The 105,109-nt window shown below is 39.3% G+C and overlaps 1 protein-coding gene across 1 annotated transcript; it reads left to right on the forward strand.

Annotated features, from left to right (window-relative positions):
* The first annotated feature begins 4,314 nt into the window (after positions 1-4,314).
* On the forward strand, positions 4,315-93,530 carry CERS3 (ceramide synthase 3). The gene is made up of 10 exons (XM_007990569.3): positions 4,315-4,487; positions 14,867-14,981; positions 19,468-19,586; positions 25,395-25,452; positions 25,964-26,014; positions 28,671-28,763; positions 31,814-31,942; positions 35,378-35,484; positions 48,992-49,145; positions 93,171-93,530. The coding sequence occupies exons 1-10, from the start codon at positions 4,315-4,317 to the stop codon at positions 93,327-93,329; spliced, it is 1,158 nt and encodes a 385-aa protein (XP_007988760.2). The 3' UTR covers positions 93,330-93,530.
* The last annotated feature ends 11,579 nt before the right edge of the window (positions 93,531-105,109 follow it).

Here is a 105,109-nt window from a genome sequence, read left to right on the forward strand (position 1 = left end):
ATGTAACCTTCAAATATTTTTTCCATTCTGTGGTTCATCATTGATAGTATCCATTTGTCTATTCTTTCTTTTGTTGCTTGTGCTTTTTGCTTGTTGTTCGTTCGTTTGTTTTGAAACAGGGTCTGTCAGACCCTATGGCTCACAAAGACACCCGATAGGCTCACAGAGGAGCTGGCTACCAAATTCTGTCACTCAGGGTGGAGTGCAGTGGCCCCATTTTGGCTTACTGAAACCTCTGCCTCTGGGCTCAAGCAATCCTCCCACCTCAGTATCCTGAGTAACTGAGATTACAGGTGCATGCCACCATGCCCCATGCCTAGCTAATTTTTGTATTTTTTGTAGAAATAGGATCTCACTATGTTGTCCAGGCTGGTCTTGAATTCCTGGGCTCAAGCGATCTGCCCACCCCAGCCTCCCAAGGTTATGGATGTATAGGTGTGAGCCATCACACCCAGCCTGCTTGTGCTTTGGAAATATAAGGAGGCTTTGCCTAACTCGAAGTCACAAAGATTTAATCCTATATTTTCTTCTAAGAGTTGTACAATTTTAGCCATTATATTTAGATCTGTGCTTTCTTTTAATTTTTGTGTATGATGTGAAGAATGGGTTCTTAACACTTCTGAAGCTGCAATAATTGATGTTTGGTGGCAGCACATGAAGAAAGAGTGAAGAACGTAGATTTATTGTCTTTCTCAGTTTGGACTACATTTTCCAAGAGGCCGTCCTCAACTCTTGAGTTCTTTCCATCTTCCCTAAATATTTTTGGCTGTTGAATATTAAAGTTGCTATGACTTTCAACAGATCTTAATTCATTGCTTACATGTAATGCACAAGGAATTGTTTAGAGTGGTAACCCCTACATATCCATGATAAACTATTTGATTAGTTATATTTCACATTACACAAAATAATCTGTACTGCCTTAAGTTGTGTTTTACGGGCGAGCAAGCTGTTTTGTATAACAGTGATTATAATAATACTGGAGGGAAAACCTAACTCAGTGTCATTGCTATTTGTTCCCTGAGTCCTTATCTATTAAATTTGGAGCCAATAAAGTAAGGAACATGCTGAGGCAAACTTCTAGGAAAAAAAATATCTTTGCCCTTGCAGGAGTATCTAGTTTTGATGCAGTTGAGGAACACAGACCTGGCACAAGCTTTGCCCATTACAGAGAGACTCTGTGGCCTCAACTGGTTTCTTAAGTCTCTAGGAAGTTTGAACTTTAGCTGGAGTTTGACTCAAAGGCTTGTGGATACTCTTGTTCTGAGATGTTCTGGGCAGGTACTTCAAAATAGATTTCTCTTAATTCCCCTTTTGGTCAGTTGTGTCAGAGGGTTCAGGCAACCAAGCTTGAGTCCTCACTTATTTTACCAAACCAACCATGAAAGTTGATCAATTCCTAACAGCTCTGTCACCAGTTCTCACTATACCTTCCTACCCAGATCAAGTCTGCAGTCCAGGGTCACCCCTTCACCCCTGTCTTTTCTGTAGCCCCAAAGCCTAATCGAGAGGAAGTATTCACTAAGTCTTTGTTGATGATCTTTCTTCCACCATATTTACACAACTTCGCAATGGTATAAATAGGATTCACTCCTCCCTCTCAGGGTAGAAATTCTAATAAGAGAATAATCCATGGAAGTTGGGTGCAGTGGTTCATGCCTGTAATCCCAGCACTTTGGGAGGCCAAGGCCGGCGGATCACCTGAGGTCAGGAGTTCGAGATCAGCCTGACCAACATGGAGAAACCCCGTCTCTACTGAAAATACAAAATTAGCTGGTCATGGTGGCATATACCTGTAATCCCAGCTACTTGGGAGACTGAGGCAGGAGAATTGCTTGAATCCAGAAGGCAGAGGTTGCAGTGAGCCAAGATCATGCCATTGCACTCCAACCTGGGCAACAAGAGTGAATCTCTGTCTCAAAAAAAAAAAAAAAAAGAATAGTCCGTGGTAAAGAAGGCAGCCTTTCTCCAGGGGCACAGCCTTGCAGGTGTGGAGGTGACTGGGTTAGCTCTTCTCCGAACAGTGGGTAAGAGGTGAGATGAGGTAGGGAATTATCTCACCAGGGTTCAATTCTTGGTTTTGGTGCAGATCTTTCTGAAGGACATTGGGGTCCACACCGTGGAATTCTTTCTCATCTCCAGTCAGAAATCTGTCACTTCAGTATTCCCCTCTTGTATCCTACCCTCTGATCTAGTCTTCCCGTTACCCTCGGGCCCGTGACCTCACTCCCAATACACAGGTCTATGACCTTCCCTCCTTTGAGTTTTCTTGCTTCCCCATCAATCTCACTTCTCTCTGGGGCTCCCTTTATCCTCTACCCGATTTACATCCCACAAATGGCGTTATTCCCTCTGGTCACCACTGCTCTGGCCAAACCTTCTCTCTGCTGACTGCATCTATTGCTGTGAGCTGATTGCTCTCTAGTTTCTCCATCTCCTGAGGTGTGCTTCACGCCACTGCTAGAAGAGCTGCCATGCATGTGCCTGGGTGAGGTGAAGTGGGGAGTGGGCTTGAAATCCAGCCCTCATTCCACTCATCATTTTGGGCTTGGCAGAGCTATGTCTGCCTAGAGAGAATACCTTCCTCTAATTGGCATGAAGACACCCGATGGGCTCACAGAGGAGGTGGCTACCAAACTGACCTTTCTAAAATAGCTGACCATCTCATTCCTCTGTATAATACCTTTTAGTGGGTCCTGTCAGCTAAATGGCAAACTCCTTAGCATGGAATGCAAGCAAACCCTCTAAGACCTAGCCTGCTTGTCCCACCAGCATTTTAATGAGGGTGATCATATGATTTATTGTCCAAAGTATTCCTTTCAGAATACTTCTGAAAAGAAGGAAAAGCTATTACTGATTATGACAGGGCAATCCACTACAGTGCCTGGGCACTTATTTGTAACCTACCATTTCACACCTTGCATTCATTCACTGTGGTAGTACCAACCCACTGGTAGTTTTCTATGTATACCTTGTTATTTCCAGATTAAGAGGTTTTGACAGAGTTATTTTGACAACCTTGTTGCGAATCTGAGGACATTTTGATTCCTTTTTTTCTGATTAAACATTAAAAGATGAAATCAACACATCCTCAAGTCAAAATCCCAAGTCCAAAATGATCATAGCCTAAACAATGATATTAAAACATCTAATTTACATTATTCTATGCTCTGGTTACTTGACTGTGGTATTAATACTTTATTGCTTAGAACTTCTATTCCCTTTTCCCCATTTTCCTACCTTTCCTGGCTTATTTCCACTTATTGTTCAAGATATCTCAAGGACTTTTTCCTCCAATTACCTTTCCCTGATATTTCCTGACTGGGCTCAGTGCCCATCGTCTTGTTCCCACAGCAACCTGTATATAATTTTTATTATACCAAAAAAAAAAGGAAATTGTATTGAAGTCATCTGTTTGGGCCTGCCTTGCTTACAAGACTATTAGGTCCTCAAGGCAGGAACCCTGTCTTATTAATTGTTTTATCCTCAGTGCCCAGCACAGCACTTCACAAATAACAGAATCTTAATAAATATTCCTTTACATAGACTAATTTGATCTCCTTGTAATATGAAGTGAAACATGCCTGCCCCTTATTTCCTGGATAATTTTTTAGGGTACTAGTGATGATTTATACCTACTTGGAGCCTTTAGGACCTTGACTTTTGGCATGTTAAAGTTGTAAAGCCTTTTTTTTTTATACCATAGAATCATATAAAAAGAAAATACACATGCATAATATTCACATGTTTTGCTGAAAGTGTGAACAGTGATGTGTTAAACTTTAGTTTTTCCATGCCATAAAGATACGAGGGTATAGAAGAGTAATTCTTGTTTAATGCAATGAATGATCATACAATCCATTAAATAATAATACTCCATTCTTGCCTTATTTTCTTTCTTTTTTCTTTCTTTTTTTGAGATGGAGTCTTGCTCTGTTGCCAGGCTGGCGTACAGTGGCGTGATCTTGGCTCACTGCAAACTCCGCCTCCTGGGATCAAGCGATTCTCTTGCCTCAGCCTCCCGAGTTGCTGGGACTACTGGTGTGCACCACCACACCGGACTAATTTTTGTATTTTTAGTAGAGACAGGGTTTCACCATGTTGGCCAGGATGGTCTTGATCTCTTGACCTCGTGATCCGCCCGCCTCAGTCTCCCAAAGTGCTGATATTGCAGGCATGAGCCACTGTGCTAGGCCTCTTGCCTTATTTTCTAAGCTCTCTGGATTTGGCATTTTGAGTGAAGGTGATCAATGTTATCCTAATGTTACATGTTTGTTTCACTAGCCTAATGTCTTCTGTTTCCATTTCTCTAGAATGTTTTGGACATTTAAAGAATGGTTCTGGTTGGAAAGATTCTGGCTTCCTCCAACAATAAAGTGGTCAGATCTTGAGGATCATGATGGACTCGTCTATGTAAAACCTTCTCATTTATACATGACAATTCCATATGCTTTTCTCTTGCTGATTATCAGACGTGTATTTGAAAAGTAAGTAGTACTTTAGTCTTTCCTTCTCATTCCCCCTCTTTGCTCTAACACTAGAATAATACAGTCTTAGGCTTAGTGAGATCCTTAAAGAATCTATTGTTCAGAGGTTGTCACTAATGGGCCACAGATTCTTGGGATGAATTAATGTAATCAGATGCACTCCAAATGTTATTTAAAGGCTGAACAACAAAAAATTAGAAACATGGATCCCATTGAGTGCTTTAGTTTTATAACGAAGAAAATCAAGATCAAGAGAGGTTGCAGACCACAGAGCTTATTTGACAATATGGGAAGCCAGTTCATCTTCTACTCTTCCATGGTGTCCAACAATGCATATGCATTCCCGGAAAGGTTGGGCTAGAAGAGTCTATGACTCAGGAGGCATTATCATTCTCAAATGCCTATAAAATAACAAAAATGGCTCATTAAAGACTAAACCAAATATTGCTATATGGTACAGTTTATTTTAAAGGTTTATTTAAAGGTTTAATAGCTGCCCTTCATTCTAAAGTGCAAGGAAATCAAAGAGAAAAACTATCAGTTTTCTTTCTCAGAAAAAGTAAACTTATTTTTTTCTTGATTTAATTTAAATGGATATTATTTCCAGCCTTTTTATTAAAATTGTACTAGTGTTATGATAACAGTAGATAAATGTTCATCTATAATCTCTGTAGTTGACTCTATTTCAAAAAGCTGTTATTAGCACATTAATTCATTTGGAGCAAAGAGAATATTCAAATGTCAAGAGTTGGAAAAACTTGAGACAAAATCTGATAGAGATCGTTTTGCCAAGACTAACTGTAATGCAGATCATATGTTTATAACCATTTGCAGGGTTCTTATCTTGAGAGCTAGTTTGACCAACTCTGTTTAATGAACTCTTGAAAAAGTTTTTGTATAACAACAGCTTCACTGGGGCCAACAGTGTGCTATTCCTACTGGGAGGAAGAGAAAGCCCCTGGATACCACTAAACCCTGGCTGAGAACATTTGAAAATGTACTTCTTTTCTGACAGTTAATTCTACTTTTTACTCACATATTTGGACGTGTCAAGAATGCATAAATAAAGTAGAACTTCAAAATTAGCAAATTACTATCCTGAAATACTAGCTGTTCTTGCATTGTTTCCGGTGATCTGTGAATTTGGCATCTAGGTCTATTACTTATTTCCATTGCAGATTTCCTACTTTTTGGTGGACAGCTCCATTTTTCACAGTTTGGCCAGGACTGTGAGCCAGAAAAATCTTTAGGTTGCCAAAGCAGCACAGCTGTGGAGGACCAGCTTGTTATGTCCCTGTCTTGGCCTCTCCAACAATAATCAGGAAGGAATCCAACCCTCTCTTAATTCCTAGGACCATTGTTACTTCTTCTCAAGGGATTAACTGTAGTCTATATTCTCTATTCTATCTCCTTATAACTTCAGTTCCCAATAACTCACTCTCAGCTTTTTCCATTGTGGTGCTACAGAAAACTATGTGTTGCTTCACTAATGCCATATCTCTGTTAATGCCACAGAAGGAAGGAAAATTTAACTTTTTGAAGTATAAGTTTATATTTTTTTCCAGAGCTTTTATATCATTAGTGGGAGATTGAACCACTTATATCATAAATAAAATATCACTTATACCTTACATTTGAATAGGAGCTTATAGTTTAAGAGCTACATAAAATCACAAATGGTGTGGTCTTAGTCTGCATGTGTGGAAATGAGAGGTAAATGACCTGGCCAAGGTCACACAGTTAACACGGGACTTGAACTCCTGAGCTCAGATTTAGGGTTGTTGGTTTTTTATTTTCTGACTGTTTCAGTAATTCTTAGACTTTCACAGTGAAAGACTCCTGATGGCAGAAGAGAGTACACAAATGTCTCTTGGGAATACAGAAAGCAAGCTTAAAGAGATAATAGCAAACACAAAAATTTCTGAACTATTTTAAAAATTCATGTAAATATAACCATATGTTTCAGCATATCCTGATAGATTTAACACAAGAAAGCATCTTTCTTTTGTCCTAGCCTATATTTGTGCTACATCTTCTCATTCTATGAAGTGACCAAGATTTGTGATTTGACTGGTTCATTATTGTCCTTTAGAACTAGCCAAGAACTATTTAAGATCAGAAATTAATGTTTCTTCCTAGAAAATCAAGAAGAGAGAGACAGACAGATGAGAAACAAAGAAGCAGATAATTTGAAAGTAACTGACATTTACTTTGTATTTAAGATTTTCTTTCCTTGAAAGTTTTAGTTTGTGGCTTATGCTTTGTTTTTTGTTTTTTGTGTGTGTGGCTAATGTTTCGATTTTTATTTTGTTCAGACTACTAGTTTCTAATTAGTTTATCTTGTATGCATTCTTTTATGTGTCTGAAGTATGATTTGAAGGAGACCTAAGCTGCTCAAATATCAACACTTGTGTAATAAACACATTATCTCAGATTAAATCATGGTCCCAGAAGAGTTCAAGGCAGGGGTGCAGGTGGTAGAATCAGAAGGTCACATTTTTATTATTGTTGTTACTTAAAAATACACAAATATATTCCCAACCCTAGCAATATAAGGTCATGATGGGGCAGTATGTCCATCATTCTTTGAAGGAAGGTAGGGTAGCTGGAGTAACCTATCTGTAGCGACTTACATAAATTGAAGAAGTATTGTTACTAACTGTCCCAACTGGAAATAGTCTTAAAACATACACATTAGACTTTTTCATCTGAGATCTACTTTGCTCCCAATATTTTGTTCTCACATAAAAAACAAACAAACAAACAAAAAACCTCTGAAAAATTCTGCTCACAGAACCTCTGAATCCTCAGGAACTGGGAATCAATCTTATGTCAATAGGCTATTTTATCTATTTAGGAGAAGTATTTAAATGTAACATGCCTACTATCTGCCTAGGGATACATTCCTTTTATTCTATTAAAAATATTAAAAATAAAGGGAGATCTGGGATGTCTAGGCTTTTGGCTCCCAGGTAACTGATGGGATGCTAGACAAAGAGGGGGTTGTCTGGGTGTCTGCATGGGTTTGTCTGAAGGCTTAATTCTGCAATAGTAGCAAACCTAAGGGACTCATTCCCTGGTAATTAACCTAACTTTGATCCATTTACGTGGGAGCAGAAGTTCATTCTTTTTTCTTCCTCTCAGACTTTTTTTTTTTCTATTCCATATCAATAAAATGAAAATTTAGGCAAGCTAGCTGGCAAGCTAATCTCTAAGTTTCTTCCTAGGGCTAAGACTTACAATTTTCCTTCTCTCTTCAGTTCCATTTATCAAATATTTACTGTGCTTCTTTCTTCTCTCCTTTTTCAAAATAGATTTTTAATTAAGTGACTGTATTCATCTACACTTTATTAGGTAAAGTGATTGATTTCCTAGATTTATTTGAAACAGAAGGATAGCACTCAATTAGATGACTATATTTACATCTATACTCTGTTCTGTTAAAAATGTTATTTTCTGGCCAGGCATGGTGGGTCGCGATGTAATCCCAGCACTTTGGGAGGCTGAGGCAGGTGGATCACGAGGTCAGGAGATCGAGACCATCCTGGCTAACATAGTGAAACCCCATCTGTAATAAAAATACAAAAAAATTAGCTGGATGTGGTGGTGAGTGCCTGTAGTCCCAGGTATTCATGAGGCTGAGGCAGGAGAATCGCTTGAACCCAGGAGGCAGAGGTTGCAGTGAGCCGAGATCACACCACTGCACTCCAGCCTGGCGACAGAGTGAGACTCCATCTCAAAAAAAAAAAAAAAAAAAAAGAAAGAAAGTTTTTTTTTTTTTTCTGTGTGTAAGAGGTAGGGATCCAGTAAAACAAAAATCATTATGTCTGTCTTTGAAATTAATGAAGAGGACTGTAGTTCTCTTTCTTGTTTAAATTAATGATTTTAACAGGTATTTATTCCTCATATCAGCAAGGATACTATGAATGTATATATTTATCTACGTGCATACTTATCCACATGCTGTTTCTCACATGACCCTCTAGAGAAGAATGTTATGCTTCATTTGGCTTTGAGATTAGTTTTGTTCCCTTACTGTATAAATCTTTGGTTTAATTCTATTTTGCTTTCCCCTCCTAATTTCTTCATTTCTAACGTTTGAGGAGATAGCACTGAGTGAATATATTGAAAACACTACCCTATGAAACTATTTCCAGTTTGTGTTGTTCTAATAGTGAAAAAAATGGATGTTTTCTCCACTAAAATTTTCCAGCTATTTATTCCAGTTGGATAAATGAACTAATTCAATTATTTATCCAAAACCCTGTCGTGTATATATATATATATCAGAATATATATATATGAGAATATATATATTCTTTCTTTCTCTATATATATTTATGTACACACATATATATGCTCTCTTTCTATATATATATGTGTATATATATGTCTATATAAGAGCAATCTTGAGTGATTGATGACTTTTTCATTAATTCCCTTTTTTCCCCATGCATTACTCCCACTCCCCTCTCTGCTGTGTTCTGTGTATTTGGTGATCCTTTATTTGTATGACCCATTAAAACGTGTGCTTCATGTGCCGGTATCACTTGTTGACATAAATGGTATTGCGCTAAGACCTTTTCTTTTTTCTTTTTTAAAATTTAGCACTATGTTTTATGATCTCTCCACATTGCTCTGTGTACATCTGGTGCATAACTCACTTATTTTTATGTGTCTCTGAAATTTAGGGACCATTTTCACGAGAACTTAATTCATCTGGAAGTTGGACTGGCATACATTTAATCAGATTATCTTAAGAGAGTTTTTATTCAACTTCCATCGATATAAAAATGAATTTAAGAATAAATGATCATTCATAAGTAAAATTTTCAGCATTTAATTAAACACAAAAATTATCCTTCAGTAAGTCCTAGAATTGACTGACCTGGCAGAAGATAGTGCCTTTGTCAGAACTGAAGGAAGAATAAGGAAATCTCTTTGTTTTAAAAATATCTGCTTTATTGAGGTTTGGTTTACATACAATAAAATTCATCCAAAATTTGATGCATTTTGACAGATGTATACAATCTTGCAACCATTACCACGATTATGATACAGATTTCTGTCAGCTAAAAAATTATTATAATGCTTTCAGTTAATACCCTCCCTACCCACTAGCCACCAGCAATCATTAATCTACTTTCTGTCACTATAAGTTTGTATTTTCTAGGATTTCCTTTAAAAGAAATCATACAGACTATGGTCTTTTGTGTTCGACTTCTTTCATTAAGCTTAATGCTTTTAAGATTTTTTTTCATGTTGTTATGTGTATCAGTGGTTCCTTTCTATTGCTGAATAGTCTTTCAACATACATATATACTATAACTTATTTATCCTTTAGTTGATGGGAAGAAATTTGTGTTGCATACAGTTTTAGGCTGTTATGAATGAAGTTACTATGAACATTTGAGTACAAGAATTTGTGTGGGTATATGCTTTTATTTCTGTTGGTAAAGAGCTAAAACATTTGCTCTTCAAGACACTGTTAGTGTATATCCCTACAATGGAATATTGTTCTGCAATAAAAAGGAATGCACTACAGATACATGCTATGACATGGATGAACCTCACAAACATTAAGCTCTGTGAAAGAAGTCAAACACAAGTGACCACATATTGTATAATTTCATGTATATTAAATATTCAAAAAGGCAAAGCTATAAAAACAGAAAATAGATTAGTGGTTGCCTGGGGCAGGTGCAAGAAGAAACAGAGATTAACAATAGACATGAATGATAGAAATGTTCTAAGGCTGATTCATGGTAATGGTTGTACGACTTAGTAAATTTACTAAGAAGTCATTTTATACATTTAAAAAAAATTGTATACTTGAAAATATTGAATTATATGATATGCAAAATACCTTACTAGTTATCTTTTTAGGAAATGTTTCTGTAAATAAAATAGAAAGGCAAGCCACAGACTGGGAGAAATTATATGTAAAACATATATCTGATAAAGGACTTAAATTCAGAATATATAAAGAACTCAGAACTCAATAATAAAAAGAAATAACTTGGTTTTAAAAATAGGCAAAAGATTTGAGTAAATACTTCATCAAAGAAGATATACAAATAGAAAATAAGCACATGGAAAGATGCTTAACATTATTAGTCATTAGGAAAATACAAATTAAAACCACAATGCACTGGATTAGCAAAAATGTCAGAGTGAGAAACTCTGAAAATTCTTTCTTCCATAAAAGCAACCAGAAAACTAGCAAAAATTGTCATAGTCAGTTTTATTTTTCAGAATTGAGAATCACCCAAAGGCTTATAGTGATCTAGGGACTGTTATTTAAGAAAAACAGCAGAATCTTGGAAGGAATAGCAAGCTGTGTGACATTTTTAACTTGCCCTGTTTCCCATCTTGCCCTGTCCGTCTCAGGAGAGCCTTGAAGAACCAATGGCCCACAATTACAGTGGAAGCAAGCAGCCTGGCTGCCACTGAAAGGAGCAGAACAGAGTAGAATTTCCTTCAAAGCTCATTATCAGAGTATTGTCATTATCTGACATGTCTGGTGGTTCTCTGGAAGACACTACTCACAGTGCTGTCTTTATCTGACCTGACTCAGAGCTCACCCAGTGAAAAAGCCTTTTCCCTGAGGTTGTTTGTCTAAAACAATTAGAGGCAATTGATTAACTTCATAACTGTCTAAGACAGTGTATAACAATTGGGGTAAACAATAAAATGACCAAAAAGCTTAAAAGAAAAACCTAGAACATGAGGTGTGCATAGAAGGCTTTGAAAAATTCTGACATGTTCTTGGAAATCTAGAAGGCCCCTTTTATGTGTGAGGGTTAGTGCATGTTTATGGCTATCTGCATGCTCAGGAAAGACCTGGGAAGGCCATAAGCTGTCACCTCTGAATGACCTTTAGGCTCTGTGCAAACAGTAAGTGAAGGCTAAGGCAGAGTTGCTTACTGCCTAGTTAAATGTTGAAGGTGTGCCCCAACATATGCACAGAGCTCCTCAGGAAAGACTGAGAGGCTTATTGGTTCCAAGCATTTAAGGAAATCTCTGTCTAATCATTAGCTGATTACCAAGCTAACCTAATAAAGCCTTCAGTGCTCACACATCACAAATAAGACTTTATAGGTTAATTCAAAAAAGTGACTAAGCAAACAAATGGACAACGACAAATAGCAAAAACAACAAACTTTGGGGTGGAGAAATAATCTGATTTTTATAGTTGCCACATTATAGTATTTAACATGTCCAATTTTCAACAAAAACTTATGACACATGCAAAGAAACAAAGAAGTATGGACTATACACAGGAAATACAGCAATTATTGCAAGTGTTTCTGAGAAAACCTAGATAGTGGACTTATTAGACAAAAACTTTACGTCAACTACTTTAAATATGTTCAAAGAACTACAGAAAAACATGCTTAAGAACTAAAGGAAAGCATGAAAACAATGTCTTACCAAATCAAGAACATCAATAAAGTGATGAAAACTATAATTTATAACAAGGAACCAAATAGAAGTTCTAGGGTTAAAAACAACGACTGAAATCAAAATTTCATGAGAGAGGCTCAATAGCGTGTTTGAGCAGGCATAAGAAAGAGTCAGCAGTGTGAGAAACAGCAAAATAAAAGAGAATGAAGAAAAATAGTCTTAGAGACTTGAATACCAACATACACATAATGGGAATTCCAGAAGGAGAGAAGAAAATAAACAGGACCCCAAAAATGTGAAGAAATAAATGGCCAAAAATTTCCCTGAATTCTGAATCTGTATATCCAAAAAGCTCAGCAAACTCCAAGTATGATAAATTTAAAGAGAACTACACCTACATATGTCATAATCAAATTGTCAAAAGCCAAAAAGAAAGAATCTTGAAGGCAACAAGAGTGGAGCAACTCATCACATACAAGGAATTCTCATTATGATTAGGAATTGATTTCTCATCAGCATCTATGTAGGCCAAAGGCAGTGGAATGCCACATAAAAAGTGATGAAAGAAAAACACTGTGAACCAAACAAAACTCTCCTTCAAAATGAAAGATAAATTAAGGCATTCTCAAATAAACAAAAACCAAGAGAATTCATTACTAGCAGGCCTAGCATAGAAAAAGTTTGAAAGGAAGTCCTTCAGACTGAAATGAGAGTTCACAAGACAGTAACTCAAATCCACATGAAGAAATAGCACCAGTAAAGGTAACTACATAAGAAAATAAAATGATAGTGTAACCATATTTTTTGTTTGTAACACTTTTTCTCCTATCTGATTTAAAAGGCAATTGCATAAAACAATAATCTAAATCTGTGTTGATCAGAACACGGTTTATAAAGATGTAATTTGTGAGACAAGAGCACAAAGGAGGGGGAGGGGAATGGAGTTTTTTAACCCTATTGAAATTAATTTGATATTAATCGGAACTAGGATGTTATAAATTAATATGTTAATTATAATACCCAAGTCAGTCACTAAGAAAATAACTTTTAAAATAGTAAAAAACCAAAAAGAAAAGAAAGTTAAAATGGTACATGAGAAAATATCTGTTTAACACAAAATAAGGTAGTGATGGACAAATAAACAAAAGGGCATAAGATATATAGAAAACAAACAGCAAAATGGCAGATATAAATCCTGTTTTGTTAGTAATTACTTTAAATGTAAATGGAATAAACACTTTAATTAAAGGCATAGATAAAATAGTTAGGAAAACACGATCCAACTATATGTTGTCCACAAAAGACACCTGTTATGTTTAAAGACACAAATAAGTTGATTGTAAAAGGATGGAAAAAGATACCATGCAAAAAGTAACCAAAAGAGGACTGGAGTAGCTGTACTAATATCATACAAAATGTAATTTAATGGATTTCAAAATTGTTACTACAAAGGACATTTTATAATAATAAAAGGGTAAATCTGTCCAGATGATATAACAATTATAAACATATACATACTTAGCAACAGAATTCCAAAATACGTGAAGTAAAAACTGACAGAATTAAAGGGAAATCAGGCAAGTCAACAATAATAGTTGTAAACTTCAATATTCACTTTCAATAATTGATAGAACAGCTAGGCAGATTATCAACAGGTAAATAGAAGACTTGAACAATATTGTAAACCAACTAGACCTACCAAACATCTATAGAACACTCTACTCAACAACAGCAGAATACACATTCTTCTCACATGCACAAAGAACATTCTCCAGAATAGATCACATATTAGGCTATAAAACAAGTCTCAATAAATGTGAAAGGATTTAAATAGAAATTATGTTTTCCAACCACAATGAAGTGAAATTAGAAATCAATAACAGCCAGGCACAGTGGCTCATGCCTGTAATTCCAACACTTTGGGTGGCTGAAACAAGAGGATCACTTGAGGCTAGAAGTTGGAGACCAGCCTGGGCAACATAGCGAGACCCTCATTTCTTAAAAAAAGAAATCAAGAACAGAAGGAAATCAAGAAATTAGCAAATACATGTAAACTAGATAACATGTTTCTAAATAACCAACCAGTCAGGGAAGAAATCACAAGGTAAATTAGCAAATACTTGAGATGAATGAAAAAGAAAATGCCATACTAACTTAATGGAACGCAGCAATAGCAGTGTTTGAAGGGAAACTTATAGCTGCAAACACCTATATTTAAAAAGAAGAAAGACCTCAAATCAATAATGTAAACTTCCACCTTAACAGACTAGAAAAAATAAAATCAATCTAAATTTAAAGCAAGTAGAAGATTGGAAATAATAAAGATTATAATGGAAAATCAACAAAAAGCCACTACACACCAGTAGAACTGCCAAGGCTGACAGTATCATGTGTTGGCAGGGATATGGGCTAACTGGAACTCTGACAAGTTATTGGTGGGAATGCAATATAGTACAACTACTTTGAAAAACAACTTGCTAGTTTTTTATAAAGTTAAATGTATACTTGCCATATCACCCATCAATCCTATTGTTAAGTATTTGCCCTAGAGTTCTGCCATTTTTTCTTATGTTAGAACTTGAAATCGGAAGGTAGTAATTTCTTTAAGATAATAACACCAAATAAAACATTTTCTAACAGAATTCCTATTTATTTCAATCCCTGGGAGTCTTTAAAATTCTAAGTAGAACAGCTTATTCTATTTCCTAAATATTATCTCTAAATATATTTGGATTAACATAAAATGAATTTTAGAATTGTGCAAATGTTGTTTTTTTTTTTTAATTATTGCTTGTATGTATGGCCTGAAACTTTTCTGTGTCGAGAGACAGATTTTGACTATAGGTAGCCCCAGTGCCAACATAAACGAATGATTGATTTCATTAGAAACCTAAAGTTATAGCTTTAATTTTCTGGTGTCATTGTGGATTTATTCTTAGATTTTGAACTTCTTTCTTTTCGTATTTTTGTAGATTTGTTGCTTCACCTCTAGCAAAATCGTTTGGCATTAAAGAGACAGTTCGAAAAGTTACACCAAATACTGTCTTAGAGAATTTTTTCAAACATTCCACAAGGCAACCAATGCAAGTAAGTACAAATTCTTTGCTTTTCAATTTAAAAATCTTCTTTCTTAATGGTTCAGTTATCTATAGCTTGTGTGTGCAAAAATCTATTCCAGTTGACCAGCAAATGATTTGGATTAATTTGGATTTATTATTTCTTTGTTCTGTTGACAGGTTTAGAACATCCCAAGTATGATACATATGCTAATATAAAATAACAAATGTTAACAGTTGAACTATTATATTTAACTATCGTGTTGAGCACTAATGATCAGTGCCATAATTTGGGCATAAAGGTCAAAATTTAATTTTTAATGGTAGAATATATACAAAGTATACAGATGATGAAAGAAAATTGCTTGGGCAGAGAAGCCCATATCTGACACTTTTGATGACTGTGGCATCATCAAAATACATTACACACATTATGAAAATCCTCATTGGGGTCGCTTTCACGAGTAGGACTGTTATTTTACTCAAAGCCTCAACATACTCAGAAATATGCTGTTCCCCTGACTACTCTCCAGAGAGAATTTCTGAGAAAGTCACAGTTCTCTTCACAATATAAAGTTTCCTTCATTTATGTTGTAGTACACTGCATACTTAAATACATGAAGAAAAAGAAAAAAGTTTTTAATAGTTAAAAAAAAGTCCAAGTAAGTCTCGTGTTCACTCCAGTTTTATTATATTTCCATAGTTAAAATGACAGATGAAACAAAACTTCTCCAAAAGTGATACAACCTCTATGATGAATACAAACAGCGATCCCCAGTAATTTAAAAAATCAAGTACATATACTAACACAGTTCTAGGATAAATAGATTTTTGAGGGTCCTGAACTTTATTTGCTGAATTAAGTTGCCTCTACTATGACAATTGCTCTAATTTGTTCTTGTGGTTTCTCTGCACATGAAAGCACTTTGAGGTTTGACCACCTCGCATGAGATATAGTGTCCAGAATTGCTCATAGGAAGTGAGAGTTGGCTCTAACTTGTTCTGCCCTCAGCTCCTGTATTTGACTGCTTTTGTAACCTAGGGATAGCCTGACAAGCCATCTTTATATATTTTTTATTCCCATGTGCTTTAAATGACTGACATCATTCATCTAAATCCCTTTGTTACTACTGGTGATAATAATACCTAAGCATCCCTTTATATGTTTCAAATGGGAAGTTATTTAGCTGTGTTAAAAAAAAAAATAGGGCTCTTTCTGGAACCCTTATTATCCTTCTTTGGGAACAACTAGCTTTAGTAATACTTTATATAAAATGGGAAGAACAGTAGTATAATACCAATTAGTTGCTATATTTGCTATTGCTAAGAGCTTCTAGTCAGCTTTTCAGGATATTTAAAATTATCTAGAAAATTTGGTCCTTACCAAGCTTCTCTGCTATGGAGAAAAAATGACCATATGACAAAGGAAAACTAAAGATAGCTGAAAAGGTTTATAGGGTGGTGGTCTTTCTCTTTCATGATTAAGATGAGGAAACTTAAGGCCCAGCCAAAGGGAATTGAGTGGTCATGAAGCTAATGAGTGGCTGAATCAAAAGCTAGAACCTGGCCCATACTTCCAGTCTAGTAACCTTTCCACCATGCTCCAGTGAGTTCTTTATCTGTAACTGGAATGTTAAAAATATATTTTAAAGGCTGGCTCTGTGTTTATAGTAATTATTCTAACTCAACTGACATTACAGTATGGTTTAATACAGACAGAATTTTGACATTTGCATCAAGTAAGAGGAAAAAAAAAGTGACCAGGTACAGTGACTCACGCCTATAATCCCAGCACTTTGGGAGGCCGAGGTGGGTGGGTCATGAGGTCAGGAGATCAAGATGCTGGCCAACATGGTGAAACCCTGTCTTTACTAAAAATACAAAAATTATCTGGGCGTGGCTGTGAGTACCTGTAATCCCAGCTACTTGGGAGGCTGAGGCAGAACGATAGCTTGAACCAGGGAGTCAGAGGTTGCAGTGAGCCAAGATCACGCCACCGCACTCCAGCTTACCATACCTTACTCATCTTACCATACCTCCCACATTAACCTGGCCAGTGTCATACTATATATATACAAACTATTAATAATATACATATGTATAACATACATATATACGTATGTATAATACACTATATATACATATTATACATATTATATATAGTATAGATTCTTCTGTACTCCAAAATAGAAAAAAAAAGCTTCACATCATAAACAGTTACTGTCTTCTATATATGTTTACTAATAATTCATTAGGCAATTATTTGTAGAAGTCATGGGATAATAAAATTAGATTGTTCTAAGATCTGAGAACATTCCAGAATAAAGACAAGGACTTTAGTTTGCTTTGCTCACTACTGAATCTCCCATGCATAGATGGTGCCTGGCACCAGTGCATAGAGACTCTTTAAATCCTTTCAAAGGAATGAATGACTAAAACACTTCAAATAGTAAAGCTAGGCCCAGAGCCCCTTCCATCTGAGCACATAGAGTATAGTGCAGCAGCATGCCCGAATATGTCCTGTTGTGCACCAACCAACAGAATTTGAATTGTATTCTCCATTTTGGGGGGTCTGTTCATGTTTGCAAATTATGTTAAAAGTAAAGAAATACTTTCGTAGTCCATGGTTTCCTTTCTGTGTTTGTTTATAAAAATCTCTAGCATTGGCACAGCACTTACTAGTTTCATTAGCGTATTCCAGTCCCTTGGTCCTCAAATCATCCCTCTGAGATGGGTAGCAAACATTCTCTTAATATCCCATTTTCCACGGCGGTCAAAGTGCGGTGCTTATGCCTACATAGCTAGGAGGTAGCAGAACTGGATCTTCTGTTTTCAGCTTCCTACCCTTCCTACCATATCCAATTGCTTTGACACTGCAGTGTTCTTTCCTTCCTGAGAGGGAACATATGAGATAATCTAGCAGAAGCTATCCGGCTGGTCACGACTTTTGGGTATTCAGCCGTCTGGCCCACAGGCAGGCTTTATTTGGCCCTCACGATATTCATCCATAATTGGTTTAAATTTACCTTGAGGGATTGGTTAACATTTTTTAAAACCTAGTGATTTCCCATCAAAATCCTGGGTCTGCACATTTTCTCTGGAAGTGTCAGCCAGATCTCGGTCATACCTGGCCTTTTGGAACATGATATGTGCTTTTCTGCCTGCTGTATCCATACAGCTCCCACTTCTTTCCTCAGCATTGAAGCTGAGGGTCAGTTTTATGCCATTTTATTTTTCACAAAATAGAATTAAGAGGAAATGTAAATGTTTATTTTATTTATTTATTTATTTTGAGATGGAGTCCTGCTCTGTCACCCAGGCTGGAGGACAGCGCCACGATCTCGGTTCACTACAGCCTCTGCCCCCAAGTTTCCAGCAATTCTCCTCCCTCAGCCTCCCAAGTAGCTGGGATTACAGGAGCCCACCATCACGCCCGGCTAAGTTTTGTATTTTTAGTAGAGATGGAGTTTCACCATATTGGCCAGGCGGGTTTCGAACTACTGACCTCAGGTGATCCGCCTGTCTCGGCCTCCCAAAATGCAGGGATTATAGGCATGAGCCACCATGCCAGGCCAGAAATATTTCTTATATTTACTCGGGAAATAAAAAATCAAGAGGGATGACATTTTTCATGAGCATATTTCTTTGTGGATGTGCAGAAGTTTACCATAGGTTTAAAGTACAAAACATTCCTATGTTAAAATCCCACTGTGAAACAGACCTGGTCCATTTGGTCATTTATGTTTCTTGTCTGGCTTGGGTAGATCTTTGAATTGTTAACCTTTGAGAGAATCTATCATTCATATTGTTTCCAATTTTAAATCATAGCCTACAACTTCTACTTCCCAAAAGAGAAGCAATCATCATCATCATCATCATCTTCATCATCATATATTGCAATTGTTATTTTTGTTCTTGAAATTATTTTGGATTATTTTGAAATAGGCTCTCTATATAATTAAATGTAAAAGTAGATGGCTAACACCTGTTTGAGTTTTTCCTGCATTATCTTTGGGAGCTGTCAGAAAGATCATGTGAAATAACAAAATGCACTAGCCTAAGTTCTTGTCCACACTTTGCTACTAATTTTAGGTTTTTGGACAAGTCATTAAACTTCTTGGGGTTTCAGTTCCTCATAGGAAAAATGAGGAGATTGGATTTTATTGGATTTGATTTAAACTATACTGCTCTACCTGGTGCCTAGGAAGTCCTAAGCACATTTTAGCTGAACAAGTGAGCTCACACATGCAACTTGAACGCATGGGTTGCTGCCAACTTATGGAGAATTGATCTTTCTTAGTAACTTAGAGAGCTAGGATAGTAACATTTTGTTTTTTGGGGGGTGTGTGTGTGTGATTCCATAAGCAAAAGAGGTAAATTCCCTGGCTCCAGGTCTCATGACAGAATTTTTCTCATCCCCAGGACTGAAGCTCTTGTAACTCAATCTCCCTGTCTCGTCTGCCTGCCAGTCTGACTCTGTTCTTTATCACTCATTTATTTGTTTCATCCCTTTTCAGACTGATATTTATGGACTGGCAAAGAAGTGTAACTTGACGGAGCGCCAGGTGGAAAGATGGTTTAGGAGTCGGCGGAATCAAGAGAGGCCTTCCAGGATGAAGAAATTCCAGGAAGCTTGGTAAGGAGGATGGACTGAGCTTTAGGAATGCTGCCGTCCTATCTGGAGCAGAGTGGTCCTTGCAGAGAGAATACTGCCAGGGCAGCAGAGGGAGGGTTCAGACCCATCTCTGTCACCCACCAATGTGGTGTTTTAGGCTCCTCACACATTTCCCTTCCCTGCTTCCTCCACTCCTTTATAAATCGAGTAAGCTCTGAATTCTATTTATCCAGCCCCCCCGAACCAGAATAGGTTCAGACAGACTCCCACACTATGAACTCTCTAAGATGAACAGGAGACGTTATGTACTCGGCCTGAAGCACAGAAAAAATCATAAAAATGTCTTAACTGGTGTTTCTCTTTTCTTAGGGTCAGGGTTGGCCCTAGGTCACCAGACGTTGTCACCTGGGTCCAACCATCATAATTGTAAGAGCAGAGAATGTCTGTGAGGATGTGTGTTCCCTCTCAGAACACTGAGAAGGCCTCTCTGTGTGGCGTGGCTCATGACCTCAGTCCTCCAGTGGGGTGCACAGCCCATCTTCTTGGTTTCTCAGGAGGCTTGGCAGGAGGATCAGGGTGGGCTGGGGCATCAAGTGGGGTCTTACCAGAGCTGGCTACTTGGAGTCCATTCTGAGGGCAGGGAGACTACACTGGATTTATTTTTAGTTTCATTTGAGTTCTGCTTTTCTTTTTTTTCCCCCTCCTATAGGATATCATAGTACTTTAGGTCACTCTCTTGTGGCAGAAACTGACACTTGTGCAAAAAATGGTGAACCAGGTCATTGCTCTCACTTTGTTTCCCCTTCTTTGTATCCAGACAAATGTGTATGAGTTGGGTTGTGTTCAATGCCACATTCTATGCACCAGCAGTGTTCCATCTTCCTGCGTGATTCTTAAGGCCCTCCCTCACATTGCTCAGTGACTTCCATGAGATATTTTTGTTTTAAAGGTGAAATGAATAAGGGAGCTGATGTAAGACTCCCAAATAAGCAGAGGCTGTAGAAGGCTAAACTTTAATAACTTCCTTTATTTATTTTTTTTCTTTTATCTTTTTTCTTTTTTTGAGACGGAGTCTTGCTGTGTCTCCCAGACTGGAGTGCAGTGGTGCGATCTTGGCTCACCACAACCTCCACCTCCTGGGTTCACGCCATTCTCCTGCCTCAGCCTCCCAAGTAGCTGGTACTGCAGGCGCCCACCACCATGCCTGGCTAATTTTTTGTATTTTTCGTAGAGACAGGGTTTCACCATGTTAGCCAGGATGGTCTCGATCTCCTGACCTCGTGATCCACCCGCCTCAGCCTCCCAAAGTGCTGGATTACAGGCGTGAGCCACCGCGCCCGGCCACCATATCATATAATCCAGTTGTGAAACTGGGTGATGTTTAAAGAGATAGACCCATTCTTCAGGATGTCTCCAAACACTTCTCACCATAGGCTTCCATTGCCTTTCTCATAGCAGCTTGTGGTGTATGACCTTATTTGTTTTCTAACCAGCATCTGTCTGGTTTTTAGGTCTTGAAAGTTTGGTAAATATAATATATAGTTGCTGCTGAGGTCAGCTTGGCAGAAGTATACCTTTCTAACCATCAGCACAAAACAGTACAAAATGGAGCTGATCTTACATTATATCATCCTTTTTCTTGCTCTCAATCATTCATTCTTGCTAACAGATGATTCTTAAATAAAGACCCCAAACAGGGACTAATTCTCCACCTCTGAGCTGAATCATATTTTAATAAAATTCTCTGGCATTTTTTTAAATACGTTATAGTGCCTTACAGGTTATAATTGTTTGATCCATCTGGGCGCGGTGGCTTATGCCTGTAATCCCAGCACTTTGGGAGGCCAAGGCAGGCGGATCACAAGGTCAGGAGATTGAGACCACGGTGAAACCCCATCTCTACTAAAAACACAAAAAATTAGCTGGGCATGTGGCAGGCGCCTGTAGTCCCAGCTACTCGGGAGGAGGCTGAGGCAGGAGAATGGCGTGAACCCGGGAGGCGGAGCTTGCGGTAAGCCAAGGTCACAGCACTGCACTCCAGCCTGGGCGACAGAGCGAGACTCCGTCTCAGAATAATACTACTAATAATAGTAATAATTGCTTGATCCTTCTGCCAATGATATGACATAGTCAGGGAAGGTGGGGCCACCCTGTTTCAATGAGAAACTGCACATCCATCTAGTTTAAGGGTCTCTTAGGTGTTTCAATGGCTGTTGCATTCAGATCTTCTGACTCCTATTCTGATACTATTTCTTGTTCTATCATACTGCCCCTGACACCTAATGCTTACCTCCCAGCAAGCAGAGGATCATTAAATTGAGTAATACGTGGGTATCTGGCCATGTCAGTAAGCCTACTAAAATTATTCCAGAGTTCAGGCTGGAGAAGGGAATTTTGAGTTACTCTTATCAATCAGTCAGGCAGTGCAGAGATAAAGGCTAGTATATTTTCTGTGCATAGCACTGTCCTAGATTTTGTGGCGTTCTAGATTTTAAGAGAGGAGTAACGTGTGAGTCATGGTTTCCGGCCTTAAACAGCGAATTAGAGAGGCCAGATTATCACACACAAAACCATAGCATCTATTGTCACGCCACCCCAGTGGCACATGGGAGTGTACACCAGCAGATACAACATGATGTTGAGATGTGTTGTGGGAATTTAGAGGTGATGGCATCAGCATGGCTGGAGAAGTTAAAGAAAGGCTTTCTAGAGAAGGGAAGACATAGGTTGGACCTTGAAGAATGGGTCAGATTGCCATAAGAAAAGAAAGCAGGGTTTGAGGCAGTATTTTCAAGTAAGGCAAAGACACAAAGCAGGAAATTATGCAATATATTCAGGACACAGTAAGTGGGCCCATGAATAAAATTTAAGCTTTATCTTATTCTTTAGCAATGTCACATGTTTATTCTAAGTTAAAAGTTTTTATGGACTAGATAAACAGACTAAACCTAGTGCCACGCTGTTTAATTGTACAGGGGCTCTGCTTTTTAAAAATCAGCTGTGGGATGTGCTACAGAAGTTATAGCATGAGGTACCTAAACTCAAAACTTTTGAAAATCTCCGGGCACTTATTCCTTAACACCAGCTCCTAAGATTACTTTCCAACAGGCAAAAATTCCTCTGTAACGTCCAGATGGATGAGCCCCCAGACACCATGAGTTCAGCGTATTGGTTCCTTGGTTACTTTCTTTCATGGTGACCCTTGTGCCCTATTCCACAGCATTCAGGATTTTAATACATAATGGGTCCTTTTTTAAAAAAAAAAAATCAAATTCCACATTAGCTGACCACTTTTTCATTTTAAAATACACATTTCCACCTAGCAATAAGAAGGACCTTCAAGTTCTTAGGTATCCAGGTAGGAGAACTCCTCAGTGTGGGTAAGAGGGCTCTCCCTGGCTGGGTGGATGCGCCCTCACCCTCATCTGTCCGTCCAGTCCACAGTCCACTCTATGCAGCGACCCCACCGCGGGCCTCCTGTCTGGCCCCAGTAGTGCCTCTCACCACTCTGCCCATTCCGCCCTGGTTGCACCATGCAGTCTCTCCTTTCACTGTCACCATCGTTGCCCAACCAATTTGTTTCTGAATAGTTTTTCAGTGGGTTTTCTCCCCTCCCATGTTTATGTTTATCTCATTCTTTCCTGGAAAAAAATAAAAGTTTTACTCTCTTAGGTTCATTTAAAACTAGTGAAATGACCTTGACAAAGGACATTATCATTCATCTTTTCAGTGAAGTGCAGCAATTCTCAAACTTTTTGGTGTCAGGACCCCTTGGTCTCTTAAAAACTCTTGAAAATCCCAAAGAACATTTGTGTGTCTTATACCTATTGATATTTACTGTATTCAAAGTTAAAACTGAGGTATTTATAAAACAGGAGACTACACAAGTGCATATTTCATCAGTGCAATTTCATTCAGAGCAGTACTGTGATCACATGTCACATGACCTCGCTTGTGAGAGAATGAGAAGAAGAAAAGCAAATACTGTATTAGTATTATTATGAAAATATTCTGACTTCAGGGTTCCCTGGCACACACTTTGAGAATCCCTGGTTTAGGGCTTCTCTGAGTAGGATATGTCCAGAAACATATGAGACTTGGCTGTATTCGTGGATCTGAGTATTACTCCCCAAACTCGGGCAAGTTTTGTGATCTCTCTTAGGTTCGATTTCCTTTAGGAAACTGACTGTTAGCAGCAGTCTGTAGGAAGGGGCTAATTATAGCATCGGCTTCATGCTCTTTTAAAAAAAAAATGTGATAGCACATGTGTGCTTAGCCCCATGGCTGACGGAGTTGAGAAATCAATAAATGCTTGGGAAATAAACACAAGGAGAGCACCCACACTTTTGGCCTCATTTGTGGGTTGGCTGGCCTTATCGTCTCCTATATTTTGTAGATTTTGTTTGGACAAGATAATCCAAGGAGCCAAGGAAATGTTCTCAGCAAATAAAATGAGTGCGGTAAAGTCTCAACTTTCATTTTGTAAAATGTCTTTTGGATATTTCTATGGTTCAACTTTTTGAGTATTGAACCCTACTTTTTTCTCCTATCAAAACAAGCCATGAAGAAAGACTGTCGTCTAGCTTCGGGGAAATGATAAGGTTTGGGAAACACTCCTCGGTGCAGAGTCCAAAGACCTGCACTTCAAGTTGCAGCTTTCCTCCTTGTTAGCTACATGAGCTGGGGAGATGGCCTTGTTTTTCTGAGTCTGATTTTACATTTACAAAATGGGTATATATCTATGTTCCTATGTCCTACCTATCTTACAGGTGTGTCAAGGAAAGCACTGTAAGACCTTACACAAAGATAAGAAAATATATTATTTTAATATTATTATTTCTCCAGCAATCATTAGATAAAATAGACATAATTTTTAAAAACTTTTTATTTGGAACATTGCAAGCATATATTAAGGTAGAAAGACTGCATTATAAATTAAGTGTGTTATTACTCATCACCAGCTTTAGTTGATCAACTCAAGGCCAATCCTATGTCCTCTCTATCCCCACTACCCCTCTCCCCCACCGCAGATAGGTGTGGAAGCAAATATCAGACACTGTTACTTCATTTGTAAGTATTTTAGCATGTATCTCGAAAAGATAAGAACTCTTTATTTTCAGCATAATTGCAATATCAGTATCCTATGATTTTTTTATTTAATAAAAGATTTTTACTTAATAATAGCAAATATTCAGTGTTTAGATTTTCCTGATTGTCTCATAATTTTCTTTATAGTTTCTTGATTTGAATCAGGATCTCAATAAGATCCATTCTTTACAATTGTTTGATGTGTCTTTCCAGTCTCTTAGTCTACAGGTCTTTCTCCATACATGAGGAAAATCTTTTCTTTCAAAACCCTGCTTTTAGGAGAAAAGAGTAAAGTCTGGCCACATAAAAACTTTTAACTGGGAATTAAATGGTGATAAGAGAAATAATTAGACTAACTAGGTTCCTTCTTGATAATGCTAATATAAATCCACTGTTTGTTGTGTGCCTGGAACGGGGCTAGCCATTATAATAAGAATAATGGCTACCATTTATTGTTGCTTACTTTATGCTAGACCTGTTACCACAGATTTTCAGTTCTTTTCACATTTTGAGGTAGTATTGTCATTTTCATTTTACAGATAAGGAAGTCAGGCTTTCTGAGGTTAAATGATTTACCTAAGGTTGTAGCCATCTAATAAGTAGGGCAGAGCCAGGATAGAAACTTTGATTTGTCTGACTCCAGAATGTGTGTTCTTTGTAAACTCTGCCATACCTCATCATTTTCTCCTCAAATCTCAGTTACCTTTACAAGGGAGTAAAGATTTTTCTTTCTTTTGGCAGCTGGAGATTTGCATTTTACTTAGTGATCACTGTTGCTGGAGTTGCATTTCTTTATGATGTAAGTTATCTTTTTATATTTTTGATTGGAATTTGTCTTTAATTTTTGAAATTCTTGTCTGTGAATTCCTTTACGGTATAGTACTTTCAATAAGATAACCAGTTTTAGCAATTACTCTCAAGATTCAAGATTTGTCTCAAATATTGCTACAGATATCTCAAGTTTTTTTTATTGCTACAGAAGCAATAACATAATTGGTTTAGAAATAATTTGGTTCATACAGTTACTTGTTTGAAACAATTTCCTCTATGAGACAGCACTATTTACTTATCTTAGATTCACTAGTAGTGAATTTCACAGAGGTGTTATATAGGAATATGTAAGAAATACCCTACAGAGGGAGAAATGCATGCAATAGAAGCAAAAGAATATGGCAAAGGGCGATTTCCTGTGCGTCTTTGCCTGCTATAAATGACATAAGGAAGAGCTTAGGTTTTCTGCCAAAATTGGCCTTTGACACTGACAAGTTTATTTCTCATCTGTTGGTTCTTCTTTTTTCTTCTTCTTTCAGAAACCTTGGCTGTATGACCTATGGGAGGTTTGGAATGGCTATCCCAAACAGGTAAGTCCCTTCTAACGTATTCCTCCCCTTAATTAAACACCGAGGTCCCTCAAATTATCTCCTTAGTTAGGTCTTGGTCCCCTGCTACTCTTTGTTCACTACTATGTCATCCCTGGCACTTTTTCTACTTGAGCTTCCTCATCCTTATTGACCCTCATTTGTCTCATTCCTTTAGTTTGTTTACAGTTAATGTAATTACATATTTGGGTTTAAATCTAGTGTCTTACTATTTATTTTTTACTTGTACCATCTGATGCATTTTTTTTTTTGTATTCCCTTCTTGCTTTTCTATGGGACAGTCAAGTAGTTAAAAAAATACTATTCTTTTTCATCCCTTATATTGACTTTTCAGTTACACATGCTTTCGTTCTTCTAGTAATTATCTCAGACATTACTGTATATGTCCTTGACTTATTACAGTCTGATGCAAATCGGTGTTCTTACCTCTTTCCACTTACTGAAAGGTAATTAGAATACACCATATACCCTCCTCCTTCAAATATTTAAAACCTTACAAGTCATTGCTATTATTGTTTTGTAAATCTGTCAAGTTACCCTTTTTGTGCTATTCCTTGCTTCCTGTATTTCCATGTTTCCATCTGGGATTATTATCCTCCTGGCTGAAGGAGTACCTTTGCTATTTTTTTTTTATGGTGGGTATGCCAGATTTTGTTTGTCAGAAAAATGTTATATTGCCTTTGATTTTTAAAAGGATATTTTTGCTGGGTATAGAATTCTGGATTAGCAGTTATTTTCCTTCACTTTTAATGATCTTATTTCATTGTCTTCTAGATCTCATCAGTTCTATAAGAATTCAGCTGTCACTTTTAGTTTTGCTTCTCTGAACATAATATCTTTTTTCTCTTTTTGGTCAATTTTAAAATTTTGTCTTGTCTTTCAGTTTTATTGTGATATACATAAATGTGCTTGTCTTTGAAATTATCCTGCCTAATGTCTGTAGAACATGTTGAATCTGTGACTCGATGTCTTCAGTCAGTTTTGGAAAATTCTTAGCCATTGCTTCTGTTCCATTCTCTCTCCAGACTCCTCTGAAATTCCAGTTATAAATGTGCTAATATGCTAGACCTTTATACTAGGTCCCAAATGTCTCTTTTGCTTTAAAAAATATTCTCCGTTCTCTTGCCTCTCTGTGCTTCAGTCTGTTGAGAGACAATTCTACACAAGTCTCTTGCATGCCCTGTGAATTCAAGCACTGACTGCTTTTTGTTTTAGATGATCTTTTCTTTTTTTTTTTTTTTTTTTTTTTTTTTTTTGAGACGGAGTCTCGCTCTGTAGCCCAGGCTGGACTGCAGTGGCCGGATCTCAGCTCACTGCAAGCTCCGCCTCCCGGGTTTACGCCATTCTCCTGCCTCAGCCTCCGGAGTAGCTGGGACTACAGGCGCCCGCCACCTCGCCCGGCTAGTTTTTTGTATTTTTAGTAGAGACGGGGTTTCACCGTGTTAGCCAGGATGGTCTCGATCTCCTGACCTCGTGATCCGCCCGTCTCGGCCTCCCAAAGTGCTGGGATTACAGGCTTGAGCCACCGCGCCCGGCCTAGATGATCTTTTCAAGGAAGTTTGTATAGCAAACAGCCATCTTCTGTCTCCAACTTATTCATATCTTCTCAGGTGTATCAGTTATCTGTTGGTACATAACAAACCATCCCCAAAACTTAATGCCTTCAAACAACAACCATTTATTTTCTCTTGATTTGGTTGTCAATTTAGGCTAGGCTCAGCTAGGCAGTGTTTCTACTCCATGTGGTTTCAACTGAGTTCATTCATGCATTTTCAGACAATTGGGAGGCTGGCTAGGGAATGGCTCGAGTCTATGGTGACGTCATCCATAGCGTTGGCAGTCAGCACCTTGATTCTCTTCTTTGTGGCCCCTTCAGCAGGATGGCTCAGCTTTCTTATGTGGTGTTTATAAAGTCTCCGCATGCGTCACATTTGCTTATGTCTCCTTGGCCACAGACCGGGATCAAGTCCATAGTCAGTGTTGGAGGAGACTGCACAAGGGCTTAGATATCAGAAGGCAGCATTCACTGGGCACACCAAGTCATATAATGTCTCCACTTAGCTAAAATAAACACCACCACTCCCATTATAAAATTGTTAAGAAAATTCTAGCTATCAAAAGTATATTATTTTATTCAGAAGATGTTTTTAGAGTTCTTAAACAACTATGCATATTTTATTACTGTCCCATTTTAGAATGGGCTAATTCTAACCACCAGCCTATCACCAGAAAAGAGATTAAGACATCAGATTTTGAGTAATATTCAAGAAACATTAATCAAAGTAAATTATGGGACCGGCAGAAAAGATTTCCCATTGTTCCTAAGATTTTTAATTTTTTAAAAAATTTAAACTTAACTCTGTATAAACTGAAGGCACTTACACCTGTGGCAGTTGTATTTAATTTTGTAAACAAAACATTCAACTTGGTTTTGGAATACTCATCTACCCTTTTAGAAATAAAATGCCTTGAAATATTATCTTTAATTCCTTTGTTGAAATATAAATTGAAATATAAATCTATGTTATTTTATGGAATCTGGTGGGATATAAATAGGTATAAAAGTAGGTGTTAGTGCATCAAAATGAGTTGCTTCTATGATGGCATTTAAAGTAATGAATACTCTTCTTTTTCTCAGCCCCTGCTGCTATCCCAGTACTGGTACTACATTTTAGAAATGAGTTTTTATTGGTCTCTGTTATTTAGACTTGGCTTTGATGTCAAGAGAAAGGTAAGTGTCTTATTTACAAAGCTTCTTTATCAGTTTCTTCAAAAATTCCCATCTCCCTGCCCCAAATTCTAATCTTTAAGTTGTATTTTTCTGTGTATTTGGGTCCAGTTCATTGCTTTTGTGTGCTTTATAGTGCATAGACTATTGCTAATTATACTCATGCTTTGGTGCCTTGGTAAACATTTGTTGTGAAACATTATAAAAAACTTTAACTTTGAAGCTCCACCTCTGTTCAATAAGAAAAAATATCTCCTTTATGCATCTGTTTCTTTTGGTTTGGGAATTTAATGTCCATCAGTGCAAAGAAGAAATATGTTACTAGTATTAATTCTGCAACCACATCTTTTAGTTGATTGCAAAACCACCTTATATACAACTTTTTGATGTTTTCAAAGACATTGAAAATATTTTCCCCTTAATTCATCAAATATATTTATGAGGAAACCTTGCTTCAGGCATTATTAGCTTTGCTTTATTTGCAGGGACACTCAGTGACAGGCATGCTAAATGCCACTTCCGAGGTCACAAAGTGAGGTATTTTAGGAGTGGTTTGGTTGTTACAGATTCCTAATTACTAATCCAGCAAACCATGTTAAATCCTGAATGCACTTATAAGATTTTGTCATATTGTAAGCAATTCAGATCAAATGATAAATTCTCTTGGCATATACCTCATAAACTACACCGTAATTAAAAGGCTGGTTTGTAGCAGAATTTGTATGATAAGTACAATGACATTAAATATTGGATAAACCAGTTCAGCTTGATTAAATGTTTGTGTTGAGTGATGGTGGACATTATAAGGGACACACTGCAGTCAACCAGATGTCTTAAGACATGAGAAATCTAAGTATAAGAACGTACTGTGAAAATATCTGATAGAAATAATCTCCATTTCCATATAACTCAGTAATAGCTGTAGATTAACTATACTAACTTTAGGCTAGGAATACATCAAAATTTAATTGATTGAGTCATTTTCTCAAGGGATAGAATTGAAAATAATCATTTTTTAGAAAGTCTTTATATACAGGTAGGTTGATCACGTTATTTCACCCACCTTTGATTTTGCTGTAGTTGACTTCCCTTTTATTATTTACATGTGCATTGAACACCTTCTTAAAAATTAAATATAAATATATGTTATGTGTCTTATAAAGATGTATCTTCAGAAACATAAAGCTATTGGGAGGTAGCTAAAGCACAGGCCCTGGAGTCAGGTCTCCTGGGTTTGAATTCCTGGCTTCACCACGCACCAACATCTGAGTTAGTTGGTTAAACTCTCTAAACTTGATTTCCTCATCTATAAAATGGAGCTAAAAATAGTTCCTATCTCCTCTGGTTACTGTAGGAATTAAACAGTTTAATCTGTATAAAATACTTCCTGAGGCTGGGTGCAGAGGCTCACGCCTGTGATCCCAGCACTTTGGGAGGCTGAGGTAGGTGGATCATGAAGTCAAGAGATTGAGACCATCCTGGCCAACATGGTGAAATCCTATCTCTTCTGAAAATACAAAAATTAGCTGGGTGTGGTGGCACATGCCTGTAGTCCTAGCTACTCAGGAGGCTGAGGCAGGAGAATTGCTTGAACCTGAGAGGTGGAGGTTGCAGTGAGCCAAGATCGCACCACTGTACTCCAGTCTGGTGACAGAACGAGACTTCATCTCAAAAAAAAATTAATAAAAATTAAAAAAAAAGACACTTGCTGCTATACAGCAAGTGCTCAATAAATTCAGCTATATTGGTATTGTATTTACTTTGGCTAAGAGGAAGCTGAAATCTTTAAGTTTTTTAAACATCTTTATTGAGATATCCACATATAACACAATTAAGCCATTTAAAGTATACATTCAGTGGTTTTAAAAATATATTCAGAGTTGTGCAATCATCATCACAGTCAATTTTAGAACACTTACATCATCCCAAGAAGAAACCCTATACCATTTAGCAGTCACTCCCCATTTCTCTCAACCTCCCCAGCTCCTAGCAACCACAAATCTCCTTTGTCTCTATAGACGTGCCTCTTCTGGATATTTTATATAAATGGAATTATATAATACCTTGTCTTTTGTGTTTGCCTTGTTTCACTTAGTGTAATGTTTTCCAGGTTCATCTATGTTATGGCACATATCAGTACCTCGTTACTTTTTATTGCTAAGTAGTAGTCCATTGTACAGATGGATGCATTTTATTTATCCTCTTATCAGTTGATGGACATTTGGGTTGTTTCCTCCATTTGGCTATTATGAGTAATGCTGTGGATATTCATACACAAGTTTTTGCATGAACATATGTTTTCATTCCACCTAAGACTGGAATTGCTGGGCCATATGGTAATTCCATGTCTAATCTTTTGAGAAACTGTCAGTCTGTTTAACAAAGCAGCTACACCATTTTGCATTCCTACCAGCACTGTATTAGAGTTCCAGTTTCTCCACATCCTTGCCAACACTTGTTATTGTTCATCTTTTTTATTATAGCCATCCTAGTGGGTGTGAAGTATATCTCATTGTGGTTTTGGTTTGTATTCTCCTGATGACTAATGACTGAGCATGCTTTCACGTGTGAATTGACCATTTGTATATTCTCTTTGCAGAAAACCTTAGTGGCAGTAGCTTTCCTGAAGCTAGATTGTCTTATTTCATATGCACTGACTTATTTAATGGTCGTGTAGATTTATTATATCAATCTTTTTTTCTTTTTGGGGAATAGGCAGGGGATAAACAATAACTAGGTGTACACAGGAATATGCTTGTGTGTATATGCATTTATTGTGTGTTGGGGGGCAGTGTGTGTATATACATATATCCAGTGTGGGATGGTATCTCAAAGTTAACTGACTTCCATCAACAAGAATAATACTTGTCTTAGCTCTCTCACAAGGATTATGTTTAAGAATAAAATAAAAGCATTTTATAAATTTCAAAGCGTGCAGATGTAAGTTATTGATCTCATTATTATTATTATTATTATTATTATTATTATTCTCTTCCAGTGATTGGGAAATAAATGCATTTGCTTAATGGTTTCCATTTTCCCTCACCTTGTAGGATTTTCTAGCTCATATCATCCACCACCTGGCTGCTATTAGTCTGATGAGCTTCTCTTGGTGTGCTAATTATATTCGCAGTGGGACCCTTGTGATGATTGTACATGATGTGGCTGACATTTGGCTGGAGGTAAGTGTTTGCCATTAAAAACCTAATGACAATACCACATCCTGGGTTTCTGTAACTGCTCACAGAAGTAATTGTGAGCGATTTAGCAGGGCTCTCTGTCCGGAAAACACCGGACAGATAGAGACCCTATCTCTAGATTCCCAGATCCTCCAAGATTACAGAAATGAAACCTCTTAGTTTTAACTTTCAATCCTTCTCCATGGTACTAGAGAGATGTTAATGTGTGTGATTCCACTCCTGAAAGTTGCATGCACATGCTCACTCAGGGAGTAAGATGGGATATTTGAAGAAGGAATGAACTCTAATCTTCTAAAAGGAAAACTTGGATTTATGACATTGAGGATTCCCAGATTTGGGTGGCACCATCTATTCACTTAGGGCAATGCTTGAATACCCATTGAATGTTCACGCTGCCCTCCCCTCCCCTCCCCCAGCCCAATCCCTTGCTTTAAGGAGTGTAAGATGATTTTTTTTTAAGGCCCGCATTTTCTAAGGGAGGAAGAGGGCTTAGGATGTTTTCTGAAGGAGCCAACATTAAAACAAGAGCCTTCCTAATCTCACCCCACACAAAATAGAAGAAACGAAGTCACATTGGGATTGTTTTCTGGACCTGTTTCTGTTCTGTTTTGATTCCTGTTGACCCCAGTCAGTGATGGAATGGTCCCCTTCTCTGCCAGATCTCCTGCTGTATTTAGAGCAACAGTTCCCAGAAATGCTGAGTTATTTATTTCAATGTACTCATTTATAATGAATCCATGGGAAATGATGCTAACCATTTCACATTTGGGGTTACTTCTTGAAGGGCTAACAATTGAATATAGGTTGATATGGAAGAAATTAAATTTAGTAGAATCTTATTCTTCTAGGTTGGGGTTTAGCAAACTTCTTGGCAAAGGGCCAGATAGTAAATTTAGTTTTGTGGGCCGCATATGATCTCTGTTACATATTCTTCTTTGTTTTTTGCTTTTTTAATACCTTTTTAAAAATGTGAAAACCATTCTTAAGAGCTGATCGGCTTTAGCCCATGGGCTGGATGTAATTTACCACACCCTGTTGTAGAAGTCACCAGAAGTCATTTGCAGCCATTTCAAAGCAACTGGCCACTGTTAAAATATCCCCTGTGTACAGAATTTTTTTCTACCCTGTATGTAATCATAATTAGACATGTAAATCCCATTCTAAAGGTCAAGATTATTATATGTGCTTTAGGGCAACAAATGGGTTAGCAGGAGAAGGACTATACTATTTTTTCTCCATGGTGCTTTCTGGATGCAGCCCTTGCTGATGTAATTACCTCTTTCTCTGATCGTATCTCGGTAATCCTGACAGAAAATTAAGACCACATTGGCCCTGACTTAAGAATTTTTTACTACTCTATTGCTTCTAAACCCTCATATTCAATTGCCTTTGGTGTGTGTCCAGTGTAAAAACAGCTTCATTGTGTTATTAAAGGGAGACGTTCACCCTGGGAATAAACATGGGGTTGCCCTGCCACCCTCACCACCCTTTCATTGATGTGACATGATTCCCTAAGTGACTTGGACAAATCACTTATTGTTTTGTTTTCTAGCCCCAGCTGTAACATGAGAAATCTTATCTCTTCCTTGGGGTATGTGATGAAGTTTAGCTCATTATTATCTGAAAACGTTCTGAGGTCCTTAGGTTAAAAAAAAAAAAGAAAAAGAGAAAGAAAAATGAACTGTCCAATCTTAGAGGTTCTCTCATGGGCAAACTTTAAGAATAGCTTCATGTTGCTAATGATTGCGAATCATTCTCGATTCATTCACAAGTCATGATCTGACATGAGGTTCAATGAGCAAGGCTGGTACCTCTCATCAGCTGGTGGTAGACAAAATATTAAGTGGTGGCAGGGGCCTATTTGTGATGTTCTCCCAGGGTGCACAGCCCACGGCTTACTCAAATAGTGTGTTTTAGGGTTTGTTTTCTCTATCAAGTTCTAACTGAACCCAGACATGGCAGAACTTTTGCCCCTGGCTTCTTTGAGATGGTGCCTATTCATCTTTCATATTTCTCAAGACACTGGGGTCATTTCTGAACTCTTTCTTTTGGAGGAAAAACAGCCTTCACATCTACCATTCTCACTTGTAAGTGACCTTTTTTGCCTCCTTCATGCGTCTTCCTGATCCTCTACATTTCTACATGGTCAAGTTTGGATCCAGGACCTAATATCCTGATTGATACTTAGCAAGCAAAGGGGCTGCTGTCTATCATTTCATCATTACACAATCCAGAATATGTTCTGTGTGTGTTTTGCCCAAAAGCGTGCTACTTTGCCCTCACAAATGGACTCACAGGGATCCTTTCCCATGCCTGTGCACATCCCTCGCTTCCCATCCAGTTAGCCTCTGACCCTTCCACCAGCTTCCCACTCTGTTACAGGCACTCTGAATTTGGACCTTTCTCCCCACACCCGTCTCCCACCCACCAGGCACACCAGCCTCTCTGTCAGCAACTGAAGCTGTTCCCTGGGGCCCTCTGCCAACCCCACAGTCAGGGCATATTCTCACCCCTTGGTAGTTTGGCAAAATATGAAAGATGCCATGTGAACCCTTCCTGGAATGTAAATGTGTTACCTCTCTTGCTCTGGAAGGACCTTGAGCCTCTGGGGTGAAGTTGGTTCTGAAACTGCCCAAGTCTAAGCCACGTTCCCTAGAAGAATGATCTGTGCCCCAGCAACTCCTCCCACCTCCTGCTTCTGGACTCCCACTCCCTATTCCCACCAGAAACTTCCATCTTCAGCCTTGGACACTGCTGGATAATGCACTAGAGAGCGCTTATCAATAAACTGTCTTCTACCACACTCACCAACCCTTTCTGCAGCTCTTTCTATTCAACACAGATAATATGAGCAGTATAGACTAGCATGAAAGAATTAGGAAAGATCAAATGCTCGAAACTTTATTTCAATGAGTTCAGGGCCCTGAGAGCTGCCTCCCAACTTTGCCTCTTCCCTCATCTGCCTTGAAGTAGCCTCCTTGATTGCAGCATTCCCAGCCCAGCCCCGGATTTCCCACCTGTCCCAGCCTTTCTTCAGTCCAGCTCTCCTCCCAGTTACATGGAGATACTAAATAAATGCCCATATGAAGTGCATGCTAAAATTGATTATGCCAACTTAAAGTGTTTTTGAAAGACACGAGTAGTATTACAGGTATTTTAATATATTTTTTAGAAAATTATATTATGGAAAATGTCAAACATATGACAAGATAAAGGGAATCATATAATGGACCCATCAGCTTTACCAGTTATCAATATGACCAGTCTTGTTTAATCTATTGCCCCACCTATACCCCCTACTTTCCACCCAGATTGTTTTGAAACAAATCGAAGACCTCATATCGTTTCATTTATAAATTTAACTTTAAAAATGTATGCTACTGTCACTTTATCTGCAGTTTCTTTCTTTGTTCACAGTCTGCTAAGATGTTTTCTTATGCTGGATGGACACAGACCTGTAACACCCTGTTTTTCATCTTCTCTGCCATATTTTTCATCAGTCGTCTCATTATTTTTCCTTTCTGGTGAGTAGACTGGTGATGTGCCCTGCCTTTGGTCAGTGTGCAGAGGTGGCCTCAGCACATGATTACCATCAGGGCATTGCCATTTCCATACACGGGTCTCCAGTTATTTGTGTCAAGCACAATTGGAGAAAAGAATGTGATGGAGTCATTTTTATAAATAATTAAAACAACACTCTACAGTGTGGAAAAGGCTTATTGTAATGGGAGATGGAAAATGTGTGACCCGATGGGCAAGCAGCAGCTCTTACTCTGTCTTGTTTCGTGAATGTAGAGCTTTCTTTGTGATTAGCAGCTTTTCCAGTCACTCAGTGAAAAGTCACTGCCCAATTACCAGTTCTCTAAAAGAGAGGCATGTTCTGTGTTACAATAATTACAGCCATTACTTGAATGCCAGACACTGGATTAGGTCCTTTCCATATCTTGGCTCTAGTCTACACAATAACTCATAAGAATGGGTATTATCACTTCCACTTCCCAGATAAGGAAAACTGATACTTGTTTATTTCGTTCTCCATGACCACTGATTCTAATAATGGTTTGAGTATCCTTTCGATATGATTGGCTCTCGATCAGTCTGTTGATTTTGTTTAGCCACAGACTGGCAATGAAAAGCATATATTGCATCTCCCGTGACAATCATTTCCTTGGGAAACATAATGTTCCATGTGTTGATTGACAGAAACCAGAATAACATGCAGGAAAGACTTAGACAGCTTGGAAGGAACAGCTTTTAACCGACCATGATTTGGGGCTAGTCTGGGAACTTGGGATCCTCCAAACAGAAGACTTAGTGCTATTGAAGAGCCTAGATCCAGGGGAAATGGATGGAGACTCAAGTTCCAGGCCTCATTCTTAAGTATATAGACAGCACTCTTGGCTAGCACCCAGGGAAATCCAGCCAGAGAGGTCAATGCCATCCCCTGGAAGCCAGCTGCATTCTTTAGACCCATGTGTATTAGGCATTTTCTGGAGAAAAGCAACGGAGTGTAGTGGTTAAGTTGCTACATGCAAGAGTCCATCCTGGATTTAAATCCTGACTCCACACTTACGACCTTTGTGATCTTGAACAGGTTAGACTACCTCTCCGTGCCTCAGTTTTCTCATATGTAAAATGGAAATAAGGGTCGGCATGAGGCTTACCTAGTTTATATAGTTTAGAACAATGTCTGGTGCTCAGTAAAGAATCAGTAAATGCTACCTGCTATAATTAAACTTATTAATGAATATCTCAGAATTTGAAGTTAAACTGGAATCAAATCTAAGATAAATGTCTCAGATATTTTCCTTGGTTGATAAATCATTACCATCACTTTTACTTTGACTGAGCAAGTGTGTTTGTGAAATTTTAGTAATGGCTGGGCATGGTGGTGCATGCCTATAGTCCCAGCTACTCAGGAGCCTGATGTGGGGGAGATCACTTAAGCCCAGGAGTTTGAGATCAGCCTGGGGGAACCCTGTCTGTAAATATATATATATATTTAGAAATATATATGTATATATATATGGAGAGAGAGAGAGAGAGTATGATAGCAATTATTGATAGAATAATATTGACTTGCAGATGACAGTTGGGTATAACTTTTCAGTGTGACTTTCATGACACTATCAATTCAACATTTGCCCCTCAGTTCTTCTCCTTGTGTCCCAAAGGCACTACATGTTCCACTTGCCTGTTGCTGTATAACAAAGCATCTGAAAGTCTAGTGGTTTAAGATAGCAGTGGGCAAATTTTTTCTTTAAAAGGCCAGAGAATAGATATTTTAGGCTTTGAGGGCCACATATGATCTTTTTTGCATGTTTTTCTTCATTTTGTTTTGTTTTATAATCCTTTAAAAATGTACCAAGCCATAGTTACTTAGCTCATGGGCTATACGATAACATACACCCAGGTTGTAGGCCAGATTTTACCCATAGGCCATAGTTTGCAGACCTCTGTCTTAAGGCAACAACTTATAGATTATTATTATTTCTCATGGTTCTAGGAGTTGATTGGCCTTGGTTAGATGATTTTCACTTAGGGTCTCTTGTGTGGTAACAGGTATATGGTGGCTGAGCAGTCACATAGTGTCTAGAGTCCTCAACACATGGTTGAAGTCATATATAGAAAATCAGGCTAGGTGTGGTGTCTCACACCTGTATCCCAGTACTTTGGGAGGCCGAGGCGGGTGGATCACCTGAGGTGGGTGGATAACCTGAGGTCAGGAGTTCGAGAACAGCCTGTCCAACATGGTGAAACCCCGTCTCTACTAAAAATACAAAAAAATTAGCTCAGTGTGGTGCGCACATGCCTATAATCCCAGCCACTCGGGAGCCTGAGGCAGGACAATTGCTTGAACCTGGGAGATGGAGGTTGCAGTGAGATGAGATTGTGCCACTGCACTCCAGCCTGGGCAACAGAGCAAGACTCTGTCTCAAAAAAAAAAAAAAAAAAAAGAGAAAGAAGGAAGGAATGAAGGAAGGAAGGAAGGAAGGAAGGAAGGAAGGAAGGAAGGAAGGAAGGAAGGAAGGAAAGAGAAGAGAAGAGAAGAGAAAAGAGAAGAGAAGAGAAGAAAAGAAAAGAAAAGAAAAGAAAAGAAAGAGAAAGATCACCTGACTGAAGCTGCTTGTGCTTGTTGGCTGAGACTTCAGCTGGCGCTGTCAGTTGGAACACCCACAGCCCCTCTACTCCTTGGCCTCCTCATCACATGGCACCTGCATTTCAAGGGTGAGCATTTCAAGAGAGTGCTAGAGAGATGCTGCATCCTTTTTCATAAACAAACTCAGTAGTCACATCATGTCATTTCCAACCTTGTATTTCTCATTGGAACCAGGTCATTAAATCTGACTCATATTCAAGGGAAGGAAAACTAGACTACATTTCTTGATGGGAGCAGTTTCGAAGAATTTGCAGATGTATTTTAAAAGCACATACCATAGAAGCTCTTGGTCCAGCGAACCCTCTGAGAAGCTTCTGCAACATTGCTGCCATGGTTGGCTTTTGATTTAACAATGGAGAACGTTCACCTCACACTATCCCATGATATCTCAAAATAAACAAGCAAGCTTACCCATAAACAATTGAGCAACACAGTGGTGCTCAGTGATTGTCGGGGTAGTGCGCTATTTTCCCACACACTGTTGTTTTTAAAAACCCTAGATTTAAAAACTCATTCTCATGCCAGCATTTCTGGTTTTCAAGGAAAATTAAGTTACATGTATTTGGCATTTTCTTGATCTTTATACTGAATTCACTTGCCCATTGGAGAGGGCAGCCAGTACTCCTATTTGCTGTCTTCAAAGAGGTGGGTTGCAAATAAACCAATATGAACAGACTTGACTGTAAAACAAAACGAAACAGGCCAGGCATGGTAGCTCAAGCCTGTAATCCCAGCACTTTGGGAGGCAAAGGCAGGAGGATCACCTGAGGTCAGGAGTTCAAGACCAGCCTGGTCAACATGGTGAAACCCCATCTCTACTAAAAATACAAAAATTAGCCGGGTGTGGTGGCAGGTGCCAGTAATCCCAGCTACTCGGGAGGCTGAGACAGGAGAATCACTTGAACCTGGGAGGTGGAGGTTGCAGTGAGCCGAGATTGTGCTATTGTGTTCCAGCCTGGGTGACAAGAGTGAAACTCCATCTCAAAAAAAAAAGAAAAAGAAAAAAAGGTAACAAACAAAACAACGACAAAAACTGTTTCCTGGTAAAAATATTTCTGTATGGACGTTGACTGATTCTCATCGTTTGGAAAGTTGAGAAAAACCTCACCAAGCCGTTGGAAGTTTGGCAGATCGATTTTCAGTGGTCTCTGAAGGAAGCATGTCAATCAGAGAGGGAGCTTCTTTCAGGTACAGTGTACTGCTCTAGTTTAAATGGTCTTCCCACCAGCATGAACTTGCCACCAGCACAATCATCTTCATGGAGTCAAAGGGGAAAATTTAGTTCCTTGTCGTTAGCTTGGCTCCTTCCCTCTGTCTAAAACTTGTAACTCTGTAGATTCATTTTTCGAGGATGCTTTATTCTATCCTAATGTATTGGGATTTTACTATGGACCAAGCAATGTGCAGATCATGGTTATCACTGGAGGGCGGCTTAGCTAACCTGTTTCACCATGCAGACATTTTAGAGGCACTCTGGGAGGCAGTTTGCAATCTAGTTGCTCTGTTCTTCTTTCCAGCTGCTTTTGTTGCACATCCTGTGGTGATATACACGGTAGGGCGGGGCAAAAGCTAACTGGGGTTGTGCTCATCTGAGATTTGTCTAGAAGCCTTGAGAAGAAGATCTGGACTGTGTACATTTCCCTTGGCCCTTTCTTTGCCTTTTCTCTGATTTTCCCCAGCCTCAAGCACATTTGCATATTCTCCTGGTGAGTCTCCCTTTCATGTCCAGCCACTGTGCGCTTCTATTTCTGAGGATCTTATCCCATTCTCAGTGAGCATCTGCAAGAGTTATGTTGGTTTTCTAAGCATTGTTTCATTAACATTAGGCAGAAATTCAAAAGCACACTGGTCGGATAGTTTTAATTTAATTGTCTGGTAACTCCATTTGTTTGCATTTCCGTTCAAAATCATTTAAATCGCAGGCGTATGTTTTTCACACTGTATTCCCAACTATTGTTTTTAAAAATTATTTCTCTAGTTTGGAATTATTGGATGTATCTATCTTCTTGAACATTATCCAAATACCCACAGAGAGTTATTAGGCTAGAAAGACCTTTCTAAGGCCAGGCAAACCTCTTCCTCTGACTACTAACAGTTTTCCTCCACAAATAACAAGAGCAGATCGTGGTTCCACCCAGGTAGGTCTGCCTGAAGGGAAGGCGTGCATGCTCTGCTTTGCTGGTTTTGCAGCCTGCAAGGTCAGTGTCTGTCACAGCTGAATGTGCAGGGGGCAGGGGGGCTTGTTGCTTCATTTCTTGAACTCATCACAGCTGGGTGTTTTAAACAGTACAAGGGGAGTGAGACACAGCTTGTGCCTTTCAGGAGTGCCTCATGCCAGTACAGAGATCTGTGTGGCTACCCCTGATTCACATGTTTGAAGACTATTCACATTGACCTGTGTTTCTCAGATGTCTCAAAAAGAAAAACACAAAACATTTTCAACTGCGAATAATACTCAAATACTTAGCTCCCTTACTTGCAAGGATGCGTATGCTTGTAAGGTTTCTCCCTCACCACTGGTTCATTGGACTTCAGATTTCAGCGTTTGATGATCCAGCTATTAGAAGTGTAGAAAAATGGTACCCTGGGAAGTCCACATGTGAAAGGGAATATTATCGACAATGAGACCATGTAAATACTTGGAATGGTTAAGAGAGAAAGGACAGTTTTAAAAAATAGAGAAAGACAAAGCTGAAAGCACCCAACAGTGCTCTTAGCTAATGTTCATCAGTGGGGACCCAGAATGAGGGAATGATGGACCCTTCTTTTCCTCTGAAGGCCTGAAACCTTGATCCTAAATGAGAAGCAGTGGGCAGAGCATGGATTCTGATGGTGGTGCCAGCTTAGTGCTGTTTGCGCAGCCAGCAAAGAAAAGGAAGGTACAAGGCAAGAAAGACTCTGTTGAAGCTGGGCCACTCCCTTGAGCCACCACTGCAGATATGTATCTCAGAACTAGACTTTCCAGTTACACACCTGATGAAGGAGACTACGTGTTTTTACCACATATGTTCACTGTCTCGCTCCACAGGAGCCCTCAGAAGAGCTCTCCCATCCTGCCCATGTGCTTGGTGCCTTCTTTATGCTATTTTTAAGTTCATGAAGAACAGCTACACCCCTCTTCAAATCATAGAATCCTAGATTAAGGAACCTTGTTTATAATCTAGTCCAATCCTTTTATTCACGTATTCATGTATTTAGAATTTTTTTTTTTTTTTCCAAAACAGAGTCTTGCTCTGTTGCCAGGCTGAGTACAGTGCTGTGATCTCAGCTCACTGCAACCTCTGCCTCCCGGGTTCAAGCGATTCTCCTGCCTCAGCCTCCTGAGTTGCTGGGACTACAGGCACATGCCACCACACCCAGCTAATTTTTGTATTTTTAGTAGAAATGGGGTTTCACCATGTTGGCCAGGATGGTCTCGATCTCTTGACCTTGTGGTCTGCCTGCCTCAGCCTCCCAATTTTAGAAATAATTTTCAGCTTACAAAGAAATTTCTAGTATATTACAGAGAAACCCTAGATATACTCTTTACAGTTAGCATTTTGCCCCATTTACTTTGTCATTCTTTCTCTCTCTACTTCCCCACCACACATATGTATGAATATACATATTTGTTTCTGAACCATTTGCAAGTTATAAACATCAACTGAATAATTCCTTGCGCCCTAAATACTTCAGTGTGTATTTCCTAAGAAGAAGGACATTTTCTTACATAATCACAATACAGTTATCAATTGCAGGAAATGTAGCAATCTACCTTCCATGTTCCAATTTGGTCAATCAATCCATCATGTCTTTTATTGCTTTCCCCCTCACTGTGTGAAGATCCAGCTCCAGATCACGTATTGCATTTAGCTGTCATTCATCTGGAACAGTTTCTTACCTCTTCTTTGTCTTTCATGTCACTGACATTGTTGAAACATTTAGACACCTGTTTATTTTTCAGATGAAGAGTTAAGGTACTTCCAGGATCACACAGCTAGTTATGGAAGAATCAAGACTAGAAACAGGATATTTGAAACACAGAACAGATAGGCTTCAAATTAAATTTGAAACTAGATGATTAAGAGTATATCATTTGCCTTCACTAAATATTTATTAAGTTTTCTTCAACTACCCATTTAGAAACTTAAGAGATCACTGAGGTAGACAATTGTTCACCTGTAGAACAAGTATTTGCTATCCTAAAAGGGCTTAATGCTCAAACCCACAATTAGCAAGAAAATAAGACGCTTCCCTTGCAGTTTTCATTAGACAAATACAACTTTTTGGTGGTTGCCTTAGCTAGTCCAGCAAAACCAGCTAATATTTATACCAACACTGCAATTTATCCAAACCATGCCAAGTCCAGTGATTGGAAGAACTAAGATTGGAAACAAAACTGAAAACAGAAAAAGCTGAGCTTTGCAATCCAAGGGCATGGTAGTAGCTTATCCATTTGGAAAGATTAAATCCAGTGGACAGGGACAAAGTAGTTCTAAGAATTTAGGAATAAAGCAGTCTTTTGGCATTCTTTATGAAAAGGAAAATTCCATTCAGTTGCTGTAAGGTGGTGACTACCGATAATGTGCAAGTGTTGTGTGCTCTATGCATGTGCCTGCATACATGTATGCACGTATGTTAGGAAGAGAGCTGGGAAGGGCAGATGGAATTTTTTTTTCTTTTTCCTAGTCTTCTTTTAGCATAGAAGGAGAGGAAATTTGAGAGACTAGACCATCCTTTATTGAGGTCTTGAAATTTTAACTGTGGCATCATAGCTGGTTGTTACCCGTGCCACAATGGCTACTCCCCTTTGACTCCTGTTCCACTTCTTTGGCCTCTAGTCCCCTCTGTCCTCTTGCAAAGAATGTTCAGGCAGCAGAGTCCCCATTCCTGGGAGCCTGCTCATCCTCTCCAAAGTGGCTTCCTCCTCCTCCCCTTGGCAGGAAATCCAGCCAGTTCAGGAGCACTCTCCTGGGGGCTGTTGCTCTAACTGTGTTATTGGTGTAAGTTCTCTGCAGTAGAGAGGGCTGGTTGTTGAAAGTAGTAGTGGCCGTAGTGGTAGTAAGAGTAATAGTTGTAACTATCATTTTTGAGTACTTACTGTGTAATAGGCACTTTCCATTTGTCAACTCATTTAATCCTCATAACCACCTAGGTGGTGTTCTCATTTTACAAAAGAAACTGAAGCCCAGAGAGATTGTGGAACTTGGTAACATCCTGGGAGCCCTGATTGAAATCTTGAAGACTCCAGCGCCAGTTCCATTGGTCTCTCCTCTTTGCCCAGAGGCTCAGCTCTCTTAGAAGACATTTGCATCTTAATGGCAGCTTCTTTCATTCTGAGGGCTATATAGTTTGTAAAGCTGGCTGTGTGTCTCCTGGGAGCTTCTAGTCAAAGGAGGTGGTGGAGGGGCAGTTAGTTCTACCCAGTGACTAAGGAACTAAGGCTCAGTGACTTATGCAAGTTTTGAGCCAAGAAATTAGTGGCGTTGAGCCTTGAACCCAGCTTTGATGATTCTGTTCCACATTTGTCATTCCTCTTTCTAAAACCAGCCAAGCTTCCTGTTGCTCTCACAATGAAGGCCACACCTCCACCTTGACATGCAAGGCCTACCTGAGATGGCTTCTTCACCTTTCCCACCTCATCTTACACCACGCTTCACTGCCACTCCTCTCCCCGCTCCTCTAATTTTCCGTCATGCTTCCCACTTCACAGTCTTTGTACATGTAGAACCCTGCCATATGCCCTGTCCTTTTCTTTCTTTCTTTGCATGGATCACAATGGGCAATTGTATATTTAGCTAATTATTCATATTCTCTAGTAGACTGTGTAAAGAAGGTATTTTTGAGTAGGTCCCTTTGTCAATAATAACAGTGACAAATTCTCAACAGGAGACCTAGTAAGGGGCAAGGCTCTGAGCCAGACGAGGGAAGGACCCAGAGGTGAAGGTGTCCTGGCCACTGCCTTTGCAAAGCTTGCCTGCTAGTGAGGAGGGGAGAGCCAGGAGGAAAGGAATAAATTCAGGGGTGACCAGAATTACATGGAAACTTTCATTGTGGAGAGACCCATGCTTTAATGGATGGAAAGGGGTTCAACTGAAAAGAGAAAGTACATTCTAGGCAGAGAGAGTACAGAATAAGGCACAAAATTGCCCAAGGATCCAACAAACCAGAATGACAAATAGGTTTTTACATGTATCATTTCCTGTAATAAGCTTATAAATAAATGTGGGTACCAGAAGGTAAGCCCTACTAGTTTAGGGGTTTTGGTCCCTTTCATTCATTACTACATTCCTGGCTACTACCAAGTGTCAAGTCGCACTTTAGTAGGTGCTCAGTATTTTAATAGTTTATTGAATGAATAAGGTAGGTACTCTCTGCTTGCATTTTACAGATGAGGAAATGCACAAATAAGTGACATGGTATATAAGTAGTAAAGCCAGGATTTTAAGAAAATGTGGGAAAATGTGTTTTATATTGATGGGGCTGAAAAAGGGCCTTTAAAGCATAACATGTATGCAAAGTATAAAATAAGCAATTGACAGATTTGATTTTAAAAAATTTTAAATTGCTTTGCCAAAAAAAATCAGTATTGAAAGTACTAGATTGTATAAAGCTAACTAACATAATTTAAAAATAGTGTTGATATCCTTAATATATAAAGAGCATTTAAGAATCAACAGAAAAAAACAAATGCTCCAATAGAAAAATGGACAGATGCCACAAAAAAGCAGTTCATAAAGAATAAATAAAAGTAGCCAAGTAAAATAACCAATAAAAGATATAAATAGATATATAAATATATATAATCACTCTACATTAAATAAAAATATGAATATAAACAGTACTCTGTTATTTTAGGTGGAGACTGATAAAATACAATATTGGTCAATATCTGAGGAAGCAGGTAATCTTATATATTGGGTGCAAGAATATAAATTGGTGTAGTCTTTCTGGAAAGCAGTGTAACACTATATTCCAAATTGTAAAATGAGTCTACCCTTTGATTCAGGATTTTAGCTATTCTAAGTAGATAATCAAACAATTACATCAAAATGTTTTTATAGGACCACACATGGTGGTTCATGCCTATAATCCCAGAACTTTGGAAGGCTTAACTTCCTTAAGCCTAGAAGTTTGAAATCAGCCTGGGCAACAAGGTGAAACCCTGTCTCTACAAAAAACAAAATACAAAAATTGGCCAGGTGTTGTGCCGCATACCAGCAGTCCCAGCTACTCGGGCAGCTGAGGTTGGAGGATTGCTTGAGCCTGGGAGGTAGAGGCTATAGTGAGCTGTGATCCTGCCTCTGCACTCCTGCCTGGGAGACAGAGCGAGACCCTGTCTCAAAAAAAAAAAAATGTTTTTACAAGTAATTCTCACAGCATTCTTTCAAATATAATGAACATTTGGGAAGAATTTAAATGTCTATTAATAAGGGATTAGTTAAGTTATTATATATCTATTAAATGAATTTTTGTGAAGCCATTATATATAGTGATACACAGTAGGGGTCGGTAGGCTATGACTCAAAGGCCAAATTCAGCCTATTGCCTGGTTTTGTTGATAAAGTTTTATTGGAACACAGCCACATACACTAATGTATGTACTTTCTATACATGAATTAGTTTATGTAATGTTAGCTGTCATGGCTGCTTTTGTACCGTAATGGCTGAATTGAGTAGTTGCAACACAGACCAAATGGTCCAGAGGCCTGAAATATTTATTATCTGTTCCTTTACAAACAAGTTTGCTAACTCTTGATATATAGCTTTATTTATTGATGTGGAAAGCTCTCTCTAACATGTTATTGCATGAAAAAAGCAGGGTACAACAATCACACATAGGTAGTGATCACCTCGTTACATAAAATCATGTGGTGATAGGAGGGGCAAAAAAAAAAGCACCTTAAAGAATATAGTTTTGGCCGGGCACGGTGGTTCACGCCTGTAATCCCAGAACTTTGGGAGGCCGAGATGGGCAGATCATGAGGTCAGGAGATCGAGATCATCCTGGCTAACACGGTGAAACCCCGTCTCTACTAAAAATACAAAAATTAGCTGGGTGTGGTGGTGGGCGCCTGTAGTCCCAGCTACACAGGAGGCTGAGGCAGGAGAATGGCATGAACCCGGGAGGTGGAGCTTGCAGTGAGTGGAGATTGCATCACTGCACTGCAGCCTGGGTGACAGAGCAAGACTCTGTCTCAAAAAAAAAAAAGAATATAGTTTTGAGAGAGATATCCTGAATCATGTTTAACAAAATATTCTGGGTTACCTGTAAGTTGTGAGACTTCAAGTGATTTTTCCTTCCTTAACCTCTGTATATTTTTCTGTAATTGCTAAGTTTTTAAAACCAATCAAGTTATTACATTTTTTTTTTGAGATGGGGTCTTGCTCTGTTGCCCAGACTAGAGTACAGTGGCACAATGTCGGCTCACCGCACACTCTGCCTCCCAGGTTCAAACAATTCTCTTGCCTCAGCATCCCGAGAAGCTGGGATTACAGATACCTGCCACCACATCTGGTTAATTTTTGTATTTTTTTTTAGTAGATATGGTGTTTCACCATGTTAGTCAGGCTGGTCTTGAACTCCTGACCTCAGGTGATCCACCCGCCTCGGCCTCCCAAAGTGCTGGGATTATAGGCATGAGCCACTACATCTGGCCCCTGTTTTTCAAACAAAGAACTTGAACTGATAACTTACAAAAGAAGAAATAGAGCTACTAAGCAGACACAGGGGAAATGTTAAAGCCTTGCAAATAGTGTAAACTGAAAGTATTTTATCTTTTAAATTAACAAATTTTGAAACTATTTCATACCAGTTCTGAGTTCAGTGAAACTCTTCTTTCATAAATTGATGGTGGCCTTATAAATAGTGACAATTTTGGAAAATAATTTGACAACATTTTAGTACCTTTTAATATACACCTTGAATTTTTCTAACTTTAATGTACACCTTAAAACAGTAATCTCTCATTTAGAAATATATAGTTTCACAGAAATAATTTCAGTTTATGAAAGACTATATACAACAAGTTGTCTAAATAGCATAAAATGTCTTTGATTTAAAGCTAAATGTAGTTGAACATAAAATCTCACAAATGCTATGTTTACTGCAGTGGCAAAAATACAGAACAATGTGAAGTACAAACAAAGGTGAAGAACAACTGACATTCTCATGCTTTGCTGGTGAGAATGTAAAGCATCCACTCTGCAAAATCGTTTTTCAGTTTTTTATAAAGTTAAGCATATATTTACCAGATGGCACACAATTCTACCTCTATATATTTACGCTTGAAAAATCAAAACTTCTGTTCACAAATAAATATCTACATGGATATTTATAGCAGTTCTATTCATAAATGTCAAAAGCTGGAAACAACCCAAATATTCTTCAGTGGGTAAAAAAACAAACTGTGGTGCAGCCATAAAGTGGAGTGCCACTCAGTAGTAAGAAGGAACATGCTATTGATAATCATGACAACTGAATGAATCTTAAAAGCATTATGTTGTATGAAAGAAGGTGGCCTTAAAAGCTCACACAACGTATGATTCCATTTATGTCTTTGGCAGACAGACCAAAGGATACAGAGCAAAGTGTTCGCCAAGTTTAAGTGTGGAGGAGGGTGTGGCAATAAAGGGATAGCATCACGGAATTTTTTGGCAAGATAGGCTGTTCTGTATCCTAATTGTAGTGGTGGCTATACAAACCTATAGACATTAAATTCATTGAACGATACACCAAAATACAGTAAATTTTACTCCATGTTAATAAAAAAAAACCAAATTGTTTAGGAAAATACTGGAAGAGAATGCATGAAAATTACAATATTGTTTGTTTAAGGTGATGGTGTTATGGACAATTTTCTTTTCTTGTTTCCCCAATGTTACATGAAAAAATTGTTTCTATAACTAATATACTTATAAACAAACATATTGAAAGACTCTAAATTCATGGTACTATATAAGTTTGAGAAATGAACAAATAGCCCTTCATATGTCAATAAAATCTTTTTCTTTTTTTCACGGAATCTTGCTCTGTCACCCAGGCTGGAGTGCAGTGGTGCAATCTCAGCTCACTGCAACCTCCGCCTCCCAAGTTCAAGCAATTCTCTTGCCTTGGCCTACCTAGTAGCTGGGATTACAGGTGCGTACCACCACACCCAGCTAATTTTTATATTTTTAGTACAGACAGGGTTTGGCCATGTTGGTCAGGCTTGTCTCGAACTCCTGACCCCAGGTGATCTGCCCACCTTGGCCTCCCAAAGTGCTAGTATTACAGACCTGAGCCACCATGCCCGGCCCATATGGCAATAATATCTGAAGACACTGTGCATCTTACATCATAAGGAGCAGTTCAAATTGTGTCCAGGAGCCTATTTATGAAACTAATAAAGCATGCAATTTACTTTAGGAAGCACAAGTGTAAGTACTCATGGAATTTTTGCTTTGTTAAAGCTTCTTTTATTTGGAAAATTTACTTTTGTAGAATTCTCTATTCACCTTTGATGCCAAATAAATGAGATTATGTTTTAAGGCAATAATAACCTCATGTAAACAGGCATTATCTTATTTGTTCTTCAAAATCCTCTAACCCCACCACCAGAAGGTAAAAACGGTTAGTGTATGCTCTTGTTGGAAAAGAGGAAACCAAGGTACAGAAACATTCTAGTTTAAACACTGCGTAATAAAAATACTGTTTTATTTAACTTTTCTTCAAGAAGACGGATTGTACTTTTTTTGTTGCTTGCCAGTAATGATATTTAAGATAATACTATTGTATCTTTTCTTTCAATAATTTCCTGGACTTTATTAGGAGAAAAAGTATTTGTTTTATTATTGAAAATTCATAAGTGCTTTGGTTGTGATGAAATTCTCTCATCTGTTTGGTGTTTCAGGATTTTATATTGCACGCTGATCTTGCCTATGTATTACCTCGAGCCTTTCTTTTCATACATCTTCCTCAACCTACAGCTCATGATCTTGCAGGTCCTTCACCTTTACTGGGGTTATTACATCTTGAAGATGCTCAACAGATGTATATTCATGAAGGTAAGGACTGCCCAAATGTTATTGCTCTTAATGTCATTACCAGGTTAATGGTGAGGCCCAGACTGTTGAATGTTCAAGTTAATTCATGGTTTTAGCCAGAATTCTTTTTTTCTTGATTTGATTATTTTTGATTAACATTTTGGTAAAATAGAGCTAGATTTTTCATAAGTAGGTCTTTAAGGTGCTTTAAATAAATTGCTTTTATTAGAACATCTTATTTTTGACATTTAAAAAATGTCAAAAATTCAAAAATTCTAAAAATTGCTGCTTGTTTTTATGCTTGAAGAAAATTTTTAAACTTTTGTTTATTGATATGTAATATTTGTGCATATTTATGTGATATTTTGTACATGCATAGAATGTGTAGTCAGGACATTTGGGGTATCCATCATCTTGAGTATTTATCATCTCTTAGTGTTGGGAACATTTCAAGTCCTCTCTTACAGCTATTTTGAAATATACAGTGTATTGTTGTTAACTACAGTCACCTGCTACTGAACATTGGAATTTGTTCCTTTTATCTAACTCTAAGTTTTTACCTATTACCCAGCCTTTCTTCATCTTCCTCCAACCCCACCAACACACTCTTCCCAACCTGGTGTCTATCATTCTACTCTTTGATATATTGGTTTTTTTGTTTTGTTTTGTTTTGTTTCTTTGCATGAATTTCCAGTAGTGAGATTGCTGTGTCATATGGCAGTTCTACATTTAGGTTTTGAGAAATCTACATTCTATTTTCCATAGAGATTGTGCTAATTTACATTCCCACAAACAGTATATAAGAGTTCCTTCTCCTTTACATTCTCACCAGTGTCTGTCAATCACTTTTTGCCCTTTAAATAATAGCAGTTTTAACTGGGTGAGATGATATCTCATTGTGGTTTTGACTTGCATATTTCCCTGATGGTTAGTGATGTTGAGCATTTTTTCATATGCCTGTTGGCCAGTGTATGTTTTTTCTTCAGAAATATTTATTCATGTCCTTTGCCCCTTTTTAATGGAATTACTATTATTATTTGTTGTTGTTTTACTGTTGAGCTGTTTGTGTTCCCTGTATATTCTGGATATTAGTCCACTATCAGACGAATAATTTGCAAATATTTTCTCCCATTCTACAGTTTGTCTTTTCACTATGTTGATTGTTTCCTTTGCTGCACAGAAGCTTCTTAGTTTAATATAGTCCCATGTGTCTATTTCGGTTTTTGTTGCCTGTGCTTTTGGGGTCTTAGCCATTGAATCTTTGCCTAGACCAATATCCTGAAGTATTTCCCTGAAGTACTTCCCTTATGTATTCTTCAAGTAGTTTTATATTTTAGGGTCTTATATTTAAGTCTGTAATCTATATTGAGTTGATTTTTGTATATGATGAGAGATAGAGATCTAATTTCAATCTTCTGCATGTGGATATCCAATTTTCTACACACTATTTATTGAAGAAGGTGTCCTTTCCCCCAGTGTATGTATTTTTTTTTTTTAATTTCTGTGAAAAATGGCATTGGTATCTTTTTTTTTTTTTTTTTTGACAATGTCTTGCTCTGTCTTCAAGGTTAGAGTGCAGGGACATGATTATGACTCACTGCTGCCTCAATCTCCCAGGCTCAAGCAATGCTCCCACTTCAGACACTCAAGTAGCTAGGACTCCAGACACATGCCACCACACTTTGCTAATTTTTAAAATTTTTTGTAGAAATGGGGTCTCTATGTTTTCCAGGATAGTCTCAAACTCTTGGGCTCATGCGATTCTCTTGCCTTGGTCTCCCAAAGTGCTGGAATTACAGGTGTAAGGCACTATGCCTGGCCAACGTTGCTATCTTGGTAGAGATTGAATTGAATCTGTAAATTGATTTGAGCAGTCTGGTCATTTTAATATTAACTTTTCTAATCCATGAGCATGAGCTGTCTTTCCATTTGTTTGTGTCCTCGTCAATTTTTAAAAATCAATGTTTTGTAGTTTTCCTTGTAGAGGTCTTTTACCTCCTTGGTTAAATTTATTCCTAGGTATTTTTGTAGTTACTGTAAATGAGATTGCCTTATTGAGTTCTTTTTCAGTTAGTGTGTTGTTCATATATAGACACACTATTTTTTTATGTTGAATTTGTATCCTGTCACTTTACTGAATTTATTTATCAGATCTAAGACTTTTTTGGTTCTTTAGGTTTTTCTGGATATAAAACCATGCCACCTGCAAAGAGGGACAATTTGACATCCTCTTTTCTAATTTGGATGCCTTTTATTTCTGTCTCTTGCCTGATTGCTCTGACTTTGATGTCCAGTACTACATCGAATAGGAGTAGTAAAGTGAGCATCTTTGTCTTGTTCCAGTTTTTAAAGGAAAGGCTTTCAGCTTTTCACCATTTAGTATGATGTTAGCTATGAATTTGTCATGTATGCCCTTCATTATGTTCAGGTACATTCCCTCTGTGACTAGTTTGTTGAGAGTTTTTATCATAAAAGGATGCTGAATTTTATCAAATGCTTTTTCTGTGTCTATTGAGATGATCATATGAATTGTATTATACATTCTGTCTGTGTAATGTGTCACATTTATTGATTTGTTTATGTTGAATCAACCTTGCATCCCTGGGATGAATCCCTCTTGGTATTGGTATGTTACCTTTTTGATGTACTGTTGGATTTGGCTTGCTAGAATTTTGTCGAGAATTTTTGTATCTATGTTAATCAGGGATATTGGCCTGTAGTATTTTTTTTGTTGTTGGGTCCTTGTCTGGTTTTGATATCAAGGTAATGCTGGCCTTGTAGAATGAGTTAGGGAGAATTCCCTTCACTTCAGTTTTTTTTTTTTTTTTTTTTTTTTCTTTTTTTTAGTAGTTTAAGGAGAATTGCTATAAATTCTTCTCTATAAGTTTGGTGGAATTTAGCAATAAAGCTATCTGGACCTGGACTTTTCTTTGTTGAAAGACTTTTTGTTACTGATCCAATCTCTTTACTTTTTACTGGTCTGTTCAGATTTTGTTTCTTCCTCAGTCAGTCTTGGGACATTGTATGTATTTATGAATTTAACCATTTCCTCTAGGTTTTCCAGTTTGTTAGTGTATAGTTATTCACTATAGTTTCTGAAAAATTTTTGTATTTCTGTGGTATCAATTGTAATGTGTCTTTTTTGTTTCTGATTTTCTTTATTTTGATCTTTTCTCCTTTTTTCTTGGTCAGTCTAGCTAGCAATCTATTTTGTTTATCTTTTCAAAAAACCAACTTCTAATTTTGTTGATTCTTTGTAATTATTTTCAGTCTCTTTCATTTAGATTTGCTCTGATCTTTATTATTTCTTTCCTTCTACTAATTTTCTATTTGGCTTGTTCTTGCTTTCCTAGTTCATTGAGGTTCATCACTAGATTTTTATATGACATCTTTCTACTTTTTTGATGTAGAAGTTTATTGCTATAAACTTCCCTCTTAGCACTGTTTTTGTTTTATCTCATAGGTTTTGATATGTTGTGTTTTGATTTTCACTTGTTTCAAGAAATGTTTTGATTTCCCTCTTAATTTCTTTCTTGACCTAGTGGTCATTTGGGAGCATGTTGTTTAATTTCCATGTATTCATACAGTTTTCAAAGTTTCTCTTATTATTGATTTAATAAATGGGTCATTTAATTATTGATTTAATAAGTGGGTCATTTTTAAATCCATTCAGCCAGTCTATATCTTTTAAGTGGAAAGTTTAATCTGTTTACATTCAAGGTTAGTATTAATATGTGAGGGGTTATTTCTGTCATTTTATTAATTAATTTCTAGTTATTCTGTATATCCTTTGTTTCTTTCTTTCTCTCTTATTGTTTATCATTGTGGTTTGGTGGTTTTCTGCAGTGGTAATGTTTGAGTCCTTTCTCTTCTTTATCTAATACATTGTGGCCTAAAAAGACACTACATGTAATTTCAGTTTTTAAAAATTTGTTGAGACATGTTTTGTGTCCTAACATATGGTCTCTCCTGGAGAATGTCCCATGTGCTGATGAGAAGAATGTGTATTCTGTAGCCACTGGATGAAATGTTCTGTAACAGTCTGTTAGGTCCATTTTGCATAAAGTGCAGTTTAAATCCAATGTTTCTTTGTAAATATTTTGTCTAGATGGTCCATCTAGTAGGGTGATAGTAGGGTGTTGAAGTCTGCCACTATTATTGTATTGGGCTTCATCTCTCTCACTAGTAATACTTGCTTTATATGTCTGAGTGCTCTATTGTTGGCTACATATATATTTAGAATTGTATTTCTTGCTGAGTTGATCTCTTTATCATTTTATAATTGACTTTTTTGTCTATTTTTACTGTTTTTTTTAATTAAAGTCTGTTTTGTCTGATATAAGTATAGGTGTTTCTGCTTGCTTTTGGTTTCCACTTGCAGGAGTAACTTTTTACATTCCTTTACTTTTAGTCTGTATGTTTTGTTTGGTTTTGGTTTTCTGTTTGTTTTGTTTTTTGGTTTTTTGAGACAGAGTCTTGCTGTCACCCAGGCTAGAATGCAGTGGCACGATCTCGGTTCACTGCAAGTTCCGTCTCCCAGGTTCACACCATTCTCCCATCTCAGCCTCCCTAGAGCTGGAACTACAGGTGCCCACCACCACACCTGGCTAATCTTGTTTTTGTATTTTTAGTAGAGACAGGGTTTCACCGTGTTAGCCAGGATGGTCTTGATCTCCTGAACTTGTGATCTTCCCACTTTGGCCTCCCAAAGTGCTGGGATTACAGGCATGAGCCACCGTGCCTGGCCTAGTCTATATGTGTTTTTACAGGTGAAATGAGCTTCTTGTAGGCAGCATATAGTGGGTCATTTTTAAATCCATTCAGCCAGTTTATATCTTTTAAGTGGAAAGTTTAATCTGTTTACATTCAAGGTTAGTATTAACATGTGAAGGGTTATTTCTGTCATTTTATTAATTAATTTCTAGTTGTTCTGTATGTCCTTTGTTTCTTTCTTTCTCTCTTATTGTTTATCATTATGGTTTGGTGGCTTTCTGCAGTAGTAATATTTGAGTCCTTTCTCTTCTTTATTTATGTCTTTGTTCTACCAGTATGTTTTATACTTTTCTATGTTTTCATGCTGGTAGATATGATTCTTTCACTTCTGGATGTAGAATTGCCTGAAGCATTTCTTGTAGGGCCAGTGTAGTTGTGATGAATTCCCTTAGCTTTTGCTTATCTGGAAAATACTTTATTTCTCCTACATTTATAAAAGATAATTTTTCTGGGTATAGAATTCTTGGCTGACATGTTTTTCCCCCCCTTTTTCAGGAGTATGACCATATCATCCCATTTTCCCCTGGTCTGTAAGGTTTCTGTTGTTAGTCTGATGGTGGTTCCGTTACAGGTGACTAGACACATTTCTGTTGCTGTTCTTAGAATACTGTCTTTGTCTTTGACTTCCAACAGTTTGACTATAATATGCAGTGAATACCTTTTAGAATCATATCTATTTGTGAATCTATGAACTTCTTGTATCCGGATGTCTAAATCTCTTGCAAACTTGCGAATATTTCCGCTATTATTTTATTAAACAGGTTTCTATTTTTTTATTTTATTTTCACCTCTGGAACACCAAAAGTTCAATAAGTTGTTTTTCTTACAGTGTCCCATATGTCATGTAGACTATGTTCATTTTTTCTCTTTCTTTTTTTTTCTTTATTTTTATCTAATGGAGTTATTTCAAAAGACCTGTCTTCAAGTTCTGAAATTCTTTCTTCTGCTTGATCTAGTCTATTATTATTATTATTATTATTATTTTTTGAGATGGAGTCTCGCTGTGTCACCAGGCTGGAGTGCAGTGGCACAATCTTGGCTCACTGCAACTTCTGCCTGCCGAGTTCAAGAGATTCATTCCCCTGCTTCAACCTCCTGAGTAGCTGGGACTACAGGTGCATGCCACCATGCCCAGCTAATTTTTTGTATTTTAGTAAAGACAGGGTTTCACCATGTTGGCCAGAACGGTTTTGGTCTCCTGACCTCGTGATCTGCCCACCTCAGCCTCCCAAAGTGCTGGGATTACGGGTGTGAGCCACTGCGCCTGGCCGATCTAGTCTATTTTTAAAGCATTTGAATGTATTTTGTATTTCATTCAATGAATTCTTTACTTCCAGAATTTCTGTTTGGTTCTTTTTTTATGATATCTATCTCTTTGGTAAACTTCTCATTCATATTATGAATTGTTTTCTGATTTCCTTGTATTGTTTATCTGTGTTCTCTTATATCTCACTGAGGTTCTTTAATATAATTATATTGAGTTCTTTTTCTGGGATATCTTAAGTTTGTTTGTATTGGAATCTGTTGCTGGAGAATTATTGTGTTTTTTTGGAGGTATTATATTTCCTTGCTTTTTTATGTTTCTGTGTCCTTAAATTGATATCTACACATCTGGTATAACAGTTGCTTCTTACATTTTTTTGAATTTGCTTTCATAGAGGAGGATATTTTCCTGAAGATGTACTTACAGTGGTTGTTGGTAGGGCACTTTGGTTCTGATTCTGGGTGCATGCAATAGTGTAGTCATTATGTGATTTTTTTTGGCTATAAACAACCTTAGTGGTGTCTGTGAATTTTTCATTGGCTTAGGGTGCAGTTAGTGGAGACTTTGGTGAAGTTTTGCTGGGGATGGGAATGCCAAGTGGTCTAGTCCTTGGGCCCCAGTGGTGGCAGTAGTGGGCCAAATGGTCCTATCCTTGGGCAGTAGTGTTAGCAGCTCCAGGCAGGCTGATTCTTGGGTCTTCAGATAGCTTTCCCAGGTGCCAACAGTGGCAGTGATGGGGCAGGAGGTAGGTCAGCCTTTGGGCCCCTGGGCGGAAGCTGTGGCATGGGCAATGGCAGTAGCAGTCACTCAACAATCCTCTGGCTCCCAAGTGGTCTGCACTGGTGTTGGCAGTGGCTGCAATGGGCTAGGAAGGCCAGTCCCCAGGCCTGCAGGTGGCATGTGCAGGTGAGTACTAGCTGTGGTGATAGCAGCAGGTTAGGTGGGCACATCCTCAGGGAGGAGTGCTCAGGCACCAATCATTGTGAACATAGCCAGTTGATTTCTGGGCCTTCCAATGGTATACCTGGCGGTAGGTGGAAGGAGTGTGGAACCAGGCCAGGCAAACCTATCCTCAGGCCCCGCTGTGGTGCACGCATGTGCTGGTTGTGGTAGGAAGGCGCAGGGTGCCCTGCTACTGGAAGAGTGGGGTTGCTTTCAGTGGTAGCACCTGCAGGTAGTTGGCTAGGGAGCACATGCTTCATCCCCATGTAGCAGCTGTGGATAGGGTAACCTGTCCTCAGGACACTTGTAAATGCATGGCAACTCTACTACTAAGACAGTAGGGTCACTGCCAGTGGTTTGCACTTTGGCCCTGGTAGTGGCATCCAGCAGTGGGACACGTACAAATGTGTGATGGCACACTGCTGGGGGTATCAGGGCCACTGTCAATGGTTGCTGCTTCAGCCCTGGCAGCAACAGCCAGCCATAGCAGTGCCCACACATGGGGGATGTCAGTGGGGTTCCAGGAATGTGTCGATGCAGGGACTGTTGTGCTTCAGCACAGGCTGCAGTTTGGCGGAGGCTAGGCTCTCAAAATGGCACTGTGCTGTAGCTGCTTAGGACTCAGGGGGTATGTGGGACCTAGTGTGAGCTCCTTCTATGGAGCGATGCTTTTGTGTCAACTCTAGGCAGCTCTCTATGTTAGTCTTATGGCCCATGAGAGTGGAGGGGCTCTCCTGTGGCTAGGATTGCAGGAGTCCATGATAGGAATGTGGACCACTGAGATTTCTTACTTACCCTTTTCCCACATTGGGGAGTGTCTCCAGGTTCTTAGCTGAGCAGATGGTCTTGGCTTCCCTTTGCTTTCTTGCCTTAAGTGTTTCCTGTCACTTCTCTGTTAAATTCCACTCTTCTTTAAGAGGATCTGTTCAAAGTGTGATTATCTACTCACTATTTGGTTCCTCTGTGAGGAGGCATGTACCAGATGCCTCTAGTTGTTCCCGATTGCTGCTTTTTAAAGAATTCCATAATAAGTCAAAATTTGCTCTAGTTTTGGGCAACCTTTATGATGATAATTGAATAATACTTCAGATCCTTATGTTTATTTTTATTGAATATCCAAATTGCACATAATGCCCTCCTCTGAGCTTGCTCCCCACTACTCTCTGAAATACTGTCCATCATTTTACTATACTTTGTTTCTGAAAACGTCTTCTCTAAATAATAACAAATTAATTAGCCTATTGATTCGACCTTTTAGACTATTGAAGGTTTTTTGTTGTGTTGTTTTGAATTAGGTTCTATGCTTTAATTCCAGAAAACAGTGAGGGAAAGGCGACAGAGATGAATAAGATAATCCCTGACTTTAGGGAAATAGCCCACCATCTAGTGCAGAATGTTCACCTACTGGCAACTAACTGTAGCATACAGAATGTCCTATGGTACATACAGGCTCCAGAAACTTGCTATGGAAGAAAAGATAAGAAGAGAAATTAACTCAAGGGACTAGGAAATGTTTCATTGAGTGATGGAGTTTGAGGTGAGCCTTTAAAACAACTGAAAAAGATCGCATTTCTGCTTTGTCTTAAAATCATACTCTACTACTAAGCGTTGATGAAAAGAGTCAAACTCTGTAAAATATTTGAACAGATTTATCCTGAACCAAATATGAATGACCAGTGGCCCATGACATAGCCCCAGGAGATCCTGAGAACATGCCCAAGGTGGTCAGACTACAACTAGGTTTTAGACATTTTAGGGAGCTATAAGTCATCAATCAATGCATGTAAGATGTACATTGCTTTGGTCTGGAAAGGTAAGACAACTGGAAGTGGGGGGCTTCCAGGTAATAGGCAGATTCAAAGATTTTTCTGATTGGCAATTGGTTGAAAGAGTTATTAGATGACTCATTAGATAAGAGCTGAAATCAATAGAAAGGAATGTCTGTATTAAGATAAGGGGTTGTGGAGACCAAGGTTTTATCATGCAGATGAAGCCTCCAGGTAGCTGACTTCAGTGTGTTATCAGACCTTAAAAGGTGCCAGACTGTTAATTCATTCTCTCCTGAATCAGAGGAAAGATCCAGAAAGGAAAGGCGATTCTCTGCAAAATGTAGGTTTGCTTCACAAAAGACAGTTTGGTAGGGCCATCTCAAAATATATCAAAGAAATATATTTTGGAGTAAAACACTTCAGTTTCTTTCAGGGGCTACTGTCTATCATGTGATGCTATACTAGAGTCAGGCTGGAACTTGGTGTCTTATTGCTACAAAAGTCAGTCTTAAGATCTCTGTTTTAATGTTACTGATGGTCAGCTGTGCCTGGATTTCAAAGGAAGGAGGGTATATAATGAGGTGTGTCTGATTCTCACTTCCCGTCATGGCCTGAACTAGATTTTCAGGTTTATATTGAAATGTCCTTGGCTGAGGGGGGTCCATCAGGCAGCTGGGGGGCTTAGAATTTTATTTTTGGTTTACATAAGGGAGTTTTAATTAAGGATCTGTCAAGTTGAAAGTTACAACTGGCTCATATTTAGGTGTTCCTATCCGTGTATAATATATACAGCACTGTATTGTCAGATTGAGTGACTTGTGTTTACCAAGGATGCTGGCAGTTAGTCTGATAAGCTCAGTTTTAATCAACTCTTTGATTAATTAGTTTTCCGACTTTAGTAAATGTGTCTCAAAGATCATTGAAGAGTTGGCAAAGGAAATGGAAATTGCCATAATTGACCTCTGAGTTTTCTACTATCTCTTAGCTTCTAGATCTTGATGGAGGTATGGGAAATTAGGCCACATCTCGATTAATCTAAAAAGAAAAAAAAAATGAGAAGTTTCTTCTTTAACTAAATTACTGGTGACCTTGTTTTCTTGAGAGACAACTTTCCCCCTTAAAGTTGTGGTGCCAAGAAAAAAAAACTTTCATTGAATGGTTCTAGTTTTTCATTGAATGGTTCTAGTTTATTAAAGTTCTAAATAGCTTTTCTATGATCTCTGAAAAAGTTGTCTTATTCTCTGAGTGATAAAGTTGAAGTAACTGAGATAAGTTAAATAAGAACTCAATCAGTTAGATAATTTGCACCTGCAGTAGTTGGTGTGATGGAAGGGCCCTGGACTGAGCCTGTAGTGATTGAGTCCAGCCTTCCGAAAGCTCCTGTCCCCATGGAGAAACGGTTCCCTTATTAACTGGTGAGAGACAATAATAACAGGCTTGGAAAGGATCCAGGGGGAGTGAAACTTGGAAAACAGAAGATACCCTAGTTTCATTGTGATTTTCCTATGTCTGATCTTTAATGGGTCATTCCAGGCCTGATTAGAAACCCAGCAGGTGGGGGAGCCATGGACAAGAATTTCTAATTTCTCATGTTGTCCTTTGGAGAAGCTGTTTCTAATTGCAGTTTGACAGGAGATGTGGAGGCCCCCACAGCCGTAATCCTTGCAGTTTGTATGACTTCAGCTGGCTTGCATATGTGCTGTGTTTTTCACAGCAGTGGCAAAACTGGCTGTGAAATCAGCGTATTCCTCCAAAGCCATAAAGCCTCCTTTTAAAGAACACTATGTGAAGACATAGTTGCATTGCAAAGGGGAGGAGAGGGCTAGAGGCTGGAGTTAAAATCTTTAGAGGATTAACTAACAAATCCATTTTCAACTCTATTTAATAAGCATTTAGCATTTAATGCATTTAATTGTTACTAAGGCGACAAATTCTTGGATACTTTACAAATGAAATTGCAGACATTCATAAGCCTCCAAAAATTTCTTTTAAGTCTTGTAACAGAGATTGTGAATTTGTCCCTTCAATTCCTTACATATGGAAAACTCTCAGTAAGTAACTTTAAATATGCAAAGGATACAAAATTTGGAAAACCACCCTGTTTTGGGTAGCAGGTTACAAAATAATGTATTAATCATTTTTGGTCTCCATGAATTTTCATGGTAGACTGAAAAGAAGAAGGTGATTATACTTCTAAAAATAGCATTTTTGGTAATAGTCACATCTTATTTTTCCTAAACAATAAGGTCATTGCATTTGATGAATGAGAACCTTCCACTATTTGCTTTTGCTCTTGAATGCCTTAAAAATAAAAATATCACTATAATTTCAAAACTCTAGCATATATGGACCTGCTTAGCAGGCATCCCGCTGCTTGAGAACAAGGGTTGGCACTGAAACTTATGTAGTTCCTATAAAATGGTTGATTTTGTGATGAGCTACTAGCCCATACATTACATCAGAAAATATGACAGACTGACACTCATCTTGTCATTTTCTTTGCTAACATGAGAAGTGCCTTGAGAGGAAATTAGAAGGAAATAGTATGCTTTTGTTTAACATTACTTAAGAGAACTTGATCATCCTTAAGCTTTTATTCTCCTCTTTCTAAATATCATCCTGGATCCTGGCCAACTCAAGCATGTCTCTGTGACATCTTGTGCTGGTGAGTAGTCAAGACATGTGGGGGGAACTGTAGCATGCAGCCATGAAAGCCAGGATGGAGAAACTAGCCCCTTGGCAACCTGCCCAGCCATCTGCAACTCAACAGGCAGGATCTCTTCAGTTCATAGAATGATACTTTACATACACTGAACTGTTTTAGCTAAAGAAGGGCACACACTAATACACATGAAGAAACCGAAGCCTAGACCAAATTCACACAGTAATTTTGTGGCAAAGCCAAGAGTAGAACTTTAGTCTCTTAACTTGTAACACTTCACCCTTTAAATTATTCTTTATTTGAATTAAGGTAAAAAAATAATAATAACTAGAAAAACCAGAAAATTAATTTAAAATACTTGTATGGAGTTATAAAATAGTAAATATTCAAAAATTTTCAAAAGTTAAAAAATATGTATGTATATACCTGCTGGGTACCCACAAAATTTTCAAAAAATGAAAGTAAATAGTGAATACAGGCCAGACACAGTGGCTTATGACTGTAATCCCAGCACTTTGGGAGGCTGAGGCAGGAGGATCACCTGAGGTCGGGAGTTCAAAACCAGCCTGACCAACATGGCGAAACCCTGTCTCTACTAAAAATACAAAAATTAGCTGGGCGTGGTGGTGTGGGCCTGTAATCCCAGCCACTTGGGAGGCTGAGGTGGGAGAATTTCTTGAACCAGGGAGGTGGAGGTTGCAGTGAGTTGAGATCATGCCACTGTACACCACTCCAGCCTGGGAGACAGAGTGAGACTCCATCTCAAAAAAAAAAAAAAAAAAAAAAGTGGGTACATAATCCAATTGATGAGTAATCAAGATGATAGATTAAAATACAGCATAAATCTTTTAACTTACTTTTGAACTTTTTTAAAGCATAAGAAAATATTTTGTTTTTCTTCTTTTTTTAATCTCACATCACTTCCAAGTAAAGCAGTTAGATAGCTAAGAGTACAGGTTCTGTGTAGATTCAAACCTCAGCTCTCCCATTCATTGGCAATGTGATCTTGGGCATATTACTTCATTCGTTGCCTTGGTTTCCTCACCTGTAAAATGGGGATGATGATATTAGTGCCTGCATTGAAGGATAAAGCCCTTGGAACAGTGGGTGGCACATAGTAAGCACATTGTAAATGCTAGCTGTCATTGTCATGATCAATATGATCAATATTACTACCTTAGCAGATTCTTTCTACCAAACTACAGAGAGCCTATGAATGAGTCGTTGTTGGGCAGTTGGCTCTCAGCAAGCCTCTTCATTTTGCTCAGGCAGACAGTGCTGCAGCTGACCTTGTGAGTCCTTGACTTGCAACCAAAGGCTCCTGTGACAGTTTTCTAAGCTGTCTTCTGCCAGTTGACTTTCATGACTCACATTCCAGGTGGTCATTTTTGACACATTCTCACAGATGTCAACACGTTAGGGAAGAAACACAAAGTCTGTAACATTCAAGAAGCCTCTTAACTATTCTGCTCGTAGGTAAGAAGGAATGTAAAACTGCACTTTGCGGAACAATAATTTATAAAAATACCACAAAGACTGATTGTTGAAATAAAGTATGTTAGAACTGCTATCAATTTAGGCCGGACGTGTTGGCTCACGCCTGTAATCCCAGCACTTTGGGAGGCCGAGACGGGCGGATCACGAGGTCAGGAGATCGAGACCATCCTGACTAACACGGTGAAACCCCATCTCTACTAAAAAATACAAAAAAAAAAACTAGCCGGGCGCGGTGGCGGGCGCCTGTAGTCCCAGCTACTCGGGAGGCTGAGGCAGGAGAATGGCGGGAACCCGGGAGGCGGAGCTTGCAGTGAGCCGAGAGAGCGCCACTGCACTCCAGCCTGGGGCACAGAGCCGAGACTCCGTCTCAAAAAAAAAAAAAAAAAAAAAAGAAACCCCATCTCTACTAAAAATCTAAAAACATTAGCCGGGTGTGATGGAGGGTGCCTGAAGTCCCAGCTTCTCGGGAGGCTGAGGCAGGAGAATGGCATGAACCCAGGAGGCAGAGCTTGCAGTGAGCCGAGATTACACCACTGTACTCCAACCTGGGTGACAAAGTGAGACTCTGTCTAGAAAAAAAAAGAAATACCATCAACTTATACTTTTATATTTCTGAATATTTGTACAGATTAACTAGCTTGGAAATTTATTCAAGGAACAGCATAATTTGTAAACTTGTAATGGTAAAAATAACTGTACTGAGTTGCTTGGCTTCAAGAATTTCAAATCTGAATGTTCTTCTACACTATATATTCAGCTCAACAACAAAATGGAATTCCTATAGAATTTTAGAACTGGAAGACATCAGTGGAAGAGACCACTGATGTCTACCAAGACACCATTAATGTCTACCAAGACACTGTGGCTCCTCTCTGCAAGGCCTTGCTATTGTATTGCAGTTTGCCATGCATGTCCACATATGTGAATTCCTACTGACCTTGAGTCTCCTGGTGACTCTGTGGAGCAGCTTCTGTCATCCCTCTTTTATGAGGAAGAGAATGAGGGCGCATGAAGAAGTTACATGGCTTGCCTAATGTCACACAGCAGCAGGATTCACCCCCATGAAGCCTGACGCTTCAGAGCCCATGTTGCTAATACTGGGCTCTTCTACTTCCCTAGAGGTTTTTTTTTTTTTTTTTTTTTTTTTTGAGACAGAGTCTAGTTCTGTCACCCAGGCTGGAACACAGTGGCATGGTCTCGGCTCACTGCAACCTCCGCCTCCTGGGTTCAAGCTATTTTCCTGCCTCAGCCTCCCAAGTAGCTGGGATTATACATGCCCACCACCACACCCAGCTAGTTTTTGTATTTTTAGTAGAGACAGGGTTTCACTGTGTTGGACAGGCTGGTCTCGAATTCCTGACCTCGTGATCCCACCCACCTCGGCCTCCACAGATGTTTTGTATTTGTGAACATACGTCCTCAAAACATAACTGATACGTATTAATATTTCGTGAGTGTGCATTTAGTGTGGCTTATGCTCAGCTTTCACGAATTTCTTTCTTTTTCTTTTTCTTTTTTTTTTAACTTTTTGAGACAGAGTCTTGCTATGTCGCTCAGGCTGGAATGCAGCGGTGTGATCTTGGCTCACTGCAACCTCTGCCTCAAGTGATTCTCCTGCCTTAGCCTCCCAAGTAGCTGGGATTACAAGCATGCACCACCATACCTGACCAATTTTTGTATTTTTAGCAGAGATGGGGTTTCACCATGTTGGCCAGGCTGGTCCCAAACTCCTGAGTTCAAGTGATACGGCTACCTCAGCCTCCCAAGGTGTTAGGATTACAGGCTTGAGTCACTGCACCTGGCCTCTCACAAATTTCATAATGGTATCTTCTACCTTGCTCAGTGTTTGTTATCATCACTTTACAAGTAATTGAATTAATTACTTTACAAGTAATTGATTAACAAGTAACCAATGAGTTAATCAATGAATTAATTTCATAGAGGGCACTCTAGAAAAATCTCATTAATGGTATCCCCATTAGGGGATTTTTCTGCCTTAAAACAATCATAAGCCTGAGTTTTTATAAAGGGTAGAGTTGTTTATAAGAAGTTGAAGTTGAATAGGCAACCATCTGCATGGCTCAAAGGTAATAAAAGCAAGAAAATGTTCTATGAGTGGGAAGCAGGGCCCATGGATAAACTGGCCTCTTCCCAGGTCTCCTGACCCCATAGAAGTACTGTGGCTTTGTCCTTGACTGGGAGGTCCCCAGGTTAGATCCACAGGTACAACACAGGCACCCAGATGAGAGCTCAGAAGAGGACCCAACCACGCATTCACACTCTGAGATGGAAGCAGCACCAAACTGAAAAGGGGTTCCTCTGCTAGTTTGGGAAGTGGAGGCCACCACACTTCTGAGGGTTGTGCAAAACAGTGACCTAGTTTTCAGTTAGATATCTTTTCTCTACCCCAGGATAACATTGTTCAGACATTTCCTTTTTTTTTTTTCCTTTTCTTGGGATGGTCTCACTCTGTCACCCAAGCTGGAGTGCAGTGGTACCATCTCCACTCACTACAACCTCTGCCTCCTGGGCTCAAGTGATCCTCCCACCTCAACCTCCCAAGTAGCTGGGACCACAGGTGTGTGCCACCACACCTGGCTCTCAAAGTGCTGGGATTCCAGGTGTGAGCCACCGCGCCTGGCCCAGACGTTTTCTTATACTGGGATGTTCAATATCTTTTTCAAGCTATTTGGAGAGTCTTCTGTCTTTTTTTCCTATCATTAAAAAGTCAGGAGACTGGGTGGGGTGGCTGACGCCTGTAATCCTAGCACTTTGGGAGGCTGAGGTGGGCAGATCACAAGGTCAAGAGATTGAGACAATCCTGGCTAACACAGTGAAACCCCGTCTCTACTAAAAATACAAAAAGAAATTAGCTGGGCTTGGTGGCAGGCGCCTATAGTCCCAGCTACTTGGGAGACTGAGGCAGGAGAATGGCATGAACGCGGGAGGCGGAGCTTGCAGTGACCCGAGATCACACCACTGCACTCCAGCCTGGGCAACAGAGCGAGACTCCATCTCAAAAAAAAAAAAAGTCAGGAAACAACAGATGCTGCTTCCTATAGGATTGTCGTGATTACCACATTTAGATGTTGCAGTGTCTCTCTCTGTTGCTGATGACAACAGTGTGTCTTTTTAGCTCTTAATTTTAGGCAAACTGACCTCTGATGGAAAAGAATATACTAGGATGTTTAAATAAGCAAAACAATCTCTTTTTTTTGTACTTCTAGAATCCCCTATAGCTGGTGTCCTATCATTATGATTATGCAAAACTGGTCTGTTAGCATTATTAAAAACTTTTGTCTTGTTAGCACCTTATTTTATTTATTTATTTATTTTACTTTAAGCTCTGGGATACATGTGCAGGACATGTAGGTTTGTTACATATGTATACATGTGCCATGGTGGTTTACTGCACCTATCAACCCGTCATCTAGTTTTTAAGCCTTGCATGCATTAGGTATTTATCTAATGCTCTTCCTCTCATTTCCCCGCAGCCCCTGACAGGCCTTGGTGTGTGATGTTCCCCTCCCTGTGTCCATGTGTTCTTGTTGTTCAACTTCCACTTATGAGTGAGAATATGCAGTGTTTGATTTTCTGTTCTTGTGTTAGTTTGCTATGAATGATGGTTTCCAGCTTCATCCATGTCCCTGCAAAGGACATGAACTCATTCTTTTTTATGGCTGCATAGTATTCCCTGGTGTATATGTACCACATTTTCTTTATCCAGTCTATCATTGATGGACATTTGGGTTGGTTCCAAGTCTTTGCTATTGTGAATAGTGCTACAACAAACATGTGTGTGCATGTGTCTTTATAGTAGAATTATTTATAATCCTTTGGGCATATACCCAGTAATGGGATTGGTGGGTCAAATGGTATTTCTGGTTCTAGATCCTTGAGAAATTTGCCACACTGTCCTCCACAATGGTTGAACTAATTTACACTCCCACCAGCAGTGTAAAAGCATTATTTCTCTACAGCCTCGCCAGCATCTGTTGTTTCCTAACTTTTTAATGATCACCATTCTAACTGGCGTGAGATGCTAGCTCATTGTGGTTTTGATTGCATTTCTCTCATGACCAGTAATGGTGAGCTCTTTTTCATGTTTGCTGGCCACACAAATGTCTTCTTTTGAGAAGTGTCTGTTCATATCCTTGACCTACTTTTTGATGGGGTTGTTTGTTTCTTTCTTGTAAATTTGTTTGAGTTCATTGTAGATTCTGGATATTAGACCTTTGTCAGATGGATAGATTGCAAAAATTTTCTCCCATTGTATAGGTTGCCTGTTCACTCTGATGCTAGTTTCTTTTGCTGTGCAGAAGCTCTTTAGCTTAATTAGATCCCATTTGCCAATGTTAGCTTCTCTTGCCATTGCTTTTGGTGTTTTAGTCATGAAGTCTTTGCCCATGCCTATGTCTTGAATGTTCATATTGTCCTGAATGGTCAAACCTTGCCCAGGTTTTCTTCTAGGGCTTTTATGGTTTTAGGTTTTATATTTAAGTCTTCAACCCATCTTGAGTTAATTTTTGTATAAGGTGTAAGGAAGGGGTCCAGTTTCTGTTTTCTGCATATGGCTAGCCAGTGTAAAACAAGCTTTTATTCCAGTTTTCTTCGGTACTCCCTGTTTACTCAAAGAGGTTCTGGCTGCTGGCATCTGTTTCCAACAGCAGACCTCTCTTCCCTGTAATCACTCAGGACTGACTTAGTTACACGAGGGATCTTCCGTACTCTAGTTTATCACATATTAGCTCCAGTGTGCTAAATTTCTTGCTTTACATGTTTTCTGGCAATGGTTTTCAAAATACTAGTTCTTTCGAGGTGCTGGGCTACCCAAGTCATTTGGCCAATGGGAAGTCAAAGGAGGCAGTTGCAAATGAAAGGGCTTGTTAAGATGAGACCTGCTTCCTGAGAGCACGGAATTGATATCTGTGGGATTCCAATCCTGCCTCTCTTTCCTCTGTCCCAAATGTGGACTGTGATGTACCCAGAACCACAGACCATGTCTTGCTGATGTTGGAAAGGAGGGTGAGGGAGGGGGAAGAACTCAGTACAAGAAGCTCTGACATCCCTTGTTCCCATTATTTTTAAACATCATTTCCCAAAACGAAATGAATTTTTATATGATCCTGAAAGGAACAGATAGTCTCCTTTTTATTAGTAGAGAAACAGACACATACACACAGATGTCTTATATGGAATCTGAACTTTAGACCGGGGGCACAGGCACAGTTCATGGTCTGTTAATAAATCTGCACATTCACAGCAGGATATGAGAGTTTTATTAATGGGTTCTTGGGCCAGAGAGCTTGGTAAAAACAGGTGTAGGGAGGCCCCATGCTGGCCAGCACTGTCCCTGCTAATCTCCCACTGTTTTCTGTGGCCGCACCCTCCCTGTGGCTATCTCCCCACCCCTACTACCTAAGTCTCAGAAGAGAGCTTTGTGTGACACAAAAGAAACCTTATTCCTGAACACTCATTCAGTGTGTAGATGTGGGTAAAAGAAATTAGTTTTTCAAACATTTTCACTTTGATTTATCATGTGGGCTTTAGCGCCTGAGTGATTTATGATGCAGATGGCTTGATCTGTGCTCTGATTTGGGAACAGCACGCATGCCGTCTGTGGAACTCTGGATGCTCAAAGGGGCCGTGTTCTTCAAACGGTGTCTACTTGCCACGTGACAGGCCCGGGAAGTCCGGAGCAGTGCAGTCCTGGGCACGCACTCTTCGCATGGATCCATGGCCACTGCCCTGGATGCCTGAGCTAAGACATCATGGAATGCCTGTCCTTTCCAGCGGGCCTCAGCCTCACGATTCCTCCAAGCAACTGGCATACTTCTGGGACGTCTTCAGTCTGAGCCTGGAAACATGGTCTTGTTTTTCAAAGGAATGGAACTGGCTCTGCCGAATCATCTAGCTGGGTTGGAATCCCAGATCTACTCCTCAAAGCTCTCCATGGAGGCCTAACTGCAGGGGCTAAGGCCAGAACAGGCCCTATGTGGGCAGCTACCTGTTCAATGTTTGGATGGTAGCCCCTAAATCTACCTGCATGCAAGACAGTATGAAGAATGTGGAGAAAGCCCAGGCCTCAAGAGGGTCCCAGGATCATGGCTGTCCAGAGAAAGAGAGTATTGAGCGAAGATACAAGTCAGCAAGGCTGTGGCGAAAGCCTGAGGCAAGCTTTGCCCACTTTGAAGCTTTCTATTGCTGTTTGTTCCTGCCATGTCAGTTGAGAGTGTTTGTGTGTGCGTGTACGTGTGGATCCGTGTGTGTGTGTGTGTGCGCGCGTGTGCATGTGTGCGTGGGCATGCACACACAGGAGGATCTGGGGATACCCTGGGCCTCCACACCTGTGGGGGAGTGAGGGGAGCTGGGCTGAGCAAAGGGAGAAGTTGAACTCGATGTGGGTGCAACCAAGGCCTCCACCAACCCTACTGAGAGCTCTAGAGCTGGGTGGCCCTTCAGAGATGACCCAGTTGAGCCAAGGAGGCTGGGCCTCTGTATTTGGACATAATCCTTTTACTGGATATGGGCTGCCATCTAGAGAGGGGAATTTGTATATATTTTTTTCTTCTCATTATAGATAATCTGAACAGTGTTCTGTTTCCTAGGAAACCTGAAGCTATATGTTCATGTTGATTCGATAGCTGTTTGGGGAGAATGTCGGGGTGTTGGGGGGTATTTGTAATCAGGCTACCACCATTGTTCTTCAGCCCCAGAAGTCCTCAAGTCATTGCAAACTTAGGTACTTGAATTTTTTTTTTTTTTTTTTTTTTTTGAGACAGAGTCTCGACTCGCTCTATTGCCCAGGCTGGAGTGCAGTGGTGTGATCTTAGCTCACTGCAACCTCAGCCTCCTGGGTTCAAATAATTCTCCTGCCTCAGCCTCCTGAGCAGCTGGGACTACAGGCACCCACCACCAAGCCTGGTAGATTCTTTGTATTTTTAGTAGAGATGGGGTTTCACTGTGTTAGCTGCGGTGGTTTCGATCTCCTGACCTCGTGATCTGCACACCTCAGTCTCCCAAAGTGCTGGGATTACAGGCGTGAGCCACTGTGCCCAGACTTGACTATTTGTAATAACAAATTTCATACCACATACCTTGCAAATGACCTTGACAATATCTCAGTTATGGAGAGCTCCACAGAGCAGCACAGAACCCGATGGTAGCCCCTCAGATACCAATCATCATGCCCTACCACCGCTTCCATGACTCTGTTTCTGCAGGCTAACTACATACAATTCTTTTGAACATACCTCCTAAAATATGCTATGGAGTCTTTTCACCTACCTGATCACTCTCCTGTTCTATTTTATCCAGATTATTTAAATGTTATACCTAGAAGTCAGCACAGTTTTCTAGATATGGTCTGACTCAGACAAAATCAAGCAGGTTTGTTTTCTCTGTTTTTCTGAAAATTCTATTTCTATTGATGAAGCTTAGTTTTGTATTCCATTGCTGTTAGTCACATTATGCTATTAATTCATACTGAGCTTGAAATTGATTAAGCCTCCATGTCTTTTTCACATGAGCTATTGTTAAGCAACATTTCCTCCGCTGGGGAATTGTCTGGTGCTGAGAGTGATTTTTCATTTTTGTTGGAAGTTACATTCCTTTTTGTTAAACTTCATTTTGCTTCATCAGGTTATCATTCCAGCCTTTTGTTTAAGAACGGGAAAGCCTGACATTTGGTGACAGGTGCTTAAATATTTCTGATGACCTGTTGTTTAAAAGTCCTATTAAAGCCAGTAGTGGAGTAGTACATATTTGTAGTCCTAGCTATCTGGGAGGCTGAGGCAGGAGGTTTGCTTGAGCTCAGGAAGTTGAGGCTTCAGTGAACTATGATTGTGCCACTGCACAATCTGGCCTGGAAACGGAACAAGAACCGGTCTCTAAAAAAACACAAAAGAGGAGGACCTATTAAAGGAATTCAGGAGTATGTTATACAAGCCAACTCATGAAAAAGTCCTAATTATTTTTTTTGAATCAGAGGAGGATTGTAATTATACTTCAGACTAATACACAAGAAGATATACTACTCACACCTTAAAGAAGGTCACCCAGGATTCCAGACTTTTTGCTTCAGATCAACTTGTTACGACTATATTGCTAACTTGTTACATGCTAGCTATATTGACTACAGCTAACTAGAGTGGCTTGGGCATTAACAGAAAAATACAGCCAGGCCCCAATACAGACCAGTTAAATCTATGGAGGTGAGATCCAGACACTGGAATTTCTGAGTCTTCTTCTTCCCCTAAATGATTCTAATTTGCATCCTAGGCTGAGATCTACCAGATTAAGCAGAGAAAACCAGCTGCACGTGTCTTCTCCACCACTGGAAAAATGTCCATGGTGCCGCTCCATTTACTGGGTCTATTTTTTAAAAAGCAGAAATCACTATACTCTTCCCTACATTTATAAAGTCAATTGGCATGACCTCAACAAACATTCCCATCTTGAAAATATTACAAAATTAGTGGACTTTTGTGTTACACTGATGTTCTGTGCTAAAAGAAAAAAAAAACCTGATAAAAATTCAGACTTGAAAATAAGCACATTGGGATTCTTTCTTTTGTAGAAAAACAGAATTCTTTAAATAGCACATTTTTTTCTGTAGAATTTTAAAACAGGATTTATTTTATAAAATGATTGGCTAATTATTTTTAAAGAACCATTTATTATGTAAATTGAGACACATTTGGAATTTTATGTTGCCTTCCTGGACTGAAAAGTTACTTGTGAAATATAGAGACTAAGGAAGTCAAAGTTATTTTAAAGCATGGAATTTTAGAAGTTGAAAGACCCTTAGGCGACCCTCTGCTGCAACTTTTTCTTTTCACAAAGAGTAGCAATCCAGAGAGGGTTTGTGGTCTAACAACCATGCTCTCTGAAGTGTGGTCTGACCATCAGCCCAGGTACAGTCCAGAGACTGCTAGAAATACAATATCTCAGGCCCCACCAGTGACCTCTAGCATGGGGATCAGTAGTTTACCAAGAGCTCTAGGTGATTTGCATGCACGTTACGGTTTGGGAAGCATTGCTCTAAAAAATTCATATTCCGGACAACTGAAAGGAAAACGGCCATGTGTAGCCAGAGTTCACAGAACTCAATTTAAATTTAATGCAACTGCCTTGAGGAGGGAAAAAAGGGGGAAAAACTCAATTGTTTTTTCTGTGACCTTGTCAACTTGGATAATTAGAACCGATATAACAAAAAGGAATGTACTTTGCTAGTACTTCAGAAAATTGAACTCTGACTGAATGTATTTTTTTCATACAGTGAAAGCTAAAAATTTGCTTTCAAAACAGCATAAAATGCTTATTATATAGCTCTTTGTTTCATTGCTAACTGCAGATTTAGACATGGAGTCATTCAAAAAGCAGTGGGACATTATGAGTAATTCACAATCTTCTGGGCTTTTGACATTTCTGCAAAGCCACAGATTCCCAAGCACAGCATTTAGTTACAGCACTTCAAAAACACAGCACTATGATTTTATGGAAGCTGTAGCACAGATGTCATTCCCAGAGGTGTATGGAAATACTGTGGGCAAAGATTATTCATTTAGTTCAAATGAGCATTTTATCCTATTAGTATTAGAATGTATTTTTTTTTCTCATTGTCAAGTTTTTTGTTTTTGTTTTTGTTTGGTCTTCTTTTTTTATTTTTTTATTTTTATTTTTTTGAGATAGAGTCTCGCTCTGTCACCCAGGCTGGAGTGCAGTGGCACAATCTCAGCTCACTGCAAGCTCCGCCTCCTGGGTTCACGCCATTCTCCTGCCTCAGCCTCCCAAGTAGCTGGGACTAGAGGCGCCCGCCACCATGCCCAGCTAATTTTTTGTATTTTTAGTAGAGACGGGGTTTCACCGTGTTAGCCAGGATGGTCTCAATCTCCTGACCTCGTGATCCGCCTGCCTCGGCATCCCAAAGTGCTGGGATTACAGGCGTGAGCCACCGCATCTGGCCTTTTTTTGGTCATTCTTGCAATCATTTTTGAGGAATACAAATGAAGGCCAGGTTAATTATGTATAAGTATATATATATATCAAAAAAATTACACCAAAAATAAAGCCAAAAGTGTAGACATCCGGATTTGACTTTAGATGTATTGTGCTCACCTTTTTTTTGGGTGGAGATTAAAGTGGTGGGAAGTTGTGTATTAATTGAGTGATGCTGGTTGTGTTACACATATTGTACAATACGGGGTGATGGCTGTGGATAGGAATATGTTTATTTAAGAAACACAGGATGGCAAAGCTTTTCCATGCCGTGTCATATGAGGATCAACTGAAGGATGGCGGAATATTTAGCTGTTAGAGGTTTTCATTATCTTTAAATGTTTGGAAAAGTAACCAATGTTTGAAGGGAGGACACAGACTTCTTTTGCCTAGTACACAGGGGTAGAACTTGGAGGAATGCGTGGGAGCTCCAAAGAGGCAGAGATCAGCCCCAAATATGAAAGGAAGCAGGTAGTGAATTACTGCAGAGGCAGAGGCAGGGGTGTGCATCTCCTGCTAGGGTTATTGTGAAGAGTCTATCAGCATCAAATAGAAACTGGATTAGAAGATGCTTAAAGGCGCCTTTCAAACCTGTGGGTCTACAGATACTGTTCTTTCTTACGTAATACCCCTTCCGCATCTCAGAGCTACTCCGATGACCCAAGCCTCCAGAGTTTCCCTCCTGGACTGTGACCTCGGCCTCCCGAGTATGCCAGCTGGGCTCCTTCCAGTCATTTCCACACAGTGGCAGAGAGCTCTGCTATAGCAACCAGCTCCCCCAGAGCAGAAGTTCACTGAGGACAAACACCTTGACTGTTTGCTCACTGATATACTCCGAACACCCAAAACAGTGCTACAAAGTGGCTTCTAGTTGGGTTTAGAAATGAATTTGAATTTCTGACCATGACCTGTGAAATCCATTATCTGATCCGTGCTTACTCCAGGCCTCACCTGGGGTCAGGCCCTGCCTTTCTCAACATTCATTAGCTGTGCTGTCGTTGCTAATCCCCAAGCATGCAAGGTTCTCGTATTGCAGGGCCTCTGCACACGTTGTTTCTTCTTAAAATGTTTATTCTACTCTTCTTGGGCTACTCCTGTTAAACTACAGGTTACAACTTGAGTTCATTTCCTTAAGGCCTCCCTGGTATCAGCCTCATCTAAGTGAGATTCCCCTATTTAAATTTCATAGTATTCTCTGCTTCCTAACACTCATTAAATCTGTAACAATGTATTTTTTATTGTGTGTTTGATTCTGTAGCATTCCGTTCTTTCAATAGATTGTAAGTTATTTGAGAACAGACGATTATATCTCCAATGTCTTGCACAGGGCACAGGATATCAAGAAGGATTTTTTGAACTGGTGGTTCTCAACTGGAGCAGTTTTGGCCTTCAAGGACATGTGACAATCTGTGGAGACATTTTTGTCTGTCACAAGTGGGAGGTGCCACTAGTATGATACGGATAACTGGAGGTGCCTACTGCTAGGCACCCCACAATGGGCAGCAAGGTCCCTGAATCACCTGGCCCAAAATATCCACAGTGCCAAGGTTGTGAAACTCAGGGTGAATGAATGAACTGTCTATCTTTTGGTTGATTGCCCTTTGTGGCAAGGTGTTTTTCCCCAAATGATTCATTGCTTTCCCACTGCCAGTGTCTTCTCATCCAGAGGAAAGTTTGAATTATGCAGGAACAGCCAAACACATGATTCCTTGAGAAACCAAGCTCTCCAAAATTAGCTGGTTAGTATTTCTTTACATGGCAATATTGGCATTTATAATTATTCAAATGATAATGGTTTTGAAAGAAAACAGTTGCCAGTCATTTCCTTTTGAGATAAGGCAACTGCATTGGAAAGTTTTGATGGATGGAGAGAATGAGATTGTAGCTAATGTGTCAGTTGTAATCCCAGTTTATGAAAACATTTACTTTGATAGCACTCTCTGCACTATAACCTTCAGTTCCTTCACTGTTATGTACCATGTGGGCTGGGAAGGACACACCAGGGGAGGTCGTCTTGACTATGCCAAACAGTGGTTCTTCATTTATTCTAATTCACTTAGTGACATGGCTCTCTCATTGCTTCTTTTTTTCACCACATGACCTCTTTACTTGCTAAAACTGTTCCCATCCTGGGGGTGGCCACCTTCACCTGTCTCTTGGCAGAAAGCACAGAATCTGAGTTTGAGCTACACAACTTTTTGTCTCTAGCTCAAGCAATCATATTTATGAGGAAGACTTGTTAGAAGAAAATGAATCACAGTTTCTACCTACTGAAAAATTTCATTTGGTTTCGTAGTCAGAGTCTGGGGCAGTACTTCCCATTCTTCAACATTTCTTGGCATCTGAGAGATTGATGTTTGTGCAGCATGCAAGGGTAAACTGAGGTGGACCTCAAAGCAGGAGAAGACAGTACAAGGAATCCAGGCACCTGGAGCTCTGGGAGCTTCAGGCTCTGCCTTGCTACCCCAAGGCCTGAGAGGATTAATGTCTCAGCATAACTTTTAACGCTTTCCTGTCACATCTGTTAGGAATTTCTGGTATAGAATAGCTTCACGTAATGGCCACTTATCTATGGGTCAATAGATGATAATGTTATTCACTTGAAAATAGGCTGATAGATTGGCATTGCCTAAGAACAAGTCATATTTTGTCTATCCATAGAGAAGCACAGATGAGATACTTTTAAAATTATCCTTATTCAGAATTCTTGCCAACTATAGCAGTTTTGCTCCTCTGAGAGATGCAATGCTGTCCAACAGGAACTATCTGAAGTGGCCGTCACAAAGCCTGCTGCAGAGGACTGTATGTCAGGAGAGGTCTCTCAGGACCAAAACATATGCAGCTGTGTCACAGAGGGCCAGTCGATGTGTCACACGCCCCTCTGCTGACTACTGTGCTCCCTTATCCTGAGGTCCCGGGTGTGAGCTTGCCAACCCGTGTCAGCTCAGAATCTGGAGCCTGGCCACAGAGATCTGATACAGCTTGGACATTGCTGAAGACAGCATTTGGAGAGCTGAAGAGTACAGGGACCCATATCAAAGGACCCAATTGAGTGTAACAGGCTGGAAATGAAATACCTCATAAAAGGCAGGGATTGGGGATAATGTTTAGGATTTTGTTTTCAGCAACTGAGTGGGTGGTAGTACCATTTGCTTAACTATGGAAAGTTTATGCCAGAGAAAAAGGTGGTGTAAGAGGAGGAGACTAGAGTTTAAAGACTGTTAGACAGCTGAGGGATTTTCTAGCTATTGAGTATTTGAGTTTGAAGCCTGAAAGAGGCCCATACTGGGGATATAAACTTGGAAGTCATCTACAGTTAGACAGTATTAAATTAATGCTATGGTATTAGATTAACTCATTCACTCTCTCAACAAATATATACAGAGTGCCTACTATGTACTAAATGAAATCACCTATGAGAACCCAGAAAAGACAGATGGTATATTCCAGTACATTCCTACTCATTTTATTCTCTCTCCCTCTCTTTCTCTGCAGAGATGGCCACTGTCTTGAAGCTGGTATCCTTCCTCTCATTCCTCTGTATATTTATTATGTCTGGATATAGTCACAGGCATTAGAGCATTATTTTCTGTATTTTAAAACTTTATGTAAGTGATATGAGCTTATATATATATATGTGCAGCTTTTTTCACTCATTATAAGACTATTCATATTGATATATGTCTCCTTGTGAACATGTGTGTGAATTTCTCCATACATGGAATTATGAGGTCAAATTTATTTTATTTTTTATTTTTTGCTATCACAAAGGAACTCACTTTAATTTTTTTTGTTGTGCAACATTTTGTTTATTAACTGAATATGAAATTTTTGGTGTGTGTATAGCCAATGAGCTTTTTTTTCTTTTTCAACTTTTTTTTTTTAAATAAAGAAAATAGATTTAATTGACTCACAGTTCTGCAAGATGTATAGGTAACATGGCTGGGGAGGCCTCAGGAAACTCTCAATCATGGCAGAAGGCAAAAGGGAAAGCAGGCACTTCTTACATGACTGGAGTAGAAGGAGGAGAGAGAGAGAAGCAGGAGGTGCTATACACTTTTAAACAACCAGATCTCATGAGAACTCACTATCACAAGGACAGCAAGGGGTAAATCTACCCCCTTGATCCAGTCACCTTTCACCTCATCCAACATTGGGAATTACAGGTCAACATGAGATTTGGGTGGGGACACAAATCCAAACCATATCATTCTCCCCCTGGCCTCTCCCAAATCTCATGTCCTTCTCACATTGCAAAATACAATTATCCCATCTCAAAAGTCCCTCAAAGTCTTAACTCATTTTAGCATTAACTCAAAAGTCCAAAGTCTCATCAGAAACAAGCTAGTCTCTTCTGCCTATGAGCCTGTAAAATAAAACAGCAATGAGTTAGTTCCAAGATACAATGGGAGTATAGGTATTGGGTAAATACTCCCTTTCCAAAAGGGAGAAATAAGTCAAAAGAAAGGGGGCTACAGGCTCCATGGAAGTCTGAAACCCAGCAGGGGAGTCATTAAATCTTATAGCTCCAAAATAATCTGCTTTGACTCCATGTCTTACATTCAGGCAACACTGATGCAAGGGGTAGGCTCCTAAGGCCTTGGGCAGCTCCGGCCCTGTGGCTCTGCAGGGTATAGCACCAGCAGCTGCTCTCAAGAGCTGGTATTGAGTGTATATGGCTTTTCCAGGTGCATAGTGCAAGCTGTCAATAAATCTACCATTTTGGGGTCTGGGGGATGGTGGGCCTTTTCTCACAGCTCCACTCAGCAGTGCCCCAGTAGGAACTCTGTGTGGGGGCTCCAGCCCTATGTTTCCCCTCTTTACTGCCTTAGTGGAGGTTCTTCATGAGTGCTCCACCCCTGCAGCAGATTTCTGCCTGGATGTCTAGGCATTTCCATACATCCTCTGAAATCTAGGTGGAGGCTCCCAAGCCTCAGCTCTTGCCCTCTGTGCACCCACAGGCTTAACACTATGTGGAAGCTGCCAAGGCTTTTGGCCTGCACCCTCTGGTGCTGAGACATATCTGGGGCCCTTTTGGCCATGGCTGGAGCTAAAGCAGCTGGGAATATGCCTTGGAGGCATTTTTCCCCATTGTCTTGGCTATTAACATTCAGCTCCTCTTTATGCAAATTTCTGCAGCCAGCTTGAATTCCTCCCAAGAAAATGGACTTTTCTTTTCTACCACATGGTCAGGCTGCAAATTTTCTAAACTTTTATGCTCTGCTCCCCTTCTAAATATAAACTCCAGTTTCAGAACATCTCTTTGTTCATGCAGATGAGCATATGCTGTTAGAAGCAGCCAGGTCACATCGTGAACACTTGCTGCCTAAAAATTTCTTCTACCAGATACCCTAAATCATCTCACTCAAGTTCAAAATTCCACAGATCCCTAGAGCAGGAGCATAATGCCAGCCAGTCTCTTTGCTGAAACAAGGAAAGAGTGACCTTTACTCCAGTTCCCAGTAAGTTCCTCATCTCCATCTGAGACCTCCTCAGCTTGAACTTCACTGTCCCTATCACTATCAGCATTTTGGTCACAACCATTCAACAAGTCTCTAGGAAATTCTAAACTTTCCCTCACTTTCCTGTCATTTTCTGAGCCCTTTAAACTGTTCCGACCTCTTCCTATTACCCACTTTCAAAGCTGCTTTCACATTTTCAGGTATCTTTATAGCAATGCCCCACTGCTGGTACCAAGTTTCTGTGTTAGTCAGTTCTAGCACTGCTATAAAGAAATATCTGGCCAGGCATGGTGGCTCATACCTGTAATCCCAGCACTTTGGGAGGCCAAGGCCAACAGATCACCTGAGGTCAGGCGTTTGAGACCAGCCTGACCAACATGGAGAAACCCCATCTCCACTTAAAATACAAAATTAGCTGGGCATGGTGGCACATACCCAGCAACTCGGGTTTGGGATTCCAGCAACTCGGGAGGCTGAGGAAGAACAATCACTTGAACCCAGGAGGCGGAGGTTGTGGTGAGCTGAGATCATGCCATTGCACTCCAGCCTGGGCAACAAGAGCAAAACTCTATCTCAAAAAACAAAAACAAAAACAAAACAAAAACAAAAAAAAAGAGAGAGAGAGAAATATCTGAGACTGTGTAATTTACAGAGAAAAAAAATTTAATTGACTCATGGTTCTGCAGGCTGTACAGTTAACATGGTTGGGGAGACCTCAGGAAACTTTCAGTCATGGTGGAAGGCGAAGAGGAAGCAGGCACATCTTACGTGGCTGGAGTAGGGGGAAGAGGAGCTCTTTTTCAACTTTTGTTTTAGGTTCAGGGTGTACGTGTACAGGTTTGTTACTTGGGTAAATTGCATGTTGCTGCAGTTTGGTGTACAAATAATTTTGTCACCCAGGTAGTGAGCATAGTACCTGATAGGTAGTTTTTTGACCCTCACCTTCCCCCCTACCCTCCACCCTCAAGTAGGCCCTAGTGTCTGTTGTACCCCTTTTTGTGTCCATGTGAACTCAATGTTTAGCTCCCACTTGTGAGAACATGCAGTACTTGGTTTTCTGCTCCTGCATTAATTTACTTAGGATAATGGCCTCCAGCTGCATCCATGTTGTTCCAAAGGATATGATTTTGTTCTTTTTTATAGCTGTATAGCATTTCATGGTGTATATGTACCATATTTCCCTTATCCAGTCCACTACTGATGGACACCTACGTTGATTTCATGTTTTTGCTATTGTGAATAGTGCTATGATGAACATATGGGTGCATATGTCTTTTTGGTAGAACAATTTATATTTCTTTAGGTATATACCCAGTTATAGGATTGCTGGGTTGAATGGAAGTTCTGTTTTAAGTTCTTTGAGAAATCTCCAAAATGGTTTCCACGGTGGCCAAACTGATTCACATTCCCACCAGCAGTTTGTAAGCATTCCTTTTTCTCCATAACATTGCCAATATCTGTTATTTTCTTTTTATTAATAGCCATTCTGACTGGTGTGAGATGATGTCTCCTTGCAGTTTTGATTTGCATTTCTCTAATTATTAGTAATGTTGAATATTTTTTCATATGCTTGTTGACTGCATGTATGTTTTCTTTTGAGAAATATCTGTTCATGTCTTTTGCTGTTTTTTAATGTGGTCCCTTGTTTGTTTTTTGCTTGTTGGTTTGTAGAATCTGTATAGATTTTGGATATTAGACCCTTTTTAGATTCATCTTGGCTCTGTGTCCTCACTCAAATCTCATCTCAAATTGTAATGCCCATAATCCCCACGTGTTGAGGGAGGGACCAGGTGGGAAGTGATTGGACCATGGGAGCAGTTTCCCCTTTGCTGTTCTCATGATAGTGAGTTCTCATGAGATCTGATGGTTTTATAAGGGGCTCTTCCCCCTTCATTGCTCACTCTTCTCTCTCCTGCTGCCATGTGAAGAAGGTCCTTGCTTCCCCTTATGCCATGATTGTAAGTTTCCTGAGGTCTCCCCAGCCATCTGGAACTGTGAGTCAATTAAACCTCTTTCCTTTACAAATTACCCAGTCTCAGGTAGTATCGTTATAGCAGTGTGAAAATGGACGAATACACACAATTTGCAAATATTTTCTCCCATTCTGTAGATTGCCAGCTATCCCAGCACTATTTATTGAATGGGGAGTCTTTTCCTCATTGCTTGCTTTTGTCAACTTTGTCAAAGATCAGATGGTTGTGAGTCTGCACTTTATTTCTGGTTCTTTAATCTATTCCATTGGTCTATGTGTCTGTCTTTGTACCAGTACCATTTTGTTTTGGTTCTGTAGCCTTATAGTATAGTTCGAGCTCCGGAAGTGTGAAGCCTCTGGCTTTGTTCATTTTGCTTAGATTGCTCTGGCTATTTGGGCTCTTTTTTGGTTCTGTATGAATTTTATAATACTTTTTTCTAATTCCATGAAAAATTACATTGGTAGTTTGATAAGAATGGTATTGAATCTGTAAGTTGCTTTGGGTAGTATGGCCATTTTAACAATATTGATTTTTCCTATCCATGAGTTTGGAATGTTTTTCCATTTGTTTTTGTCATCTCTGATATTTTTCCAGTGGTTTTTTTTGTTTGTTTGTTTGTTTTTTGTTTTTGTTTTACTTTAAGTTGCAGGATACAAATGCAGAATGTGTAAGTTTGTTACATAGGTATATGTGTGCCATGGTGGTTTGCTATACCTATCAACCCATTATCTAAGTTTTAAGCCCCACATACATTAGGTATTTGTCTTAATACTCTCTCCCCTTACCCTCTGCTCCCTGACAGGCCCTGGTGTGTGTTTTTCACCTCCCTATGTCCATGTGTTCTCATTGTTCAACTCTCACTTATGCAGTGTTCGGTTTTCTGTTCCTGTGTTAGTTTGCTGAGGATGATGGCTTCCAGCTTCCTCCATGTCCCTGCAAAGGACATGGTCTCATTCCTTTTTATAACTGCATAGTATTCCATGGTGTATATGTACCACATTTTCTTTATCTATTCTATCATTGATGGGCATTTGGGTTGGTTCCAAGTCTTTGCTATTGTGAAGAGTGCCACAATAAACATACATGTGCATGTGTCTTTATAGTAGAATGATTTATATTCCTTTGGGCATATACCCAGTAATGGGATTGGTGGGTCAAATGGTATTTCTGGTTCTAGATCCTTGAGGAATTGCCTTGAGGAATCCTTGAGGAAACACTGTTTCCCACAATGGTTGAACTAATTTGCGTTTCCACCAACAGTATAAAAGCATTCCTGTTTCTCCACAGCCTCAGCAGCATCTATTGCTTCTTGACTTTTTAATAATCACCATTCTGACTGGTGTGAGATGGTATCTCATTGTGGTTTTGATTTGCAGTTCTCTAATGATCAGTGATGTTGAGCTTTTTCTCATATGTTTGTTGGATGCATAAATGTCTTCTTTTGAGAAGTGTCTGTTCATATCCTTCACCCACTTTTTGTTTTTTTCTTGTAAATTCATTTAAGTTCATTGTAGATTCTGGATATTAGCCCTTTCTCAGATGGGTAGATTGCAAAAATTTTCTCCCATTCTGTATGTTGCCTGTTAACTCTCATGATAGTTTCTTTTGCTGCGCAGAAGCTCTTTAGTTTAATTAGATCCCATTTGTCAATTTTGGCTTTTGTTGCAATTGCTTTTGGCATTTTCATCATGAAGCCTTTGCCCATGCCTATGTCCTGAATGGTATTGGCCAGGTTTTCTCCCAGGGTTTTTTTTTTTTTTTTTTTTTGTCATTTTGGGTTTTACATTTAAGGCTTTAATCCATCTTGAGTTAATTTTTGTATAAGGTGTAAAGAAGGGGTCCAATTTCAGTTTTCTGCATATGGCTGGCCAGTTTTCCCAGTATCATTTATTAAATATGGAATCCTTTCCCCACTGCTTGTTTTTGTTTGATTTGTCGAAGATCAGATGGTTGCAGATGTGTGGTATTATTTCTGAGGTCTCTGTTCTGTTCTATTGGTCTATATGTCTGTTTTGGTACTAGTACCATGCTGTTTTGATTACTGTAGCCTTGTAGTATAATTTGCAGTCAGGTGGCATGATGCCTCCAGCTTTGTTGGCAATACAGGCTCTTTTTTGGTTCCACATGAAATTTAAAGTAGATTTTTCTAATTCTATGAAGAATGTCAATGGTAGTTTAGTGGGAATAGCATTGAATCTATAAATTACTTTGGGCAGTATGACTATTTTCATGATACTGATTCTTTCTGCCTATGAACACGGAATGTTTTTCCATTTATTTGTGTTCTCTTATTTCCTTGAGGAGTTGTTTGTAGTTCTCCTTGAAGAGGGCCTTCACATCCCTTGTTAGCTGTGTTCCTAGGTATTTTATTCTCTTTGTAGCAATTATGAATCAGAGTTCATTCACGGCTCTCTGATTCTCCAGTGTCTCTGTCAGGTTTTGGTGTCAGAATGATGCTGGCATCATAGAATGAGTTTGGGAGAAGTCCCTCCTCCTTGATCTTTTGGAATAGTTTCAGAAGAATTGCTACCAGCTCTTCTTCATACCTCTGGTAGAATTTGGCTGTGAATCCATCTGTTCCAGGAATTTTTCTGGTTGGCAGGTATTTTATTACTATTTCAATTTCAGAACTCATTATTGGTCTATTTATGATTTCAATTTATTCCTGATTCAATTTTGGGAGGTTATATGTTTCCAGGAATGTGTCCATTTCTTCCAGGTTTTCTAGTTTATGTGCATAGAGGTGTTTATAATAGTCTCTGAGGGTTTTTTTTTTATCTTGTATTTCTGTGGGGTTGGTGGTTAGGCTAAATTTACTAGATGCTGCCAACCTACTTTTCTAGCCAAATGTATGAGTGTTTCTTTTTCCCCACATGCTCAACAACTTTTGTTACAGTATTATCAGACTATTCAGTATTTACTAGTTTAATGGACATGAGATTTTATCTTATTATTTGAATTTGCATTTTACTGATTACTAAGATTTAGCATATAGTATAGTATAGTATAGTATAGGATAGTATAGTAGTCAGTTCTGTTGACTTTTTTGTAAATTGCCTGTTCATGCCCTTTGCCTGCTTTCCTATCACATTGGGTTTCTTCCTTCTTAATGGTGCATATGAGTTATTTGAGTTCTTTGTGTATCTTGAATATTAAGATTTGAAACAAACTTCAACATTTCAATTTTAATACAAATTTTGTGGGCTTAGTCTTCTGTCTTGCCATGATTTTTTTCTGGAATGTTGCTTTACCTAAAATCCCAGTGCATTTTTATTTTCAAAATGTTTTTGCAAATCTTTGCCTGGTTAGAGTTGTGGAACTTTCAAGCTGTGAACCTAAAGCTGTTTTTAAAGGATGTAAAATGTAGCAATTTGGAGAATATGTTAAACAGTTTTAATCCCCAATGCAAATTATATTGATATAATCAAATCATTTTTGCATCCATCACAATTTGTTGATCACCACACAGTCTGGCACATTTTTAATTTATTTTAGGTCATACGGAGAGTATGAAAAAAATCCATGTATTTTTATCAAAAGTCACATGGTATAATCTGAGCTCTGCTGCCACTAAGCTGATCACTCTACTGGGTGGGACTGAGCCCTGTAGCTTTTATCTCATCTGAAAAATGAATGTCAGACCAGATACTCTCCAGAGTCTGTGTAGCACGAAAACTTAATTTTTCTCTTAAAAGCTAATTTTAAAAGCCACAGGTTTTTATAAAATGAAATCATTTCTTAAGGAATGAGATTCATTGAGAGTAGCAAAAAATGATTAGTGAAAAATAGAACATATTCTATTTTACACTGGTTAGTTGGGAGAGTATAAAAAGCAACTTTTGTGTCTGGCTCTGAAATTCAAAAAGAAGTATTCTGTATACGTGGAGCAGTCAAAAAAATTGGCTCTGTTTTTCTTCTGTAAGTCAGGGAACCATGACTAAATCTTAAGGTTGTGTTTTAAGTAATGTGGATTCAAACTTCACAGGACTTAAAAGACTTTAGGGCACCCCTTATAAGTTTGAAAAAGAACAAAGCTGGAGTACTCAAACTTCCTGATTTCCAAACTTACTACAAATCTGCAGTAATCGAGACAGTGTGGTACCAGCATAAAGACAAACATAAAGACCATGGTATAGAATAGAGAAATAAACTTTTACATGTATATGGTCAAATAATTTTTGATAAGGGTGCCAAGACCATTCAATGGGGAGTCTTTTTGACAAATGGTGCTGGGAAAACTGAATATCCACATGCAAAAGAATGAAGTTGGACCCTTACCTAACACCATACACAAAAATTAACTTGAATTCACACAAAGACCTAAATGTAAGACCTAAAACTATAGAAGAAAACGTAGGGCAAATAATTTTTTGGATATGACACTAAAGGCACAGACAACAAAAGAAAACATGGGCAAATTTGACTTCATGAAAATTTAAAACTTTGGGGCATCAAAAGACACCATCAACAGAGTTAAAGGTAATCCACAAAATGAGAGAAAAGATTTGCAAATCATATATCTGATGAGGGGTTCATAAACTGAACATATTGAGAACTCCTCAAACTCAGCAGCAACAAAACTCCAAGTGACCTGGGTTCAAAATTGGGCACAGGACTTGAATAGCCCTTTCTCTGAAGAAGATATATGAATGGCCAATAAGCACATGAAAAGATGCTCATCATAACTAATAATTAGGGAAACACAAATCAAAACTATAATGAGATACCACTCACAGCCATTAGGAGAGCTACTATTTAAAAAAAACAACCAGAAAATAATAAGTGTTGATGGAACTGTTGAATGATACAGTCACTGTGGAAAACAGTATGGTGGTTCCAAAAAATATTAAACATAGGCTTAACCATATGATCTAGCAATTCCACTTCTGGATATATGTATAAAAGAATTGAAAGCAGGGACACAGATATGTATGCACACCCCTGTTCATAGCAGCATTATTCACAATAGCTAAAACATAGAAGCAATCCAGCAACCATTGAGAGATGATTGGATAAACAATATGTGATATATGCACACCATGGAATATTGTTCAGCCTTTAAAAGGAAGGAAGTTTGGCCAGGTGCAGTGGCTCACGTCTGTAATCCCAACACTTTGGGAGGCCGAGGCAGGTGGCCCACCTGAGGTCAGGAGTTCAAGACCAGCCTAGCCAACATGGTGAAACCCGTCTCTACTAAATATACAAAAATTAGCCAGGCTTGGTGGTGGGTGCCTGTAACCCCAACTACTTGGGAGGCTGAGGCAGGAGAATCACTTGAACCAGGGAGGCGAAGTTGTAGTGAGCTAAAATCGTGCCACTGCACTCCAGCCTGGGCAACAAGAGCAAAACTCTGTCTCAAAAGAAAAAAACAAAAACAAAAAACAAAACAAACAAACAAAAAAAAAACAAAAGGAAGGAAATTTGGAGACATTCTACAACATGAATAAACCTCGAGGACTTTATGCAAAGTGAAATAAGCAAATTACAAAAAGACATATACTGTATGATTCCACTTATATGAGGCACTTAGAACTGACAAAGTCATAGAGACAGAAAGTGGAATGGTGGTTGCCAGAGGCTGGGGAAAGGGGAGAAGTGGGGGAGTTATTGTTAAAGGGTACAGAGTTTCTGTTTCACAAGATGAAAAGAGTTCTGGAAATGGATGGCGGTGGTGATTACATAGCATTATGAATGTATTTAATCCCACTGAACACACTTAAAGATGGTTAACATAGTAAATCTCATGTGCATTTTGCCACAAAAATTTAAAAAGGACTTTAGACAATGCTTTGGCACTTCTAGACTGTGGGAAGTCAGGGCTGTTATCTTGTGATGGTATTCTATGTCTAAAAAATTTGATACCAGCCAAAGTTAATTACCATGTGATATGACAGGTTCAATCAGTTTTCCTAAGCCCCTCGAAAGAAAAGGATAAGCAGAAGTTGGAAGTACATCTGTTGCTTTAGGTACACTCCAGTGCTCTGAGTGAGTGAGTCTTGGAATGTGAGGCAGTTCATCCCTATGCCTGTGCTCCTAGAACACACCCTTCAAAAGAAAACTTTGACTTTGATCCAACTTTAATCAGGGGAAGGTCATTTTGGTCCTAATTTCAGGGTTTTCAGTTTCTCCTAGTGTATTGTATGTTCTCAAACTAAACGAAGTCTCCCTTTGTAGTGACTGTGATTTCAACCACCCCCACCGAATGCAGGCCTCCTGTGCCTGCTGGAGTGCCAAGTTGATAATATTTGCAAATACTGGTCCCGGTGAGTGATGTGAGGGCTCCAAAGCTCCTGTTAGGACAAGTAACAGGGTCTCTATTAAGCTAGAAACTTGTCTCTCATTCTTTTCACTGTTGTTTTATGTAACCAAAGGGAGTTGTTGGGGGCAGAAACTTCTAAAAGACCTTGCAAAAATCATGACCATCCACTTCCAATGTGGAATGAATAATATTGCTAATAACTTATTCTAGACCACCCAGGTCGTTTTTGGAGAAAGTTCAGTGTAATATTAGATACTTTCGCTAGGTCTAAAAAGAAAGTTATTGAAAGTTATCAGAATAGTAATATGCTCTGTAATGGCGGCTGCTAAAGTAAAACTTTCCCAAGGGGGAGTCAGTTTGGCAGATGACAAGCGTGTGTGCCACAGCATGCTCTGGCCAGGGCACAAAATCACTACAGTCCTGTGGCTGCTGACACGCAGGTCCACCTCTCCACTCTTCAAAGAGGGTTTTGGATCTTTCTTTAAGCATGTGTTTTGTTGGCCCTTTAATGATTTGTAGAGGGGTTAGGGCCAACAATTTGCCTAAAAAAAGTTCCAATAGCTCAGTAACAAAACCTACAGGTTGTTGGTGTGTGGAGAGCAAGTGGGAAGGGCAACACAGTGAGGCCAGTAGATTCAAAGAAATGGACTCACACTGGTTTTGCAAGCAAATTCTTGGCACTAAGTCAAAGCAGACAGGCAGAGTTTCAGAAAACACCATGGCTTGACCTCTAGTGAGTATGTAGATCCCTTGTTCCCCCTAGAGCATACTTGATTTTGTTTCTAATTTCTATGAAGTGTTTTAATTACTGGAAAAAAATCTGCACTTGTGATATGGTTTTTCTCAGAATATGGGTGCTGGGCTGCACCCTTTTTTAAAGTTTTTTTTTATTTCAGCTGATTAGAAAAACCTCATTTTTCTAGGATACCTTAGCCAGTGTTTTTCAAACTGTGGGTTGCAAATCATTAATAGGTTGCTAAATCCATCTCATAGATCTAGACTGTCATTTTTTAAAATGAAATAGAATATAGAACTTGTCAGTGTTTGTCTCACCTAGGAAATAATCATTTATTAGGATTAATTTTTATTATTTCAAATTTATACCTAAAGGCCAGAACTGATGGCACCTGAGGGAAGGTCAGAATAGGGATGGAAGGTGTAGCGAGACGGGGGCACTTGGCTCAGAAGGAGGGGAGAAGGCATTTTCTTATACAAAGAGCCAACCTCAAATAGAACTGGGTTGCAAGTCTCCTGGGTGTCCTGCCTCATCAGGTATTTGTGCAGCCTACTCCAGCAAGGGTCTGTAGAGCACTGCTGTTCAAGGTGTGTAAGCTTAGAGTCTGGCTTTTCATCCTGTGTGCCTCTCATAGCTGTGTGGTGTTGTAAAATTTACTTAACCCTCCTAAGCCTCAGTGTCCTCTCTTAAAGAGAACAGCTGTTATGTCCTGTGACAGTGAGGAGGAAATGTTGTTCATGTAATTGTTTAGTCCCAAGTCTGCCACATGTTAAGCCTTTTAAGTGTCATTGCTATTATATGAAAGATGGACTGTACAAGGTAAAATTGAATATAAAGTGAGATTTTATTGATTTCCAATTTATATCATTCAAGTTTGCATGACATGCACCCATCCTATTCATCCATCTAACCAACTCTTACCACAAGGAAATCCAGAGGGATCCTTTCTGAGCTTGATTCATCATCTAAAGCAGTAGTTGTCAATCCTATCGGAGCCACATTCCTTCACTGGCCTGAAACTAAATTCCTAGGTTATATAATTTACCTATAATTATAATTTCAAAAACAATATAATTCCACAGCTGTTTTTAAAAGAGATAAGATGAAAGATATTTCTGATAAAATATACATTTCGTGTGTGAAATATGTGCATAACTATGCTAGAAAATGTCATGAAGTTGGCCAGTGCTGTGCTTGCGTGTATATAGAACCACCAAGAATGGATGGCTACAAATGCAGACTGATACAGCTGTGTTATACGGGTGATTCAAATGTCATCAGTAGCATTGCTGTCAGTGATGTGGTGTTCTGGAATTGTGAGTTTCCAAACAGAAAAGTACATATTTCCCTTGGTATCCATTGGGGATTGGTTCCAGGACTACCCACACATACCAAAATCTGAGGATTCTCAAGTGCTTCATATAAAATTGGCCGGGTGTGGTGGCTCACACCTGTAATACCAGCACTTTGGGAGGCCAAGGTGGGTGGATCACCTGAGGTCAGGAGTTCAAGACAAGCCTGGCCAAGACCAGCCTGGCCAACAAAACCAGCCTGGCCCCATCTCTACTAAAAATATAAACATTAGATGGGCATGGTGGTGGCCACCTGTAATCCCAGCTACTCAGGAGGCTGAGGCAGGAGAATCACTTGAACCTGGCAGGCAGAGGTTGCAGTGAGCCAAGATTGCACCATTGCACTCCAGCCTGGGCAACAAGAACAAAACTCCATCTCAAAATAAATAAATTAATGAAAAATAAATAAATAAATAAAATGATGTCGCATTTGCATGTAACCTACACACAGCCTCCTGTGTACTTCTCTAGATTACTTACAATACCTAATACCGTGTAAATGCTGTGTAAATAGTTGTTGTACTACATTTTTCAGGGAATGACAAAAATCTGTAAATGTCCAGGACTGAGACAACCATTCTTTTTTTTTTTTTCCTGAATATTTTTGACAAATGTGGAGCCCATGGATATGGAGGGCAAACTGTATAGTCTTACTTTGACTTATATACATAGTTGCAATCCTGGACAATTCAGAATATATTAAAACCATCCAAAAAATTATTGTGCTTGAATGTACAAAGGAGTCAGATTCTAGACTTGGATAGTTACAGACAGGGTTTTCACCTACATGCATATCTGATGGGACATGTGAATGTCAGCACATTGCAGGACTGCCAGCATCCCTAGCCTTTGCTCCCTAAATGTCAGTAGTATTCTCTAACCTTTGTGACCGCCAAGATGCTATAAAGTTCCAACAGGCCCTATACAATTGGGATCTCTTGTTAAAGGCAAATGGCTGGAGGGTGTGTGGCTGGGAGCAGATAGGGTGGTACCTTCAAGGACTGGTGTCTTTCTTAGCTAACACAGCTCTTTAAGTCCTGCAGAGATGGGTGGGTAGATGCTGGTATGCCATTCTGGAGAGAAATTAGATTCTTTATTCTGATTTGAGTTTCCCCTCTGATATGGTTTTGCTGTGTCCCCACCCAAAACTCATCTTGAATTGTAACTCCCACAATTCTCATGTATCATGGGAGGGACCCAGTGGGAGGTAATTGAATCATGGGAGTGAGTCTTTCCCATGCTGTTCTCGCAATAGTGAACAAGTCTCACAAGATCTGATGGTGTTAAAAAGAGGAGCTCCCCTGCACAAGACTTGCTCCTCCTTGCCTTCTGCCATGATTGTGAGGCCTCCTAACCAGTGTGGAAGGAGTCTTTTCTTTGCAGTCTCGGGTATGTCTTTATCAGCAGCATGAAAACAGACTAATATACCCTTGTTCTCTACAGAAATCTTTTGAGAAAGGAAGAGGCAGTGACTATGTAAGCAAGCATCAACTAAGCATGGCTCTTTCCTGAAAGGCTTCATCTGGAGGAGGAAGTGCTTTTGATCCCGGCTCCCAGCATATCAGAGAAAGGTTGCCTTTCTCTGATGCATCTTAACTGAGGAGATACCAAGTTTATTCCTCTGTGTTTACAGTGAGGCTTGTTTATTTTGACACCCTTTCTGTGGTGTTGTAGAAAAGCACCGAACATACAGAGAAGAGCCCCATGAAGTTGCATTTCTGTGATTAAGCCAGTATAATGTGTGCACATTGGGTTTTCAAAAGCCATGTTCAGATTACACACAGAGGAGGTACTTGGTTACATGTATGCGGAGACTCTTGGGAGGTGGTCAGTTTTAGTCTGCAGGTCACAAAAGGAAAAAAAATCAGTTGTACAGTTATGGATATCATCTCAAAAAATTATGTGAGAAGAAACAGTCTTCATCTTCCATATTTTTTTTTCTTTTCTAACCTGGGTTTAATAGAGACATTTGTGAACTGGCCTAGAGGGTGATCCCGGGGTCATGTCTATCACTGGACACGTACAGAGCTTGAGTTATCTTACTTGTTTTAATAATTCATATCATCCTTTATCTTCCACAATGACGGCGGATCTATGGCACCTCCATCTCCTTTCCTTGGGGCGATGTTATTTTTCTAGATTTCTCTGCAGAATTACTTTGAGACACCATGAGAGAAGAGGAGGAAACATATAACTCATAATGAGTAACTGTCCTTGAAGGAGTTCTTGCATGAATAAAATAGAAAACATTCTAATTACAAGTAATAAAAATATCCTGACAACCAAAATGCCCACTTGAGTAGTACTTCACTTTGCAAATGTTAGTGGGAAAACCCACAGTATTTTCTTCCTAAAAAGAAATCCTTATAAATTTTATTTTTAAAATTATTATCAGGAAAATGGACATTTTTCTGTTGATGTAGAGTTTTGTGAATTTTAACATGTGCATATATTTGTGCAGCCATCCCCATAATCAAGATACAGAGCATCATTTCATCACCCGGAATAACTCTTCCCTCTAACCCAGTTCCTGGCAACCACTTATCTGTTATCCATCCCTATAGTTTTATCTTTTTGAGAATGTCATGAAAATGATATTCATGTGCCATGTAATAGATCATATTTTAAACTAACATTTTTTTACTCAGCATAATATCTTTAGGATTCATCCAACTTCTTATAAATGTCAATAGTTTGTTCCTTTTTATTGTTAGTAGTAGTTTATTGTCAGTAATTTCATTGTGTAGGTGTTCCAATTGTTTTGCGTCCTTGTCAGCACTTGGTATTGCCAGTCATTTTAACTTTTGCTATTCTGATGGGTTTGTAGTTGTACATCATCATGGTTTCCATTTGCATTTTCCTAATGACTAATGGTGTTGAACATCCTTTCATATGCTTATATGTCATCCTGTGTCCTCTTTGATAAAGTGTCTCTTTGTATGTCTTTTGCCTATTTTTTAAATTAGGGTTTTGTTTTTTTTTTTACCATTGAGTTTTGAGAGTTCTTTATTATGCATACAAATTGGATATGTGATTTGCAAATATTTTCTCCCAGTTTGCAGCTTATCTTTTCATTCTCTGATTAGTGTCTGTCTTAGAGCAAAAGTTTTGAATTTTGATGAAGTCCAGTTTGCCAGTTTTTTTCTTTCATGTTTTTTGTGCCATGTTTAAGAACTCATTGCCCAGATCAAGGTCATGGGTTTTCTTCTAAAAGTTTTATAGTTTTATATTTTACATTTAGATCCATGACCCACTTTAAGCTGGCTTTTATACAATGTATGACATTTTAGTCAAAGTTTACTTCTTTGCTTACAGATGTCCAGTTGCTCTGACCATTTGTTGAAAAGACTGTTCTTTCTCCACTGAATTGCTTTGAACCTTTGTAAAAATTCAATCAGCCATATTTGTGTGGATCTATTTCTAGATCTGCATGTTTATTCCTTTGCAAATACCACCCTATGTGGATTACTGTAACTTTATATAAGTCTTAAAATTTGGCAGTGTAAGTCCTCCCATTTTATTATGTTTTTCAGATTTGCTTTAGCTATTCGAGTTCCTTTGCCTCTCCATAGAAATCTTAGAATTACGTTGTCTGCATCTATAGAAAAGTCTGCTGGGACATTGATTGGCATTGTGTGGAATCCACAGGACACTACAGGGATAATTAACACTTTCACTATGTTCAGTCTTCCAATTCATGAACACAGTATGTCTCTCCAACTATTTAGATCTTCTTTGATTTCTTTCAAGGAATTTCGGACTTCTCTCTGAATTTTGTAGGTTTTAAATACAGATCCTATCCATGCTTTGTTAGGTGTATACCTAGATATTTGATTTTTCAAACTATTATGAATGGCACAGATTTTTAAATTTCAGTTTTTAATTGGCCATTGCCAGTTGTATTAATTTCTATGGTGACTGTAACAATTTTCTACAAATTTGGTGCTAAAAATAAGAGAAATGTATTCTCTCACAGTTCAAGAGGTTGGAAGTCCATAATTAGTTTTGCACTAAAATAAAGGTGTCAGTTAGCAGGGTTGTGTTCTCTTCGGAGGCACTAGGGGAGCATCTGTTCTTTGCTGCTTCTAACTTCTGGTGGCTGCCAGCATTTCTTGGCTTGTAACTGCAGCATCCCAGTCTCTTCTCTGTCTTCATATTGCCTCTCTTCTGTGTGTTGGCCCTTCCTCTGCCTCAGTTTTTATAAGGACCACTTGTGATGCCATAGAGGGCCCACTTACATAATCTAGGATACTATTCTCATCTCAAGGATCTTAATCACATCTGCAAAAACTTTACACGGGTTAATTCTGGCCTCATAAAATAAAGTGAGACATGTTCCCTCCTCTTCTATTTTCTGGAAGTGATTGTGGATATTTTGTGTTATTTCTCCTTTGTGTGTTTCATAGAATTTACCAATGTAAACATTTGGACCTAATGCTGCTATTTTTCAGAAGGTTTTTGATTACAAATTAAATGTCCTTCATAGTTATATGACTATCCAGGTTACCTATTTCAGCTGGGGCAAGTTTTAGTAGTTTGTAGTTTTTGAGAAATTGGCCCATTTTATGTAAGTTGTCAAATGTATATGCAGAGAGTTGTTCATAGCATTCTGTTGTTATTCTTCTATTGTCTGCAGTATCTATAGTCTTGTCTTCTTTTTCTTTACTGCTAATTTGTGCTTTCCCTTTTTTTTTCTTTATCAATATTGCTAGTGAGTTATTAATGCTATAGATCTTTTCAAAGAATTGGCTTTTGGGTTTATTGGTTTTCCCTATTGCTTTTTCTGTTTTCAGTTTCATTAATTGTTTTGCCCTAATTATTTCCTTCCTTTTGCTTGCTTTGGGTTTATTTGGCTCTTCTTTTTTTCCAGATTCTTAAAGTTGAAGCTCAAATTGTTTGAGAGCGTTTTTTCTTATTGAATATAAACATTTAATACTATGTATTTCCTTTCAAGCATTATTTTAGCTGCATTGAACAAATTTTGATATGTTGTATTTTAATTTTCATTTAGTTTAAAATATTTTCTAATATTCTTTGAATCTTACTCTTTGACCCAGTGATTGTTTAGAAGGGTCTTATTTAATTTCCAAGTGTTTTGAAATTTCCCTATTATCTTTTTGATATTGGTTTCTAGCTTAATTCCATTATGGTCTAGAGATATGCTTTGCGTAATGTCAATTATTTAGGTTTGTTAAGGTTTGCTTTATGATCCATGATATAGTCAATGTTGGTGAATGTTTAGTTATTTGGATATTGGGTTTTCCTTAAAGGGAGCCATACTTGAAACTGGCTGTTGGCAGATTTACTCAAGACTCTTCCTGGAAGATTGTCACTCAGCCAATTCTTTCCTTTGTCTAGAACATCCAGGATGTGAGAAGCGATGATGAGGATTATGAAGAGGAAGAGGAAGACGAGGAGGAAGAGGAAGACGGTACCAAAGGCAAAGAGATGGATTGTTTAAAGAACGGCCTCGGGGCTGAGAGGCACCTCATTCCCAATGGTCAGTATGGCTGTTAGCTGGAAGCCCACGGGACTCCCATGGCACAGCATGCTGCAAGGACTGTTGGCAGCCTGGCTTCCAAGCCCCACACATACCCCAGATTCTGCCCTTCCCTCTTTCTCACCACCACCTTCCCTCCCACCTAAGATGTGTTTACCAAAATGTTGTTAACTTGTGTTAAAATGTTAAATACAAGCATGCCCAGGAATTTTTACTGCAGTTAGGACTCAGACTGGTCAAATATTTCAAAGATTTCTCCAGAGAACCGTGTCAGTTCTAACTGCGCTCCTTTGTGCATATAACTTTCTCAGGGGATCACTTTGTTATAGGCCCTTTCACTTTGTCACCTTGCCTGTCCTCAGGACGCTTTCACAAATGCTAAGTAATGCCATTTTTCTCAGGTGTATTTGGCCACAAAGAGCAGCTTGTTTCTCAAAAATGAGTTAGAAGTGGCAGTAGGACAGGAGCAGAAGGACCACACCAGGAGACTCTTGCACGTTATGGACACATCCTGAAGCTTAGGTGCCTCACCTCCACAGGGCGGTGTCAGTCCCTGCCTGCCACCCTACAAGGTTGCAGTAAGGATTAAGTGAGATCACAGAAGTTTAAGTACACACTGTCAACCATGGTGTCATCGTGAACCAACCCACTTTGCACTGTTTGGGAGAGAGAAACCTGGCTAAACTTTGCACTGCGTTGGGCCTGAACAAAAGGCAGAATCTTTAAAAATTCTTCTTAAATAACTCTGGAGATACCTGGAAATGAAAGTACCGAGAAAGATGTTCCATTTTATTTGCTAACTATTTATGCATCAGTTCCCCAAGGGTCATTCTCAGATTCTCCTGAAATTCTTCTCCCTCAGGACCCTTGGTTCAAGGAAGGAAGTTTAGGCCCTGTTCCTTCCTGTTATTTGCTGGTCTTTCCCTTTTTTCCTTTCTAGGAGGTAAATTTCTGTGCTGTTGCCCTGAGCCCTTCTTTCAGGCCAACACAACTACCTGGGGACCTCCACGGGGGAATGGGATCCAGGTCAGGCTGCTTGCTGAACCACATCACCCAGGAGGCCTGAGCCTCTGGGGAGGGCATGCGTGTGCACTGCCTGACCCAGGGGAGATCTTGGGAACAGAGGATGCCGCGTGATTTCCTCTGGCTTCCAATCCAATCAGCCTGTGTCACAGTGAAACAGCACAACACAAAAGTCCAAAATATACCCCTGAGAAACATTTAAGGGCAGGTGTTAGAGTCAGTGCCAGCTCCCTGGGAGGAAGGATAGGGATGGGCAGGTCAGTAGCCAGCTTGTCCTCACCCTCCTCAGGGAGGGAGCACTGGGGAAGACTTGCATACGTCCCTGCCTCCCTTGTGGCCTTGTCACCACAGGGACACGTGTCCTGGGCACAGTGTGCAGGGCTGACCTGGGAGACTTCTCAGGTGGCTGCTAACTGAGGAGAGGGCCAGGCGTTCCCAAGGAAGACCCTCAGTGAAATCTGCATCCGCCCTCACCCCCGCCACAGTCTCTCTTAATGGTCAAATTTTGTATATTCATCCTATTTATTCAGGGGCTCATATTATAAAGCCACAGGAGTGGTCGGCTTGTAGGGACTGGAAAATCAGCCCCAAGCAGGGCAGCTGCAGGGCCCCTGAGGCCGGAAGGACACTCTGCACAGAACAGACTGCATTATTATTATTTTTACATAAAAGTATACATTTGAAACCTTAAGGCTAAACAAAAATAAACAAAAAATCCTTTAGAATTCTTTCTGCAACAAAATATCTTTTTGAGAAATTGTTAGAACAGAAAAACAAGGTCAGATTTTCTCTGTATAACATTTGCTTTTATGAGGACAATATCATAAGCATTATATGTATAATATGATATTATAAATCAAAATGCCTGCACCCACTTTAGGGCATAGCTATTGATTTATTAATATTATATTATTATTATTATTATTTTGGTGGAAGAAGGTCACACTAAGATAGATACAATTTTTTATGTTTTCAATTAACGGTATATTTTCTTCTTTGCTTATTTGGTTTCTGCCTCTGTACCCAATATCTTCTTGCTTAAGGTAGAAAAGTGTTTGTTTAGCTCTATCTCCAGTTTGCTTTCTCATTTGAATGTTGAAGGTAAAATTGATATACCAGTTTTAACTATTTCTGATACAGCTGAAAGCACTAAACCACTTCATAAGAAGTAGATACACATTTTTGTAACACTATTTAGGGCTTTTGTGGTTAATTTTAAAGGAAACCACCCTTTCTACAGGAAACAAGGGCTCGGGATTCTTCCAGAGGACCTTATAAAAATGCAGTCTGCGGTGCCATCAATATTGTAACAGTAATGACTTACAATAAAACAAAAAGTCCAGTGTACGTGGTGATTGAGTAGATTCAGCACACACATTGCTTACAGGTCTTCCTGTGTAGTGGAAGTAAAGACTTGCCATTCCTCCGGAAGGGCCATGCCAGGAATCAGGGAAGCAGTGAGGAGAAGGAAGCCAGGTTGGGATATTTGGGCTGCTGCCTTTGCGGTGTCAGACACCAGATAAGACAAGCCTGGCTGACATGGGGAGCCCCTTGCCTGATTGGGGTGAGCCTCTGGGCTATGCACGGTGGAACTAGCCAGCCAGCCTGGGGGCTGGAGTCTAACCAGAGCACGGCATCTGCAACCTGTGCAGGAACCACTGAAGTGCTAAGAAAGGGGACTGATTCTAAAGGTGTTTTCTCAGCCTCATTTTCTGTATTTACCTTTCAAAGGTGTAGGAGGAAACAGAGTCTAGATTGATGGTTCAACTGGCTGTCCATCAGAATTACCTGTGGAGCTTTAAAAACAAATGCACCTTGCCTGTTTCTGCTCCACATTTTGATTCAATACTTCTGGAGTGAGAAGCAGAAATCTTCATTTTAACAGAGTCCCACATATTTCTGAAGAACAGTCAAGATTCTGTGTGCCCTCCTCTGGTTTTAGTCCTTTCTGCAGTTTTATATGCTAAGAGATGGGAAAATGCAATGGTACAGAATATTGAATCCAAAATAAAAGAAGAAAAGGAAACACAGAACAGGCAAGATGAATCGCAAACTCATGTTAAGATGGTGAGTAGGTAGATTTCAGTTCACATTTACCAGTAATTACAACAAGTGTAAAAACAAAGATTGCCAAGCTGGATTTTTAAAAATCTCAATTATATGGTGCTTATAAGAGATATACTATAAAAAAAATGTTGAAAGTAAAATGATGGACAAATATATACCATGCAAACTCTGCTCCTCCCCAAAAATATGCTGGCATCATTATATCAATATCAGACAAAGGAAAGGAGAATTAGTGGATAGTAAGAGGAATATTTAATACTAATGAAAGGGGCTAGGTATGGTGGCTCACACCTGTAATCCCAGCACTTTGCGAGGCTGAGGCAAGTGAATCACCTGAAGTCAGGAGTTCAAGACCAGCCTGGCCAACATGGTGAAACCCCATCTCTACTAAAAATACAAAAATTAGCCGGGCATGGTGGTGGGTGCATGTAATCCCAGCTACTTGGGAGGCTGAGGCAGGAGAATTGCTTGAACCCGGGAGGCAGAGGTTGCAGTGAGCCAAGACCACACCATTGCACTTCAGCCTGGGCAACAAGAGCAAAACTCCATCTCAAAAACAAAGCAAAAAAACAAAAAACAAAACTAATGAAAGGGATTAATCAACTAGGAAAATATAAAAAATTTAAATCTGTATACACCTAATAATATAGCTTCAAAATACATAAAGAAAAATTTCACAGACTTAAAAGATGTAACAAATTCATAATCCTGTTTGGGCATTTTTTAATACATCTCTCAGTATCTGATAGAACAAGAAAACAAAAAACCCTATAGGAATATAGAAGATCTGAACAATGCCATTAACAAAATCCAGCTACTTGATATATATATATATAAAACACTGTCCACAACAACTGCAAAATTTACATTTGTTTCAAGTGCATATGGAACATTTACCCAAATAGGCCATATACTGGCCTTTAAGGCAATTTCAAAAACATTTCAAAGGTTTAAAATCACATGGAATATGATTACAGATAACAGTGAAATTAAACTAGAAATCTATAACAAAAAGATAAATGGAAAAATCACCACGTATTTTTAAATTAAGCAATGCACTTCTAAATAACCTGTAGATCAAAGAAGAAACCATAATGGAAATAAAGCATTTTAAACTGAATTATAGTAAAAAATGTGTGGGATGCAACTAATAAGAAATTTAGAGAAAAAATATATTAAACGCTTTTATAAGTAAAGATAAAGGGTGACAAAATCAGTTGTCTAAATATATCAAAATGTAAGAAGGAAAATTAATAACATGTAAAACATAATAGCTCAGAGTATCAAAAAAAAGCTGGTTTCTTAAAATAAAAAATTTATAAAATTCTAGCAAGACTGATGAAGAAAGACAAAGAGCAATGTTGGGAATGAAAAGGATCTGTCACTGTAGACCAAGCAGAAACCAAATAAGTAATGGGAGAATATTGTGAACAACTTTATATCAATACATTTGAAGATGTATATAAAATGTGTAAATTCTTAGGAAGACAAAACTTGTCAAAATGGACACAAAATAAATAGATATTTAAATCGTGCTCTATCTGAAACAAAACTGAATCTGAAATTTTAACCTTACCCGCCCAGCCCCCTGCCACACACACACAAAAAAAGCCCACGAAAATACTTCAGGCCCAGATCAATGAATTCTTCCTATATTTAAGGAAAAAATACAAGTATTATGCAACCTTTTCCAGGGACAAAAGGAACAGACATTTTCAAACTTGCTTTATAAGGCCAACATAATCTTGATGTCAAAATCTGACAATAATATTAGAAGAAGAAATAAACAAAACTATTGACTAAGTCAATCATGAACATAGGTACAAAATTCCTAAATGAAAGCAAACTGAATTCAGCAATATTTAAAGAGATAATGTGTGAAAACCAGGTTGGGTTTATTTTAGGAACTTGAGGTTGATTTAATACTTGAAAATTAGTGTTATTCACCATTTTTATAAAATAAAGGAAAAAACCATATGTTTAAAAACCTTTATAAAATTCAACATACATCTGTTACAACAAAAGAAAAAAATCCCTTTTACCAAAGTAGGATGGAACTACCTTAATCTGATAAATAGTATCTTTAAAAAGTGAAAAAGCATTGTAATGCTATAGTGATGGAATACTGAAACTATTGAAAACTTTTCCCTCTCAGACTGTTATTAAGACAAGGATGCCCGTGATCTTCAAGGATACCCCTCATTCTAAATATAGTTAATATTGTTTATCTTCCCTTTGCTCTTCTCTCCCCTCCGCTCCCCTCCCCTCCTCTTCCCTTCCCTCCCCTCCTCTTCCCTTCCCTCCCCTCCTGTCCTCTCCTCTCTTCTCTCCTTTCCTTTTTCTCTTTCTCTTTCTTTTTTTTGAGACAGAGTCTCGCTCTGGCGCCCAGGCTGGAATGCAGTGGTGCAATCTTGGGCCACTGCAACCTCCGCCTTCTGGGTTCAAGCAATTCTCCTACCTCAGCCTCCCAAGAAGATGGGATTACAGGCGCAGGCCACCAGACCCAGCTAATTTTTGTATGTTTATTACAGACAGAGTTTCGCTGTGTTGGCTAGGATGGACTTGAACTCCTGGCCTCAAGTGATCTGCCCGCCTCGGCTTCCCAAAGTCTTGGGATTACAGGCGTGAGCCACCACACCCAGCCAACACTGTATTTTTCATTCTAGCCAATGTAATATGTCAAGAAATAAACATTACAAGACAGGGATGCCCTCTCTTACCACTCCTATTCAACATAGTGTTGGAAGTTCTGGCTAGGGCAATCAGGTAAGAAAAAGAAATAAAGGGTATTTGGTTAGGAAAAGAAGAAGTCAAATTGTCCCTGTTTGCAGATGATATGATTGTATATTTAGAAAACCCCATTGTCTCAGCCCAAAATTTCCTTAAGCTGATAAGCAACTTCAGCAAAGTCTCAGGATACAAAATCAATGTGCAAAAATCACAAGCATTCTTATACACCAGTAACAGACAAACAGAAAGCTAAATCATGAATGAACTCCCATTCACAATAGCTTCAAAGAGAATAAAATACCTAGGAATCCAACTTACAAGGGATGTAAAGGACCTCTTCAAGGAGAACTACAAACCACTGCTCAGTGAAATAAAAGAGGACACAAACAAATGGAAGAACATACCATGCTCATGGATAGGAAGAATCAATATCGTGAAAATGGCCATACTGCCCAAGGTAATTTATAGATTCAATGACATCCCCATTAAGCTACCAATCACTTTCTTCACAGAATTGGAAAAAACTGCTTTAAGTACATATGGAACCAAAAAAGACCCTGCATTGCCAAGACAATCCTAAGCCAAAAGAACAAAGCTGGAGGCATCATGCTACCTGACTTCAAACTATGCTACAAGGCTACAGTAACCAAAACAGCATGGTACTGGTACCAAAACAGAGATATAGACCAATGGAACAGAACAGAGCCCTCAGAAATAACACCACACATCTACAGCCATCTGATCTTTGGCAAACCTGACAAAAACAAGAAATGGGGAAAGGATTCCCTATTTAATAAATGGTGCTGGGAAAATCGGCTAGCCATAAGTAGAAAGCTGAAACTGGATCCTTTCCTTACACCTTATACAAAAATTAATTCAAGATGGATTAGAGACTTAAATGTTAGACCTAAAACCATAAAAAGCCTAGAAGAAAACCTAGGGAATACCATTCAGGACATAGGCATGGGCAAGGACTTCACGTCTAATACACCAAAAGCAATGGCAACGAAAGCCAAAATTGACAAATGGAATCAATTAAACTAAAGAGCTTCTGCAAAGCAAAAGAAACTACCATCAGAGTGAACAGGCAACCTACAGAATGGAAGAAAATTTTTGCAATCTACTCATCTGACAAAGGGCCTCCATGGATCTCTAACAGACATCACTCAGCCCCCATGCGCAGTGAGCAAGTAAGTGACCCGGCCTGTCTCTCACAGTGAGCAAAGGCTTCTGGTCTAGACACTGTTCTGCAGCTGATATATCAACCTGCCTGTGCCCCAGGATAGCACAGATCTCCTCTCTGGGGGCTATCTTAGCTGCTTCTCCACAATCTGTAGCTCTGGCGAGCTGCCAAACTCTCCCTCGTCCTCCTTGCTAATAAAACCTTCCACCAGGTGGCTCTCATGTTCCTGTGTAGGACAAAAATGAGAAAAAGAGGACAAAATGCCTAGGTTTTTAAAGAGAGAGGGGGGCAGGTGACAGAAATAAATGAGGGCCTTGTCCAGAGCTGCTATGAAAGGACATCTGTCCCTTGGCAGCTGCCTCAGGTGCCCTGCATTTACTCTGGGATTTGGGATGAGTCAAGGTTCTCAGCCATTATGCCAGGTTTGGCATCACCTTTTGTGTCCTACTGTGTCCGGAATTGGGTTCTTGGTCTTGCTGACTTCAAGAATGAAGCTGCGGACCCTTGCGGTGAGTGTTACAGTTCTTAAAGATGGTGTGTCCAGAGTTTGTTCCTTCAGATGTTCAGATGTGTCTGGAGCTCCTTCCTTCTGGTGGGTTCGTGGTCTCGCTGGCTTCAGGAGTGAAGCTACAGACCTTCATGGTGAGTGTTACAGCTCTTAAAGGCGGCGTGGGCCCAAAGAGTGAGCAGCAGCAAGATTTATTGTAAAGAGCGAAAGAACAAAATCTCCATAGTGTGGAAGAAGACCCCAGCGGGTCGCCAGTGCTAGCTTGGGCAGCTTGCTTTTATTCCCTTATCTGATCCCTCCCACATCCTGCTGATTGGTCCATTTTACAGAGAGCTGATTGGTCTATTTTACAGAGACCTGATTGGTCCATTTTGGCAGAGTGCTGATTGGTGTGTTTACAATCCTTTAGCTAGACACAGAGTGCTAGACAGAAAAGTTCTCCAAGTGCATTCTGGAGGGCGTGGGCCAAGCTCGGCGGGCCAGAGTGGATGCCGAGGCCAAGCAGGCACTGAGAGTGAGGGCTGCTAGTACATTGTCACCTCTCACTATTCCCACTGGTCACTGTGAGTGGTTGAAAAGTCCCCTGGAGCTCACTGCAAAGGAGTCTTCCTTACCTATTGGGATCATTGACAGGTCCCCAGTTCCTGTGGTCGACCTTTCATGGGGATTCTTTCTCTTTAAAACAACAGAATCAGTAAAGGAATTCAGTGATAAGCAGGACCCCCTGGGCTCCTCCTGCACCAGCCTAGTTGGGTTGGAACAGATGGGGAGGCAACAAATATGGAGTCATGTGGAGCGATGTGGAATAAGAATGCCTCATGGCCTAAGCTGCTGGGTTTGGGCTCATTCTCTTTTTCCATTCCAGGCTTTCCATGATGCTGTTCTGAGGCAGGGGAAATGGGAAGGACTTTGCAATATTTACCCTGGAGTCCTAAAATATGAACTGGATCTTGGAAGGCAGAGTTCAGTAGGCTGCTGCGAATACTACTGAAGGACCCAGACACCATCAGGTTCGCATTCTACATGTGCTTGAGCAGGAGTCCGTAACCTGGACCTCGCAGGGCTGTCCTCTGCAGAAGAATCTGATCCCTGGGTCATGAAAAAGCAGATACACTGGGATCAGGTCAGGGATGAGAGGGTGACAAGTGAGATGGCCAGGCAGAAATGGCAATTTAGCAGATGGTGTGCAGCGTGGCCAGCAAGAAAACGTATGGGGGCTGGGCACGGTGGCTCATGCCTGTAATCCCAGCACTTTGGGAGGCCGAGGTGCACAGATCACTTGAGGTCAGGAGTTCGAGACCAGCCTGGCCAACATGGTGAAACCCTGTCTCTACTAAAAATACAAAAATTAGCCAGACATGGTAGCACATCCCTGTAATCCCAGCTACACGGGAGACTGAGGCAGGAGAATCCCTTGAACCTGGGAGGTGGAGCTTGCGGTAAGCCGAGATGGCACCACTGCACTCTAGTCTGGGTGACAAAGCGAGACTCTGTCAAAAAAAAAAAAAAAAAAAAAGCAAGAAAAGACAACACATGAATGGAAAGACCAGGCCCGTGAATTTGTTAGCAAGAATAAAGTACTGAACTGCAGTTCATTTATTCTAAAAAAGAATGCATTCAGAATTATTTATCTAATTTCATCCAAATGATACATTTTATTTAATCAGTCCACAGATGAGGAAAGAAAAGCAATTGAGGTGGGGGTACAGGAAATGCACAGAAAATGGTTTCTGGAGTCAGGCAGCCCCTGAGTCCAGGCAGCCCCTGACTCCAGAAACTCCAGTGGTGTGGGAATCACAGCCCACCATTTACAAGATAGACAGCACGAGTCAACCACTTCATCTCTCTGAGCCTCTATTTCCTTACTTGTAAAAATAATGTCTTCCTCTGAGGTATGTTGTGAGGATTAAATGAGATACATTTGGAAGCACCTGGCACAGAAAAAGTGCTTGGAAAATATGAACGTCATTTCCAAAAAAGAAGCTGAGGTCACCCAAGTTGTGAATGGCAGGGCTTAGATTTAAACTTGTACTTTTGGCTGACTTCCGACAACCACATTCCTTGCATTGATAGATTAAAAATATTTATTGAGGCTCTCTGCGTGTCCATCTAAGGAATTAAATTAATTTATAACAAAATACCACACCATTCCTGATACCACTGCGTCTAGTGGATGAGGGACACTGGAAACACAGTGTTATCAGTTAGGGCTCAGCAGGGAATCACACTGTATTCAAACAGTGGAGGCTTCATGCAGATTTACATAGGTGTTGAAGAGCTAAGAAAAATCCAAAGGGAGCACTGAGTTACCCAGGTATCATGACTGTAGAAAATAGAGGTGAAGCCTTTTCCAGAATGTAGGCACTTGGAGGAGAGGCCCCCTTGGACTAATGGGTTCCCAGGGGATTGGCTCTCTATAGCTGATCCCCAAGCTCTGTATATGTGGCAGGGCCTGGAAGCTGCTGGTTGTACCACCGAGAAGAGGAGTCCTGTGTCTGGTGCTGGGACCTCTGAGAAAAGGACACAGACCCATGGGTGTTGGGACCTCCATAGAGGAAGCCCAGATTGGCAGGTGAAGGAGGTGAAGGGTAGCACTGTTTCTCAAAGGGGTGCCACCTGGTTCAGGTGAAGACTGAGAGCTGGCAGCTGGGGTCATGGCATCAGCTACGCTAACAGAAGCTAGCAATTAGGAAGGAATCTTCTTCTTATTCCCTTCTGTATTCCAGTTGTTGGGGTGATTGGATCCAACACCAGGCTGTAGGGGTGACGAAGTCTGGTGGAGACAAAGGAATGAGAAAAGACAAGTTAAGAGAGAATGTGGGACCAGGGGGCCAACACTAGTACAGAGGCTACGAAGGCCCCAAACTCTGGGATCCCACACTATTTATTGGTGATCAAACAAAGAAACAGGTGGTGAGGATGTAGGGGTTGAAAGGAAGCGGTGTATCAAGTGAGTGAGCTACAGCTGTGATGATTTAGCATGTTCTTTGAAACATATGGCTACTTGAGATAATGGAAGTGCTAGAAGCAAGGAGTCAGCAAGTCTAGACACATTCCAAAGACCAAGAGGGGTTTTAGACACTGGGCCCCGGACATGTTCCAAGCCCTGCCTCAACTTCTCTCCCAATTCTCAGCTTTTCTCCCAACAGCAGTCCCTTATTAACAGTTCTTATTTGCAGATGTAACAGAAAGCCAACTGGCAAGGGAGTCTAGGACATACAGTTTGTAGAGCCTCAGCCCCAGCAGCACAGAGCAGGATTTAGAAGGAAGGTTTAGAGTTGAGAAATATAGGTAAACAACTAGCCCAGTCTATCCGTTTGACAAATCAGCATGTATACACACCTTTAAATGCATATTTAAAGTTCAACAAATGGTGCTGGAACAATTGAATATCCACATGCAAAAACAAAAAACCACAAAATAAACTTGGATCCATACCTCATATGTGGTGATAAAGCTGGGCGTTTGAAAGGCTACAGACAACCAGCTTGAGCCTTGAGACCTTTGCCAAATTCTGAAACTCTACAGGAAGTAAAAAAGCTGAGTTTAAAACTAATGAAAAATAGATGAGTCATCCTCTAGTCTCTTTGAGTTGAGACAAAAATCTCCCAAGCTCTCAAAAAAAAGCCCAGCTTTCTACATTTATATTCAAGGAAGAAGGGGAAAACAGGTGCAGGCTGGGTCTTACTGTCAGCTGTTTACAAGGGATATACTGCAGAGATAAAGGCTTAGAATGGTTGAAACTAAAAGCATATGAATTACTGTTGCCAGAAGTCAGGGACCCCGAATGGAGGGATCGGCTGGAGCTGAGACAGAAGAATATAAATTGTGAAGATTTCATGGACACTTATCAGTTCCCAAAATTAATACTTTTACAATTTCTTACATCTGTCTGTACTGCAATCTCTGAATATAAATTGTGAAGATTTCATGGACATTTATCACTTTCTCAATCAATACTTTTATAATTTCTTATGCCTGTCTTGTCTTTAATCTCTTAATCATGTTATCTTCGTAAGCTGAGAATGTACGTCACCTCAGGACCACTATTGTACAAATGGATTGTAAAACGTGTGTTTGAACAACATGAAGTCAGTGCACCCTGAAAAAGAACAGAATAACAGCGATTTTCAGGGAACAAGGGAAGATAACCATAAGGTGTGACTGCCTGTGGGGTTGGACAGAATAGAGCTATACTTTTCTTCTTGCAGAAAGCAAGAAGGAGAAATATCGCTGAATTCTTTTCCCATTAAGGAATAACCCTGGGGAAGGCATGCATTCCTGGG

The sequence above is a fragment of the Chlorocebus sabaeus genome, chromosome 29 (assembly GCF_047675955.1).
Source record: "Chlorocebus sabaeus isolate Y175 chromosome 29, mChlSab1.0.hap1, whole genome shotgun sequence".
Classification (NCBI taxonomy): domain Eukaryota; kingdom Metazoa; phylum Chordata; class Mammalia; order Primates; family Cercopithecidae; genus Chlorocebus; species Chlorocebus sabaeus.

What these genes read in the sequence shown, in the direction of transcription:
- CERS3 (XM_007990569.3), top strand. Translation starts at nt 4,315, where the DNA reads ATGTTTTGGACATTTAAAGAATGGTTCTGGTTGGAAAGATTCTGGCTT. An exon ending in GCTTTGATGTCAAGAGAAAG is followed by an intron (nt 28,764 to 31,813) that starts GTAAGTGTCTTA and finishes CTCACCTTGTAG; the next exon opens with GATTTTCTAGCTCATATCAT. An exon ending in TGGCTGACATTTGGCTGGAG is followed by an intron (nt 31,943 to 35,377) that starts GTAAGTGTTTGC and finishes CTTTGTTCACAG; the next exon opens with TCTGCTAAGATGTTTTCTTA.